Here is a 144,179-nt window from a genome sequence, read left to right as displayed (position 1 = left end):
TCCCGCCCTAACACAAACACCCAGGTGTTTTGATTTACCCAAAACCACACACACCTCCAAACACCCGGGCAATGACGGATACAACGGATAGTAATCTATAATAGAAAAGCGAAAATTTGTGTGTGTTTTTGTGTGTGTGCATTTTTTCTGTATGTCTGCCAAAGGCTTTTTTTGGGGTGGTTCTCGGCTTCTTCGCTCATTCTTATAACTTTTTATATGCTACACAGATAATATGTCACACTTACGAAACGTGGTCGTAAATATATTTCATTTCAGCCACATTTATCTTACAATTACAACAAAATTTGCGATGTGAATTCGTTTGCTGCTACTGCTCCTATGGCGTAAGATTTGACCTAAAAAAATCACCTTCAATTTTTGAAACGCTTATTTCCGGCTAATATAAAGTCCCTGGCTTCCTGGCCTCATTGTATGTCATCAGACTACTAACCTCAAGGCTTCAAGTTCGAGCGTACTTCCCTATCAAAACTTTTTTCGCTGTTTTTTTTTTTTTTGTTCGTTTTTTTTTTTTAAATTCAAGCCTTCTTTTTTGATCTACCCCACCCCCAATGCACACATGAGTACCCCCACACCCCGCCATCAGATTCGAGCCTACCTCCCTCTCAAAACTTTTTTCGCTGTTTTAGTTTTTGTTTTTCTTCATTTTTTTTTAATAGTTGTTTTGAGGCCTACCTTCCTACGAAAACATTTTTTTTTCAATCTACTCCCCACCAACACACACTACAAACACACGTGTAATGCCAGGTACCTCCGCTAGTATAATGATAAATAAATAATAATGGTAATAGCCCTATGTTGCACTGATGCAAATTCATTTGCTAAGGTTACCGACGAAGCTGGAGAATACTGAAAATCTGGGGAGACTCATTGTCACCCAGACTCACAGGAATACCACTGGTTGCTGTCGGCAATTTCTTATGATAATCTGTGTGAGAAATCCTAGTGAGTGAATAATAATAATAATAGTTATAATAATATTAATACTACTAAATAATAATAATTGTAATAATATTAATACTAATAATTATAATATTATTATTAATAATTATTATTATAATGATATAAATAATAATTATAATAACAATAATTGTATTAATAATGATATTAATAATTATAATAATATTAATGATAATTTTAATAATTATGATATCATAATTATAATATTAATTTTATTAATATTAATAATAATTTATCAATTATAATATTAATAATAATTATGATTATAATAATATTAATGATAATTTTATTAATAATAATAATCATTATTATCATTATATTAATCCTAATTTATTATTAATAATAATAATAATAATAATAATAGAGCTATATTAACAAGTTCAGCATAGTCATAAATTTTGTCTATAAACTTCCAATAGAATTTTTCCACTACTCTAGTTTTATGCTTATTTTAGCCGCATGTGGAAATTACCGTTTTTATTATTTGCACTGGTCTTTCATTTTGTTACATGATGAAATGAAGATATAACTTACAACTTTTTGCCATCCAGAAATCAATGATAGCAAATGGTGTGGGAGCTCCAAGTGAGTAGTAGTAGTAGTAGTAGTAGTAGTAGTAGTAGTAATAATAATAATAATATAATTGATCTTCTTATTATTAACAACAACAACAACAACAACAATTATTATTATTATTATTATTATTATTTATTTATTTATTTATCTGTATAAACATTTGGAATTTCTAAGTATTTAAAAATAAAAAAAAACACTGACCAAACAGGTCACTGGTGGTGTAATATAATGCTAAAATCAGTGGATATATATATTTTTTGGAAGTAGCAGCTGTAACTTGGCTCATTCGAAAAAAAGATTTGGAATCAAAATAGAAAAAGAATTAACACATACACCAATACATGTTTTAGTTTATATAACTTTGATAAAAAAAAAAAAAAGAGAAATATCTTCCCTTGGATAATAAAATGCTTTTATTAAGAATGTGAACGGCATAGTAAACATAATTAATTTCATCGAAAGCAAGTGAACAATTCCTAAAAGAATTAAATAAGAGTTAGTCACATGTTTTGAAAACATTATTTCTTAAGGTTAAATTTGAAAACTTTACAAAACTGAGTGCTGCTATAAAAATTTTTATTAAATGAAAAAAATCAGTTTTTAATTTTTTTTTTTTTCTGAGACTCTTTGTGGACTCTACTCTTATCATAGAAGACTTTCAATTATTTTATTTTATTTTGTTTAATGCGAAGTCTAGTGGTGATGACTCCTGCAAAAAAGAAAATTGTATGCCTGACAATTGTCAACAAGATTGGATTTTTTCATTTAATAAAAATATATACTCGGTTTTCTAAAGCTTTCATATTTAATCATAAGATAATGTCCTGATCCCCATTGTAAGCAGATCAACTTACTGACTTATTCGAGAACGTGCGTTAGGAATCGAAACTAGTGTTAGGATGATTAATAGGATCAGAGAAGCAGAAAAATTATGGGAATTAAAAAAAATTGTACCCTAATTTCTGATTCAGAAAGCAATTTTGTACTATTTTTTAAACTTAATTTTCCATTAATGGAAACTATTTGTAAACTCTCAGTAAAACTATAACCTATAGATCATAATAACATCCAAGTACAATGCACATTTATTTTATTTGTATAAAAAAAAAAAAATTGAAACTTTGCATAACTAAGCTATTTTCAACCTGGAATATTTTAGTACAGAATTAGTAACTCACCTAAAAAAGTAGGATCTCCTTTTTTCTGGGTGTTTTAGCTGAAGCCATAAATTCACTTATTTACCATTATTAATATTAGTATTATTATTTATTTTTATCTTGTTTTTTTTTTCGTTGTTTTGAAGTAAAACAAATCCATCTACTACATATATTTTATATTGACAGTAACATATCTGATCAAATCTTTAAAAATAGGGTAAAACATTAACCTTCTTTGATAAAAGGAATGTACAAATTAGTTGACATTTGTATAAACTAAATCTTAAAATGGAAAAGGTGCCTTGTAAACTGTTCTGTTTCTGCATCATCTTATTCTTGATTGTTTTCAGATTGCATTTTGTCAATTAACAGTGAACTAATTCAAATCGGGTTTGTTATAAAAGGAATTAATCTTTAGTTTCTTCAGTATTTTCAACCAATTACAAGGAAAACATTTGACAAAAAATATTGAGAAAGATATATGTATTTTATGTTTGAAAAAATATGTGTCTATCTTACACAAAGGTTTTACAATAAAAAAAAAAGAAAAAAGAAAAAAAAAATCTCTAAAGATTCCAAAAAAGAAATCAGAATAAGAATCAGTAATTGTATCGGAATCAGAAATTTAAAAGAAAATCAGTAATTGTATTGAGATCCAGTATTTAGAACAGAATTGGTAATTGTATCTGAATTGGGAATTTATAAGAGAATTGTTAATTGTATCAGAATCACGAATTAAGAACAAAATTGATTATTGTATCAGAATCAGTAATTGTAACAGAATCTGTAATTTAGAACAAAATAAGTAATTGTAACAGAATCTGTAATTTAGAACAAAATAAGTAATTGTAACAGAATCTGTAATTTAGAACAAAATAAGTAATTGGAGTGAAATTGGTAATTTAGAACAGAATTTGTAGTTGTTGCAATATCGATTTTATAAAACAGAATTTGTAATTTAGAACAAAATTAGTAATTGTAGCAGAATTGAGAATTTTTAACAGAATCGGTAATTGTAGTAGAATCATGAAAATGTTGGAATCGTCTCACGTCACTAATTGAAATGTAAAACACAATTCTGTTCGCAGTTTATTCAGACATCTGAAAGTGCTACAGCATCATGCCAATCAAATGCAAGATTAGCTAATGACAGCTCAGATGATCAACTCGGGTGGTTCAGGACAGCACCATTTTGAAAATAGCTTTTATATTTGAAGTCGCCAGTATCTTTGTGTTTTTGTTTTTTTGAATTCTTCTTTTATACCAAACAAAACGTATTGCCACTTGGAATGTAAGGGGCTACTATTTGGGATCATGTCTACAATGGCACTATGTAGGAAGTTGAGCAGTGAGATGTTTATTCACATTACATTTAAATTTCTGTATGTTAGAACAATCCGTAAAACAGGAGACGGGGAGGAAATTCCAAAGTCTAGCAAGTTAAGGGAAGAAACTATTAAAGTAGAAGGGTTTCTGACAGATAGGGAACTCAACAGTGCTATGAAACAATCAAAATGAAGATTTATGTTGAGATGGACAAGTTACTTGTACAATGGTCCCTGTAAAACTAGCCTTCACCTGAATCAAGCTTGTGATTATGTAAAGTGGAGACAAAAACTTGGTTCTTCTTCAGAATTTTCCCTATATTAAAAAAAAAAGAAAAATAAAGAAAAATCTGTCTAATGCACATTTGCCCATAATAAAACGAAAATATCATATTCCAAAAATCATGTAAATTAATTGATTAGTTTTATTTTTAAATTAGAAAATTAAATTTTATTAGCATTGAAGGAGTGACTGTCGTGCCTGCCATTTTTAAAAATAATCTCAAAAAAACAAAAGATAATTTATCTACAGTTCAAAATTGCGGGCTTTATATTGTAATACCTAAGAATTTCTATTAATCACTTAAAAATGATTTTATTATATTTAAAAATAAAGCTGCTCCATCAGTTTGTGATTTTTGGAATAGGGTATTTTTATTTTGTCATGGCTACATACTTCATATAAATTTTATTGTTTTTTTGATATAGGGTGAATTCTGAACAAGAACCCAAATCTGTTATTGCAGACCTTGCTGTAGCTCAGAACAAATTCAAAGAAAGAGCAAGAAGAAAAAATTTATTCCTAAATGTCAGCTTTGATCTTATAAAATAAATATTTAAACAGGAAATAAATATTCTTTGCATTACAAAAACCGGCAAATATTAACTGCGAATAGCTGCTTAAACAGATTTCGATGTAAACCTTGTATTAAAAGGCAATTTCAATTAAAGATATGAGCCAAAAACTGACTCTACTTTATTTATAAATTCAAGTGAATACCAATGGTGTCTACTAACTAGAAATCAATGGTAAACAGCTATTGCAATAACGCAGACTAATTTGCAAAGGTTATCAAAAGAGTTGGTAAGTACTGCAAATCTGGGGAGACTTGTTGTTATTCAGACTCCAAGGAACGCCACACGTTATCTCAAAGAGAAACCTTTGATGCTAACTTGTGTGAAAACTCGTAGTGAATGAGTAATAAATAATTAATAATAATAATTAATAATAATGATGATGATGATGCTAATAATATTAGCAATAAATATGTATTTATGCTCTTATTTTTCTTTTCAGGATGGTCAATGCCGATATTGTTTTTTATGAAAATAATATAAAGTCCTTGAAAGGAGTTGAAGATGTTATTGAAGGAATGCAGTCTGTTTGGACGAATCAAGTTAAAAGCTGACCTACGCAGGTCCATTTATTGATACACACACACCCGAACATTACTCCACTTCTTTTGGTTTTTGGTTTTTTTTCCTTTCATCCTTTGAAATAAATTATATATATTTATATGTATATATGTGTGTAGGTGTGTGTGTGTATATATATATATATATATATATACACACACACACACACACACACACACACACACACACATGTATATTAAAATATATATATATATATATATACAAATACACACACTATTATTTAATTGTAAAGAATCGTCATTATGTTATATATATATATATATATATATATATATATATATATATATAAAGTATATTTTAACAGCAAGTTCTCTTTTCAGGAAATTTGGTTAGAGTTCACAGCCAAATATCAGTGGAAGTGTTGCCATATAAGTGTTTCATTACATTTCAAACAAGGGAGGGCTTTTGTTGCATGCTATGAATAACTGGCCAATTAGATTCATTCTATGCCAAGAAACACGTGCAAAATATTTACTTATTTGTTGCTGAGGAATAAAAAATCATTTGATAACAGCTGGAAGTTCTACGCACATAGAAACTATTAGACAGTTCATATATATACAACAAAAGCCTTACTCATCAAAAATATGGAATAGTCATTTGGTGGCAGTAACATAGATTCTTACGTCTATCAGTGTGTATATATATATATATATATATGTATGTGATAGCATATATATATATATATATATATATATATATATATATATATGTGATAATATGTATATTATGTATATATGTGTTAATATATATATATGTGTGTGTGTTAATTTTTATATATGTGTCTGTGTGTTAATATATATATGTATACATATATATATGTGTTAATATATATATATGTGTATTCATATATGTGTGTGTGTTAATATGTATATATATATATATATATGTGTGTGTGTGTTAATATATATGTATATTAATATATATGTATGTTGATATATATATATATGTTAATATATATATACGAATGTTAATATATATAAAAATGTTAATATATATATATATATGTATGTGTGTGTGAATATATATGTATATATATATGTTTGTTAATATATATATATATGTGTGTGTGTGTGTGTATATATATGTTTAATATATATGTATGTATATGTGTGTTAATATATATATGTGTGTTAATATATATATATTAATATGTGTATGTCTATATGCATATATCTATTTTTATGTTTATATTTATATAGGTTTATATATATTTATAACCGTGTGTGTATATATATATATATATATATATATATATATAATACAAACATATGCATATTAATGTGTATGTATGTGTATATGTATATTTTTGAATGTATGTATGCATATGTGTGTATATATATATATACATGTGTATCTCTCTCCTTATATATATATATATATGTGTGTATATATATATATATTCAAAAGTAATATACATATGTACATATAAATATGGATAAAAAAATAGATATTTACTAATTACTTTTTTTCTTAAGTTAACGTTTGTCCCTCTATTTTTCAAAATTCTGTGATAATAGATAATAATTCCAACAAACTAAGCACATAACAACGTTAACTTTAGATAGTGATCATTTTTATTCATTCTTTAAAATAACTATAGGTGAGTCAGAAGGGTGGACTCTATCTGTAGGATTTTTTTACAATACCTATACATCTTTGATCTATGAATAAAAAAGTGGTTTTACTAAATATGTACGACTAAAAATGATGTACGATTCATGTACAACTAATTTCCGCTGCTGCTGATTGAAGCAACTTGGACGCAGGCAATCTTGTAATAATAAATAAAACGAATTTATTCAGAAGTTTTTAGAGATTATTTTTGGCAAATATCTTTAAGTCCATACCTAAAAAGATATTTACTAAAGAAAACTCCCGATTTTTTTATTAAATATTCCTTCTTACACAACCAATCTACTAAGTCTATCAGCGCAAAAAATGTTATTAAAATTACTTAGTTGCAATTAATTATAGGCAAATTCTTAAGGACTGAGATCTTTTTTTTTCAATGCAGTATGCCACATTTTTTTTTTTAATCTTTGTAAAAAACCAAAAAAAAAAATGATTATACAAGTTTATTTCCTTATTATTGAAATAAAACAAAAGGAATTTAGTCAGTCATAACTTTCAGCCGAGAGTTTTTTGTTGTTGTTGTTTTATTCTTTTTCAAATTAAATTTTACAAGTGACCTTTTCAAAAATTTTAATTTTGTAACTCAATAACAATGTAACACTAAAAAAATCTTTTTACAAGGTAGAATAAATCCCTGAAGATTGAAGTAATATTTCCAATCCCGTGTGCCTCCTTTGAGGGAACTAGTTTTCTCCACATTTAAAATATTAGTGTCTCACTGCTCTCGTGGAGAGACAAGTAAATAGCTATTATTTTTTTTTAAATTATTTTCTGTTTTTTTTTGTTTTTGTTTTTTAAGAATATTGCATAACGTTTCGTTTTATGATAATGCAACTTTGGTTCATTTCTCAAAAAAAAAAAAAAGAAAAGAAAAAAAAAAAGGTCAGCATGCACTGCCTGCCCAACCTGCAAAGGGTGTTTATTCTGAAAACCATTCTAAACATGGGGTGGTTGAAAATAAGAAAATGCATTTTGGAATTACCACTTCTAACCTCCGCATTTCAGCTTTTGGAATAAACACCTCCAACCTCCCCATGTTAAAAGCGGCTTTCAGAATAAACACTTTTTGCAGTTTAGACAAGCAGCACACATTGACCAAAAAAAAAAAAAGCATAGGAAACCATTTTTTAAAGTTTTCTCAGACATTTTTTTAAGGTATTAAGTTTTTTGTTTCTGTTTTTTTTTATTTTAAATTAAACTGGAGTAAAAAGGTTCAAACTAAATCTTGAAGAAACCAAGTGACTTTTGAAATATCTCCACGACACATCCATTAACAATTTGCTACATTTTAGGTTGTGTATGTAATGAATCTTTGAACAAGTATATGAACAACTTAATATAACTGTAAGGAAATCGTCTAAGATGTTGGAGTAAAAAAAGTGGCACACAAAATTGTAAAAAATATTAAAAAAATTTTTTTTTGTAAATACTTTTGAAATGAATTTAAAAATATATTTGCCAAAAATAACCTCACGATTGAAATTTGAGAGTAAATTAATTTTATTGTTTGTTTTAGCACACAACATATTTTGTGCTGACAAACTCAGTAGCTCGTCTGCGTAAAAGTTGCTTTATTAGTAAAACAGTAACAGGAGCAGATAGTCGTACATAATTAGTCGTATAATTTTAGTAAACCCCCTTATATACGATCAAAATTCCAGCACAAGTAAATTGTTCGAGTCAGCTCCTGCTGATTAAAGCAACGTTATGCGTCGTTTCTATATGACAAACAACAGGAGCAGTCAGTCGTACAATGATCGGAAATAATTTCAGTCGTACATATTTAGTAAAACCGATAAAAAGGTATAATTTTTTAACTTCACTTTTACAAAACTTGTAAATTTTCTAAAAATCCCAAACTTATAAAGTGAATTGAACAAAGGTATTGTAACTAATAGTGTTTAAAATAGGCACTTGATACATTTATATAGTTAAATATAAATATTCTTATGACACACACACACACACACATATATATATATATATATAGCTATGAATCTATATATAAATATTCTTATGACATATATATCTATATAGCTATGTAATATTATATATATATATATATATATATATATATGTATACACACACACACACACACTCCATGAACATATATATATATATATATATATATATATATATATATATATATGCACGTATACTCATAGGTGTGTGTGTACATATACTAACATGTATAATATATATATATATATATATATATATATATATACCAACATGTATAATATATATATATACACAAACATGTATTACATATATATAATATACATATATCCACATGTATAATATATATATATATATATATATATGCACTTGTATAATACATATATATGCACACGCGTGTGTGTGTTTGTATATATATATATATATATATATATATATATATATATATACAATACATATATATGCACACACGTGTGTGTGTGTTTGTATATATATATATATATATATATATATATATATATAAAATTGTGCTTTAAAAATGCATATATATGAACATTTATAAAAACAATGGTCATGTTCTGTTAGGTAATTTTCTTTATTATTTTGTTAAATTATTATCACAGAACTATGAGGAAAGAACAGATCAGAGAAATTCGTCACTCTGAATTTGGGGCAAACTCTAACACATAATAGAGACAAAAAATAAAAACACCAGAATCAATTTAAAAAGTATATTTTAGTAGCAAGGAAATTCGGTTACAGTTCGCAGCCAAATATCTGTGGAAGTGTTGCCATATAATTGTTTCATTACATTTCAAATGAGGGTGGGCTTTTGTTGCATGCTATGCAATAATTGGCCAATTAGATTCATTTTATGCTCAGAAACACATGCAAAATATTTTCGTGATAAGAATACACCCATAATTGAAGGTAAAAATGACAACGTCTTCGCATCTTTGATTTTGTAAATAAAAAGGATTATATGATAATTTGACAATGACAAACTAGATTGAAAGAAGATATTGTTAATATTACTTGTTTGAAATGAACCAAAATATGTTAACAGTTATATATATATATATATATATACACACATATACTTACGGCATATATACATAAATATATATGTATGAATCATGTGAAGATATTATTATATATAAATTACACATAGATAGCATACATGTATACTTTGAGATATATATATATATTATATATAATAATATGAATTATATAAATAAATCATATTTTTATTATATATATATGCATCTACATCATGTTTATGTTATATATATATATAATAATGTATGATATATAAATGAATCATATCTGTTTTATATATATGTATAAATATATTATATAAAGTATATTTGTGTTATATAGTCATGTATGTTATATATATATCATATTTGTATTATATATATGTTTGTAAATCATGTGTTGTATATATAATCATATATCTATTATATATCATCATTTAGGTGTTATATATATAACTTATATGTACCATATATATAAATCATTCATTTACTTGTATTATATATATATATATATATATATATATATATATATATATATATATATATATATATGTGTTATATATATATTATATATATCTCAAATACACATTCTGTCTATATATTATGTATATTTGTGCATTTATATATAGAAAAAATGTGCGAGATCCAGAAATGTGTGTTTTAAAGAAGGCTTGTAATTGTATGTGTAATATATATATATATATATATATATAATAAATTTTTTTTTCTCAATAAAATATTTTAACACTTTGTTTATTTTTTATATTCATCTTTTTATATATATATATATATATATATATATATATATATATATATATATATATATATATATATATAATAAAATAAAAATGAAACATTTACATAGAGCACAGTAAAGTTAACATGGTGGCATATATGAAGGGATTGATATTTCGTCTGATAAAATTTCTTCAGGCTTTCTCAAGATATATTTTTCTAGACAAAAACAAAGCATTTATACGTACAAATGTGGGTGGTAAGAGAAAGGCAGATTTTTAAGGAAGATCAGCATCCCAGATAACATGAAGAATTGAAAGCTAATGTGGTGCTAGATGGCATTGTATCGGAACCCTTTGATATCACAAATGGGACCAAACAAGGGTGTGTCATGGCCCACTTTTGCACTTCTATGTCATGCTGAAACACTCGTCTAGCTGAAACCACTATCAATAATTTCCCCCCACTCTTTATTTGTGCCTAAACCTAAATGTAGATTCCATGAACAATATATATATATATATATATATATATATATATCTTCTATAATATAAAGTTGAATGTCTGTGTGTGTGTCTGGTCACGAATAGGCTCCTATATGGTTGACTATTTTAAAAAACTGATTACATATAGTGATAGAAGATGTATCGAGACACAGGAATGGGTATGTTTGATCTGGCAGAACGGTGGTTCATTAAAATTGTGGGGTCTGCGTTCGCGCCTGGTCCACAAAGTATAGAAATAAAAAATTTTAAAAATTAAAAAAACGTTTACAGATGTTTCTGATATAGATGTACATAAGAATACTTTGATAAGTATGTTTTAACTTGAATAGGGATGGTATAATAAAATTGTGGGGTCTGCGTTCACGCCTGGCCTCCATAGAATGGAAATAGGGACAAATTTTAATAAAGACTTTTCATATCTATCTGCATAAGTATACTTTGATAATTATGTTTCAGTTTGAAGAAATATGGTATAATAAAATTATAGGGTGTTATTTCGCGCCTGACCTCCATAGAATGGAAATATGTCACAAAGTTTAACAAGGTTTTTTAATATAGATCCACAGAATATTGTGATAAGTGTTTCAGTGTGAACAGGTATGGTATAATAAATTATGGGGTTTATCTATTTTATTTTTACTTTCATCATATTTTGCTTTGGTTTTGATACCCCCATATTTGAACCTATCTCTTTACAACCCTTCCTTTTGATAACCTATCATACTTTCATAAATCAGAGTCCATTTTCTGTAGGCTGTTTTTGAACCCAGTCAATGATGGGTACTTTTGCTAGTATATATGCAGTTCTTTCTTAGAACTGCACATCTGTGGAACTCTCTTCTGTTTGGATGCTTTCCAGCTGACTACAATATGGCCATCTTCAAGCCCAACATAAACAAGTTCTTGATAAGCCATTACCCTTAGGTAATCCAATTTACCAAATTTACACTTCTAATGATTCAGTATGATATTGTCCCTTTGACTACTGTACGCTCTTTAACCCGTATCCTCGAGTGGCCTTTGGGCCTTGATAAGTGGTGAATTCTTTGTAAAAAAAAAAAAATGCATTCACTGGAATTATTCATTGTTAGCTCTTCTCTTCATATCATTCAAAGAAACTCGGCTTTCTCTTCGCCTTTCGACTAGGCATAGCATCATCCTTAAGTAGACTGCAATACTACATCAATCATGCCCAATACTAAGGTAAGTCAGAGATATGAAACAAAATCCACGAGAATATAAATTTCCTGAAATGCCACTGAAAGTGGATGGTAATGTCCTGAACTACATCAAATCTTTCACCTATCTATGTAGAAAAATCAGCTGCAATGGCTATCTCGATTTTGAAATTGTCTATCCGATAGCTAAGGCTATGCTTTTGGAATATTTTGTGTCACCAATAATGGGATGAGCAGGATATCCGATTGTATACGAAGATACAGAGCTGATATCCTTTCTGCTCTCCTGTACAGCTCAGTCATGGACACCAATACGAGTAGCATGTCCGCCAGTTAGAGATACCTTTCATGAAAGCTGTCTGTGTTCCATTTGTGGTATTAACCCTTCAAGACAATCCTTAGCCAGTCCACTGCAGCTGGAACTGAATATGCCTGGAGAATGGCTGGTCACAGGACACCACAAATATTGATGATGTTATATATCCATTGCTCGGGTACTGAAAAGCAACCTGTATGATGTTAACCTACAACACGTCAATTTGAGAAAAGTCATAGAGCTGAAATATTGGAAGTCAATGTGTTTTGACAGTCTTCGCAGCTTCCAATCTACCAGTTTGAATTGTCTAAAAGAAATAAGAGCAGTAACTAAAAGAACAGCAAAAAATACTACTGTTTGCATCCTTTAATCCTCACGTTCGCATCACGTGTGGACTCCTTTGTTAATAGTTTGCGTGTCTCGAATGTCACCTGAAACTAAAACAAACAAGTGAAGCATGCATGCCCCCCCCCCCCGTCAGTGTACAGTGAACGAGGCATAAAAGAAATGACTAAGTCCAGCATTTGACCCCCCCCCTCCACCCCATCCCACATTTAGCCCCAAAAGTCCCCAGGGGACGTCAAATCCTGGTGAAAATGAACAAACGGTGCAGTTTTAGGCCTTAACATATGTAAATTTGAGTTCTGCACCATGCAAAACTGCTAATAAATAGACATAAACAGAAGATTTTGGACAAGTATGGTAAAATAGGCCCAAAAATGGAGTGTTTTTATTAGCCCTAAAAGAGCCCCTGGGGCACACCCAAGAGTTATCGTGAAGTATAGACAAACAAAATTATATAGAAATCAGTTAGTTACAACTTTTCAGAAAGTTTTATAAAAATCCAAGTCATCAATTTGTTTTTTGATAAGCACAAAAGTGTTAATTTAAACCATTTTAACCTGAAAGGCACCCCTAAGGGGGCAACCAGAGTTTTCCCAGAAAATCTGTTCTGTTACTTTTTTACTCATATCATGTTTAATGTTTGTGCAAAATTTTTTTAAATTCCAAGGTGTAGTTATTGAGAAAAGTGTGGACAGACAAACAGACAAGAGTGAATTTACAGGTCCACCCCACTTTTGTCAGGGGGACCAAAAATCTAACTATGAATCAAAATTGTAATTTCTTGGAACCTCTTATGTCAAACTTAGTGAAAAGTCCATTATTTTTTATTTATTTATTTATATATATATATATATATATATATATATATATATATATATATATATACTGTTACGATGTATCCTAGCCCTACTGGGGACGGTAGAGATGGGTGACGCAACGAAATATATAAAAAAAATAAAGTTTCCCAGGTTCCTTGATAATGCGTAGTTATGGGAATGGGATAACCGTCTCGAAGACAACAATAAAATGAAATGTACTGGACAACGAAATCACATAAGAAATAACGAGGACACGTATCGTCGAAAAATTAACAAATTTTTATTTATATAAAAATAAAATAAAATAAAATAAAATTCAATTCAAGAAAAGAAAATTAAATATGCCTAACTAAATGAAATGATTTAATCATTCAAATTCTACCAAGAGAAAAATATTAACAGTCAATGTTCACATAAAACAAGAAATCGTCTGCTCAATTAGATACAGGTTCTAGAGAAAGAGAGAGATGTTGAAGAAGTGAAAGTTTTAATTGAAAAACTCACTTCATGTCCTTTGAAATGTGACCTTTCTTTTGTCTCTTTTTTATATATATTTCTTTCCTGTAAATTGTTTATGTTTGATTACGTGCGCACAGGTTAATTTTCATATTTTTGTCCTTCGGATTATTTATGTTTCATTATGCATGTGCATGTTAATTGCTCCAAGTATTTGTTTCTGAAGCTCATTGAAGCCCTTGATTTATAGTAAAAAATTCACTGATCCTTCCTTCGTTGGGTTCATTCTTTTGTTCAGTCAATATTCTAACTTTGGCTGCTGATCAAAACAGGTTTTTACCGTCGCCGCCAACATTGGCTGGTGTCGTTGATATTTATCTTCGTGACGCTACTACCACGCTGCCGTCGCCTTTCGATGGCTTCGCCACCCCGACCTTCACTGACTTACATCTTGTCTCTTTGAAGCGCGAAGCTCCACTGACTGTTGACAACTTTTTTCAGCCCCTTCTCTCTCTCTCTATACGGTCTATCTCTTTCTCTATATAGTTTATCTCTCTATATATACAGTTTAGTTCTCTCCATCTTTTCTCTCTCCTCTATTTCTTGTCTATGAGCTTTCTTTTCACTTTCCTCCTACACCCTTCGTTCACAGTATCTCTGTCTCTTCCTTCTCCTTTTGCTCACAGGCCTCCTCCTCCCCTATTTTCTTGTTTTGTTTATAAAATGTGAACGAGCAGACGAGAATGGATCTTTTTGGCGCCAAAAAATGATACAGTAAATAAAATATACTGAAAATATATCTCCTCTCGGCTAAAAATCAATAAAATAATTTATTATACATTTTAATAAATGTATCACAATACACTAAATGGTTGTACTTATTAAGCCAGGTGTCACTCAAGGTTGATGAGATGGAATTATTGTCAGGATTAAGTTTCAATATTTGTGCAAATGGTTCTTGATAAGAATTGGTTGATCTAAGCTTTGAAAACGGCCACTTTTAATCTGCAAGGAATCAATACCGCATCAATGTGTTCTTTTTATAAAGCTCTGTTTGTGGAAATTTTGTCTGACACTAGTCACAAACACTAGCCACACTAGAGAAAGAAAGAAAAGTTTTTCTTTGGTGTGTTAGAGAACCGAGTTCTAGCTGTGAATGTCTTGAGACATGATGCTAACACCCGGCTTTTCCTAAACATTTTATCATTTTTATTATATATGTATTTTTTTTAATGTTTTTCTGGTGTGTGTGAATAGCAGTCGTTAAATGCTCAGCTAAAAAAGGAAGACTGGGGGGAGGGGTACAGAGAACTGAAAATATCTCTGGCAAGAATCAGACCACGCAAGAGATATTCTCTTTGTTTGAAAAAGAGAGTGCCTCATTTAAAGGAAGAATCCCACTGCAGTCAGTTTTGTGAGAGAAACAATGTCTGGAGACCAGTTTGATGTTATCTTCATGGAATGTCTCCTCTGGGTGGCTGAACAATAACCACAAACAAAAGGCCAGTGTGAAGAAACACCAGAGGAGGAGGAAAAAGAGTGGGAGTTGGGAACATTGGAATGCTAGCAGTTGGTTCTGGTGAGAGCTACTGAGGTAGTTTGGATGAGTGTGTCTGTTTGTTTTGCATCTCTCAACCAAGAGAATTTGCCCGGAACACTGAAGGGGACGATCGTGGCAGGTGAGTGCACATTGTGCATCGTCACACCTGTAGTTCAGGTGAGGATTAAGTGTTTCAAAAAGTCCATATACAGTAACTAAAAAATTGTATTTTCAGAGATTTTCACATGCTCTACGCATTAAAATCAATTTAATAAGCTGTATAATGATAATTAAAAAAAAACAACACTTTTTAAATTACAGTAGAACCTGGTATATGCCATTAAAAATTAGTAACAAAATACAGTACAGTATATAATACACATGTATATGATCAAATAACATTATAAATAACACTGTAAGGCGGGGCAAATATCGTAAGTGGGGTCTGGAAAAACATTGCATTCCACATCGTAACTTGGGGGAAAAAAACATCCTAGGGCCACCGTATCCCTGTGTTCTACTGTAGTCCATCAGTTTATTTTCAGTATGACAGCAGGAAAGGAAAATGGAGATCAGATTCCAAAGATATTTTAATCTTTTCATTGTTTAAAAAGAAACTTTTATCGCAAAAAAAAAAAAATAAGGATTTATATTTTGAAACAAATATTCTAATTGTTTTAAATAAGTTATCTATAAATATAAAAGCGAAAATGTTTGTGTGTGTGCGTGTTTTCATGTATGTCTAAGAAAGGCTTTTTTCCGAGAACTGATCGGTCTGCTCACAACTTCTTAAAACTTTTATATCGCGCCTAAACAATAATATCTACGAGTTAACAACCGGGGTCGCCTGTTTATTTAATTTGCCCGACTTTGAAAAGATAAATATTCAACAATTTTTGATCGCCACATGTGCATTAAGCTTTTTCGTATAAAAAGAGAGAAGTGAACAGACTTGCAGTAAATAAAACACTGTCCCGCACTCAAAGTTGACGTCATTAACTCGTCAAAAACGGGCACCTGCCAAGTCGTACGTTCTTTTTTTTTTCACATTTTATTATTTTCCAACTGCGCGTCAAGGCTTTTTTTTTTTTTTTTTTTTTTAAACAACCAACGATTTTTGTTTACATTTATCCAAAAATACACACACCTACAAACACCCGGGCAACGCCGGGTACCCCCCGCTAGTTTATTATATAAATCTTACCTGTCTGTTTAAATGTATGTATGTTTATATGTCTGCGACCGATTTTCACAAGATTGGTATCCTTTTGAAGCTCAACCTTCCGGATGACAAATATCAAAAAATTGGATAAAAACATTAATTCCTTCACCCTCAACTGAGCAGTTTTCTACAAGGAGGGTCGTTTTTTTTCACTGACATTTTTTTTCGAGTAATTCCAACTTCACGTTAATGACGTCGAATAAAAGGCATTATTTTGACTGCCCATGATGTCACAACTCTGGTAGGCGCCTCAATAATACCGTTTTTTTTTTTTTCACCTCTTTTTTTTCTGCCATGTTACGGGTTCGAGCCTGCTTACTGCACCTATTTTTTTTTTTTTTTTGCGCTCACAATTTTTCTTTTTTTTTTTTTTTTTGCTCAACTAACACCCTTACACACACCTCCACTTTCTTTTTCACCTTTTTGTCATGGGTTCAAGCCTGCTTGCCTACTACAACTTTTTTTTTTTTTTTTTGCTTTACGCACACCTACCAACACCCGGGCAATGCTGGGCACCCAGGCTAGTTTTTATATAAGTCTTTGCTTCTATTTATTGGACCTAATTTTTTGCGACTACGATTTTTCTGTCATTATTATAAAGATGATTATCTATTGGTTGTTATATTGTACCCAATATATATAGTAATGATTTCGACAGTTTAGAAAAGATGTTACTTTGTGCATCAAAACCAGAACATCTCTCCAGTCGTATTCACTAACATCTGGCCTAAGGACACCTGCATATCAAAACTTTACAAAGTAACACACCTAAATGTATGAATGTATATTTGCGCATGCGTAGAGAATACACATTAAGCCGACTGTGAAAATGTTGACGGGTTAAAAAAGGGTTGATATTCCACAAAGATAAACACCAAGATTCAGATAGTGGGAATTAAAAAAAAAAAAAAGCAAAAAAAGAGAAAGAAAAATTGTGAACTGTGTTAAATACTTGTGAAGGTCAAAACAAAAATAGGATTGATAACAAAATATCCTGTTTCTTCTCGAGGAAAACCCTGGGATTATTTTAGTAAGCCATATATATTGAATTTGATTATTAGTTCACTTTTCTCGAGGTATTGAGGAAATAAAATCAACTGACAATTTTGATAAAAAACATCAATGGCTTTTATCCAGGCATATTAAACATTTCTCATAAAGGACATTCCTGTCAGAGAACCGTTTCCAGACAATAATATTAGGGTCTAGACTGATATCAGGCATGGATAATTGGTAGGGCTATGACAACAGCATATTCTTTTCCTTGTTTTGATTCTCAGGTATATATCCATTGATATCTTATATGTTTTTATGTAGATTGATGTGGTTTTCGGTTGATTAATTGTGTCTAACCGTGTCAGATATATACTTGAGAGTCGAAATAATGAAAAGAATATGCTGTTGTCATAGCTCTAGTAAGCAATAACATGTTTTTTAGACACCAATTATGGACAAACCTAAGAAGCTGAGCAGACTGATTGGCACCATTAACGCCACTGACTGAGTTCCAAAGTGTGTCAAGTGGTCAATTGCTTGTCAGGGCTGAGACGAGAATGACATGATTAAAAGTTGAATTACCTGTGGTCGAAGTTTGATGGATTGATTTACATGAAGCAGAAGGAGAGGAAGGCGGACTTGGAAGGAACTCATGGTCTTGCAAAATCAGGATTTGTACTGATAACTGGAGATGACAATGTGTTATCAATAATTATGGATTAAATTCTAATGGGAAGGAGGTGGAGTCATGCCCTTTTGGTTCTCAGTGCATTCGGAGCCTCGGTGACTTTGCTTGACTCGGCTCCTCACCAGGGTCTACAAGCGCTAGGGATTGCCCCTTCGCAGGTTGAAATCACTAGACTCGAAAATCATTGTGATTTGCTTTGCTTACCCACCAACTCAGTGCTGTTAAGAAATGAACCCTTGGACTTATGGCTGAAATAACTAAACTGGAAAATCACCCAGACTTAGTGCCCTTCAGACACAAATATTAAGAGCTTAAGAATCAGAGTGTATTATCCTTTCACAAATAATTATTGTTACTCTTGAATTGGAAGCCATGTTTAATTTTAGAAGAGTTTCCAATGGGTAATTATTCTATACAAGTCCTGGATGGAGACGAAGAATTTTCAGTGGGTAGCTGTTCTGTACAGGTACTGGACTTTTTAATGTTGCAGTGAAAGAGCAAAAGATCTTTCTTATATTGACACGAAAAAATTATGTGCTGTAATGTTAAAATATTCAGTTTTTATGGATTTCTGATTGGTTGATAGAATGTGGTTCAATTTGATTCGTCTGTTCCTCGGCCTTTTGGCTGAGATCAAAGTGTAGTATCTGCTTCCAGATGCTGCACTTTGAGACCATTGCTCTTGTGGCAATTGGTTGTTGGTCTATGTAGGGGCAATCCTATATAAACCATTCCTTCCCCCTTCCCGTCCTCCCTCCCACTTCACCTCACATAAAAACTGACCTTGTGTCATATTTTGCTTACATGGGGAAGCAAATAAATACCTACCCCATAATATATAAAAAATATTGCAACCCCCACCCCCCTATTTTTATATAATAGTAAAGTCTTCATTTCACGTTTAATTCTGCTCATAAATATATATATATATATATATATATATATATATGATAAAATAAAAAATATAACACGGAAATTACATAATTGTCGATGCAATAATTTATTTCAACCTTATGGTATTTTCAATTTTAATTTTTTTTTATCTTATTGCTCTGTTTACCACATTGAGCTCTCATACCCGGATTTCCTCTGGAATTATTCCATTATAACTATATATATATATATATATATATATATATACATCTTTTACACCTCAAATTAAAAAAACACAACTTCAAATTAAAAAAACTAAACTTCAAATTAAAATACACAACTTCAAATTAAAAAAATCCAAGTTCAAATTAAATTAAAATTTTATTACATGATAGATAAACCATTTATTCTCCAACAGGGAGGTCCTCTTCCCTGAGACATCTAGCGTGATGGCGTTGAACCCGATTACAGAATGCCTGAGACATGGCAGGAGTTACCACTTGGTAGGCTCGGTCGATGGCGGTCTCCACAAGACGAAGACGGTGCTCCACTTTTGTGATATCTTCCGGTTGTGGCACATGTATAACGCTCGGTAGATCCCTCTTGATGACGGCTTTGATGGCTGACCAGGCCATTTCGATGGGGTTGAGAGCCGGGCTGTATGGAGGCAAGCGAATAAACTCCACTTCTGCAAAAGCTGCCTGGTTGTGTAGTTGTTCCACTCGGGAATGGCACGGGGCGTTGTCAATTACCAAGGCTACCTGTCCGGCATCATATCCCATTGCGAAGACAGAATTGAGTAGTTCTGCAACCCATTGGTTGACATCCGGGTGCTTGTAGGCGCCACGCCTGCGGGTGAAGTTGATGAGTCCCTGTTGACTAATACCAGCAACCATGTGAATATTTGGACCTTTCGAGCCTGGAACATGTAGCACCACTCTCTGGCCCCTCGCGGATCGTCCAACGGTCCGAGTACAAAATAAGTTCACGTTTGACTCATCCAAATACACCACATGTTTACCAGCTCCCAATGCGGCCATAACCCTTTCTACATAGATACGACGTTTTACCTTATTCTCCGGAGTGTTGACATTCTCGGCTTGCTTGTGAACCCGTTTTACAGTGAAGAGTCTACCATCGAGATGGTTATTTATGGTAGTAACGCTGATTGGGGGGTTGATTCCATGCATCTCCGAAATCTTCAAGGCCAACTCCTTGAGAGTGATGGTAGGATCTTCTCCGATTATATCAAGCATGTTGTTGACCATGTCCGGATTCACTTTCCCATGTCGCCTTCCACCCCGCGGCTTATCCTCCACGTCTTGCCCCTTGGCCTGTTTATTCACCCAGGCGTACGCGGTGTTCCTATTTATCCCACAGTTCTCTGCGACAGTTGTCCAGTCCCTGCTATTTCGAGCGGCTTCCAGAATCCGACGCTTAGGAGAATTTCGATTGCGTTTGTACTGACCACGTACTGTGCCTCTCTTGACTCCTCTACTTGATCGCACAACTACCGGAGATCCATTGTTATTTTCCATATTTTAAATTATTGTAATGTTAATTGTTAGAAACTTTTCTTTTTTTATTGTTGCGAGCAACTACAAGTAATAGTGGGTAATTTGCATAAGTGATGTTATGCAAATTACCTTACAAAGTTTGAGTATGAATAATTCTAACATAATGTCACGTGCTTTTAAATTGAACTTGGGTTTATTTAATTTGATGTTGTCTTTTTTTAATTTGAAGTTATGTTTTTTAATTTGAAGTTTAGTTTTTTTAATTTGAAGTTGTGTTTTTTAATTTGAAGTTGTGCTTTTTTAATTTGAGGTGTAAAAGGTGTATATATATATATTCAAATATGTAAAATAAATCAATTACAGCATGTAAAATAAAAACAGAAAAGTAATTTAGTTCATTTAGATTTTAAAATTTGAGCATGTAAAAAAGGAAGCCATTTTTTTTATTTTGTTCAAATTTCAAAGAAAAATATGTGTGTAAAAAAAGAAAAGAGAAATAAAGGAAATTAATTTTTATTTTTACCTTGAAAAGGTAAGCATGTGAGATTAAAGCCATTTTTAATATTAAGTATGCATTCCCTTTCTAAAATATTTTTTTACGGATACATGTATCCATAAATTTTTTTTTTTTTTTTTAAGTAAATTAAAACAAAGCAGAAGGAAAAAATAGGAAATATATGCGATTTACAATAAAATTCTGAGTGTGGTTCGGTTTGCAGTCAGTGAAAATGTAGAAAAATACACTATACCATAAATCTGAGAGTATCCCTCATCTACAAATCTCGCCTGATGCTGTAGTCTTTTTTGTAAAGACTCATCGAGAAGAAATAACATGTTTATACTTTTATTTCGCTTTCTATGGATATTTTCCATTGCTGACAATGTTCTGAATTAATTGCTCTATTGAAAGTTTTTGGCATATTATCCATAGAATAGCAATATTCAACTTAATAGTCTTCTAAATTGTCGACTGCAAAGAAAAATCTGGTCATTTTCTACTTCTTTTTTTCTGATGAATTTTTTACTTTACCATCAGCATCATCGCTGTCATCATTATTAATACTCTTGTCCTCGTCAACGGTGATTGCATTGTCATCATTTGCTTTATGAATTTTGGGAAATATTATTTCATTCTCTTCATATGATGGATTTTCATGTTTGAAATTAAACGTGTCTGTGAATTTTTACACATCGGATTCTTTTTATTCTATTTTTCTCTGGAAAAAATATTAAATAAGCTAGGGTGTTTTTATCGTAGCCAAGGAATATATCTCAATTGATTTTGATATTTATTTTGCTTTTTTTTTTATCTATAAAGGCGAAGCAAGAACCAAATACATGCATTCTGCTTAAATTTGGCTTTCTAATGCAGAAAGCTTCATATGGGGTTCTTTTGTTAAAGGACCGGTTGTATATATATATATATATATATATTTTACATAGGCATGACCACTTATCAAGGCCCAGAGACCACTCGAGGATAAGGGTTAAGAGTGTACAGTAGTCAATTGGACAATACAGTAATCGTTAGTAATAGAAATTTGGTAATTTTTTTAATTTAAGTGGAACAGCTCATCAAAAACTTGTTTACATTGGACTTGAAGAATATATGCATGCATCCAAAAGTTTTTTCTGAGTTTTGATTCAATTCTTCATTTCAAAAAGTGTCCATCATGATCTTTCTGCAGTTCCATTTTGGACCGATTTTTCATGTTTGACACAATGTTTAATTAATAAAAATTCAAAATCTTTATTAGTGAATTCTGTTACAATTGTCAGAGAGGATACATTTACTGCACTGTAGGGACCATGTCAGCTAGTTGCTAGCAAGGTATCAGATTTGTTCTTTAAGATATTGACCATTATTAAACCGGAATAATCTTATTATCAAAATTTTATGCATACTTGAAGTTTTCTCTACGCATTGGTTCCAAGGGACCATTTAAGTCACAATGTATCAGTGATAGGATTTTCGTGACCTTCTTGTCTGGCATCTTGTTTTGGTACTTTGCCATTTTACCTTGTGTATAAACGTCACAGTTTGTCAAGTTTTTTGAAGGTGTTATTTTCATTCCATCAACAACATTCGGCAACTTTTTGATATCTGGAAGATTGCAGTGCTCAAGAATTTTATGCCACGTTTGTAAATCATGGTAGACAGTTTTTGATGAAACTACACTGTTTAAATAATATAGTCTTCCATTTTCTTTAATATCGAATATAATTCCATTCGAACATAGTTCCATTTGTTTTGATTTATTAGGGCTAAAGTTTATATTTGCACCTTGATTAATGGTGGCTTGTACAAAAAATATATTTTGTTTAAATTTCAGGATTAGAAGAGTGTTTTCCAGACTACAGAAACAAAGTTCACCTTTATTATTACTTAATGAGATTTTAACATCGCCTCTCTTCAAAACAATATTGTTTACTCGACTGCTGTCGACTAACTCTACAAAGTGACTCTAAGGGTTAAAGTTGGGATCAAAATTGATAAAATCCAATTCTTCTTAATTACATGTGCCGCTGTACCACAAGAAAATTGTTACTGTTTGTTGAAGCGTCAAACGTACATGAAAATAAAAATGTATGTTCGCTAACGGAGCTCTCCACATTTTTTATGGAGTCTCCTTTGAAATTTTTGTATCTAAATTGGAAACTTGTAATTGGGTTGCTCACAATTATAGCAAATAATGTTCGTTCTTTTCTTAGGAGAAAAATTGTCTTTAGAAAAGTTGCAGTTTTTATTCAAGGTAAAGGTATAATTTAATTTCGGTGTTTTTAAGTGTTCGTTTTTAAATTTATGATATTTGTTGATTTTTTTTTTTCTGTGATCATTTTCTCAGTTTCTTCATAACTTCTAAGTGCTGCCTTGATTAACTGAGGTTTTCTTTCTGAGTTATCACGGTGGTATAATGTTGAATAATTAACATTATTAAAAGTTAATTAGTTATTATCTATCTATCTGTCTATCTATCTATTTATTCAATTATATACTTAAAATAGTTTATATTGGGAGTTATTTATTGTTTATAGAATAAAGTGTAGCAATGGGTTTTAGCTGAAGATGTTTACATAAATTAGCTAGGTTAAATATAGACAAAATAACCTTGAACAATCGTATGTGGAAAGGTCACACATAAGGGATACGTGTGCTTTTTGAATGATGACATAACGGAACTGAGGTCAGGAGGTCTGGAAGCTTAGTCAGTTGAAAAAGAGTTGGAGTTTGATCACGAGAGTGAACAGACGACCAGGAAGAGAGGCTGTGAAGAACAAACATGTAGACAAGAAATGTAGACTCCAGTGAAAATCATTTGAGACAACTGAAATAAATTTATATTATAAAAATATAAAGTGTTGTTCTGTGGTTTCACAAAAGAAGGAAGAATAGAGGCCTCAATTGGTTATGGTGTTGGTCATTTTATCTTTCGTCACGGAGCTCAGCAGTGAAGATGAAAGAACTCTTGAAGAAAGAAAAAGGTATGAAGCATATATTATTCTCCGTATAAAAAAAATGATACCGTTATGCAAATATAATTGTAATATATACCCGTGTGATAACTCTCTGATACAATACTTACAATTTATATCAAATCCCGTTATAAGAACAAAATAATATCCTACCTCACTATGTAATATGACTGTTTTAATATCTCACCCAATATATAACGTGTGACACGTTTTAACCCTGATTATACAATACGGCTTAGAATCACTTGGCAACCATTTAAGAATCCTAGAGATTAACAGACCGCCACCAATAAGTTCATCAGACATAAATACAAAATCTGCATAAATTAAAACATCATATTTAAGCATATTTTATTACTAATCGGGAGAGGGGGGGGGCCACTACTATATACTGAGTGCAATATAATCGGTAGAATATTGAAAATAATAATAAATACGAAATCTGTATGAATTAAAATAAATATTTAAGTGTATATTACGACCAGGCTATGCCAGGGGTGAGGGTGGGAGAGTGTCTACTACTACATATTGGGTACAATATAATAATCAAAAAAGAATTGGCTTTGTAATAATAAATATGAAATCTGCATGAACTAACATGTATTTAAACGTATTTTGCGACAAGTCAGGTGCTAGTAAAGCAATAAAGATATTTTTTGCTGAATTATCTTATTTTTGCTGATTTATCTTATTTTTGCTGATTTATCCTATTCCAGCAAAATTCTTGTTTGTTTTATGATAATAATTTCCCATGTAATTGATCAGAGTTGTATTTTTCTGTAATTCAAAGAAAGCATGTTTCCACTAAAGCATAAGGAGCTACTGTGATAAGAGCTAGATTTATAGAGCAATCTGGGTGGGGAGTTGGGCAGCAATATGTTTGTTCACATTGCATTTAAATTCTGATATTGGTACAGTTGATGAATGGTTGATGTAAATTGCTAAGACTGATTCATTCAGCATTGACCCTAAGGCCATGTGCAGCTTCAGAGGTACTCTCTGGTTGACATTTTCTGAGGTGCAGACATTTAAGGAAGAAGTTACTAATATGATTGATACATTTACAGCCAAGATACGGGAACGGGACTGTTTCGTACAAAAGTTAGTTGTTAGCAATAAAAAATAAAATGCATCAGAATGGACAGTTGTTGATGCCATTCTTTGCTTATGCGCACAGGTAATTGGATATGTTGTTGCTTGGACAGCTGTTGCTGAGTATACAGGGTGTCCAATAATTAACGTTACAAAGTTTTTTTGGTCACATATTAAATAGATTAAACAATACAGAGCGCTCAAACGTAAATATATAAAATACTATTAGATTTCAAGTTTATTCAATAGAAACTGCCCTGTGCATCAATAATCTGCTGCAAACGTTTGGTGAATGCTTTACATAAGTCACAAATGATTTTTTGTGGGATTTTGGCTACTTCTTCACTTAACTTTTTCTTCAGAACCTCCAAATTGGTATGGCAGGGAAGCTGAGACTTTACTCCCCCAGAAAGACCAAATATTTTGATCTCATCAGTTGATTTGAAGCGTTTTAGTACTCTCAACACCAACATTTGATTCACATTTAAGGTCTTTACATTGTCTCCTGTAGACTTTCCAGATTTGAATAACTCTACAATGGCAATTCGTTTTGCTAAGTCATGGGGCATATAGTCAAAAGTAATCTTCAAGTTAAACTTTATCCATATACACATGAAAAAGATTAAAAATTTATGAAAATTTACTAAATACAGATAATAATAATAATAGAAAGTAATAAGGGTAAATATTGAACACCCTGTAGTAACTCCAGGAAGGTTGAAAGAAGTACTGTTGCAGATGCAAACCGAGTTGCCATGTAATTTGAGGTTGTCTGTAGACCCCACTGAACAGTGTGGAAGTATTACAGTGCATTAGGGTGCACCATGCTGTTAGAAAGAAAAAATCAAATTGTGGTGTTAGTGTCCATCCCTTTGCTGGGTCAAGATAGCATGTTGGAAGTATATCACTTTTTCATTTTAACTTGAATTTCTACTTAAATTCAAGCCGTTGTCACTGCACAAGCAGAAAGGCCAGGCACATAGAATCAGCAGTAGATTATTCGATATGACAGGGGCGCATTCAAAATGAATGCTTCTGTTTAGAGAACAATTGAATCATGATACTTGACTTTTTTCATTTTAAACTTTAATTCAAGTCATTATATATAAAAATCATTTTTATAAAATCAACAATAGGTTCTCTACAATGCAATGTAGAATACAATATATTGTGGACTAAGTCACTGCAGGGAGGAATGTGAAGCTTCCTTCTGGTGCACTGCGATGGATCTCCAACTAGAGCAGGCAATCATTCAATTTGCTTGAAAAATGGGCGATTTATCCTCAAGTTGGCCAAAAATTGGGAGTAGTGGCTAGATATAAGATTGAAACGGAGTTTGTAGTCCTGTACATGGGCAAAATGAAATTTATGCTATTAACAAACAAAGAAGCAAATAAATGTAAACCAGAGGCAATTTCCTTGCTGACATCAAACAAAGCCGATATAAAACCCTGCCTGCATACTTCATTCAACTCTCATCATGCTGCTGACCAATCTTCAACCAGCTTCTACTATTGACTTGTGTCTCTCTGTGTGCTATATGTATTTTAGTACAATTGTGACCCAATGGGGACCAAGCGATGCCGAGTGACCTTGCTAGTCGACACAAATTCAGAGGAATTTGCATGGCTTAATTCTAATGATGATGATGATTGTTTGATGTTGTTTTAAACAGAAATGTCTGTGGGATTTTGTCAGAAAGAAAAAAACAAATAATTGTTTTATCTCATTGTCATTATATATCTGTTAACAACAAAATAGTTGTTTTTAAAACTTCTGTTGAGCGATATGAAGAGACCCAGATATCTTAGCTGACAGCTTGGGGTGGGAGTCGAGGGTGAGGGTTACCGCCGAACGTTGTTCGACCGGGGTGACTAATCACCCCTAATTTGATAATAAGTAGAAACACCTCAGTGCAAATGGGGGTTAAAAATTAGGTAGAGATAAGTTCTAGAGGAGGAGTAGAAATTAATAGGATAAAAAAAGAGAGGGAGAGGAAGGGGAAAGGAAAGAATAACTCCAAAAAGGCAGAGGGAGGAATTACTGATTTGATAAAAACAATACACTTGGCTAATTGCCGTCTTCTTTTCACTCTGGCCGGCGGAAGCTTGTGGTGATAAATCAACTGAAGGAAGAGGCCTCTCTGAAAACTAGCCGAGATCATCACCAGTAGAAGAGAAAAAGGCACCTGCATCTAGAATCATTGCTTGAAATTAGCAAAAAAAAAAAAAATAGTAATTTTAATAACCTGAGTTTTCCTTTCTGCACGACATGTATGCTGAATTTATTGTCAATGTAATTTGTGATACAGAGAACTTCCCTGGCATTGTTGATCATTAATACTTGCAACTTGTAAAGAATGACCCATTGATTTTAGCTGCCAGGACCCTGATCTTCAAGCCGCAACAGCGAGACGCCTACTTGCCAGTTCCAACGCCTGTGAGAGAATCCAACCACAGAACCTGATGTAGACGATCACTTAGCCGTATCCAAGTGTCGCCACAGGGACTTAGGGTTAGTGCACGTGCCTTATATCGTGCGTGCAGTAGTGGTTACACAATTCTTTTATTAATTTTATTACTCATTCTTTGCTTTCTTGCAACCGTACGCAATATCTATAAAGTAGAATTTTTTGTTCTCCAGAATTCACCCTATATTCAAAGAAAAAAATAAAGAAAAAACTATGTGACAAAACGAAAATATCATATTAGTATAAAAAACAAAAATCACATAAATCCTCATGTTTTAGTTGTTGTTTCACAACGTTTCAGCCAACTATTCCTTTGGCCTTCATCAGGTGGTAAACACAACGAATCTCCTAACTGCATTCTCAGTAATTACTGCCATCCGTAGTTGTTGTCGTCTCACCACATTTTGGCCAAGGTAAGTCTCTGGCCGGCTTTGGGTAGGATTGAAACCGTTATCTTCAGACAATTCTCATCTGGAACCATAGAGATTCAACGTCTCTATCCACTGTGCCATGGGCTCTGAAAGGCGATCAAGGTTGAATTTTTTGATCTTATAAATCCACGTTTATTTATTATCTGATCTTCCATGGTTGGGTTCGTACCAAATGGTGTATATATATTTTTTTAATTGAAATTCATTGAGATGAGTATTATTTAATTTATTTATTGCGGACTATTATCCTCATCTTTATTAGTTGTTAATAAATTGATCAGTTTTATTTTTATAAAGAAATTAAAATTTTAAGGAATTCATAGGTATTACGGCATAAATCTTGTTATTTTTAATTATTCCGCTGCCTCTCTTGTTTTTTTTTTTAAGATTGCTTTACAAAATGGCAGACAAGGTTACTCATAAAATTTTATTTTCTTATTTGAAAATAAAACAACTTGATCAATTTACCAGATTTTTGGAATGTGATGTTTTCGTTTCATCCCAGGTATATATAGACAGGAATTCTGGACAAGAACCAAAAGAAAAAAAAAATTCTTGTTTTATATCTTAAATATTGTAGCAAAAAATGTATAGACATACTTAGCTCCTGCTGATTTGCTTGTCCAGAAATTAGAGGACACGAAAGACAAAGGTATTATGGTCTATCGAATATTTTTTAATGAATAAACAATGACATTATTAAAATTTTATGAGTTTTATATAAAACGAACATTTTCCACCTTAAATTTGAAGTTATTTTCATGTAAAACAGACTTTTTATTTGATTCCAACTTGTTTTTCTACACTTAAATTAGAATAAGAAAACAAGAGAGCTTAATTTTCATCCCCAAAAGCTTATTTGATGGAAATAGTGACTCAATCTCTTCACATTCACCAGAAACGTGACGTTTTTATATAATAAAGTGTCTAGCTACAACTCTCAAACTAGAACAGTTATACCAACAAAAAAACACACACACACATATATATATATATATATATATATATATATATATATATATAAAAACAACCACAAACATATCATTAGAGACAAATCTACACAGTATCCAGTAGCTATCCACTATAATTTACCAAACCATACAACAGACAACATCAGATACATCCCCATAGCATCCAATTTTATTATGCAACATCAGAGACGAAGATACGAAAAAAAAACACAAATTCTAAAACTAAACACACAGGCCTTAACAAAAACCTGGGACTTCTCAATGACTACAATTTCTATAACAATAAAGACTTACCATAAACATTTTCCTTAGGACTGAAATGCACAGAGAGTGGGGTAAACTTTTTATTTTATTTTTCCTTTCTTGTTAACTCTTTCTGAAACCTTCATATTTTCCCTAAATTTTATCCTTCTTTATATTTTCTGTATATGTGTGTGTGTATGTGTCTTATATACGCAAATATGTATGTGTTTATATATATATATATATATATATGTGGTGTGTGTTTTTTCAAAACATTTTCTTTAAGTGTTAATTTTCTTCATATTACTGTATATGTATATGTGTGTGTGTATATATATATATATATATATATATATATATTCCGCACACCTATACCTCTTTTCCCGTCCCTGTCTCTCTCTCTCCCTACATTCGCTTATGTAGACTTGTATATATATGCATAGCTGTCTTTACGTGTACATTAATGATCTTCCAAATCATATCCTTACATCATTTGTAGACATTTATGCTGACGACACTACCATTTATGGTACCACATCTAAGACAGTAAACGACCAAGTTCTCTCCAATTCTCTCTCTTCTGATCTTGAGCACGTAGTACAATGGGGAAAGGAGTGGCTGGTTACTTTTAATGCATCTAAAACCAAGCTTCTCTCTTTACATCATCAACATTCTAATCCACATTTGTCATCAATTGAAATGAATGGCTCTCGTCTTCAGGAGGCCTCAAGTTTTGACAAGCTTCTGGGCTTGACCATTACTCCTGATCTTAAATGGAACACGTATATCAAATCTGTTGCCAAGGCCGCTGGAAAAATGGTGGGATCTTTCTATCAATCCGGTAGATATCTCACTGCTGATGCTATTCTCTATCTATATAAGAGCCAGGTACGTCCAAGGATGGAATACTGTTGCCACATCTGGGCAGGAGCTGCTAGAAAGGACTTGTCCTGCCTTGATAGAGTTAAAAATAGACTTAGTAGCCTCGTAGGAGATGTCCTTTTCTCCTCCTTGCAACCTCTATCTCACAGAAGAGATGTTGCGAGTGTCTCTGATGTATCGTTATTTTCATGGAAAGTGTTCAACTGAGCTTCAATCTATGGTCCCCCCTCGCCAAACTTTCACAAGAAACACTCGTCTAGCTGTAAACACTATCAATAATTTCCCCCACTCTTTATCTGTGCCTAAACCTAAACGTAGATTCCATGAACAAAGCTTCTTTCTTAGAACTGCACGCCTGTGGAATTGTCTTCCGTTTTCCTGCTTTCCGGCTGACTACAATATGATTGTGTTCAAGTCTAAAGTAAATAAGTTCTTGATGAGCCGTTCCATATAAGTTATCAAATTTACAAAATTTTCATTACTAATGATTACTATATTGACCAATTTCTACTGTACACTCTTTAACCCTTATCCTTGAGTGGCCTCTGGGCCTTGATAATGTGGTGATGCCTTTGTAAAAAAAAAAAAAAAAAAAGTATATGCGCAAACATTTATGTATGTGCATGTGTATTTGTTAGTATATGTATATATGCATATATATATATATATATATATATATATATATTTGTACATGGGAGTATTTGTTTTTATACGTATGTACATATTAATTATTAATATATAAATTAATAAAAAGGAGCGTTTCTGTCCTAAAACATTTGAATTTGGAAACGACGTTTTCATTCTTTTTTCAAACGAAAAATAGCTGTTGATTTACAAATGAATAAACAGCGTCTCTCCTCATAACGCCTTATATCCTTTGAATTCTTGTTCTCTTCCTTTGGAATAAATAATATCGTTGGAATTCAAAATATTGGACAGTTAATGGCACGTTTCTTCATGTTTATTTACTGTTTAATTTTTAATTTTATACGTGTGTATATGTAATGTGTGCAGTTGTGTATGTGCGTACTTATATGTATATAAAACTGATGTGGCATCTTATCTCCTCCTCTTTCCTTTTCCCTCATGTATGCTCATCACAAGGATCGGTCGAAAATTATGTACTTGTAAAAAAAGTTTTAAGCTTTTATACTTTTTGTATTCTTTTTTTATACATTTTCATATATATATATATATATATATATATATATATATATATATATATATATATATTATCAGGAATACCCAGCCTTTCCCAGGTGTGGAGAGGTTTATAGTAAGGGTATTGAGCAACCGAGCCCTAAAAAAAAAAAAATAAATAGCCGCGGGTACTCGTGCAAGCACAAAAGAAACAAAAAAACCAACCCCTCTAAAAAAAAATGAAAATAGCAGTGAGAACCCGTGAAAGAGCAAAAAAAAAAAAAAATTTTAATTTAGCCGCAGTAGTCAGGCTTAAACCTGTAATACTAAGAGGGAAAGGAAGTGAAAAAAAAAAAAAGGCAATGTTTAGTCGTTGCGCCTACCGCAACTTATGACATTGCAGGTGTTCAAAATAAACTTAGTCATTGTAAGGCGTATGATGACTTTTCAAAAATGTAGAGACAAAAACTGATCCCTCCTTGCAAAGAACGGCTCAGTTGACCAGCACAGAATTAATGTTTTTGGCAAATTTATCGCCCAAGTGTCTGATGTTTCTAATGATACCAATTTTGTCAGTGTTCACACACACAAACACACATTTTGCCTTATATATATATATATATATATATATATATATATATATATATATATATATATATATATATATATATATATATATATATATATATATATATAAAATTTAGCATCGTTGTAGAAATGTGTTCCCTAAAAAACTTACATTCGTAATCTTTTATGAATCAAGATCTTGGGGGATAGCGACATCATTTCAAAAGGTAAGGTCAATTTAAAAGCAAAGAAAAAAAAAGGAAATATTTTTGAAACCTTGATTTGCATATTGTTGATGAAAAATATTTTCATTGGTATTATTTTTTGTAGAAGATGAAAAACACTGAGTAGCCATTTTTATTTTAAGCAAAATAAACAATAAAAGAAAATTTTTGGTTTTAACTTTGAAGTCATTTTTTATGTAAAAGAAGCTCTTTATTCTTTGCTTTTGTTTATTTTTTTGTACAATCTTAAGTAGAACAATAATAATATTTAAAAAAAAAGTTTACTTTCCATCTACAAAAGCTTATTTGTTGCAAGTCGGGAGTCGATCTCTTTGCCGTGTCCTGTTCATCAAAAATAAAATCATAATAATAATAATAATAATGATGGCAGCAGAGCATTCAAAGGACACAGCTCAGAGCTGGAAAAAGGATTTTTTTTCTTCAAAAGGCAAATAGAATCCATGCTCTCCATATATATGGCTTTGTTTTTTGTTTTTTTTACAATCCTTTCTTCTTCACACCGGGATTTACTGCAATGGAGAATAAGGTGTTGGGATCAAAATCCGGGATTGCATGTGACGAATCAGAGGCACTGAAGAAAAAAAAAAAACGTATATAATTAAAAAAAAAAAGTATATAATTTTTAAAAAAGTATATAATTTTAAAAAAAAGTATATAATTAAAAAAAAAGTATATAATTTAAAAAAAAGTATATAATTTTAAAAAAAGTATATAATTTTAAAAAAAGTATATAATTTTAAAAAGTATATAATTTTAAAAAGTATATAATTAAAAAATAGTATATAATTTTAAAAAAAGTATATTATTTAAAAAAAGTATATAATTTAAAATGTATATAATTTAAAAAGTATAGAATTAAAAAAAGTATATAATTAAAAAAGTATATAATTAAAAAAGTATATAATTTAAAAAATATATATATAATTAAAAAAGTATATAATTTAAAAAAAGTATATGTTTAACAAAAAGTATACGTTTAAAAAAAAGTATATAATTTAAAAAAGTATACAATTAAAAAAAAGTATATAATTTAAAAAAAGTATTTAATTTCAAAAAAGTATATAATTTAAAAAAGTATATAATTTAAAAAAGTATATAATTTTAAAAAAAAGTATATAATTTTAAAAAAAAGTATATAATTTAAAAAAAAAGTATATAATTTTTAAAAAATATATAATTTAAAAAAGTATATAATTAAAAAAAAAGTATATAATTTAAAAAAAAAGTATATAATTTCAAAAAGTATATAATTAAAAAAATATATATAATTTACAAAAAAGTATATAATTAAAAAAAAGTATATAATTTAAAAAAGTATATAATTAAAAAAAAGTATATAATTTAAAAAAAAGTATATAATTTAAAAAAAAAAGTATATAATTTAAAAAAAAAAAGAAAATAAAATAATTTGCTTTTAATTTATCGCATATGAACTTAAAAAACTTTATGTAAACATTAGCTGTCCCTACTTGGCATTGCCAGGATATTAAAAAAAAAAAAAAAAATAAATGTATCTATCTATAAAAAGGAACTTTACCAACCAGTTGAATTTTTGCCCTGGAATCTGACCAGACTAAGAAATAACCACAATAAAAATACACAATAACACTTCACTGTTTTATTAACTTAATATCTGAAAGGTAGAAGTGGCTCTTGATTAAACACTTGGATATTTATGTATCTTTACTTTTCTATAAAAGAAACTGTGTATGTGTCTGAGTTCATTTCCTATGGACTAAAAAATGGCTGGGCCGATTTTAATGAAATTTCACACAAATGTACTTTATGTACCTGGCAATGTTCTTAGCTAAGTTTTGTATCAGAATATCTCCAATAAGTATCGATAGTGGGAATAATCCGATGAAAGAAGAAACAGGCGATTTTGACTAGAGTTAACATCTTACACAGCCTAACAAATGCATTTGAGAAGTTTTATTACCACACAAGTCGAAAGGCTAGGCATATAAAATCAACAATGGGTTCTTTGATATGACAGGGGCACATTCGAAATGAATGTTTTTATTTAAAGCACAATTTCACAATGATACTTGAAGTCTGCATTTTAAACTTCAATTCAATCCATTATCACTGCATAAGCAGAAAGCCCAGGCATATAAAATCAACAGCAGATTATTCGATATGACAGGAGCGCATTCAAAATGAATGTTTTTTTAGAGCACAACTGAATCGTGTACTTGATATTTGCATTTTAAACTTTAATTCAAGCCATTATATATAAAAAGTATTTTTATAAAATCAACAGTAGGTTCTCTACAGTGCAATGTAGACTATCATGTATTACAGACTAAGTCACTGCCAGGAGGCATGTGAAGTTTCCTCCCAGTGTACTACGATGGGTCTCCAACTATAGCAGGCAATCAATTGATTTGGTTGAAAAACGGGCTATTTATCGATTTCGGTGACAATAAAAATATCACAGTGTGAAACATTTATTGATCATCATTCAATCTCGGCAATCTCGGGTCTCCCTGCTATTATTTATGTATGGATTATCGTAATATATATACATATATATGTGTGTGTATAGAAACTTTATCTAAAGTGAAGAAACAATTAGTAGTAAGGAACGAAAGGCACAATAGAAAATGGAAGAACTATTTTTGTTAAATAAATTTTATATATATATATATATCTATAATATAAAGCTGAATGTCTGTGTGTGTGTCTGGTCATGAATAGGCTCCTATTTGGTTGACTATTTTAAAAAACTGATTACATATAATGATAGAAGATGTATCGAGACACAGGAATGGGTATGTTTGATCTGGCAGAATGGTGGTTCATTAAAATTGTGGGGTCTGCGTTCGTGCCTGGTCCACAATTTATGGAAATAAAAATTAAAAAATTAAATAAAAACGTTTACAAGTGTTTTTGATATAGATGCACATAAGAATACTTTGATAAGTATGTTTTAACTTAAATAGGGATGGTATAATAAAATTGTGGGGTCTGTGTTCACGCCTGGCCTCCATAGAATGGAAATAGGCACAGACCTTAATAAAGACTTTACATATCTATCTGCGTAAGTATACTTTGATAATTATGTTTCAGTTTGAAGAAATATGGTATAATAAAATTATGGGGTGTTCATTCGCGCCTGACCTCCATAGAATGGAAATATGTCACAAAGTTTAACAAGGTCTTTTAATATAGATCCACAGAATATTGTGATAAGTGTTTCAGTGTGAACAGGTATGGTATAATAAATTATGGGGTTTATCCATTTTATTTTTACTTTCATCATATTTTGCTTTGGTTTTGATACCCCCGAATTCGAAGCTATCTCTTTACAACCCTTCCTTTTCATAACCTATCATACTTTCATAAATCAGAGTCCATTTTCTGTAGGCTGTTTTTGAACCCAGTCAACGATGGGTATTTTTGCTAGTATATATATATATATATATATATTTTGGATGATGCTGGCATAATATCAACAAAACAAGACCATCTAATGGGATACCGGAATAATGAGATTATGAGATCGGATGCTGACTGCCTAGTTGTTATTTGAATAGGGAGAAACAACCCCATAATTCCATTATTATTATTCAAACTACATAAATTCGAAGTAAACAAAGATTATCAGCTTTACAATTAAGGAACATGTTATCCGATTTGATCAGCTTGAATAATCCAGCTGGTCGAAATGAGAATCTAAATTCACTTGCCTGAAAATGATAACAGTATATATATATATATATATATATAACTAGCTCTACCTACGTATTGAGCACTTTTGAAGTAAATACTTAAAGTTTACGCATAAATCTATACTTTCGTATATTAATTTTATGTGAGTAGTTATATATATATATATATATATATATATATATATATATATATTATATATATAGTGAGTAGTTATATATATTATATATATATATATAGTGAGTAGTTATATATATATATTATATATATATATAGTGAGTAGTTATATATATATATATTATATATATATATATATAGTGAGTAGTTATATATATATATATACTATATATATATATATATATAGTGAGTAGTTATATATATATATATATTTATATATATATAGTGAGTAGTTATATATATATATATATTATATATATATAGTGAGTAGTTATATATATATATATATATATTTATATATATAGTGAGTAGTTATATATATATATATATTATATATATATAGTGAGTAGTTATATATATATATATATATTTATATATATATAGTGAGTAGTTATATATATATATATATTATATATATATAGTGAGTAGTTATATATATATATATATTATATATATATAGTGAGTAGTTATATATATATATATATTATATATATATATATATATATAGTGAGTAGTTATATATATATATATTATATATATATATATATATAGTGAGTAGTTATATATATATATATTATATATATATATATATATAGTGAGTAGTTATATATATATATATATATAGTGAGTAGTTATATATATATATATATAGTGAGTAGTTATATATATATATATATATATATAGTGAGTAGTTATATATATATATATATATATATATATAGTGAGTAGTTATATATATATATATATATATATAGTGAGTAGTTATATATATATATATATATATATATATAGTGAGTAGTTATATATATATATATATATATATATAGTGAGTAGTTATATATATATATATATATATATATAGTGAGTAGTTATATATATATATATATATATATAGTGAGTAGTTATATATATATATATATATATAGTGAGTAGTTATATATATATATATATATATAGTGAGTAGATATATATATATATATAGTGAGTAGATATATATATATATATATATAGTGAGTAGATATATATATATATAGTGAGTAGATATATATATATATATATAGTTAGTAGATATATATATATATATATAGTTAGTAGATATATATATATATATATATATATATAGTGAGTAGATATATATATATATATATATATATATAGTGAGTAGATATATATATATATATATATATAGTGAGTAGATATATATATATATATATATATATAGTGAGTAGATATATATATATATATATAGTGAGTAGATATATATATATATATATATATATAGTGAGTAGATATATATATATATATAGTGAGTATATATATATATAGTGAGTAGATATATATATATATATATATAGTGAGTAGATATATATATATATATATATAGTGAGTAGATATATATATATATATATAGTGAGTAGATATATATATATATATATATATAGTGAGTAGATATATATATATATATATATATATATATATATATATACACACACATTAATGGGCAGACCCGACGTTGCCCGGGATTGAATGATGATCAACAAATGTTTCACACTTCCAATTGGCATCAAAATCGGTAAAATCAATTCCATCACAGTTTTCACCCAAACAATCAGAATGTAATGTAGTCTACTCATTAAAACAAGTATCTCTTTGGTATAAATCGATTCTTGATAATTATGAAATCTTACAACAATTATATTTTTAAACAATCATCCCTTGTATAGATGAAGATATTTTACTCATGGAAGCAATTATCTCTTCCGTAGTTCTTAATACTGAGCACTTTCCAAAGTTGTTTTTTCAATGCTATGTAGTAAATGCATGAATTCGGAAACAACCTAAATTTATATAAATGCATTATTTTTGAAAAAAAGTGCATGAAATCAAACACTATTTTCATTCAATCATCCAAATTTTACTGACGAAAAATTACCAAAAAAATTGTCTACATTCAAAATCCATATATTTTCTAAAAAAACAAAACAAAAAACAAATAAAATGTATATGTATTTGTTGTACAGTAAAAAGATCCTAATTGCATTTGATATGTATGTAAATCTGCCCACAAAAAAAACAAAAAAAAACCCAAAAAACAAAAAACAATGGGAGGAGAGAGGAGATGGGCGATTGCCTAGTCATTAAAAAACAAGGTGGGGGGGGGGGATTGTGTGCCATCAGTCAGAAAACCGAAAGTAAAATTTTGTAAACAAAAAGAAAACAGAAATGCTGGGCAGAAACTTGCATAGCTCAAATTAGGAACTGAACACCTTTATTGATGTACCCATAAGAACACAGATGCTATAACGTTGCAGATTTAGCTATTTAAAATAAAAGAACATATAAACGATTCGCACATGCGCAGCTTGCAAATCACGTTGAAAGCAAAGTTTTTATCTGATCTCCCTTCAAACAAAACAATATTTTCAAACGAAATAATGAATGATTTTTTTCCAATTTTTCTGTATTTTTCATCATAGAGATCGCTCTTTCTAATGATGCTGTGCATTTGTATCTGTAGGATGCGCATGAGAAAAGTTTTTAGCAGGCATACGAACACACACACACACACACACACAGATGTTTGAGATTCATTTAGTAGATTTTTTTTATTGCATTTCATTATAATATAAGAGTCAAATTCAGTATTGCTACATTAAAATAGGGACTTTCTTGAACAGAAGTTCTAACCTAATGTTAGGTACCCACACATTATGTGCAGTGTATACTGTGTGTGCGTGTTACTAGCTGAAAAAAAAAGCCCATTTTTCATGTAAAAAAAGATTCTTACAGTCTAGCTATTCCAGTGTTGCCTAACAATGCATTAATATTAATACTAAGTAATGGGATTTCCAAAAAAAACAAAACAAAACTGAAGGCATCCATAAAGCAGTGGTGGTATTTGACTATGTCTGGTAAAAATTTGAAAATATTTCCAATTTTGACAAAAATAACGGAAATCCTCATTGCTATGCTATGATTCTATTAAAATAAAAGCAAAATTCCTAAATAGTTCTTTTTTTTAAAAAGAGTCAGGCGAAAGAAACATGACTTTTGTAAGGGTAAAAAATTTGAAAATATTTCCAAAATATTTTCAAATTTTTTACTATTTCTTTCACCCGACTTTTTTTTTTAAAAAGAATCATTTAGAAATTTTGCTTTTATTTTGATAAAGCCATAAGTAGCGATGAGGATACACTAATAATGTGTTGAATAATAATGGTAAAAAAAAAAAAAAGTTACTCTGTTCTTTATTACTGAACATAATCCTAACCCACTAAACAAGGAAGGTGAGTATTTAGTTCTCTCCCACCACACTAGCGTCAAAAAGTGAGATTAGAAAAGTCAATGCTCTAGAAAAGGAGCCCTCTGACTCTGTAAAAGATGCCTTTGCAGCTCTGTCTGCATTCCCAGCAGAGTATCTCAAGTGATTAGCAATAAACTAACCTCTTCTCAAAGAAAGAAGGTAAAGCCTGGGAGGGTGGACCTCCTAGAGCTGCACAAAACCAGCATTACACTGCAATCAATCATGGACCAGGTCATTATAAAAATACTCTAATCATTGTTGACTCTGGAGGCCGAGGATAAAAATCCTGGGTGGAATAATCATAATTTTTGGAAAATCTCAAGTGGCTTTGAACACAATATCCAGCAAGATATTACTATTTTACAAACGTCAGCCTATTTCTTCTCTTAACTAAATATTTCTTCAAGTTGAGGTCCATCTACAAGGTAGTGGTGCTATTTGACTATATCTGATGAAAATTTGAAAATATTTAAAATTTTTACAAAAAAATAACAGAAATCTTTAACGCTACTTATGGTTATATGAAACAGGGCTCTACATTGCGAGTGAAACAGTCGCATTTGCGAGTGATTTTTCAAAATGGCGACTAGAAATAATAAAACGCTTATCTTTTGGCGATTGCATTTCTTTCTCCAACAATCTTCCAAACCTCACTACTGAGTGAAAAACATCTTTTTTTATTTTTATTTTTAATAAGATGAACAAAGTTAAATTATTAAGACAAAAGTTTAATAGAACACTATGCTGTTTTTTTTTTTTTAAATAAGGCTGTTTAAAGAACGTGAAGAAATTAAAATGTTTATACTTTCAAGTATCAACATAAAATTTGTTGTATATTTAGAATTACACTTATTAAAACAATACAGAAAAATCTTTATGATATGCATACTCGTCACAGAACGAAGATGTCATATTCTAAAAATCATGTGGATTTGGCTAGTAACTTTTCTGTTTGGCTAGTAAACGAAAATTTTTAATTGTCAAAGGTCAACTAAAGATAAATTTGTCCATAGAGCCGTGAAAGCAAAATTTCTTAAATGATTCTTCTTAAAAAGAGTTGGGCGACAGAAACGTGAATTTTGTAATGACAAAAATGTGAAAATATTTTAAATTTTTACAAAAATAACAGCAATCTAAAATAATACAGTATTAAAAGAATAAAATTGTTATTTGAATTTAAAAACACTTTTAAGCAAAAAATTACTTAATTATAAGGTTTTTATTTATTTATTTTTAATTAGGGATAATGATGGCTAAGTGGTTAACAACGCAGACTGAAAACTTGGATGAGTCAAGTTTGAGTAGAGTTTGTTCTGGAGAAATATTTTCATCAAACTCACACTTGACCTTGTGTTTACCCTAAAGAATTTGTAAATCAAATAACATTTTCTTTAATAATTACTAATAGATTAGGATATTAGTGGAAAATAATTGAAAAAAAATTACTATTTCACGAATGTCAGCCTATTTCTTCTCGATACTTGTACAGTTTAATCAAGACAATAAAAAAATGAAAGTATCGAAAAAAGGTTATATTGTATGTATCCGTTTTGGACTGAAGATCTCCGGAAAAAAATTTAATTTAATTTGATCGAGTAGTTTTTTTTTTTTTTTTCACAGCGGTAAAACACGCTTTTATGAGAGAGCGTTGAAGTCAGCCTTCTTGGAATCTTTTGAACACGCCACGGGGAGATAACACCAGTTAAAGCGCCGACACTCCCTCCCCATCTTTAATACTAGCTTTTCTTCCTAAAAATCGAACCTTTTGCTTGGTATCATAACAAATTGTTTTTTCACTGTAAAAAAAAAAAAAAACTACTTGATGAAATTAAGTGAAATTTTTTTTCGGAGAACTTCGTTCCATAACGAATATGGACAATATAACCTTTTTTCCCATATTTTCATTTTTTAATGTCTTCTCTTAGCTAAAAATTTCTCCCAGTTGAGGCGCATCTTCCGCAGTGTATTACACAACTATATACTTCACCAAACATGCAGCATTATTTACATGTTTGCAATCGTAAATAAGATGATTACCTGTATATGCAACGCATTCATCCCACCCGGGTCTTCGCCAGGCAGCTTCACGAGTTTCTTTCCGTTGCTGTAGATCTTCATATGCTGTAAATAACAAAAAGACTTTGCAGGATATTATTGTCAAAAATCTGAAAGAAATCTCATAAAATGTGTCCCTCTCCCTAAAACAAAAACTCATAAAATGTGTCCCTCTCCCTAAAAAAAAAAAAATGCATCAGACTTGGCTAGTATCACACAAAAATAATCATGAAAGGTCAAGGAGGATGAAAGGAGAGGACTAACCAGACCTCTATTGGGATCTTCCAGTGAAGATCAATGGTCATTACCAATGAGCAGTCAATGATAAATGGCTGTTATGATAACACAAAATCATTTACAAAAAGTTATCAAAAGAGGTGGAGATTACTGGAAATCTGGGAAGACTTCTTCTCACTCAGATTCCAGGGAACACCACTGGTTGTTGTCAATGATTAATCACTGATATAGTCAATGTGAGAACTCTTAGTGAATACAAATAATAATAATAGTAATGTATATGGACAACCTAAAACATTTTTCAAAAACCAAAATGGAACTAGAGACAGTAATAAACACAATCAGAATCTTAAGCCAGTATATATGAATGGAATTTGGAATGGAAAAGTGTGCACTGCTAGTTATAAGAAGGGAAAAACTGGAGGCAGCATGATATAGAACTACCCAACCAAGGAGAGATGAGGACACTAGGCGAACATGACAACTAAAAATATTTGGGAGTTCTGGAAACAGCGATCATCAAATCAACAGAAATGAAAGAGAGAAAATTGGAAAGTAATAATTCAGAAGAACAAGAAAACTCTTGAAAACTAAATTATATAGTAGAAACTTAGTAAAAGTTGTAGAGTTACAAGCGGTATCACCAGTAAGATACTCTAGACCGTTCATAAGTTGAACCAAAGAAAAACTGACATATCTTGACCAGAAAACGTATGACCATGCACAATGCACCCTACTCAAAGGATGATGCTGACCCATTTTATGTAAAAAGTAAAAATGGAGGAAGAGGACTGGTTTATATAGAAGGCTGTGTGAATGACACCAAAACAATTAGAAAAATATATAATGTAGAACACAGAAAGAATAATTATGCAGTAAGAGATAAAAGGCACATGGGCAGTATCACTAGTAAAATACTCTGGATCATTCATAGGTTGGACAAAGGAGAAACCTAGTCATTTCAATTAGAAAACCAGGAAACTCATGACTATGCACAATGCACTATACCCAAAAGACGATGCTGAAATGACACTCAAAAAGAATCAGAAAAATACCTTGTGCTGCATACAGAAAGGATAATCATTGGAGAAAGAGATACTGTAAAAATGAACAAGACAGAAAATAAAGAGGCAAGGTATAAGATGAGAAAAGAAAAATGGAAAGAGAAAAAGCTACATGGACGATTTTTAATGATTACAAAAGATGAAACTAACGAAAATATTTGGACATGGTCACGAAAAGGAAACCTAAACAGAGAAACTGAATCCCTAATTACAGCTGCACAAGGTAACATGATTAGAACAAACCACATCAAAACAAAGATCGACAAAACAAAAGAAAACTATAAGCGCAAACTCTGAACTATGGGATGAAACAATAAATCACATAAGTGAATGCATCAAACTAGCCCCCATCCCCAATACAAAAATATACACGACCAGTTGGAGAAAGCACTATACTAGGAACTATGCAAACAGCTGCATCTTGAAGACCGGACAAATGATACAAGCTCAAACCAATAGCAGTACTTGAATGTGGAAATCACAAAATCCTATGGGACATGGGTATACAAACAGATAAACCCATATAAACAGATAAACCAAAGAGAACGAATGTCATAATAGAAAGAAAAGTCCTGCCAGAAAATAGATTTCGCTATTTCGACAGACCACAGAATGAATATCAAGGAGACTGAGAAGCAAATACACAAAACTAGCCAGAGAGCTGAAAAGATGTGGAAGATAAAGAAAATTAAGATAACCCCAATAATCTTAGGAACAATCCTGAAAAATTGCAGAAAAAAGGAATGAGAAAAATTGGAAGCTAGAGGATAGCTAAGAAGATACAACAGATAGCAATAATGAAAACGGCTAAAATATAAGGGAAAACCGTTGAATGCAGAGACTAATAAACACAAGTTACAAATGCTAATCGGCTATATAGAAACTACAACAAAATTAAAAGCAAAAGATAGAGAAACATCACATAGAACCAAGAAAACTGAAACCGTATAATCATAAGTTACTTCCTCCTGCCCCCCAAAATATAGTGCTGGCATGAACTGGCAATGCACCAAATAGTCAAGAAGGGTAGATGAGGATGGAAAAACTCAAGAAAGCACTAACCAGATCTCTACTGGATGAGTGCGCAGAGGACTGGAACCTTAGGGAGGCTTATTGCCACCAAAATTCCAGTGATGACCAATGGTCATTGCCAATGAGAAGTCAATGGCAAAAGGCTGTTGTGATGATGCAAATGGTGGAGATTACTGAAAATCTGAGGAGACTTATCATCCAGATTCCAGGGAACACCACTGGTTGTTGTTAGTGAGCAATCTATGATGATTACCTGTGTGAGAACTCCTAGTGAGATAATAAGTGATATCTTCATATTAGTTCTTGATGTACCTACCTGGTGTTGTCCGGGTGAACATTCATTTATTAAAACAAGTTTTTTAATGTTTTAGAAAAAAAAAAAAAAAAAAAAAAAAACCCCAATTATTATTAACTAGCCTGGGTGCCTGCCGTTGCTCGGGTGTTTGTAGGAGTGTGTTGAGCAAACAAAAAAAAAGTGGTAGTAGGCCGGCAGGCTTGAACCCGTGACACAAAGGTGCAAAAGAAAGTGATAGAAATCTGACATCTTACCACTACTCCATGATGCGATCGGAAGTTTGGAACGTTAAAATTAGGCAAAGTCAACCCAACCGATAAAAAATTGACCCCTCCTTGTAGAAAACTACCCAGTTGAGGGTGAAGGAATTAATGTTTTTGGCCAATTTTTTTATATTTGTCGCCCGAGATGTCAAGTTTCAAAATGATACAAATCTTGTGAAAATCTGTCGCCTCTGTTGAAAGTTTTAGGCAGACATACATACATACATTTAAACAGACAAGTGAGATTTATATTATAGACTAGCAGGGGTACCGGGTGTTGCCCGGGTGTTTGGAGGTGTGTGTGTGTTGGGGGGGTAGATCAAAAAAGAAAATGAAAAAGTTTTGGTAGGAAGGTAGGCTTGAAAACAAATATTAAAAACAAAAAAAAAAAAACAGTGAAAAAAAGTTTTTTGTGAGTGTGTGTATGTTGGGGGGGGGGGATTTTAGAGCCAAATCCCATGTTAAACTTCATTTAAAAAATCGGAAAAAAAAAATAAATAAAAAATAAAAACAGCGAACTTGATGTAAAAAAAAGAAAAAGTAAAATAAAAAAAATAAAATTAAAAAAGTTTTTGTAGGTAGGGTAGGATGGAACCTGGAACGTTGAGGTTAAAAATTCGGTAAGTTACCCGCTCGCCTACGAAAGGAAAGTAACTGAAAACAATTTCAATTTAACGTTTATAAATGGCAGGTGCGCAGCGAATCTAATTAGGCCAAAAATAATGAAATTCTGTACTTAATTTTAACTGCGGGATAGTTCTTTTAGGTTTTTTTTTGTTACCCAACTTTTTTTTGGTTTTGTTTCTCTAACGTGTTAGGGAGAACCAGCTCCCCCTTTAATAGGGGAGTGTCCAAATGAAAGCAATTGTCTGATATGACGGTAAAACCGACATTTACCAAAGGCCGAAAACTGCACCTTAGTTTCACTTTTATACAAAAAAGCCGAATGAACACAAGAGGGGCCGAAATAGCAAGAATCGTGTAAAACTCAATGTAAATAAATCTAGCTGCAACGCATGTTCGCAATTCGTACATATTATGATCTACATGGTATATAAGAAGTTCTAAGCAATAGTACCCCCCCCCCCCCCCGGAATAAAAGCCTTTGTTGGACATACATTTACATAGATTTATTTACGTTGACTTTTACACAATTCTTGCTATTTCAGCCCCTCTCGTGTTGATTCGGCTTTTTCGTATAAAAGCGAAACTGAGGGGAGCTGGTTTTCCCCAACACGTTTGGGGAAACAAAACCAGACAAAGTTGGGTAAAAAAACAAACTCAAAAGAACTATCCCACAGTTAAAATTAAGTGCGGAATTTAATTTCCTTTGACCTAATTAAATTTGCCGCGCACCTGCCAGTTTATAAACGTTTTCAGTTACTTTCCTTTCATGGGCGAGTGGGTAACTTATCAAGTTTTTCGCCTCAACGTTCCAGGTTCGATCCTACCTACTTACCAAAACCTTTTTTATTTTACTTTTTCTTCTTTTTACATCATGTTCGCTGTTTTTTTGTTTTTCCTGATTTTTTTAAAAGAAGTTTAACATAGGGTTCGGATCTAAACCTCCACCCCTCAACACACACACCTGAAAGAAATAAACATCATACCAGTTGTGATAGGAGCAACTGGGTTAATAAAAAAGAATCTTCATAGATACTTAGAAGCAATCCCTGGAAGACCAAGCTGTAACGAGATATAAATAGCAGCCATAAAGGGAACAGCATCTATTCTTAAAAGACCCCTCGGATATAAATTTAAATCATAACAGAATCAAGTGTTAGCTCCAGGAGGGAGCCCCTTGATCTCTTAATACTTACTGAAGTAAAATAACTAAAAAAAACAACAACTTTTTTACTGTTTTTTTTTAAATTTCTTTTTTTTAATATTTGTTTTCGAGCCTATCTTCCTATCAAAACTCTTTTTTTTTCTTTTTTGATCTACCCCCCCCCCCTTCTCCAACACACACACCTACAAACACCCGGGCAGTGCCAGGCACCCTTGCTAGTCTATAATATAAATCTCAAACGTCTGTTAGTGTGTGTGTGTGTGTATGTCTCGCTAAAACTTGACACATGCGACAAACACTGACACAATTGGTATCGTTTGAAAGCGGTCTCTCGACCTACAAATATTAAAAAATTTGCCAAAAATATTCATTCTTTCACCGCCAACTGAGCCGTTGTTTTACAAGCAGGTGTTACTTTTTTCATCGACATTTTTGCAAACTCATCATACGCCTTGTAATGACTAAGCTTAATTTAAATGGCAGCGATGTCGTCTGTCACGGTGAGCGCGGCAATTAAATCATTCACTTTTTTTTTTTCACTCCCTTTTCCTCTTAGTGTTACAGATTTGAGCCTACCTGCCTGCTAACTACTTTTTTCTTTTGTGCTCGCACGGGTACTCTACTCGCTGCTATTTACAATTTTTTTTAGGGGGTTGGTCAATTTTTTTTTTTTTTTCGTTTAAAACATTCTTTTTTAGGGCTCTCTTGCTCAATACCCTTACCATAAAACCTCTCCACACCTGGCCAATGCTGGGTACCCTTGCTAGTTCCTTATAAGAGTCACCTTGAATTTCAAGTTATTTTGAATACATAGTCGAGTTTTACATCTTCATGTCAGCTTCTCCTGACAAACCCTTGTATATATAAAAAAAAAATAAAAAACCATAGATACTCAGGGATATTTAGTAAGCATTCAAATTCTTTCCTAACAGCATCTCTTGTCGTTTCATTTTACTTCAGTTGAAGTTCTCTAAAATCAAGGGACCTCTTTGTAGAGGTTAACACTTGACCCCATTCATGGAGATGCTTAGATATTCAAATATCCCATTAAAGTTTTCACTTTACATCTCAAACACTCAGTAAAGAAATTGGGAACATAATTTTCCTCTCCCCAATTAATCATTTTCATATGTTGTAGTATATCTTTCTGTTTGGTCTCTTGGTCTTACTGGATTCCAGGACAAGAATTCATCTGGTTTGGTGGAGTATCCAGCTTCATGTTGTTACTTGAGGTAACATCACTGTGAGAAGATGCCCTATTCCTTGTGAAAACCAGTGTAGGTTAGACGTATCAAGATCTTATTTAGGCTGTGAATACTATGTGATTTTTAATATTTAGTAATAATAAATAAATAAATAAAAATAAGTCTTATCAATCTATATGTCTGTACAGTGAAACCGGCTTATTAATATTATTTAGTAGTATATTAAAAATGGATCAATTATGTTTGAAGGACCCCAGAAAATAAGTAAAATGAAAGGGACGATTTTGAGTCTACACCAGATGACTTCAGATGTATATGGCATCTGCAAACAGATAACAAATTACAGTTGTTTTTTTTTGTCACAAGCAAATATTAAATTATTTTTTTTTGTCACAAACAGATAATAAATTAGCTGTTTTTTTTGTCAAAAAAAAAAATAAATTAGCTGTTTTTTTTTTGTCACAAACAGATAATAAATTAGTTATTTTTTTTGTTAAATAATAAATTAGTTGTTTTTTCTGTCACAAACAGATAAATTAATGTTGTTTGTTGTCACAAGATCAATTTAATTTTTAATATAGGGAAAGATTTATTTTAAAAATAAATGTGGAACGGCAGGAATCATTTCTCATAGTCAGGACAACAAGTTGTTCTAAAGTCGCTGGCTTCTTAGAGTAAGCTTGTTCCTTTGATCAAACCCAAAGAAAAAAAAATCCCATGGTGTTAAATCGAGGCTTCTAGTGAGTCATTCATGTGGACCATGTTGCTCTAATCATTTCTCAGGAAAGTGAATGAACACTGCGATTCCACAATGGTTTCTAGGAAAATCAATTGATGTGATTCCCTAGAGGCATAAGAAAATAAAGGTGGTGGGCACATTAAATTTTAAATAAAACCTTACATTATGCACATGGTCCTTGTATTCATTTTTTTAATTAAAAAAATATGATTCATAAATAAATAAATAAGAAATAAATAAGAAATAAATAAGAAATAAATAAGAAATAAATAAGAGTTTTAAAAATAATGAATGACTTTTGAATCACACTATACAGCTTTTTTTTTTTACTTGGGGGTCACCACTTATGGAGATTGGACTAAGCTTTTGTATAAGCAGTTCACCTGAAGAGGTCTCTAATTACTAGTAACTGGCTGACAAAATATGCTCATGAATGTGTAGCGACATATTAATTGCTTATGTAAAACAAATAAAAAGTATATATATATATATATATATATATATATATATATATATATATATATATATATATACGCACTAGTACTATCCTCTTAGAGTTCAAAATATACTTCATAGCCAAGTAGGCGATGCCCTTTTCTCTTCCCTGCAATCTCTTTCTCACAGAAGAAACATTGTGGGCCTGTCTTTGCTTCATCGTTATTTTCATGGCAAGTGCTCATTTGATAATCCCTCCTTTGCCAAACTTTCACGAAAAACACTCGTCTAGCTGTAAACACTGTCAATAATTTCCCCCATTCTTTATCTGTGCCTAAACCTAAACATGGATTCCATGAACAAAGCTTCTTTCTTAGAACTGCACACCTGTGGAACTGTCTTCCGTTTTCCTGCTTTCCAGCTAACTACAATATGGTCGTCTTCAAATCCAACGTAAACAAGTTCTTGATGAGCCGTTCCCCTTAAGTAATCCAATTTATCAAATTTCCACTACTAACAATTACTACGATATTGTCCCACTGACTACCATACACTCATTAACCTTATCCTCAAGTGGCCTCAGAACCTTGATAAGTGGTGACTCCTTTGTAAAAAAAAAAAAAAAATCATGTCAATAAAGATTTGAATTATATAACTTTTGGATTAAAAAAATAAGAGGAGTATAACCTGTTAAGAACAAAGCGGATAAATTCAAAAAAGAACTTACAAGGATACTCAGTGTTTATCTCATTTATATAATCCTTTTATACATGTAATATAGGTCTGTATGTATATATATACAGGATGGCTCATGAATAAGTTTTCAAAATTCATTTTTTTTTTAATCTACTATCATAAATAATATTAAAGACATATATAGTTTAACCCTTTATGATATGGTCGAACTAATTCGTCCAGTCATAAATAAATTAATATAACGGCATAAATAAAGTGGGAATTGATTCAAACACGCCTTGTACGTATTAGTTCAGATGCCAGATATCTCCAGATTGCAACTGTTCATTACTTACGTTCAGTATGCCACCATCTGTCTCAGAAAGTGGAGGATTTCGTTTGTTGTCATAAACACTTTTTTTAAGCACTATATATAATAATCAAAGTAAGTTTATGAGATGTAAAAATTCTCATTTCATAATGAAAGATCATCATAGTGAAAATGTCTTTAACTCTTGGTATCATTACCATTTAAACTAACTAAAACTAACAATGAATATTTCTTAATCATCTACATCATAATTTAGGTCATAAACGATTAATATTTCTTTTAAATAAATGTAGTTATCAGAAAGCTGAAAAAAGATAGGGAATACACAATCAGTAATGGTGGAAACTGGATGGAAGGGCGGGGCTTAATTATTTAGAATGACAGCTCAACAAGAACTTACATTAGATTAGATTTGAAATGAACTTACAAGGAAACATTATTGCTCATGAATTGAACTTAAAAAAGGCCATATTGGTTCATCGTCACATCAGCACTCCCATAATATCCATCATTGCATATATCTGAATGCATTGCAACCCACATCTTATGTGGAAAATACATGTGAAGTCAAGAAGATTCAATTGACAACCATTTAATTAACCCCTCATCAACGAGTGACTTGTAGCCTCGATAAATGGTGATTCTTTCAAAATTAAATCTTTATCACCTTATAATCCAGACATGTATGATATGAAAAGAAACTGGAACCTTAGAGAGAGATCAATCATACCAGTTATTATAGGTGCCATAGGACTTATGAAGAAGAACCTGAAGTCCTACCTAACTAATATTCCTGGTGAACCAAGTGCAAAATAGATCCAGACAATTGCACTTAAGGGAACAACGAGGATACTAAAAAGAGCTCTCGGTTGGTTTCAATAAAAAGCAGGGCAATGCTGGCAGCTGGTTTGGCTGCCCCACACCCAGCGTTACAATCTTCAAAGGGAGAAAATTAAAAAAAAAAAAAGATTATAACTTAATTTTCGAAGTTCTAATTACAATGTAAAAATTGGTTTTACTAACTTAATTAAAACAAGTCAGCAGACAATGTTTCATCTAATGGTAATATTTAATATTAGCAGGCCACCCAGTGTTGCCTAATCATAAAATGTGCTTAAATATGATAGAGCAAATTATCTATTGATTATTATATTGTACCCAATATATAATAGTGATTTCAAAAGTTACAAGAAATGACTTTGGTGCTATCAGCTAGAATTAAAACAAAAACTCTTCGATGATAGCCCGTGTAAAAACTCCTAGTGAGTAAAATAGTAATAATAATAATAACAATATTAATAAGAATGATAACAATAATAATAATAATAATAATAATAAAGCTTCAATATAAATATATTGATGTTGGTTTAATAACAAGAAGAAAAAAGCATAGGAAGTTATATTTAATGGTTGTCATGCAAATAAAACTATAAAATATATAAAAAAAAGTGTTCCGCATGCAGACAGCAAAATTATGCGTATGAGATAAGGCACTACCTACCCCACAGGTGGTGTACTGAATACAGCTCCCCCAGGTGACTGAAAAAACCGGCTACAGAACCTGATCGATGCTGGATTCCTCGTGCCCTGGGGGGTACACACACACACACAAAGTAAGTGCAGGGGGACATACCAGTTAAAAATCTACAGCAAAGAACACAAAGCCATACACACAGGGGGGAAAACATCAGAAAAACAACACAAATTGAATGATCCAAAATGCTTTTTGGGGGGTTTTGCTGTAAAAAGGCAGAAAGCAGATTAACCTAATTTTTTTTTTTTTTTCTTTGTTATTTTCTTTGTATATTTCTTTGTAGCGAAATTAAAAACTTGAAATATTGGATTTCAAGTAAAACCAATAGTATCTACTTAATTGTCATGTTGCAGTAATGATGAACATATCCAAAAATTATGAAAAACAATAAGGCAAGAAATTAATTATTAATGAAACTTATTAATGAAAACGTTTTTTGAAAATAATTAGTGAAAATTAAGTTTTCAGAAAATATTTACCTCCCTTTTGTTACGATTAGAACGTTTTTTTTTTTTGTTTTTTTTTACACAACTCATTCGCTAATTGTCTTTGAAAACTGTTTTCATTAATAATAATTAATTTTCTACCTTATTTTTTTTTTTTGTAATTTTTGGATATGTTCATTACTGTGACATGACGATTCAGTGGATACTATTGGTAATAATTCAGTTCTCAAATTTCACTACAATAACGAAGAAGAACCTTTTCTTTCTAATGCATTTATATTTGAAAATTAAATGGCGATATTTAATTTATGTGTAAGTTGCCTTTATTTATTGACCGGGAGCTTATTAATAATATTCTCGCCTGTTATGAGTGTCGCTATGTTTTACATAAGGGAGATTAAACTTTTCTTCTTCTTTTTTTTTTTTTTTAATAATTTTTATAAATTATATCATGTAATTACAATTCCTTATAAATTCTAGTATCAATTCATAGTTGTATCACCTGTTTTGATCGGACTATTGTTCTTATCTTGAATGTTATTTATGCCACATTTCGGTCGGTGTAGCCTTCAAGACGTTGCACAAATAACACTCAACACGAGAACACTAGTCCAATCAAAGCAAGTAATACAAACAATCAGCCCATATCTAAAAAAATTAGAACTATAATATCAATTTTTAGTTGCCTCCCCATGAGGGCAGAGTTCTGTTTTTAATGTGGGGAAAATCTAGCCCCCAAAAAGGGCCACTCTGGATAGGAACAAAAAACAAAAACTTTTTCAGTCGTGAAGGACGACTCCTCCCCCGACTGAGGGAAGAAAAGGTGGAGTGCAGCACCAGAACAGATACTACACTTTGTTCCTGTCCACAAGGCCAAGGACAATTTAACCTAATTAAAAAGACAGAAATACAGAAAAATCTTTATGATGTATGTATCCGCCATGGAATGAAAATTTAAAATCATGTTAACTAATCAAGTAGTTCTTAAAGAGGCTGACATAATTATTATTATAATTATTTTTATTTGTAGTACCTACAGACACTAGTGTTTCATCCTTTCAGGAATCATACAATTTCTTTGAAAAAAAAAAAAAAAAACCATGAAAAAAATATCTGGCTAAGTTTACAGTAGTTGCAAGCAGAGTGATTGTTTGTGCATGATAGCAAGCCCTAAAATTTGGGCCCCATTAATTCTAGTTAAAAAAAAAAAAAAATGATGAAATAAATGTCTTAATTAAAAAGCTTTTTGCCATGCCATGGAAAGAACAATTGACATAAGGAGGATATTGGGGGAGGGAGGGGGGGAACTAACTTATTAAGGGTTTTTTCTTTTGCTTGATCATTTTCAGTTGTATAGCTAAACACATGTAGCCAACGAGACCAGGAAAGGACAGTACATTTGGAGAAGGGTTAAAAATATTGAAAAATTTCTGAAATAAAATGGCAGTGTAAAAGCATAGTTCATGCAGCATTTTAATATAATAAAAGATATTGTATTTTCTGTCATGCAGGGCTTTACATTGCGAGTGAAACAGTCGCATTTGCGAGTCATTTTTTCATGTAGCAACTAGAAATAATAAAATGCTTATCTTTTGGCGATTGTGTTTTTTTTTTTCACAGATAATCTTTCTTTCAAAGCTCATTACTAAGTGTAAAATGTCTTTTCAACCATTTATTTATTTATTTATTTTTTTTTTGAGCAATGTCAAATTATTTAAGCAACAAAAGGTTTAGAAAAAATAATAGAAAAGTTTTATCCAGTGCCAGTAGGCGCAGGTGAAACATGAACAAATTCCGTGGAATCTTTCACGTTTTTTTAATGGCTGGAAATACTCGGTGTGTCAACGTGATTGTGCTATACAAAAGGTTTAATAGAATACTATACTTTCTTTTTTTTTTTTTTTTAACAAAGGCTGTTTAAAAAAACATCTGAAGAAATTTGAATTTGTATTCCTTCAAATCTTAACATAAAATTTAGTATATATTTAGAATTACACTTATTTAAAAAAAAAAAAAAAATAGAGAAAAATCTTTATGATATATCTTATAGAACGAAGATGTCATATTCTGAAAATCACAATTTAGCTAGTAACTTTTCTATTTGGCTAGTAAATGAAAATATTTAGTGAACTGAAGATAAATTTGTCTGCAGAGCCATGTCATGTAAGATGACTTAAAAGAAAATAATAGGAACAAACAAAAAAACATGTCACATCTTTGCGAACAGATGTTACCAATATCATACTCTTTGTAAATGTGCGGTACAGCATGTTTTGCTAATGCATGCAGACACTACAGTTATAGATGCTTGGCCAAATGAGGGGGGTGGGGTCAGAGAGCTGAAAATATCTCTGACCAGAGTCAGATCACCCAAAAGACATTATCTTTGTTTGAAAAAGTAAGTGTCTCATTTGATAGGAAAGTCACACTGTGATCTACCTTTGTGAAAAAAAAAAAAAAAATTCCAAATGGTCTCCAACTAAAAGCTTATGAATAGAGACAACACTAGACATTCTTCAGTGGATGTCTCTTCTGAGCAACTGAACAAAAGGCTAGAACAAGCCATCAAGAGATGATGAAGGAGGAGAAAGAGCAAGAGTTGAACGCTGGAGAGAGGGCATTTGTTTTTGAGGAGAAGTAGAAAACAGTTCGGACTCTTGTGTTTCAGTCTCATCAGGAAAAGATTACATTTTACAGGTACACCATTCATCTTTGAGCCTCTTATACCTATTTCTCTTATGACTTAAAAAATGAATCTCTGGCTACACTGGGTAGATACATTTAGTTTGCCATAAATAGAACCTTCCATTGGTCCATTTTTTTTTTTTTTTTTTATTAGAGTTTGTAGGAAAGGATAAATATAACAATGTTGACTCTGTGCATGTGTAACTACCATTGTTTTTTGTGTGTTATAGGTCAAGCTTTTCTTACTTTGTATGCAATCACTGGGTGTTGCTGCTCTGCATGTCCGATGCAAAATTCTGGAATCTTGCAGGCATAATGAATAGCTAAAGCTGAGAAAGACTTCATGCAAACCAGAAAACCATATCAGGTGATCAGCATTTGTAAATGCTTAAATAAAAATTTCTCTTTGCTTTTTTTTTTTTTTAGGTAGAAATAGAAATAGGAAGGATCCCTCAACACTTGGGCAATTTTAATTGTTGTTCCAATCCTGAGTACCCTTTTTTGGGAGGATTGGATTTTCCCCTACATTAAAAACAAACCTGGTGCCTAACTTTGCCCCTGTGATGATGTGAAGGGGATGGGTGGAAGTAAGTGAATAGAAATATTATCCAAATTTATAAAAGAGTTCGTAAGTGCATAGATTTTTTTCTTTGTTTTTTTTTCCAAGATAGTTAACCACTTACATTTCATCAAACTACATGCCAGAAAATACAATATATAAATAGGAACACCAATAATGCTTTTTATATATATATATATATATATATATACACACATACATACATACACACACACATATATAGAAGAGATTTAGAAGGCCATCACAATGCGAGAAATGTAGTCAGTGTTGAGGAAGAAAGATGAAAATAAGTGACAATTTGCAAATCAATGTGTGTGTATGTATGCATATATATATATATATATATATATATATATATATATATATATACACACATACACACGCGCACACATTGATTTGCAAATTGTCATTTAATTTTATCTTCCTCAACACTGACTGCATATATATTCAACACTGACTATATATATTTATCCAATTGCGTTCAAGTATCAATATGTCTTACTTGAAGAGGGCTATTATGTGTGACAATGTTCCATGATATATAGTTCGGGGGAGCTCCTTTGTCAAATGGTTGATGTTACAGATCTATTCAAAGCTTGCTGGATGGAAGAGTGAAAAATAAAAAATAAAAAAATTGCTGTGCAGGATACCACAGCAAATATATGGAGGTGGGGTGTATGCGTATAGTATGTTTTGAGTAATTAACATTATTGCTGTTATTATTGTTAGATTTTTAAAAAATTTTTCTTTTTATAAATTTTTTTTTTTTTTACATAATCTTTTATTTTATCTTTTTTATTTTTGGTATAATGGTTTTCTTTACTTATTCAGTGAAACGATTTGATCTATGTAGGTCATTACTCAAAACACACTATGCACATACCCCCCCTCCATATATTTGCTGCGGTATCCTGGGCAACGATTTTATTTTTTGTTTTCACTCTTCCATCCAGCATGCTTTGAATAGATCTCTAACATCAACAAAAGGGCGACCCCGAAATATATCATGGCACATTGTCACATATAGTAGACCTCTTCAAGTAAGACATTTTGATACTTAATCCAATTGAATATATATATATATATATATATATATATATACACACACATACACACTCATTGATTTGCAAATTGTCACTTGTTTTCGTCTTTCTTCCTCAACACCTACATTCCATCCTCACATTGTGATAGCCTTCTAAAACTTTTCTACATACTTATCTCACACAATGCTTCAAGCAAACTGCATCTCATATATATATACTGTATATATGTATATAGAAATAAAATAACAGCAGTAACAAAAATAACAGCAGAGCAACAAAACAACAACATCAAGGTAACTACAATAATAGTGTTTAGTTACTAGTAAAATAAAAATCATAGCTGGAGTGTGTTGGTAGTGGCAAGCAGGAATGAGATAAGTGGACATCACAGACAACAGAGGGGCGAGGGTATCGTGGAGAAACACGTTCACACCCAGACTTACCCCAAAGATGATGTGCCGTATATAGATTACCAATTGATGAAAAAAAGCCGGCCACAGCCTCATTGTTTGTACGTCTGTTCTGGATTCCACGTGCCCTAATGTTGAAACAGCACACGTCATTGCTAACATATTTTTTTTTTTTTTTTTTTGCATGCGGACAGCAAATATTCATTTAAGACAAACGCTGTTGAAGACAACTGATAACTAATAAGGATTGTGTTTTTCACCAAACTTTCCAAGATATCCAACTATTTTTTTTTTTAATTCATAGCACAAAGCAAAATATATATATAAAATTTTTTTTTTTTCAATTCAGTATTGGTTGACTCATAAATATTATCCACTCTTTCATCTTACATTAGTCAGCATCAGTGTAGTATGGACATCTTATGAGGAAAGCTGAAGAATTTAATGCTAAAAAATTTACAAGGCTCCTCATGTTAAAAAAGACTAACAATTTTAGAAATTATCTGCATATGAACTGAACATCCCAGCTGGCTCACAAGATATATTCATGTAGGGAACATTAAAAACATTTTTTTTTTTATAAAGGAGTCACCATTTATCAAGGCCCAGAGGCCACTCGAGGATAAGGGTTAATGAGTGTACGGTAGTCAATGGGAAAATATCGTAGTAATCATTAGTAGTGGAAATTTGGTAAATTGGATTGCTTAAGGGGATGGCTCATCAAGAACATGTTCACGTTGGACTACACCCATATTGTAGTCAGTTGGAAAGCATAGAAATGGAACAGAATTCCACAAGCGTGCAGTTCTATGAAAGAAGCTTTGCTCATGAAATCTATGTTTAGGTACAGATAAAGACTGGGAAAAATTATTGATACTGGTTTCTGCTAGACGAGTGCTTTTTGTGAAAGTCAGGCCAGGGGGGACGATAGATTGGAACTCAGATGAGCACTTGCCATGAAAATAACAATAAAGCAGAGACAGACTCACGACGTCTCATAGTGATTGTATAAAAGACTAACTTCAGAAACCTGCATTTGTGTTTTGTAAAGTCCATTTACTCAACAATAGAAAAATGAAAAATGGTAGCACACAGTTTATTTGATCCTGAACAATCATTAAAAATTAACATGAATTCTTGCCAAATTATATGCAAATTAAATGATCCTGGACTGCGTAATTGGCATTTGCTGACTAGGCTTTACAAAACAATGATTCGTCTCCACTTGGAATACAGGTTCCAAGTGTTTGTCGGAGTTGGAAAGATGTTCCGATTCTCTTGTCTACAGCATCGTGCTATCAGATATATACTACATATTCCCTGCTGTGACCCTGTTTCCTCTAGAGTATATGATCTGCTTAGATCTGCCATCTACTCACCAGAATGTAACAGTTGCTTTTGTTGCTTACAGAATATTTCATGGTTCTTGCCCCACTGCAATGCTTAAATACCGCCCTGTGCTGTAGCTGAACAGACCAAGCCTGCGACGATATACATTCACATTAGATTGTCTATATAATCACACTTTTGTTTGCTCAGAGATGTACCGGCAATCTCCTTTCGCATTGTGTTCTGCAGTCCTGAACGTGCTGCCTCAGAATTGTGTGAATGAACATGATGTATCACTGTCACATTTTTGGAGTTCTGTATTGGCCAACTATTGTGATTCTTCAGTTTTATGCATTCCCTGATTAGCTTAGTAGCATCTGTCTATTGCTGGTGGTTTTATGACCATGCCTTAATAAAGGAAAAAAAAAAAATCTCTCTCTCTCTCTCTCTATATATATATCTATATATATAAAAGGCAAAAATCGGTGTGTATGTATGTATGTATGTATGTTTGTTTGTAACGCTAAAACTTTTGAAAGACGGAACCAAACTTGACAAATTTGGTATCATATCAAAGCCCCATCACCCGGATGACAAATATCGAAATTTCACATCAAACGGACCACTAGAAGTTGGTCAACTGATCAGTTATCTTCGAGGGGGGCCCCCAAAAAACCTGTCATTATCTATTTGTTTGTAACGCTAAAACTTGAGATGAAAGATTCCTCTCCCCTAAGAATAAAACATATGTTCAATATCTGCTTTTGTTTTTTCATTGTTTATACGGTCCCGAGCAACGCCGGGTAGCCCTGCTAGTATATATATAAAAGTGAAAATGTATGTATGTATGTATTTATGTTCGCTTTTTGTGTGTCTGCAAAAGGCTTTTTTCGTCGGCCTTCTTGCTCAGCTCGCTCCTTCTTAAAACTTTTTATATCACGTCTAAATGCTAATATCTACGACTTAAGAATGGGGGTCGCATGTGTATTTAATTTGCCCGACTTTCACGTGCTATTTTTTCCAGATATTTTGATTGCCGCATGTTTCTTTCGCTTTTCAGTATAAAACAAGTGAAAACTGGCTTGCAGCTGCGCCATGTTTAAAGGTCAAACATCATGCGACTTAAGTTTCTCGCACCTGTCAATTTCATTTTATAAACGTTAAATTAAGATGCTTTTCATTCTTCTTCTTTTGTGGCCGAGATGGTTAGGTCCCAGGGTTTTTTTTTTCCATTTCGTTTTCACCTCCACGTCAAAGGTTCAAGGTTCAAACCTACTTTCCTACTAAAACTTTTTTCTCTTTTACACCTCCAAACACCCGGCCAATGTTTTTTTTTTAACAGGGTTGTTTTGATCACCCCCCCCCCCCCCAACACACACACCTACAAACACCCGGGCCACGCTTGGTACCTCCCGCTAGTAATAAATAAAAGCAAACTGTTTGAAGAATGGGAGAGATAGTTTGAAGAATCCGAGCCGTGCATATGTATCGTGTTGAAGCGTGACGGATTATTTACTCGAGCCAACAGGAAAGGCAAATGGGGACGAAGAAGAAAACTGTAGTTGCTCACAGATGCCTAAAACCATGCTTTGCTGATGATGACTTACGTTAAATAAAAATGCAGATAAAAAAAGTCAACAAATGCTGAATTTTTGGTGTTCAAGAATTGAGAAAAAATGGTTATAGTCAGCTAAAGTAGTTCCTAACTTCAAGTGTGGATGCTACCGGAAGCGGTGACAAGACAAAGCAGGGTACTCATATAGTTTAATCAAGACATTAAAAAAATGAAAATATCGGAAAAAAGGTTATATTGTACATATCCAATTTGGACTAGAAATCTCCGAAAAAATTTTTTTTATTTAATTTGATCGAGTAGTTTTTTGTTTTTTTTACAGCGGAAAAACATGTTCTTATTGGCTTATACATTATACACGTTATTGTGTTACAGAAAATCAGTAAACATCAATAAGTCAGCCATTATGGAATTTTTTGAACATACCACGGGCAGATAACTCAATGTAAAGCGCCAACACTCCCTCCCCATCTTTATTACTAACTTTTCTTCCTAAAAATCGAACCTCTTGTTTGGTATCATAAATTGCTTTTTCGCTATAAAAAAAACCCCAAAAAACTACTTGATGAAATTAAGTGAATTTTATTTTCAGAGGACTTTGTTCCATAACGGATACATACAATATAACCTGATATTTTCATTTTTTAATGTCTTGATTAAATAAACTGTATAAGTACCCAAATCAAATTCCTTTGCTTTTTCTCTCTTACACCTATGCACTCTGTGCAGGCATTTTTTTTTTTAATTACGTTTTTCCAATCTTTTCTTTTTTTATTTAATAATCATTAAATTTTTTTCCTTTGGTTTTATTTTAATTAAGAATTATCGAAATTATTATTATTTTTTTTTAAGAATTACTGAAAACATTTTTGCACGCATTTTTTTAGATATGAATTATTGAATATTTGTTTTTTAAAGATTTATTGAAAATAATTTGTGTGCTTATTTTTTAATTATTGAAAAAAATTTTGTGCTATTTTTTAAAAAAATTATTGAAAACACTTGAAAACCTTTAAAAACTATTTTCGAAATTGGATATGTTTTTTATGATGTTTGAAATTTTATTATTTTGTTTTCAATAATTCCTATTTTTATACTTTTATAAAATATTATTTCATTATTATATAAATTCAAATAAAAAACATTTTTCAAATTTAAAAAAAAAAAATTATTTTTATAATTTCATAAACGTATTTCTTATAAAATTCCAAAAATAAACTTATTTTAATTTATTTTATTAAAAGTACAAATATAAAGACTAATTGTGTTATTTTTATCAGTATAATTTTGTTAATTTTTATTCTATACTTTTCAATAATGTCCTTTTCTATTTTATTTCAATAAATCGCTTCACAATAAAAATACTGAAGAACAATAAAAGTGAAGGAATTGGTTTGCCTTACTATCGTTTCTGGTAGGAAGTACGTTAGCTGAATATAACCCCAAAAATTACTTGTTCCAAGAAAAATTGATGAAAAAAAAAATGTAATTGTTATGAAGAATATATTCTTAATATCTGTTTTGGGTTATCAAAATTTATGTTTTAAATACAAGATTTGTTTTCTTCAATGTAAGCGTTGTTTAAACTTAAACAGGAATTTGTAATATTAAAAGATCTTTTTTCTTTAAACATTTATTTGAAATCAACATGGTTTTGGCAATATATGCCACTAACAGGCATAGAAAGTTTCTTTTTGTGTTTTTTTTTTTCTTAATGGCATTGTGTCACTAGAAAAATAAAGTCTGTGTGATCTTTTTTAGATGCAGAACTGCATGACTCATGTGAAAAAAATAAGATTTTCTTTTGGAAAATTGCTTAAATTTCCAAATATTTCATTCCCACCTATCAAATTTCTTAAATTTGAAATATCATTTAAGTTTAAAAAGCCAATATAATGTACATTTAAAAAAAAATAAATATGTATTACTAGATTTTAAAAAAACAGGCAAAAGTTATAGCCAGTTGTCTTAAAATGAGTGCTTTATGCCAAATTAATGTTTGAATTAAATTTGTGCTAATTTTTACATTAAATACTAATCCCTATTAGTGCCTAACTATCCATCAAATGGATACCACAACACTTAGTTCTCTGCACCTTATCATGACAAAGATCCATATAAAATTTCAGCCAGATCGAATGAGTAGTTTCTGAGAAAACTTCTAGAGCAAATGTGGTATTATAGTGACAATTCCAATTAATCACCAACCGTGGATCGAATAGATAACATAATACTTTGTCTGCTGCACCATATCATAACAAAAATCCATACAAAACTTCAGCCAGATTGGCCCAGTTGTTTCAGAGAAAAGGTTGAATGGACAAACAAAATAAAGATAATTATAATCTAGGTGATGTTTATTGTCGGAAACTAAGATGCTTTTTAAAAAACAAATATTCATATAAAAAAAATTTTGTATTGTATTGGCTTATACATTATACACGTTATTGTGTTACAGAAAATCAGTAAACATCAAACATGCTACTGTCGACTGAATAAGTACATATTGTATGTTACAAAATGTAGGTAAACAAGCCAAGTATGCAAGGTCCTCCTCCATGAAGTGAAAAATTTACTTTCACCATGACCAATGTTTGTGCAACATTTTTTTTTTAAAATCCAAGGTGTGGTTATTGAGAAAATTGCAAATGAATGAACAATTTGGGGACAATTTTACCCCTATAATCCTCCCTGAGGTAGCAACCAAAATTATCCTAGAAAATCTGTTCTGGCAAAAATTTACTGTTTATGCAATTTTTTTTTTTTTTTTTTTTTTTTTTTTTAAATCCAAGGCATGGATATTGAGAAAAGTGTGAACAAACAAACAAGAGCGAATTACTATGTCCAATTCTTCCTTTGTCAGGGAACCAACAACCTAGCATAAGCCCTTGTCAACCATGTTTTCCAAAGGATCATAGTAAATTAATCGTATAGGTTATGTAAGTTTGCTTGTTACCTAATGTTTTACAACAGCTGGATACTGATGGCTTGATATGTTCTGATCTTCTGTATCGCAATTAATTATTCAATAATTGAGCACTCTGTTGAATTTGTGCTAATTTTATATATATATATGCCTCCTTCCCTTTGTAGTAGAATCACTAATATTTGGGGCAATACACAGAACATTTATCTCTCTTTAAATGCTCAAAAGAAATTTAATAATCAACACTGGTATAGTAGAAGTGCAAGCAAATATCTTTTGGTTCTTGTCCAGAATCACCGCTATATTAAAAAAAAAAAAAAAAAAAAAATATTACAGATCTTTATGATGTACATACCCGTGACAAATATAAAAATATCATATTCCAGAAATCACATAAATTGATCAAGTATTTTTATTTTCATAAAGAAAATTTAATTTTATAGCTAACCAAGAAGCAACTGTCTTTCCCGCCATTTTGAAAAACAAAAACAGTCCCCACCCCACAAAAAAAACAAAAACAAAAAAAAACAAGGGAGATAATACAACAATAATTCAAACTTGCTAGATTTATGTTGCAATGCCTACAAATTCTCATTAATTGTCTAAAAATGATTTTCTTTAAAAAAAAAAAATAAAACTATTTGATCAATTTACATGATTTTCGGAATATGATATTTTCGTTTCATCACAGGTACGTACATCAAAAATTTTTTTTTTTGTTTTTAATATTAGGGAGAATTCTGGACAAGAACCAAAAATTTATCTCATTTAAATGTTTAAAAGAAATTTTAACACTCAACACTGATTAACAGAAGTGCCAGTAAATATTTTTAGGGCTTAACTAAATGTAAATAAAAACTTTTCCAAATGTAGACTTTAATCCAAGCTAGAATCATATAATTAAGTGAAATAGCATCATATAATTAGGTGCACCCACACTTCTCCATCGCAGGTCTGGTTTGGGGGTGGGTATGATGATAGTTGTAATAATAAAGTCATAACCCATAGAATCAGCTACGCCATGCTTAAATCTCAGCGGATCTTTTCTTTTATGGATATTGCTCCAGACAAGGTATGAAGCCACTTGATGTAAAAAGCTAAAAAGAATGAAAGATGATTATCACAAAGACAGGAAATACCTATTGATTGTAATCTTGAAAATACCAATGTCATAGGTAGGAGGTAAGCAGTCAGCAGGAACAAAGTTCCACAAGAAGCTACTAGAATAGGAAGCTGTATTACAATGATAATATCAAATACAAATATCAAAACAGCGAATTGATGAAGACCACTAGATCAACAAGTCAAATGAGCTGGAACAAGAGAAGCAGGGAAATAGATCAGACAAATCTGAAGAACACATATGCCATAATAGTATTTATAAAAAAGACTGAGACTACCAACATCACATCTGTGAGAGAGAGACTGCAGAAAAGAAGAAAGGGTGGGCCTAAAGACGAGAGTTTCATATTGAACTTAGTCTTAAAAAGATCAAGGCTAGAAGGAAAACAGTCAGCATAAAGTTCTTGGGAAAGAAGCTATTAGAATACATACAATGAGGTATTGAAACAGTGAATTTGTGAAAACTATAGACCAATGACTTAAAGGAGCTGGAACAAAGGAAGCAGGGAATAGATCAGACAATTCTTAAGACGTACTGTAGCAGTATTTATAGAAACAACTGAGACTAGCAACATCATGTTTATGAGAGAGACTGCAGAGAATAGAAAGGGAGGAGGAGGAGGCTGAACTAAATTTTAAATACGCTTATGAATCTTATCAAGAACCTTCAAATGTGGTCATTTATGCAATAATATTGCCGAGAGAAAGGTATAAACCTCTCCTACTTCATTTAATTATTGGTTAAAAACAGCAACTTGTGTTTGATTAATCATATGCAATTGATTTTGTGTTACAGCAGTGAAATAACCATAAAATGGTTTAATATACTGTAAACACAGGCAAAATAAATTAATTAATCATTTCCACTAAGTATTGTTTTGGCAGTAAATAATCCTTAAAAAGGATAGCTCTTCGGCCTAACATCCACAGATAACATGAATTGGAATACATTAAGGACATTGCCAAGGCTGCTGCAAAGAAGGTAGGCTCTCTCTCTCTATCATATTAGAAAATTACTCACACCAGAGAGCATATCCTATGTCTCTACAAAGCCACCATTCGCACATGCATGGAGTAGTGTTGCCACATCTGGACTGGTGCATACACCAGTAGTCTCTCCTTCCCGGACAGAGTCTAAAACAGAGTCTCAAATCTAATCGGTTCCATACTATCGGCGAAGCTCCAACCTCTGTCTCATCACTGCAATATTGCATCTCTGTGCCTGCTTTACAAATACTTTAATGGAATGAATGTGTTCTGATGAACTCATAGCACTTATGTCTTTTTGACATACATACTCCTAACTAACCTGACACGCAACTGGACTGCTAAACTTAGAATTCCTTTCCTGTTTCCTGCTTTCTTCAATCTCAAATAGCAGCCCATTATGTTCAAATGGCAATATGCCTTGTTTGGGGTGAAAAAGTACATAACTGTGTTCCAACATTTACATGCATAAATATTTTCACGCCATCGTGTTATTATTTAATTTTGTTCACTCATACTAATTCCAACAAAAACACAAGTAAAATATAGAATATTTATTTGGATGAAAACAAAGTTATAAGTAATCTTGAAACTTATCCAGATTCTGAACCAACTCCATGTCGGCATATTCGGTCAAGCAGCTGGAGGATGTCAATCTGATTAGCTAATCAGTAATCATCTGTTAGCAGATGACACCTTTCAATAAAATAAAAAGGATGATATGCCGTAAAACAGACCTTTTTATTCTATAACTTAATGGCAAATAGGACTTGTGCCCCCTCAACATACATACTCATAACTAATCTGACAAGCAACAAAAATCCCGCCCCTTCACTGTTAAAATCCTTAGATGATAAAAAAGCCTTCTACTCTAATGCTCCGCAGACTGCTAGACTTTGGAATTCCTTGCCTGTTTCTTGCTTCCTGAACTGTACTAGCATGCAGAAGTTTAAATGTAATGTGAACAGACATCTCCATGTTACACATGATCTTAAATAACAGCTCCTTACGCTCAAGTGGCAATACGCCTTGTTTGGGGGTGATAAGGAATAAAATAAAAAAGAAAGTATGCCATAAAACAGACCTTTTTATTCTGTAACTTATTGGCAAATAGGACTTGTGCCCCCTCAACATACATACTCTCGACTCATCTGACAAGCAACAAAATCCCACCCCTTCACTGTCAAGGTCCTTAGATGATGGAAAACCTACTATAATGCTTTTTTTTTTCTCTTGGACTGCTAAACTTTGAAATTCCCTCCCTTTTTCCTGTTTCTCTGACTGTACTAGCATACAGAAGTTTAAATGTAATGTGAACAAACATCTCCTTAGAAATAAATAAAATCTGGGTTGGCATTTCTTCTTTTTTAACAAAAGATTTTATTAGTTACTTTCGACAACACTTAAAAAAAACATCTCTCTCGCTGCCACCTACCCATTTTAGCCTGGAATGCTTTTCTCTTTCTTCCAACCACATGCTGGCCGGGCCCAGCATGTGGTTGGAAGAAAGAGAAATTTATATGTTCATTCTCTTTGACGTCATACTTTGCTTTTGCACCGAGCACGTGGTCTATTTTTCTCTCCTTTTTTTCTTCTTCTCACACACACTTCCTAAATTTGCATATGTGCTTTTTTCGGCTGCTGCTGCTAATCTCTTCGCAAGCCAGCCATCCTTCGCTGCTGCTGATATTTTCCCAAGTACTCATGTGTACTATCTTACATTTGTAGAAAAAAAAACTGGCAAATCTACTGGCATTATTTCATCGTTTTACTCAGACTTGCTCTCAACCCGTCTCCTTCGTAGGATGGAGATACATAAAAACAAGAATCTGTTTCATGTCAAATTATCATAATTCAATGGTTTTACTCTGGGAATTTGAACCATAACTTTAATCGTATGTTTTACTCTGGGAATTTGAACCATAACTTTAATCGTATGTTTTACTCTGGGAATTTGAACCATAACTTTAATCGTATGTTTTACTCTGGGAATTTGAACCATAACTTTAATCGTATGTAGCATGAGTGTAACATTTTGTTCTTATCTTTTATGTACTGCAAGTACTTGCTGAAGTATGACTCATTTCGATTAGGGGAAGTAAAAATTCATACAAGGCTAGAAACCATAACCATATTGCATTGGCATGAATAAACGTTTCACAATAAAAGCAAATAAAAGCAAATAAAAGAAGCATCTGTAGACGTCAGAACTTACCAATTATTTCCCCATTCAATCATGGTCCCAGGCTGAAAAGAAAGAAAGAAAGAAAAAAACATTTATATACAAAGGAATTACACTTAAAAAACAAAACAATCATCATCATATTCAGTTTAACATCCATTTTACATGCTGACATGTTGGACAGAAATGGACTTCCAATATAACCTATCTCTGGCTAGGTCTTTATACATCCCTCTAAACCCATACTTATTTACTCAAAGGTTTTCTTTGGCCTTCTTGGCCAACTCAACTGTTTTATACCTACCAATCTATGAACTTTCATCTATTTTTAATGTGACCATACCATCAAAGTGTTATATTATAAAACTGAGCATATGGAAGCAAGAAAGGGACAAACAAAAAGGTTGAGTGTGAAGTTAAAACGATTGTGAAACGAACTGCTCGGTGTGTTGTCAGGATATTTCGGCGGCGGTGGCAGTGGTGGTGGTGGGATATTGGTAGGAATGCTGGGCGGGTGTTGATATGAACTTGGCGACGATCTGGTGTTATTGTCAGGTTGAGGTGGGGGCAGCGATGACAGGAATGTGGCTTATGTGTTCTCGTGTCTGAAATCTGAGTGCGGTGGTGGCGATGAAGGAAGAGTAGTCTTAAAAACTGCTGTCTAGTAGCACAAGAGGTTGGCAGCGACGACGGAAGAGGAGTAATCTTAATAGCTGTTATCGCTGATGGAGGGTTGGTGCTGGTGGCTGCTTCTACTGCCGGGACAAACCTCTCTATCTGATGAGCTGTGGTGATCTGGTGACAGCGGCGAAAGAGGGGTAATTCTCAAGGCTGCTGTCCAGTATCACGAGTGGGATGACAGCGGTGCTGCAGGAGTGTAGTAATTTTAATAGCTGTTGTCGCTGGTGAAGGGTTAATGGCTGCTGGCTGGTGACGGAACGGGGTTCACAGCTTGACACGCTGAGACGATCTGTCTGCTTGTTGAAAAAGCGGTCGTATTTATACTCGTGTTGTGGACATAATTATAGACAAAGGTGGCTTTCAGCACTGGTCGTCATTTTCGTTTTTTTTTTTTATTTCTGTGTTTTAATGTATTGTAGAGAGTCATCTGTTTGGTGTTTGTATACATGTGTTATATCGATTTAAAGCTAAGAAAGTTGTGAATGTGTTCTAGTAGGTGTTGTACTGTTGCAGTGTTTTATAAGATAATTATTTGTGTTTATATGGTGCAGGAGTTGCGTCTGCTGTAATATTTGTGTTTTGACTTTTGATTTTTCTTTCGATATACGGCTTCCTCTGGCGGTTTACTTTGTAAAGGCGAGTTGCGAGTCATTCTGTTGATGTGGGTATATAAAGAAATGGACTTTGATATTGTTGTATGTGTTTACTGTGATCATTTATGTTGTATCGACGAACGGGGTTTGTCTTAGCGTCACCATTATTATTACCGTCACTGTCCTGCTTTTTTTCTGGTTTATTCATGTAAATATGGAGGGATATGCGAAAAACAAAAGTCTCCTGTTTTGCACACATCTCCTTATACTGTCCAGATTTAGTTTTCCTCTGAGGTCAGCAGATCTAAACCTGTCTTTAAGACTTACATTGCACATCCAGCATATCATTCTCATACCATTTCTCTCCATGAAGCACATGTCCTTGAACCCTCACTGACCAGGTATACATTTCCATACATCACCACACTGTATACACATGCCTAAACTCTTCTTTCGCTGACGGTGGTAATATTCTGCTAGTTAGTAATGACAAAAGTTTTCTGATCTTATACTTGTAATCATACTAGCACCTGCTCCTCCTCGTGCTCCAACAAGTATCACCAAGGTAACAAACCCTCAACTACCTCAACAGCTTTGCCATCCAAATATATTTTGTTCACATCAACATTTTCATCCGTCTCTATTAGCTTACACAAACAAAACTACATCGAAATTTAATCAACAGACACGGACGCTACACAACTATACAATTTTCAAACTCAAATTTTCTAGAAGATATTGCAGAGTTCAAGTCATGTAAGCTGTACACTTCAACACACAACTCAAGAGAAGGTGTTAACATTGCTCAACTTGCGTGTAAACAAGATGCAATTAAAAAATAATGGAGCAAAAATATTGATGCTGTTTGTAGCCAAAGGTTTACTGTAAAAATATACAAACTACTACACACATATATACAGCACAATCACATTGACACACGGTTCTCATTAAATCACCTGAGTTAAGCAACATTTGAGTCTGGTAAGTACCAAAAGCCACACACAAAGGGCTCAAGATTATTTTAAATAGAACTTACTTTATAACAATAAGATGTAGCACATATGCCTTATCTTAATTTATTACAGTTTCACAGAACATCTGATTATCAGAAGCATTAATAAAATCATATATATTTCCCCAAAACCTCTGGCCTTAACAGAAAGGAGACTAAAACTTGCTGCTATGGTTTCAAATGATCTGACATAATCGCAAGGGGAGACTTGATTCCAAATATTTCTTATACATTATATCTCCCCTCTTTTGGAAATAAGATACAATTATGAATATCTCCAGTATCAAATAACTGTGAGAGGAGATATAATATATGAGAAATATTTGCAATCAAATCTCCCCTTGCTGTTATTTCAGATCATTTGAAACCATAGCAGCAGGTTTTAGTTTCCCCCTCCATCAAAACCAAAGGTTTTGTGGGAAATATCAGATATTTTGTAATTCATATGCAAAACTAGGAAAATGACTATGATTGAAACATTTTATGACCGTAAAACTGCCAAAAATAGGCTCTGGATGATCCCCTTAATGTGCGACCTTAAAGATCATTACCTTTCAAACAAGCCTTCATTTGTTAAATTCTGATTAATAGTTGCTGAGATTTGGAACTCATAAAATTGCCAAAAAAAGTGGTATATATATCAATTTAAAGGGGATTAGAACAGTAGTCTAAAGAGCAGAGTGTATTTTAATGTGATAGTAAAATTACTAATTTAATTAAAATACAAGAATAGAACAGTGGTCGTTGTAATTCAGATATATAATAAACTTGATAGGCAAAAATATCCTAAAACTACTTTAATATTTAGTAATGTGATTGATAATTTTAAATTCAAATTCAAATTAAAAATTAAAAATCTGTTTCATAAGAAGGAACAACAACAAAGGAAATAATTTGTACGATCGTTTCGGAAACGCTGTTTTTACTGTGATAGACATTAAGCCACAAACAATAATTTTGACATATAGTATTTTTTAAAACAAAGTCTCATCAGCAAAAATATTGGGTGTTTTTTTTTTCAAAAGGCAAAGAATTAAAAGATACATCTGCCTTACTTAAAAATGCTAGGTTTATTTATGGTATCTTTTACATATATTAACCCCCCCCCAAAAAAAAAACCCACCCAATACTTTTGCTGATGAGGAGACTTTGTTTAAAGAATACTATATGTCAAAATTATTGTCCGTGGCTTAATGTCTATCGCAATAAAAACATTGTTTCTGAAACGATCGTACAAATTATTGACTTCGTTGTTGTTCCTTCTTATGAAACAGATTTTTAATTCTAATTTGAATTTTAAATTATCAATCACATTACTAAATATATATATATATATATATATATATATATATATATATATATTGTTACACATGCGATAAAAGGGGTGGTAAGGCAATTTATAACGTAGGGGAATGAAGGGAAATTTAATGATAAAACAAATATCGTTTACCTTTGTAACACGTTGCCAAAAGTGGGGGGGGGTATAAGGGAATGTATGGGAAAGCAAAAACCCAAGTATTTTTCTCTTTATCGCATATGTGACACAGCAAAACAGAAATAAGACAAGTGGATAGAAATACAAAGACGAACACAATAAAAATGCGATGAAATAACGAGATAACAGACACTTTTCCAAATGATACAAAAATATATTTATTTAAGATAAAAAAAAAAAAGGAAGAGTTTGACGAAAGAAAAGGAAATGTATTCAAAGTTATGGAATCTGAAGTATATCTACATGTATTGAAATGAGCTAAATCTTTGGGGGAGGGGATAATCAAAGTCTTTGCACTTACAGGTCTCTTTTGTTTCCCCCCCTTTTTTTTCTTTTGCTGGTGTGTTTCACAACTCGTTAACGACGCAGTTAATCCAAGGTATTTCCTTTGGTGGGGAAAAAGTTCGAATAGCAAATTCACGTTTCTTTTCTTGCTCACACTTTGTCTCTTTCGTGAGGGATAAGGGATCACATCGTCCCCGTTCAGTACATCCACATCTCCTTCGCATGATGGGGAAAAAGTCATTGTCTCTTTCGTGAGAAAGTAAATTAATCACATTCTCTCGCATGACTGAAGAAGAGGGTTGCGTCATCCATGTGTCATTTATCTGTATCTCTTCTTCGCATGAGGGGAAGAAGTCAACCGCCCTCCTACCATGAGAAGAGAGACCTCTTAACAGGTCAGTGACCCAAACCGAAAAGAGCGACTTCCACTAGTGTCCACTTAAAAAGGTGGGAAGGGGAAGCGATACCATTTCCGGTCCCCCCTCTTCCTCTCTGCTTCACAATCCGATCTAAAAATAGATTTGACGAAATCTCTAGCTGGTAAAGTCTCTGCAAGTTTTGAAGGGAGTGTATATTAGTAGACTTTCACTCAGTTCAAAACAACTACTGTATTAGCCTATCTTGTGGGAATCATGTTTTATTTTACCTCGGCGACAAAATATAAAAACAAAAAAAAAACACCCGATATATCTCGTCAGTCTAAAATTAAATATTTAAATTCTGATTTAAATACATAATCCAATTTAAAGATTAGGTCACAATATATATATATATATGGATATATCTATACATAGCCAAATTGAATATTGAAATGTTCATATCTTTGATTCTATAAAGACAAAACTACATGAAAATTTGCAGACATTTTAAAAAGAATATAATATTCTATGGTTAATATTTTATGACAATAGGTAAAAAAGAACCTATATTTTCAAACCAATAAAATATGCCCAAATTTGTCTACATTTGTATATATAGTGTCCTGACAGGCTAGCTTTAGTTTTGCTGCTTTGGGATGAATTTTGCTTAGTTTTTTTTTTTTGCTTGGTTGTCTCCCTTGTGACCTTGCTAGGTCACTTTATATATATATATATATATATATATATATATATATATATGCTTATACAGCAGCATTGCTTCCACTAATGTCTTCATTAGATGATGACTCTGGGTTCAGGCATGATTTCAGGGCCAAAGCATTTATTACCACTAGCTCACAGCACCCCAGCAGTTTCACCAGACTGTTAGATTGCCTTCACTCTGTGGGATTGCTATATCTACACTGATGCAGACAGAACCTCATCTTGTATTTTCTTTATGTATTTTTTCTTGTCCAATAGGGAAAAGATAAAGATTATTCAAGAATGTGGAGCTGGAGTTGACAATAAAACCTTGGCATCCAACTTTGATAGGAAATACAATGGTTTTCCAGTATACACACAAACACAAATATATATACACATAAGCAGGCTACCTGGCATTGCTCAGTCCTAAAATATGCTTAAATATAATATTTTTATGCAGATTTCATATTTACTATTATAAAACCAATTCTCTATTGATTATTATATAGTAATGATTTCAAAAGTAAAAAAAGGAAAATGACTTCGGTGCTAGGAGCTAGAATTGAAACCAAAACATTTAGTTCTTCAGCGGTATTCAATACCATATGCTTTAATGACAAAGGGATATCAAAACATTAAAAATTAACACAGTTTAACATGTACATGTATATTTGCATAAAGGAGGATATTAAGTTGATTATGCCTACCAAGTTGGAATTTATACAATATTTTTGCAAAAATCAAGACAACAAAATATAAAATAAGAACACCATATGGTGTATTTCCTCATGTGTAACAATTGATTTGTAACGATTAGGACATATTTAAACATTATATTATTTAAAAATATTCCAAAAATAGTCACTCTTCAGACACTAAAATACATTTGTTTATTTATATATATATATATATATATATATATTAGTGTTGGGATTCATCGGAATCGGAAAAATTGGAGCTTTTTGGGGTATCAGAATCGGTATTGGAAAAATTGGAGCCTATTTCCCAATGCTAAAACCGATTCTTTAAATTATTATCTTTATTTAATTTAAGAAACATCGTCCACTGCTTGTAGTAATAATAAAATAAATATTTACTGATTTTAAGCTTCCAGTAAGACTAAAATCTCTATATCACCCCTTCACAAATGTGTTTTTACGTTTGAGAAAATATAGGCACATTTACAGTAATCAAGACAAAATAACATTTTTATGGTTAAATATTTAGAGATTTATAAAGCATTGGAATTGGGGAAATATATTGGAATCGTCCCATCACTAATATTTTATATATATATATATATATATATATATATATATATATCAGCTGAATTTATTTGCCCAATACATTTGTTTCATTGTATTAATTGATTAATACCAACAAACTCACCTTAAGTACATAACTTCTGAGTTCATAAATGTGACTGATATTTGGATCAGGCATTTCTCTCGGCCAAAAACTGAATCTTAATAAAATTTGGTTTCTTCTGGATCGTAACATCTTGTTCCTTTGTACTCGGTATTCCATAAAATCCTGGAAAAAAAAAAAAAAAAAAAAAAAAAAAATTTAAAAAAAGAAAAAAAAATTAAAAATAACTTTACAGGTAATGGCTATATATGTATGCCACATGTCTATATGGTATTGATTGCATTTATTTATTTTAGAGCCTAGTTTTTTTGCATTTAGTAAAATGTTCCAAAATGTATTAAAGCTTTATTCTGTGATGTAATATTTTCATTTTTTTAGCAGTCTTTGAATATGGTTTGTAAAAAGTGTATTGAGTATTTATTTTTGTACAATTTTGTTTCTTTCATTGAATTGACCATTTCACAAGGGGGGGGGGGCTGATTTGCAATCAATATTGATGTTTAACATATATATAATTTTATTAATGCTTCTGATAGCCAGATGTTCTGTGAAACTAATAAATTAAGATAAGGCATATGTGCTATGTATTATTGTTATAAAGCTCTATCTAAAATAATCTTGAGCCCTTTGTGTGTGGATTTTGGTACTTACCAAACTCAATGTTGCTTAACTTTGGTGATTTAATGAGAACTATGTGTGTCAATGTAATGCATTAAAGATTTAATGTGATGTAATATTTTAACCTTAATTGTGAAAAAAAAAAGACTGAAAGAATGGTAAAAAGAAAAATGAAGGAAGCTAACCTTGTCTGTTCTGTACTTGACTGTGGCATTATTTAGGGCTGGGTATCCACCGTCATATTCCCAAATATGAACTAAAAACATACAATAAAAGTTTTTTGATGAAATATATCAAAATTAATTTTTTTTATTTTGTTAGCATTCTTCGCAGAAAAGTTTTTTCATTTTATTAGCAATTTTTGTAGAAAAAATAATTTTATTAACAGGCTTTGTAGAAAAAATAATTTTATTAACAGGCTTTGTAGAAAAAATAATTTTATTAACAGGCTTTGTAGAAAAAATAATTTTATTAACAGGCTTTGTAGAAAAAATAATTTTATTAACAGGCTTTGTAGAAAAAATAATTTTATTAACAGGCTTTGTAGAAAAAATAATTTTATTAACAGGCTTTGTAGAAAAAATAATTTTATTAACAGGCTTTGTAGAAAAAATAATTTTATTAACAGGCTTTGTAGAAAAAATAATTTTATTAACAGGCTTTGTAGAAAAAATAATTTTATTAACAGGCTTTGTAGAAAAAATAATTTTATTAACAGGCTTTGTAAAAAAAATAATTTTATTAACAGGCTTTGTAGAAAAAATAATTTTATTAACAGGCTTTGTAAAAAAAATAATTTTATTAACAGGCTTTGTAGAAAAAATAATTTTATTAACAGGCTTTGTAGAAAAAATAATTTTATTAACAGGCTTTGTAGAAAAAATAATTTTATTAACAGGCTTTGTAAAAAAAATAATTTTATTAACAGGCTTTGTAGAAAAAATAATTTTATTAACAGGCTTTGTAGAAAAAATAATTTTATTAACAGGCTTTGTAGAAAAAATAATTTTATTAACAGGCTTTGTAGAAAAAATAATTTTATTAACAGGCTTTGTAGAAAAAATAATTTTATTAACAGGCTTTGTAGAAAAAATAATTTTATTAACAGGCTTTGTAGAAAAAATAATTTTATTAACAGGCTTTGTAGAAAAAATAATTTTATTAACAGGCTTTGTAGAAAAAATAATTTTATTAACAGGCTTTGTAGAAAAAATAATTTTATTAACAGGCTTTGTAAAAAAAATAATTTTATTAACAGGCTTTGTAGAAAAAATAATTTTATTAACAGGCTTTGTAGAAAAAATAATTTTATTAACAGGCTTTGTAGAAAAAATAATTTTATTAACAGGCTTTGTAGAAAAAATAATTTTATTAACAGGCTTTGTAGAAAAAATAATTTTATTAACAGGCTTTGTAGAAAAAATAATTTTATTAACAGGCTTTGTAAAAAAAATAATTTTATTAACAGGCTTTGTAGAAAAAATAATTTTATTAACAGGCTTTGTAAAAAAAATAATTTTATTAACAGGCTTTGTAGAAAAAATAATTTTATTAACAGGCTTTGTAGAAAAAATAATTTTATTAACAGGCTTTGTAGAAAAAATAATTTTATTAACAGGCTTTGTAGAAAAAATAATTTTATTAACAGGCTTTGTAGAAAAAATAATTTTATTAACAGGCTTTGTAGAAAAAATAATTTTATTAACAGGCTTTGTAGAAAAAATAATTTTATTAACAGGCTTTGTAGAAAAAATAATTTTATTAACAGGCTTTGTAGAAAAAATAATTTTATTAACAGGCTTTGTAAAAAAAATAATTTTATTAACAGGCTTTGTAGAAAAAATAATTTTATTAACAGGCTTTGTAAAAAAAATAATTTTATTAACAGGCTTTGTAGAAAAAATAATTTTATTAACAGGCTTTGTAGAAAAAATAATTTTATTAACAGGCTTTGTAGAAAAAATAATTTTATTAACAGGCTTTGTAAAAAAAATAATTTTATTAACAGGCTTTGTAGAAAAAATAATTTTATTAACAGGCTTTGTAAAAAAAATAATTTTATTAACAGGCTTTGTAGAAAAAATAATTTTATTAACAGGCTTTGTAGAAAAAATAATTTTATTAACAGGCTTTGAATATGGTTTGTAAAAAGTGTATTGAGTATTTATTTTTGTACAATTTTGTTTCTTTCATTGAACTAACTATTTCACGGGGGGGGGGGATCAATATTGATATCTGCACAGTTTCCTTTTTTGAATGGTAGGAAAAGTACCTCATATGAGTGACCATCAAATCACTAGAGCATATAATTGCTCAGCACTAGTTGAGATGAGTTGGTCATATGTAACAAATGCCAGTGTACCACTAAATCCTTTATGGAACAAGATCAATAAGATGGACATCAATATCATCACTTTTGTAACGAACACTAAAAATATTAGACAAAAGAAATGAATGCTTACTGGCTTCATCTTGATCTCCAACTTCTACAGTAAAACTGCCAACCAATTTTGCCCCCCAATCTTTTTCGTGCACCATCTTCTGAAATTCATTGCTGAAAAGAAATAAGAATAATAAAGTGATAAGAAAACATTTAAATGCAAAAAGAAAACTTGGGTTCTTGTCGAGAATTTCATCTATATAAAAAAACAAAAATACAGAAAAATCCATGATGAAATGAAAATATCATATTACAAAAATCACATAGATTGATCAAGTAGTCTTATTTTCATAAAGAAAATCATTTTTAAGCAATTGATGGGACTTTGTAGGCATGACAATATAAATTTCACAAGTTTGAACTATGGTTAAGTTTAATCCCTTTATTTTTTGAAATTTTTTCAAAATGGCACATGGTTATTCATAAATTTTATTTTTTCATTTAAAATTAGAATTACTAGATCTTTTGAGTTTTAGAATATGGTATTTTCATTTCGTCACATGTACTTACATCATACAGATTATTTTTCTTTCTTTTTTTTTTTTTTAATATAGGTGGAATTCTGGACATGAGCCTAAAATTTTATTATTAGTCATTTTATATAAATGCTTGTAGACATGATACTTTAACAGATAATTAGAATTTAGAAAAATATGCCAACTATGAATATCATGGAATCAAATGATATTTGGGTTCTTGTTCAGAATTCAACCTAAATTAAAAAACAAAAATAAAGAGGAATTTGTATGATGCATGTAACCCTGATGAAAAGAAAATGTCATAGTTAAAAAAAATTACGTAAATTGATCAAGTAGTTTTATTTTTAAATAAGAAAATAAAATTTTATGAGTAACCTGAAGATGACTGTCTCACTCACTACTTTCAAAAATATCCCAAGAAACAAAAGGGGGATATCAAGAATATTGCACATTTATTAAATTTATGCTGTAATGCCTATCAATTGCTTAAAAATGATTGTCTTTATAAAATTAAAACTACTTGATCAATTTATCTAAGTTTTGGAATATATTTTCGTTTCATCACGTGCACATACATCATAGAGATGTTTTATTTATTTTTTTTTAAGAGTAGGTAGTAGTTTGCTTGAAGCATTGTTGGTAAAGAAATATATATATATAATTTTTTTTTTAAAGCCAAAAACAATGCGGAGGAAGACCGGAAAAGATGAAGTAAAAAAGAAAAACAAACAGATGCAGATGAGTATGGTTGAGTAGAGGAGTGTCTAACCTTTATTTGACTATCATTCTTCACTTCAATGTATAATTATTTATTACCAAGTTGCTGGTATGTCCGGTGTATGTAAAGTCCGTGGGTGGTGTGGAACTTTGATTAATTTCGAGAGAAAGGTACCTCTCTTTTTCAAAATAGAAGACATTTTTTTTAATATGAGAGAATTCTGCACAAGAAGTAATATATGCCTATGTGGTAATTCTCCACTTTGTTTTGTAAATTTCCATCTATTGTTTAAATATGCTGGAGTAAAAATTATCTATATTGAAACTATTATTTTACTATTTGTATTAAAAACATTAATGTTACGAAGTGTTGTGATCAGTAAAATGTGCTTTTTTATTTGTTTTTTTTAATTTTTGTAAGCGTTCAATTTTTTTTATTTTTAGTAAGCGTTCAATTTTTTTATTTTTAGTAAGCGTTCAAGTTTTTTTTATTTTTAGTAAGCATTCAAGATTCAAGTTTTTTTTATTTTTAGTAAGCGTTCAATTTTTTTTATTTTTAGTAAGCGTTCAATTTTTTTATTTTTAGTAAACGTTCAATTTTTTTTATTTTTAGTAAGCGTTCAATTTTTTTATTTTTAGTAAGCGTTCAATTTTTTTTATTTTTAGTAAGCGTTCAATTTTTTTTATTTCTAGTAAGCGTTCAATTTTTTTATTTTTAGTAAGCGTTCAATTTTTTTTATTTTTAGTAAGCGTTCAATTTTTTTATTTTTAGTAAACGTTCAATTTTTTTTTATTTTTAGTAAGCGTTCAATTTTTTTTATTTTTAGTAGGCGTTCAATTTTTTTATTTTTAGTAAGCGTTCAATTTTTTTTATTTTTAGTAAGCGTTCAAATTTTTTATTTTTAGTAAGCGTTCAATTTTTTTTATTTTTAGTAAGCGTTCAATTTTTTTTATTTTTAGTAAGCGTTCAATTTTCTTGAATTATTTTTATAACAGACATCCGTGTTCCCAACAATGTATTAAATAAATGACCAGAACGTAATGAGTGGCAGACAGTATATATTAATGAAAGGGTAAACTGCTATTTTTCTCATAAAACAAAAAAGAAACTAAAGTATTGATTTGGACCCAATAGTGAAATTGACATTAGTATCATCAAATATTTGTAAGAGAATATAGAATGTATGACCTCACATATCCATTGTACTCATGCAAATTCCAGTGTACTCATGCAAAGTCATGTAGTGATCTGTAAAGTCCATTGTACTCATGGTAAAATTAAAGAAGTTTGTTATTTTAGTTTTTATCTAATAGTCATTTTTATCTTTTTTTTTTTTTTATAATCTGGATTTCATCCTGGGATATGTCAGCATATATCTTGGCAAACTTTAGGGTGATCTGGCAATGAAATGATTGAGCCTAAGAGTATTAGCTAATATGAAAATAATCCACATTTTATTAGGCTGAGAAGAAAGTTCTTGCGGAATTTTTAATTTTGATTTCAAATGATGTATTTTCAAATAAGTTTTCATAATAATGTCTATATTTTAAAGATTGTTTCAAAGAGCGTTTTGTGTTCTATCTAATTGTTTAAATTACAATCGTTTTAAAACAATTATGTCTAATTTTCAGAACAAGAACAAGATGGAAATTCGCATAATTTTCTTATTTCAATTCGAGCTAAGCCGAAAAGCTGCTGAAACAACTTGCGAAATAAACCAAGCATTTGACCCAGGAACCACTACTGAACGCACAGCCCAATGGTGATTTAAGAAATTTTGTAGCGGCAACGAGAGTCTAGAAGATGATGAACGTTGTGGTCGGCTATCGGATGTTAACGATCAATTAAGAGCTTTATTTGAAGCCAATCCATACACAACTGTTCAAGAACTTGCTTCTGTATTAGACATAACGTATATGACGATTTCCAACCACTTGAGAAACATTGGAAAGACAAAAAACTTGATAAATGGATGCCTCATGAATTAAACGACAACCAAAAGAAATGCCATTATGAAGTGTCATCTTACCTTCTACTACGCAACAAGAGCGACCTATTTCTTGACCGGGTTGTGACTTGTGATGAAAAGTGGGTTTGTTACAACAACTGGCAATGCTCAACTTAGTTGTTAGACATCGACAAAGCTCAACGAAGCTATTGTCATTCTGACTGTTTGGTGGTCTGCGAGTGATTTCATCCATTAAAGTTTTTTGAATGCAGGTGAAACTATTACGACAAAGAAGTACTATCAACAAATGGATGAAATGCACCAAAAACTTCGACAACAATACCCAGCATTAGTCAACAGAAAAGAACCAATTCTCCTCCACAACAATGCCTGACTGCACGTTGCTAAACCAACCTGGCAGAAGTTGAACAGGATACTAATAATTGTGAAATAAATATAAGAAAAAGAAATATCATTTGGCTTACATCACCCTATAATAAGATACTAAAAAATAAACTTAGCAAGAAATTCCTAAATCTCATTAAAAACTACTTCCCCATAACTAACCCTTTACACAAAATAAAAATAAATCACAATTTCCCTAAAATTGATACAAAAATTTAGAAATGATAAACAACATATTGTCAATCTACTTCAGTGGTAGCATGTTTTGTTAATGGGCAGAATTAAATTGCAATTTCTTGGAATATACAACTCACAATAAAAACATTAAAATATCATTTTAAAGAAAATTTGATTTTGAATCCAGTCATATGTTTTATATTGATTGACACAGGAGAAATCTATTAATTGCTTATTTAAAAATTATGACGGTACTTGTACAGTTTAATCAAGACATTAAAAAATGAAAATATCAAAAAAAAAAAAAAAAAAGGTTATATTGTACGTATCCATTTTGGACTGAAGATCTCAAAAAAAAAATTTTCATATAATTTGATTGAGTAGGGTTTTTTTTTACAGCGGAAAAACACGTTTTTATGAGAGCGCGTTGAAGTCAGCCATTATGGAAATTTTTAACACGCCACCGGGAGATAACTCTATGTAAAGCGCCGAGACTCCCTCCCCATCTTTATTACTAGCTTTTCTTCCTAAAAATCGAACCTTTTGCTCGGTATCATAAACTGTTTTTTTAATGAAATTAAGTGAAATTTATTTTCGGAGAATTTTGTTCCATAACGGATACGTACAATATAGCTTTTTTCAGTATTTTCATTTTTTTTATGTCTTGATTAAACTGTACAAGTACCATTATGACTGTCAGATTAAGTAGCAGAATGTGCCTTTCCAGCGCTAAATGGTACGTCATTTGGTATTACTAAATCAACATTTAAAGGAGCCTGAATAACAAAATGAATAGAAAATTTTTCCAATTATGCACATGCTAAAATAAGATTGCCTGTTCTTTTGCTAATCTTAGAATAGATTTACATAGCATTTATCTCCCTTTGCTGACTCTTTTTATTTCTAACTCAACACCGGTTGAGGTTTTTTGCTACTCATCCTCGATCTAGTTTTAGCTGCCTTTTGCACGGTCCTGTGGCATAGTTTTTCTTTGGGCATCTCCGGTAAGAATTATCACCTTCTTTCTAATTATAGAATTGAATAGTGCCAGCATTATTTTTTAGAATTATATCTTTTAGGTAAACAAATTCTGTTTACCTACTGATCACATGTGGAACCTTCATCTAACTTATCATAATTCAGCTGTTAGTCAGCATAATTTGCATATTTTCCTCTCTACGAATATTTTTTTTTATGCCCAAATGCTATTTATTCTGTAAGTTTATCAAGTTTACAACTCTCTTTAAAATTTTAGTAACTCTTTGCCTTCATTTTGTATTTATGAGTTTCTGAAGCAATGTTTTGTTTTTATTCCTTTTAGTTTTATCTTTATCGGTGATTGATAAATATGTGTGAAATAGACCGTGCCTTAGAGTCTTATTTGTTTATGAAAGTTTATGCTAACTGCCCAAGGGTTGTGTACATTTCCATGAAATACATGCACCCCAGAGACAGTATACCTGTGAATTTGAAACACTTAATAAAGGGATGCACCACAGTGAAACAAAAGAAAAAGATGTTAAGTAAAGGTTGACTGGGCCTTTGTTTGAGAGAAACTCAGCCACTGAATAATAAAAACAATAACCCGTGAGAGGGAAATAACAATCAATAACAAAAAATTTGTGCACTTAGCCTGACGATTCTCTGCAGAGACAGAACATTGATGCCTAATAAAAATTAAAGAGAAAAATATGAACTACTTCCTCTATAGATGCTGGCAATAATAGTGATGTTTCTCCTAGGATGTAATGTAGGATTTTATTATAACGAATAAATATGTCTAAAACGGCATTGTAAAGTAACATAAGATGGTGGATAATAGTTTAGACATAATAAATTTGTATGTGTCATTTGGTACTTGTACAATTTAATCAAGATATTAAAAAATTAAAATATCGAAAAAAAAAAAGGTTATATTGTATTATAGAATGAAGTTCTCAAAAAAAAAATTTCACTTAATTTCATCAAGTAGTTTTTGTTTTACAGCAAAAACAAAACAATTTGTTATGATACTGAGCAAAAGGTTCGGTTTTTAGGAAGAAAAGATGGATACATACATTATCAGACATTTTTCACTTTTTTTTTTTAATATAGAGAAAATTATAGATAAGATCCTATATTTCATGGAATGAAGTCTTTAAAAATGACCAAAATCTGCCAATGAAATTGAAATTGTAGGTAAATTGCGTAACGTGTTCGAAATTCATCAAATCTGACAAAATCATTTTTAGATTCAATAAATGTGAGCTTAATTCGATTGCATATACTTACTATTGTTTAAGGTACTCTTCCATGCAATCAGGTTTTACACAATGAACTGAAAACAATATAAAAAAATAATTTTAGATAAAAAAAACAAAAAGAAAAAATAAATTTATATATTTGTAATAGTATAAGAAAACAATACAAAAAAAAAACAATCTGGATCAATTAGATTTAAGGCACCTCAAAATAAGCAAATATGAAAGGAACAGATTTGGGTGGACATCAGTTGCTTTCACTTTCTTAATTAAAAAATAATGTTTCAAGTATTATGATGGACATGTAGCTATTTAGATGAGCCCTATAGATTATGTTTAAATGAGAAGCTTAAAATTTTAAATATTAAAGATTCCATGTTGAAGGAAATAGCAATAAACTTTACTTTAGGATAAATTGCATAAATAAATAAATAATAAAACTAAACTAAATTAACATTTAAAGAAAAAGCAATGAATATGCTAATCTTGCCTATTAAATCCAACATCGTGGTTATTTTCCAGGTTACATCTTTAAACTTAGTATGTAAATATAATTTAATTTTTCCTCTTTTTAAAGTTACTCATTGTACAAGAAAAAAATGATAACTTTTTTCAACAAATTTTTTATCCCGTTTTTTTTTTTTAACACTATTAACAATGTTGATCATTTTACTCTGAAAAATCTTTCCCTCTTGTAAAAAAAAAGAGTCATTCTTTAATTTTGGTGGACAATGTGTAGAATTTCAATTTTAATAAAAATTTCTCAAACGGAAAACTTCAATGAATAAAATTTTACAGAAATTTCATTTTAAGAAATATGCCTTCTATGCCAATGAATAAAGGATTTCATCCCAATAATAATCAACACGATTCATAATTGTTGCTCTAATTGACTTTGCTGCTGAAAACCGACTCACTGTGTCTAGCATCCGATTCCAAACTAAAGCCGAATTCCAACTCCAGTTATCAAATCATTTTGCTGATCTCCAAGCACTTTAGCCTAATGAGTACTCAGCAGAAAACTCCTGTAGTCATTTAAAAACCAATCGCCTCACAGACCCTGGGTAAAACTAGACGGTAAGCAAAGGACTGGAACTCTGGCTGTACTATAGAACTTTAATCAAACCAAACAAGCCTGCTGCTTGAAGAATGACGACTTCTGCCAATTGCGTTGCGAGACTACTTATTCTATGAAGACCGATCTCGATACCTACTAGGGAAATGTAGCTGAAACGCAAGTTGCTTCAGTAGGAGATTCCCATAAGCTTTACCAAACTATTAAAGTGACGACCAAAGGAAACAGCAGCCTAAGTGAAATGTTGCTGGATACAAATGGAACCCCTATTTCCCAAATGGCAGATAGCACGATATGTTGGAAACAATATTTTGAAATCTTACTGAACCACGACCCTTCCCTCAACATCCCTCTCCCTCCCTAACAAACCTCCCCGAGTATGATGCCAACTGTGATCCACCAACGGAAGAGGTATGAAATGTCATCAAAAAACTAAAAAATAACAGAACTGCAGGAGACGACACACTTGTGAAACTATACAAGAGCTGTCCTGGCCTTATGGCCAGTCACCTACACCCAATTCTCAGCGCTGTATGGCGTTCTGAACAACTACCTCAGGATTAAAATGATGCAATACTTCTCCTCTCCTCCAAAAAGAGGGACCGTCGCGATTGCCGCAATTTAGAGGCATTACTTTGATTGATGTTGCCTTTAAAATCTTCTCAATTATTCTTCTGCTTTGTATCCAGAATATCCGAGACTGCCGAACCTGACCAAACCAAGCAGGATTTCATAGAGACAGAGGATGTACAGATCAAATTTTCTCCCTTAGGCGAATTTTAGAACAGCAGTGGATCTGTCAGCAATCCACCATTATTTCCTTCATTGATTTCACCACAGCTTTCCACTCGGTGGATCGCAGAAGCCTCTGGGACATAATGCGCCATGATGGCTTCCCAGCCAAGCTTCTCAACCTCATCAAGGCGTACTACACGCACACCACTAGAGTGAGGTTCTATAGGGAAGAATCTTATTCCTTTTTCGCCCAAACAGGCGTTCACCAGGGATATGTGCTCTCCCCTATTCAACTACATCATCAACTGGATTTGGTTAAGATCAAAGTGTAGTATCTGTTCTTCAGATGCTGCACTTTCATTTCTTGTTCTCTTTCGGTGGAGGATCAGTCCTTCACGACTGAGACAATTTTTTATTTTTGTACCTTTTCTTCACGTTAAAAAACGACCCTGGTGTCTCTGTCCCGTGGGGAGGCATAGTAAATAGGTACATTATCAACTGGATCCTAGAGAAGAGCTTGGCTAGCTTCACTGGTATCAGAGTAGACCACGACTGTTCCATCACCGATCTCAACTTTGCTGCCGACATTGCGATCCTTGAGAGTCTTACACGGCTGGCTCTGTTCAGTACACACTCGACAAGGTCAGTCGCATGCCCAAAATGGTTGTAATGAGAATCAACACTTCTAAGAAGAAAACATCCCCCCACTTGACAGAGAGGCTGTAACCCTCAATGATGAGGCTGTGGAGGAGGTCGAAAACTTCAAATACCTTGGTGCCAATTTTACAGCCATTAATCAATTGAAAGCCGAAATCATCACCCATATCACCCTGGCTAGAGCAGCCTTCATCTGTCTTCAAAAACAACTATGGTTTTGCCAGGAGATAAGACATACCACGAAGCTACGGATCTATGAGGCCATGGTTGGGACAGTTCTTCTCTATGGATGTTAGACCTGGCCACTGCATAGAGAGCATCTTTGTAAACTTGAAGTCTTCAATCACCACTGTCTCTGCTGCATCCTGCAGATTCACCTCTCCAACTGGATTCCTAACTCGACCATACTCGCTAGATGTAACATTCTTAGCCTGGAGGAAACTCTGCTGAAAAGGAGACTCTGGTGGTGCGGTCACGAGCTGCGTTTGGGGGATGAGTTCGTCTGTCAGTTGGTGGCGTCCATTGCATCCACTGGTTGGAAGAAGCACTAAGGTGACCTACTTAAGACTTGGCTTGCGACAGTGAAAGTAAATATGGAGATCATGTTCGGTCTTCGCATTTTTGATGCCTACCGTTGGAACCGTAAATGGCCGGATTATGCAGTTGACTCTGCTGCCGACTGACAGAGGTGGATGGCTTTGACGCAAGATGTGGTTAACACCATTGGGGTCAGCTCAACACATCCCAGGTGAATGCCGCTACAGGTGTAGGATTCATATCAAAGTTATTTAACATCGCAAATGGCTCAACAATAAAAGAGACACTGGTTTACATTTTTGTTTTCATTTTCGAGTTAATTTGAAAAATAATGTGTGTAAACATGCCTTTTTCTTACACTCATAATGGAACCAACCTTGAATCCCTGTGTATGGTCATTAACCCGACGGTCAACCAGTGTTTGGGACATCAAGAACTTATTAGAAAGAGCCTGCCTAACTGATTCAGAATGAATGCTGCGACCATGACCATTATACATATGCCATTTATCATATCAGAGCACAATTAGACAACATGTAATTTATAATTTCACAAGGCCATATCTATATATTAATACGATAATGTGCGTGTTATTTTGTGTGTCATGTTTACATCTATTTTCTTCTGAGTAACTGTCGTTTAATTGTTATGACCTTCCATTTCTTGTAATAAATAATTTTACCAAGAATTCTTCATAAGTTTTGGTTTCGGTTTTGATTATAACTAATGGCACTCAAGTCATCTATTTTTTATATATAATTTTACCAAGAATTCTTCATAAGTTTTGGTTATGGTTTTTAATTAAAGCTGAAGGGATTCAAGTTATATATATATATATATATATATATATATATATATATATATATATATATATTTTTTTTTTTTTCTTTATAAGTTTTGGTTTAAGCTGATGCACCCAAGTCATATGGATATTTTTTTGTTAATTTTGGAATCACAACTTTTCATTTTACGACCAGGCTACACTGGGCATCCCTGCTAGCTTAGATGAATACTTTTGAAGTTTTAACAAAAGAGCTACACTAATAATATCAGGGCTTATCCATTTATGCTGAACATTCACAGAATGTCAACATCATGAAAGCGTTCGCTGTGGGGTTTCCACAGATCTTGCTAGTTTTATATAAATTTAGGTATTTTGGTGTTCAAACTTAATTACAGGATTAATGATTTCCTAGTATTAATATTTTTCTTCTAAATCAGATTACCCTCCCCTCCCCACATTAAAAATAACCATCTTTCTTACATTCTTTGGCAGGCATGGTTTTATCAACCGATTTCTTCACATTCAATAACCCTTATGTCATGAAATTATAATAAAGCAACAATATTTCCTAAATGGAAATAATCTTTAAAAGTAAATTGGCTTGTATTTTTTCTCAATAATGATATTTTTTCTTTAATAGAAATCGCTCGAGACAAGGCATGAAGCCACTTGATATACGGAGCTAACAAGAACGAAAGATGATTATTTCAAAGACAGGAAATGCCTTTTGACTTTAGTCTTGAAAAGATCAAGGCACTAGGTAAAAGGAAAACAGGGAGCAGGAAGAGAGTTCCAAAACCTTACAGTCCTTTGAAAGAAGCTACTGGGATAGGAAGCTGTATTACAATGGAGGTATTTAAAACGGCAAATTGATGGAGGCATCAAGAAGTGAAATGGCATACCTTGTAATTCATTGACCGTTTCTTTTGAAGAAAGTTGGCTTGAATGTGATTCACTACTGGTTGGCAGTGTGCGCACACGCAGCAGGTTTTTAAACCAGCCCCTACTTTCATTTTCAGCAGTATCTGCATGCTGGCCGCGTTGAGAAATTAATGGCCTAAAATAAAAAAGAAAAAAAATGTTAAAAAAATTATATCAAATTGAAGAAAAACAAATACAAGATGTGTAGATACAAAAGTTGTAAAGTAATTGTTCAAACACTCATACATATTGTTACAACATGGTTGTCTTCAAATCAAATGCCATAAATCATTAATAATCAAATTTTGTTCATCTCATCATTTTCAATCCTCTCATAATATTCATCGTTCAACTAACAATCTCTACCTCAGGGGTTTCTAAACTATGGCCTGTGAGCCAGATCTGGCCCGCAGAGCCCTTATGAAATACAAAAATATTCAGGAGAAATTAAAAAAAAAAATAGAAACGTGTGAAAACAGTTTGATAGTTTTTCTTTTTGTTCATAAAATGATTAAAAAAAATTAGGTTTTGGGGAATCACTTTCACTAAAAAAGCAAAATTAATGACAGCATAAAACATGTCCAGGTAAATTTTTTTTTTTTTTTAAAATTATTTTGGCCTGCATAGCTCTAAAAAGTCAGCAATAAGTTTCTTGTTTTGCTAATGAGATCTTGGACACTTTGCTGAATAGATTGTAAATAAGGAAAACACATTATTGGTTAATTAGTTATTTTTTTATATTAAACTTTTAAGATAAAAAAAAATGGTGGAATTAGTTTCCAAACCAATACAATAAGTTTTGTTTTAAGAGTTACCCTCCAAATCATACTTTATAGGTTAAAATAAAACCAATCATATTCCTCTAGGTATTTAGTTCTCTCCCTCCGCAAAATCTATGACACTAAGATCAGAAAGTAGGATGGAAAAAGTCAATGCTCCAGAGCAGAGGTTTCCAAACTATGAACCGGCCTGCCGAAGTCTGTAATTTGGCCCAGAGAGCTCTTATGCAAAACATAAAAATACTCTGGATTTTTTTAAAAATAGAAAGGTGTGAAAATAATGTGGTGGATTTTTCTTTTTGTTCAAAAAAAAAAAAAAAAAATGGTTATAAAACGAAGAGATTTTAAAGAACCACCTATAATCTATGTTATAAATCTCACCTGTCTGCTTAAATGTATGTATATATGCATGTTTTATATCTGCCTAAAACTTTCGACAGAGGCAACGGTTGGTTGGTTGTTTTTGTTTTACGGCATATCAACCCTTTTTGGGTTATTTAATGCCGAATCCAAAGATTTTGAAGAAAAATTTTTTAATAGAATATATTTGTTGTTTTCAAGTCGGTTTCTATTTAACCCATAGTTGGGACCCTAACAGGTACTACCACTCCGGGTCAGAGTGGATCTGGGAGCAATGGTAATTAAAGGGTGGCTCCACACTCCCCAAAGCCCGCAAACTGGGGCCTCAATACTGGATATAGTTTAAGGTCATATCCAGGACCGACAGAGGCAACGGATTTTCACGGGATTGGTATCGTTTTGAAGCTTGGACCTTCAGATGACAAATATCGAAAAATTGGCTAAAAACATTAATTCCTTCACCCTCCACTGGGTACTTTTCTACAGGGAGGGGGGGTCACTTTTTTCATTTATTATTTTCGAAAGTCATCCTCTCTTTTCCATTGACTAGCGTTAGTTTAAATTTACGTCACTTCTGTTTTGGTGATGGGCGTAACAGCAAAGACGTAATTTTTTTTCACATTCTTTTCCTCTTCCACAGTACAGGTTCGAGCCTGCTTGCCTGCCTACTACCATTGTTTTTTTTTTTTTGCACAACACACACCTCCAAACACCCGGGCAATGCTGGGCACCCAGGCTAGTCTATAATATAAATATCACCTGTCTGTTTAAATGTATATATATATATATATATATATATATATATATATATATATATATATATATGTTTGTTGTTCATACGCATTCACAAAATTTTTTTTGTTTTTTTGTTGTTAGGAAAGATAAAAAGGTAAAAAATGAAGATACTAAAAGAAATGCATAGAATAAAATAATTTTAAAAAAATATATAACAAACAAAAAAAAAAAAAACGAGAATCCAACAAATCAAAATAATCAAATATTTAGCAGAAATTATTATCCGAAAAGCGGTGATTTAAATAAAAAAAAAAAACTTTTTAATTTCAATTGTCGTTCATAAAAACAAAATCGACTATTGTGACTGAGCACTACTTGTTTTTTGAACTGGATAAAAGCATTAAAATACATTACAATGCAAAACTAATCCAAGTAGGTAGAAGAGTAGCTTATCTTGCCTTTGATGCTTTTTGGTTTGTTGGGTTCTCTTAAAAGAACTCCCCAAAACGGTTAATTGTTACTTTTAATTATTTTGAATGCACTATTTTTTTTTTATTACAATATATTTTTCTACTTTATTTTTTTTTGGTTATTTTAGCAGCAGGTATTACCTAAAAAAGCGGTGAAAAGTGAGGATACCGATTAAAATAATTAAAACTAAGTATTGAAGTAATTACAAAAAAAAAAAAAAAAAACCCCAAAAAAACCCAAAGAAGTTTTGTTTCATTTCCTTAGAATAGGATTTCATGTTTTTGTCTTTAAATCAACATTTACTTCTTAATATAACTTTGAAACAAACTATTTTTAGTCGCGGAGGCAGGTAAGGACTCGGTCAACATTACTGTTAGAATTTATCATCACAGAAAAAAAAAAATACAAAAAAAGAAAATTGAATAATTAACAAAATATGAACATGTATTTTTTTACTATTTTATCACAATGACGACCGGCCACCTTTTTTTTGAGTGGGGGTGGGGGTCTGTTTATCTTTTGAAGAGGGGGGGGTTATTTGGCAATTGTGACCTGGTAGACTAACACAAAACCAACCTACGCATACAACAATGACAACCGATCGTTTCAAGCTCACCTGAAAACCACTACAAAATAAATAAATCAATAAAATAATTTTTTCATTTCTGTTGTCGTTCAAAAATAAAAACAAAATTGATTTTTGTGACTGGACACTACTTGTTTTTTTGAACCGAATAAAAGCATTAAAGTACATTACATTAAATCCAGCACCTCCCAAAAATGGATAGGAACAAAAATAAAAATTGCCTCACTCTAGAAAGATTTCTCCTCCACTGATTGAGGACAGAAAAAGTGAAGTGCAGTATCAGTACAAATACTACACTGATCTCGACCTCCACAACATATTTCTCTTGAATTTGTGTAATTTTTTTTTCAGAACAAATCATCATAATATCTACGATTTGCAAATGCACATTGTACATTTATTTTGATCGACTTTTATAAAATTCACGCTCTTCCGTCCTTTCAAGTGTTCGTTGATCTTTTTTATATAAATAAAGCGAAACTCAAAAGCTGTCAGCAGCCTTTCATGCTGGGATGTCTTGAAAGCAATTATCTTTGATCAATGCTGGGAAAACCCTTCATATCAGACAATTGCTATTCATTTGAGAGTTACCCCCTTTTTCAAGGGAGCTTGGTTTCCCCAACATCATGGGGAAACAAATAAATGAAACAGCAGAAAACTGAACTGGCCTTCAGCCAACCTTCATTTCTGCACCTGCGCGAACTGATTCACTTAGCAAGTCAACTTTTTGATTGACATCGCTAAATTTGAACGTTTTTCACTTTCTATGGCTTTGTGGCATAGCAGTAAGACGTCAGGTTTTCTTTCACTTTCTTTTCCGCCCTCGCGTCACGGGTTCAAGCCTGCCTGCCTACTAACACTTTTTTTTTTCTTTTACACCCAGGCAATACCAGGTACCCTCCGCTAGTATTATATAAAACACTAATATTTGAAAGATATACACTTCAATATAAAATGCGTCTGTACATCACCATGGTACATTCATTTTGACCACAGGTGCCAGTGTCTGCAATTATAATGGGCAGGCAGTGGTTCCAACTAACAACTGTACTTAAATTGTTTTTTTTACAAGTGAGGTGGGCATACTTCATCCGGGTAATACTGGTACACAGGTCCAGCTAGTTTATTATAAAAGTACTATAAAAATATAAATGTATCATAAAAATATAAAAGTATTATAAAAAGATAATACAAGTAATGAATAAATCAATTACTTAATTGTTAGCATTAAAAAAGCCTAGTGTAAAAAAACAAACAAAAAAAAACATGTACACATTTTCCACCTGTCCAGTAATGTGCTAATCTATTATATTAAGAGCAAATGTCTATTTGTATGTCCAGCTAAAACCTGAAAAATACACAACAAACTCCAGCAGAATTGGTGGGTTTTTTCAAGAAAGAAAACTAAATTGGTATGGTATAACTCCAGATGTATAATAGTTAAAATAAAAACAATAAAAAAAAAACAATAAAAAACGAATACAAAATGTATATGTGCTATACATGAAAGTTGGAAAGTCATTGTTCAAGCACTTACACCTATTATTACTAAATGATCATATTTTTTTATTTTTTTTTTTTTTTTACACGGTGGTCACCACTTATCAAGGCCCGGAAGCCACTCAGGGATAAGGGTTATTGCAAGGACAGTACGTTAGTGTGGAGATTTGATGAAGTGTTTACTTAAAGTGTTTATTCAAATCCAAAATAAAATTTTGTTCATTCCATTCATTATTTTCATAATACTCCCTACACTAAAAAGCAAAAATAAAATAAAATTTTCAATGACGTATGTACCAATTACAGAAAGAAAATATATTCCAAAAATTGCATAAGCTGATTAATTCATTTTATTTTTATAAGAAAAATTATTTTAAGCAAATTTGAGTTTTTTCTAATGCCCCCATGTTAAAAATAGCTTTCTAAAATCCTGCAAGTTTTAATTATTTGGAGTTATTTTCCTTGTTTTCAATATGGTAGTGTTGGGAGATAGTTGCTGTTGGTTTGGTTATAAAATTTGATTTTTTTAGTTAAAAATAAAACTACTTGATCAATTTACATGATTTTTGGTGTATGATATTTTTTTTTTCCATCATGAATACGTATGTTATATAATGGGGCTCTAAAAAGGTTTATGTTATGTTGTGTATGAATACCTTCTATAACGGTGTATACATTGAATAGTTGGATTTTATATTTTATCTGTATATTCATGTACGTGTAAATGTGTGCATGTATATACGTTGTATCATTTAGTTGATCGTCTAGTGTGTATTTTTTAACATTTATGCAACAGTTCTAACAGGAAACGATTGACGTGGATGTGTCAAAACAGTTGTAGACAAACAGTTCTTTTTAACAGATGTAAATAACACAACACATACCTGAATTATTTACGAACATTTATTTTTAATGATCCAGCTGGCATCTTCAAAGATTACACGTTTTTACATCTTGGCTGCCTAAAATGACCCCCCCCTATCCCACCCTCATTTTGAGTCGTCCGTCCTCTCTGATGTCCAGCTAACAACTACCTAGAATCACCCCAAATCTACATGTCATTACGTGTCTCAGACCAACAGCTGATGTCCCCAATCTAGTTATTTGTTTATGCAAACCAAAATCATGTTTACATTTCTTTTCTATTTTCACATTCCTTTTGCGATATTACATATCAATCATTTTTTCCCAATTTAATTGTTTATTTTCTAATCATAATAATTGATCCAGTGACCCACCGTCACTCAAATCAATTAATAATAAAGATGTTTTGACCCTTGGCCCTGCTTGCCACAGTTAAAACACAGCTACTATATTACAGCCCAAAGGGTCACAACATTACACATATATCATAGGGATTTTTATTCATTTTTAGTTTTTAATATCGGTGGAATTCTGGACAAGTACCTAATATTCTTCATTATTTAACTGACAATCTATCTCCTTACTTCTAATTCTCTAATGGATTTTAGCCTTTATAATTAATGATTCATGAGTAAAATTTAAGTATTCCTGTTATTTTCATCAGAAATATCCAATGTTGCCCATGTATTTTTTCTTTTCTTATTATTTGGGAGTCACCACTTATCAAGGCCTGACGGCCACTCGAGGATAAGGTTTAATGAATGTAAGGTGTTAGTGTAGTAATCGTTAATGGTATAAATTGGGTAGAATTTGATTATTTATGGGGACAACTCAACAAAAACCTGTTTACATTGGATTTAGAGGCTACAATGTTGTATTCAACCAGAAAGCAGGACAGCGGAACAGTGTTCCACAGACGGGCAGTTCTGAGAAAAGAAACTTTGTTCATGGAATGGAATCTGCATTTAGATTTAGACATAAACAGAGAGTGGGGAAATCATATATAGTGGTCATAGCTAGTCAAGTGTTTTTTTGTAAAAGTTTAAATTATATTTTATTCTTGTGTTTTAATGTATTATAAAATATTATTTATGATGAATAAATCAATTATCTAATTTGAATAAAATAGTATACGCATCAAGTGCGCTTGAAAGCCAAATACAACATAATATTAGAAAAATAAACAAATATTTTACTTGTTTGAAATTTATCACAAATATATTTCAGAGGTATACTCCATCTTCAGTGTGTTGTTTTGTTTTTTTCCTTTTCTTCTTCCTTGCCACAGACTTCTTTCTCAAACTTTATAACATGGTAAGGAAGAAGAAAAGGAAAAAAAAGAAACAAAACACACTGAAGATGGAGTATACCTCTGAAATATATATGAACTCTCATCCTTGACAATTATCTAATTGTTATCATTAGAAAACTTAGTGTAAATTAAAATATCTATATAAACAAGTTCCTTTTGCCAGTAATCTATTATATAAAGGGCAAATGTATTTTTATATGTCTAGCTAAAAAAACAATAAACACCCACAAAGTTAGTATTTAAAAAAAATAAGTGAAGCATGTATAGTCTCCCGTGAGAACGAGGCATAAAAATAATAGTAATTTTTTATGCCTCGTTCTCAGGGGGGACTATGCATACTTCACTTGTTTTTTTTTGAGTTCAGCATTTGCCCCCCCCCTCCATTTAGCCCTTAAAGTCCCTAGGGGACGTCAAATCCTGGTGAAAATGAATGAACAGTGCAGTTTAAGGCCTTAACATATGTAAATTTGAGTTCTACACCATGCAAAAGAAATGACTGTCTGTTACTTTTTTACTTGTTTAATGTTTGTGCAAAATTTCAAAAAATTCCAAGGCATAATTATTGAGAAAAGTACAGACAGACGAACGGACAAGAGTGAATTTACAGGTCTACCCTCTTTTCCTTGGAGGACCCCCCCCCCCAAAAAAAAAGAAAAAAATAGATTTTTTTTTAAAATAGAAAAATGGGCTGGGTAAAAAAAAAAAAAAAATTTTTAAATGAGGAGATAAAGAGGGCGGGGAACTGGGGAGGGAGAAAGAGTTAGGGAAAGTAAATTATTTAAAATTTAATTTATTTACCAATTAGTTAAAAAGTAAATGTATCGACAATAGTTAAGGGTGACCAAAAGTAGCTCATTTCACTAGCAATGAGATGTAAAAGAATGCCATTTGTTTTCCAGGATCACTTCATACAGCCTTCATCCTCACTTTGTAAATGCTGAGTGTTTAGCAAGCAAGCATAAAATATAATTACTTTAGTTTTCGGTATCATTTGACCAAGTGTAATGTAGTGTTTACACTTTAACTGTGTTGTTATATTTCAACCACTCATCTAGCTGAAAACACTATCAATAATTTCCCCCACTCTTTATCAGTGCCTAAACCTAAATGTAGATTCCATGAACAAAGCTTCTTTCTTAGAACTGAACGCCTGTGGAATTGTCTTCCGTTTTCCTGCTGACTACAATATGGATGTCTTCAAGTCTAATGTAAACAAGTTCTTGATGAGCCGTTCCATATAAGTTAACAAATTTACCGAATCTCCATTACTAATGATTACTATATTGTCCAATTTCTACTGTACAGGCTTTAACCCTTATCCTCGAGTGGCCTCTTGGCCTTGATAAGTCGTGATGCCTGTGTAAAAAAAAAAAAAAAAAAAAAAAAAGAATAAAAATCCGACTCAGCATTTTTTTTTAAAGTGCAAATGAAAGAATTTATCTGCAGTTCTTCCAATAATAGCATGCTTCATTATGTTTCAAAAGTTTTTCATGCACACGTGTTTTACAATGCTCTGCAATATAACATGTGCTTTTTTAAAGTCTCTCTCCTCACCACCTCATGCTCTCAACTTTACATGTCCATTTTTCCTAACACTCACTTTTCCTCTCTCTTTTTCAACCACATGCTGTCATTTTTTTCTACCCTTTTTTTTATCACACACGCTCGCATACACTTGCTAATTTTCATATCGCTAAAACAGCTACTGCTGCTGATATTTTCGCTAGTCAGCTATCCTATGGCTGCTACTGATTTTCTCACATGCTCCCATACACGCTATGTTACCATAAGAGTGCACCACTTCATTACGTGAAAATTGAACTCTGGTTTCTTAGCCATTAATGAATATTCTAAACATTATGTCAAATGGGTCGGTTAAATTTATTTAAATATATATATTTTTTTAATTACATTTTCACCTCAAACAAGGCACATTGCCACTTTGATGTAGGGAGCTACTATCAGTGACATAAGCTACAGGGGTACTATGTAGGGAGTTAGGCAGCAAGATGTCGGTTCACGTTACACTTGAACTTCTGCATGTCAGTACAGTTAGGGAAGAGGAACCCGGAAGAGAATTCCAAAGTCTAGCAGTTCTGGGGAAGAAACTATTGGAGTAGAAGGCTTTCTTACATCTAGGGATCTCAACTGTGAAGGGGTGGGATTTTGCTGCTTGTCGGGTTTGTTGGGGGTATTTACATCGAGGGGGGTACAAGTGCTTGCAGTTTGTCGGAGCATTCACCGTTAAAGTACTTGTAGAATAGGCAGAGGGATGCTACATTTCGTCAATGGGACAGAGGCTGAAGCTTAGATGACAGTTTAGGACCTATCAGGTTGGCGACTCTCTTTTGAACCATGTCTAGGAGCAAGAGACTAGTAGCAGATGCACCAGCCTAAATATGACAACAATACTCCCAATATGGGCGAATGGTGGCCTTATAGAGGTACAGGATACTTTCGGGCGTTAGTAGCTTTCTAGCACATTAGAGAGAACCTATCTTTTTCGCAGCGGCCCTGAAGGACGTTCCAAAAGTCATGCCTTCTATTTTTTTTTTATTCCATTCAAATAGATCAAGAGATTGCAAACTGCATTGCTATGATGAGAGAACTTATGCATTCATGACCTGAAAGTTTCATCTCTCTGTTATAGATATTGACAGTGTAAAACTCTAAGAAAGCAACACCTCACATGAGCATGCATCAGAAACATATGAATCATCGAATTCATCCATGCAGAAAATAATTGAACTGTTTAACATTTATCAGCGCATGTTGAACGTTTACATGGCCAATTCAGCTGATGTCAATACAAGTAGGATAGGTTTGTCAATTTTTTAATTTTTTTAATTTTCTTCCTTTGAAGATTGTAATGATTGGAACATTGCCCTGCTTTTTTATTGAAACCAACCGGGAGCTCTTTTTAGTATCCTCGTTGTTCCCTTAAGTGCAACTGTCTGGATCTCTTTTGCACTTGGTTTACCAGGAATATTAGTTAGGTAGGACCTCAGGTTCTTCTTCATAAGCCCTGTGGCACCTATAATAACTGGTATGATTGATATCTCTCTAAGATTCCAGTTTCTTTTCATATCATACATGAAACCTTGATATTTGGTCTGTTTCTCTCATTCAGCTCTGTTCAGACCTCCATCATTAGGGACACTCATTTCAACCAAGGTTGCAACTCTTTCTGACTTATTCCATATAACTATGTCAGGTTTCACAGAGTGGCAACAGAGATGAGTAACGAAGTGGCGTTTTTTCTTAAACATTTGGCCTTGAAAAATAATCATAGTCTTGCAACTTGTATTTTGGCCTGTGTCATAAGTGCCAAACTCGCAATAACTTGCTCTTTCTAAGTTATCATTTTTATTATTAAAGGTTAAAGACTTTTTTTTTTTTTTTTTTAAACCTTACCATAACATTTACTTTTTAATTAAAAAAAAATGTTGCTGTAGCTTTTTTTTTTTTTTTTTAAATATTTTCATCTAATAGAAAATATCGTTGATTTTTCTCTTAATAGTCGCGTAAAGACTACATTTTGTATTATTACTGTTACCAACTTTGTGATGTTAAAAAAAAATATCGTTGGATCGAGCGAGCGTCCTAAATTATAAGATGAAAAAATGAATGAATCCATTAGTAAAAGAGAGTTGTCTTGTCTACCTCTGCACAGTAAACTATTGTTAAAAAAAAAAAAAAAAAAAAAAAATCTCCCAAAAATGGTATTATTGCAGTATCGCCGAAAATGGAGACGCCATTTTTTCGGGCACCTGTTGTCAGAATCCGAGGGAGGAATCGGTATTTTTTAAACTATGACCAAAGCATGAAAAAAAAAAAAAAAAAAAAAAATCTAGATAATAATTACTTCTAAAAACTAATTACTACGTACTACCCCAGTTTACCCCCCCCAACCTCTTCATGGTAAGAATGACTTTCGGAATAAACAACCCCCCAAACTTCGAAAGTCTAACGCTACAGGCTAACATGTTAGTCGCCATTAAAATGTAATGTAAAATATGCGTTCCTAGTCATGTCCCCGGGTAAACCGTTCATCGTCAACTTTAAAACGTCTAAGAAAAATGCAATTCTACCTAATTCGTATGAATTATTTTTAACTATAAATCACTTTCTACTCGATGAATTTTCGTAATACAAACACCGTGACACAGCGTTAGGGTTAGGGTTTAGGGTTTAGGGTTAGGGTTAGGGTTAGGTTTAGGGTTAGGGTTAATTCGCTGTCACGGTGTTTGTATAGTTTTACCGTAATTTTTGTATATATTACTATTTTCGACATAATTAAGTACGTAATATTGCTTTTACTTAAAACGACATCTTAAAAAATCGATTTGTTGACTATCTCATTGTTGAGATAGTCAACAAATCGATTTTTTATTTGATAAATTTCAAGTTTTTATACGAAAGTTTCTACGCAAGTTTTGGTGACGTCAGGTATTGTTGATCAAATTTGCAACTTTATTGAATTACCAATTCTTTAACAATATAAAGTATTGAACGTTTTACTTAATTTTAATGTAAACAGTGCTGTTCGTTTCGGCTACAAAAACAGGGTGGGGTGGGGGCTAGTACAAAGTCAAGGACAATTTCAGTTTGGACATCAAAAACTCCACATCATGGTTTTATGCACAATAATTACATTAGATTTTTAAACTTGATTTTCTCTCAATAAATAAATAAATAAATAAATAAAATAAATCGTCCCTTACATCAGTTTACGAATAGTGTAATTTTGTTTTTATATATAAAATGTGCAAGTTAAATTCAATTTTTACGGTACCGTTTGTTTATTGCATTGTTAGGTGAAAGTATAAAATAGTTAACAAAGCGTCCCTTCTCATATTAAGGATGGGGTTGAACATTATTATTTCAGTACTGTTAGTAAACTGCAGAAGTACTCAATTTTCCTGGGATGTGATGCCATTTTTTTTTGGTATCAGATTCAACTAAATAAAGGTAAAAAATGAAATTAACTGCATTTTCGGCGATCATTCACCTCACAAGGTCATTTCGTTTTGATTTTGTTTTCAACTAAAATGACATTGGCAAAATAAATAAATAAATAAATGAAATAAAAATAAATAAAAATAAAAATAAAATTATATAAACATGAATAAAAAATTTTTTCTTTCATCACAGAAACTTTGTTTTGAGAATTTTTATTTTATTTTATTTTTTTTCGAAAAAGTTGAGATTTTATTTATTGCTTACTTTGAATTTAAAAGAAATATTTAAAAAAAACTAGGTTAAGGTGGGTGGCGCAAGAAACATTAAAAAATATGAAAGGAAGGAAGGACAAAAACATGAGTTGAAGGACGAAGATGAAAATGCCGAATTATTTGTCCTTGGAATATTTCAGGATGTCTTATGTTTACAAAACAAATTCTTACCTGGCAAAAATGTATTTTTGCAGACCACAGAGTTCTTTTGCTTTCATGTGAAATCGAATCATGGTTCAAAAATGTATATTTTCACAAGAATAAACACGCTTTTGTTGTTTTTCAAGGGGGGCGGGGATAATACTTTGGATGGAGATATCAAAAGATGCTTCAAAGTTACTTCTCCAAAAACGTGTGTTCTTCTCTGACCGGACAGATTTTTTTCTCTCTCTATTAGTTATGACTTTCTCTACGTAAAAGTTTGCCTCGTTTTCAGATGGAAATCTCACTTTGTTAGGTCTGGCAACAAAATAAAAATCTAAGACTATCTTATTATTATTATTATTATTATTATTATATTTTTTATTAATATAATTTAAAAAATTAATTGATTAAAAAATAAGTTATCAATAATAAATATTATGGAACATTTTGTTATCGATTAGGTAAATTTAGGTGAATGTTCAGATAATATTTAAATTAAATTTTATTTTAATTCCTGTTTTTTTTTGGGTTTTTTTCATTTATTTATTAGGAGTGTGTCTTATTTTATTTTATTTCTTTTATGGAATTCCCTTCAAACAAAGCATGAAGCCACTTAATGTAAAGAGTTAAAAAAAGAAATACTACTTCAAAGTACAAAACCAGCCAATAATAAGTATGACTCAGAAAATAGAAAATCTTCCTCCTTTGTCAGAAACATCACTCATGGAATGTGAGGACTGACGGACAAAATAAAGAAAGCGAATGTTTGGAGGTTGCTGAAAGTAATCCCAATTTTTGTTCAATATAATACAAAGCGTAGTATCTGTTCTGATACTATATTTTATCATTTCTGCCCTTGGTTAGGGAAACGGAACTTCTTTTAGACTAGGGCAATTTTTATAACTGTCCTAATCCAGAGTACTCTATTTTAGGGAGCCGGATATCCACACTTACAAAAACCGACCTTATGAGACGAACTTCAATATATTAATAGTATGTAACGAAAACTGTCGCAAAAAAAAAAAAAAAAAAAAAAAAACAAACTTTTCTTATAACAACAGTGAAAGGATTTTTAGGAGAGGTAATTGTTTTACCTTCGTAATAAATTAAAGCAAAGAACAAGGCACAAAAAAAAACACAAACTCCTTTTTAAACAATAACAATGAAAAGTATTTTATTTGTAACAAGAACTGGCAGGTCAGGCTGCTAAAAGGGAAGAAGTAAAAGAAAGTGCTTTTAAGGTCGTCGAAGGTCAATCAGTACCGTGTCGTCCTCAGCTGGATAGCAGTTGTCTCAATCGAGACCGTCAATGCTATAGCGAGATGTCCGGTGGACAGGGGATGAAAGAGGATAGATGTTGCTATGCTGGCGGTCTGGATCTGACTGGCTGACATTCCCTTAAGACTTTTAGGGAGCAGATGAATTCATGCGCCCTGTTAGCTGATATGTCAGCCTGTGGCCGGAGAACTCAGAGGAGTGGGGGAGGGACATTGATTCACCAGAGAAAATAGTTCTCTGTGACTGCTACTGATTTATTTACTTACCTACATCATTTGGTATAGATTGAAAGAAGTTGGACAGTGAAGAAAGAAAATATAGAAAGTTCTTCAAGCTGTTGTAGTCTATCAGCAGTTATCTTCAGGTAAAAAATTGTTGATACTTGAGTGGCCAGTGGCCAGGGACAAGAGAGCGCAAGGAGACATCTTTCCTTGTTACATCCAAGGTTTTCTTTGCTAAGTGACCATGATTTCCAAAAGAACTCAACTAGGGACATATGAAATAAAATCACTGCGCCCTGCAAGTTGATTGGTCAGAGTGCGTGAATCACAACATAAGAAAAGCATGAAATAAAACTCCATTTAACACAAAACAAACTATGAGCATTAAAGGTCTGAATAACTTTTATCATCAGCAAAAGACTAGATTGAATGTGCGTGTTCAAAAAAGTTCATTTTTATGTGTCGTCAGCCTTTAAAATTAGTACAAAGTTAGGTGTTAGAATAAGCAGAGAAGTAAAAGGGTGAATGTTCATACAGAGTACTTATGCTTTGTTTTTTTTTTTGATCAAGTAATGGTAACAAAGCAGAGTGTTTGCTGGCTTTAACTTTTTGCCTGACTGCACCAGTGTGTTGTCTCTTCAGCATCTGGTTCCCTTCTCTCTTTGGACTTTTATCTCTTTTTAGGTAGCTCCCACACTTTGGTTGTTAAATTTATTTTTATTAGGCCCCACTCCCATTGGCCAATTAATTTTATTATTTTTCTCTCTTTGGTCAGATAGCTGCATTAAGCCTATGCATAGTGACATGTTTACACACTTTGTCTGTGACATCCGGTTGGGAGTTTATGAATCCCCACAATACATCATTGCCCGAAATATCAGAACTATTGCAAGAACTCTGGGTGAGAGTATTGGTAACTGGTGGAGTGTGTTTAGGTTTCTTGCTATTTGAGATTTTTTTTGCAGGGAGGTGAAATCAGAAGGTTGTGTGTTCATATCACATCGGGGTCACCATTTTAGGGTTTTGTGCATTAATGGGCACAACCTAAGAAAATAATTAAGTCAACACAAGCTTCTGAAATGACGAACACAACAACTTCAATAATGTAACAAAGAAAAGGTTTATTCCAGCGAATGTTCACAGGGAGATATATTTCTGGTCAAAAACTGGACTCTGGCTACCTGGTGCTATCGTGGTAGTTATTTCCAGTGGGAATCGTCGATACTGGATGAAATAAAACAGAGGTGGAGAGAGAGTGCAGAAAAAGGGTCCATTCTGTTTGCCGTCTCTCTTGGTAAGCTAGAGTTCTTTTCCTTCAAACCGGAAGCTGCCCGACCTCCTTCTGGAGAGAGAAAGGATCAATACAGCGCACCTCTGATTGGTCCGTATATGGCCAAATAACACAGGGGAGAGGTATTAAATTGCGAAAGAAAAAAAAGTTCCATTTGTTTCTGCCACAACTTCCTTTAATTGTAGTAAGTATGATCATTGTGTTTTGCAAAACAAGCACATTTGCCTGAACACGTGAAAGTAGGTCCTTGTGTCGTGTCTTGTGCATCCTGTGTGTGAGATTCCATGTCTCCTGAAGTATTTTTGTTTGTTGCCCACCATTTCGTGTTTTTGTCATCAGTGTTACCGTTGTTGTTGGCCTCACGGAATTTAACTGGTTTCAGTCTTTCTATCGAGACCGTTTGCTTCTCACCAGATGGTATTTCGATCTGGAAATGTTTGTTTTGTCTGTGGACAACCCTATATGTACCTTTTTTGTTTTATTTTACTTCACTCGAAGTTCTCAGTAATCAAGGTGCTCCCTACCTGGGGCCAACACTTGAACTCTATATGAGATACATAGATATTCGAATGTTCCATTAAACTTCCTTATCTCTCAAACACTGAATTAGTAAAGAAATTGAGAACATAATTTTCCTCTCCCTAATTAATCATTTTCATACGTTGTAGTATATCTTTTGTTTTAGTCTCTTGCTTTTACTGGATTCCAAGACAAGAATTTATCTAGTCTTAGTATGGAACTTCTAGTGGCTTTTGAATTCTATCTGTTCGGAGCCACACACAGGTTGCAGACTTCAGATCTTCCAGTATAAATGCTTTCTCTGTTGTACGTAGCTGTCCTTCTGAAAGTAAAACTAAATCCAATTTTTGTATTTCTTTATTAATTTTTTTTATGTCATCTCTATGTAAATCCGGATCTTCCTGGTCCATTATAAGTTTTGGATCTTCCTGGTCCATTATAAATTTTGGTAGGAGTAGTTGAGTTCCTGTAACTGCAGTGGCTGAGGAAAAACTTCAGTGATTGGCCATATTTCTAATCCAAGAACGATTGGTAGTGCATCCAGCCAACTCTGTTTTCGTGCCATGATTGCAATCTTTAAGGTTTGGTGTAACTTTTCAATAATCCCATTGGTTTGAGGATGATATGCTGTTGTGTGGAGTCTATGGAATCTAATAATAATGGATAGGTCTTTGAACAGTTCACTTTTAAACTAGCTTCCTCAATCTGTCACCATGTGCAATGGAACCCCAAAGTGGGAGATCTATGTGTTTAAGAAGGTTAATGTGATGGTAGAAGCAGATGCATCATCTTGTTTCTCTATCAATGCATGTAAGTACATATCTAGCTGGAGATGTGTATGTAGTTGTTGGTGGTAATGGGCCAATGATATCAATGTGAACTTTTCAAATCTTCCAATCGTAAGGAGAATTGCTTGGTTTCTGTTTTAGTGTGCCTTGGATTTTTGTGTTGTTGACATCAAAGACAGCTTTTTGCCTAAGTCCATATACTTCTGTCTATCTTTGACTAAAAATATCTTGATTTTATTAACTTGGTTGTTGGTGTGGGTCCAGGGTGTGAGATGCTATGAAACATGTCAAATATCCTCCTGCATAATGGTTCGGGTATGTAGGGTCTGGGAGTAGATGTTGATAAGTCACATCAGATGGATGACCCCTGTATTTCATAAGTTTTCAGCTGACTTTGTATTTTTCAAGTTCATCATCCATTTTTTGTGATTCGCAGATGGTTGGTAAATCACATGGATCAATAGTCACTGCGCACATTGGCCGGGATAGACAGTCAGCAACAATGTTGTTTCCTCCTCTGATATACAAGACATCTACAACATATTCAGTGATGATTGATACACATGGTTGTTGTATATCAAATTTCATTGGTGTCTTTTTTTTAAATGATAGAGACAGTAGCTTATGGTCTGTGAACAGGGTGACATTTCTGCCTTCTATCTGTGGTTTAAAATGTAGGACTGCTTGGTATGCCGCTAATAGTTCTCTGTTAAAGGTGGAGTACTTCTTTTGGCTTTCCGATAGCTTTCGTAAGTAGAATCCAACAGGGATTGATTCACTATCTATTATTTGGTACCGTGCTGCACCTGCAGCATAGTTGGAGCTATCTATTATGTGCAACATACTTTTTTTCACACACATGCACATATACACATGCATTCACATTCACATACACACACACACATGCACGCTCGCATGCAAACATGCACACATTGGTGACGTCACTTCCTTTTAAGTGAAATCCAGACATGCACAGTCAGAACACTGACTCCGGTATAAAAGCCAACAACATGTTTCAACTTCCTTTTTTTTCTTTTGCCTTGGCTCTTCGACTAGACAAGGTCGCGTCCAAAGCTTGTGATTTGAAGACACTCCTATGTAGCCGACTGCTATCATGCACATGCGAATTTACTGAGGTCAATTCTCCCTCTCAGTTTTTCTACATGCTGGACTGCTATTTCTCTTTCTACTACATTATCCCTTTTCTATGCGCGTAGTCGTCAACGATTGAATTGAACACATGTTTCCCAAAACCATTTTTCCAATGGAAAATAAACGACATGTTTGTTTATTCAACAATTATGTTTCTTCCTTCTTTCCATTCGCTTCACTAATATATTTTATTTTGTAGCTGTTAGTGTGTAAATAATATTACGCTAGTCTGCAACAAAGTTGGTGACCCCTCATTTTTTTTTTTTTAATGGATGTTTTTGAAGGAAGCGTGCGTTTTTTCTTAAAAATTAAAAAAAAAAAAAACCCCAGAAAACGAATTTCAAAACACAAAAGGACAATGGAGCTACAACCGACAGAAACCCAGCACGAAACAATGGCATTAAACATTCCACCCTTCAACCCGGCGAATACAAAGACATGATTTGTTCAGAAACAAGCCTTATTTGACGGCAAATGGATAACTTCACAATGAGCACATTATTGCTACCTCGTCGAAAAGTCGAATTGGGAGACCGCACACTGTCACAGTTACTCCGTCACATGAAAGCCTTGCTGGGAGACAACAAAATGTCAGACAGCATTATGCGAAGCCTTTGGATGGATAAATTATCCACAACAAATCCCTGCACCAATGTCGGAAGGGACAATGGTAGAAAAACTCGCCGACATAGCTGACTGGATACACAAAAGTTCCTGAAGCAAACAGGTATACGCACACCAATGGCAACCAGTTCAAACCCGAGATGAGGAATTAGTGGATTTAAAGTCCACAATGGAAAAGCTTTCACAACAATTGGCAGACGTTCTCTAAACGTGTCGACATTACTCCAGAAACAACGACACTCGCCAATGGTACAGAAGAAGAAGTTCCAGCAGAAGTCGATCTGTTTCACATGATAGACAAAATGTATGTTACTATCACAGAAAATTTGGCGCTGGCGCTAGATAATGTGCAAAACCTTGTTCGTTCAAGAAACTGACACAGGGAAACAAATTTTCCAGCCAGTAATGACGATGACTACTGTCGCTGGAAGCTCTAGAAAAGGTCATCTGTTTTATATCCATGACAAAATCCACTGGAGCAGAAATTAGTGTGATACCGCCACCGCATGGTCATCTAACAAAGACCCAGTTTTTCACCCTACAAGCCGCCAATGGAACGAAAATACCAACTTTTGGCCATAAAACATTAAACATAGACTTGGGAATGCAAAGGAATTTTTTATGGAATTTCACCATAGCCAGCATGATCACTCCTATTTTGGGGACAGACTTTTTATCTAATTTCAACCTGTCTGTCGACATGATTCATCACATATTGACAGACAACGAAACTAAGATTTTAGTGAGAGGAACTACCTCAAAATTTTTAACCACTGGAATCCACACCGCCTTACCCGAAGATATACACGTCTGCCGGTTACTTAAAAAATATCTACAACTTTCCCAGCCATTTAAAAATACTGACCCAATCAAATATAGCGCTAAGCACTACATTAAGACCATGGGACAACCCGTCTATGTCACTCCCAGACGTTTGAAACCAGGTAAATACAAGCTTGCAAAATTCGAGTTTCAAAACCTGCTACACATGGGAATAATCCGACCCTCGAAAAGTGCTTGGTCATCAACACTACACATGGTACAGAAAGTGGATAATACCACCTAGTGCCCTTGTGGGGATTTCAGACGGTTGAACACAAAAACGGTCCCGGATAGATACCCTATCCCCCATATCCACGACTTTGCCAACGGACTGCAAGGCGCCACTATATTTTCCAAGCTGGACCTGGTAAAGGCGTATTATCAAATACCAGTAGCAGATGAAGACATTCACAAAACTGCACTGCCCACACCATTCGGCCTTTACGAGTTCCTATGGATGCCTTTCAGGCTTAGAAATGCCTGTCAAAGCTTTCAACGGTTAATTGACAAAGTTTTGAGAGGTCTCGGACATTTAATTGACAAGGACGGAGTATCACCTCTACCCGAAAAAGTAAGTGCTATTTCCAATGTCCCACTACTCACATCTTTCAGACAAGTACGCTGTTTTATAGGCATAATTAATTATTACAGACGTTTTTTGCCTAACTGTTCAACGTTACTCGCGCCATTAATGGATATGTTAAAAAACAGAACAAAAAACTGTTGGAGTTAATTTTTGAGGGACCTGCATTACAGGCTTTCAAACAAGCGAAAACTGCTTTGGAAAATTTTACTAAACAAACATACATCCAAGATAGCGATACAACGAAACTGACACTTACGACAGATGCATCTGAAATAGCAATAGGAGCTGTTATTCATCAAATTTCTAACAACACAATAACTCCTATTTCATTCTTTTCTGCCAAGCTAAACAAAGTGCAGACTAAGTACAGCACTTTTTCAAGAGAGTTACTTGCAATTTACCTTGCAATTAAACGTTTCAAGCACCTACTCGAAGGTAGGAATTTTTCCATTTATATTGACCATATTTATATTGACCATATTTATATTGACCATATTTATATTGACCATATTTATATTGACCATATTTGCTCTACACATGCATGTCGACAAATATGGTCCCTGAGAAATTCAACACCTTGACTATATCGCCCAATTTTCCACCGATATACGATATGTCAAAAGACAGGAGAACATTGTAGCTGACGCTTTATCTCGTGCAACAATTGTTTCTTTAGATTCCACCCCACTAAGTATGGAATTAATAGCACAAGAACAATTAGCCGATACCACACTCCCAGTGGTGATGGAAAAAAACCTCACTAAAGCTGAAAGAAATGCAGATACCATTCGGCACAACAAAATTTTTATCGCAAAAACAGCCTCAGCCACATATTTCACGACAATCATCAGACGACAAGTTTTTCAGCATTTCTACAATTTGTTCTACCCAGGAAAACGTGCCACGGTTAAATTAAATTAATTAAATGCTTCGTTTGGCCCAATATGAACACGGACATCTGTAATTGGGCTAAAACTTGCATTCCGTGCCAAAAAAACAAAGTCCACAGGCACACAAAATCACCATCAGGATCTTTCAGTGTACCAGATGCTAGATTCACCAATGTTCATATCGACTTAGTTGGATCCTTGCCCACCTCAAAAGGACACACTCATATCCTTACTATAGTTGATAGATTCAGCAGATGGATGACAGCGATAGCAGTAAGAGACACATCAGCCGCAACTATAGCCAAAGTTATTCTACAGGATTGGATAGCGACTTTCGGAGTATCCTCGGTAATCACAATGGACAGTGGCTCACAATTCCAATCAACTCTCTTCGCAGAATTTAATCAATTGTTAGGAACGAAACACATCAAAACGATTGCCTACCATCCTTGTGCAAACGGTATGGTAGAAAGGTTCCATAACCCATTGAAGGCTTTTTTGGCTATGAATAAAAACAACGCAGACTGGTCAGACAATTTGCCACTCATTCTCTTGGCAATTCATAACATGGTGAAAGAAGACTTACCGAGCACACTTGCAGAATAAGTTTTCAGATCGGTACTGACTTTACTAGGAGATTACTGCGAACACAAGGCAGACATTTCACCAACAACAACTTTTGTGACAGAGTTGAAATGTAAAATGTCACAGGTAAAATTTACTCCCACCAGAAAGTCAGACACAAACATTTTCGTTCCAAATGGCATTCATACTTGTAAATATGTTTTCATCAGGAACAACGATGTCAAAAAGCCACTCTGTCCAAATTACTCAGGACCATATCTAGTTTGGGACAGAAGTGAAAAATATTTCACCGTTTTAAAAAGAGAAAAAAAAAGACAATATAGCACTTGACAGGCTTAAACCTGCATTTATCGACAAACAATTGCATACATCTCCTATACCAATACAAGAAGAAAATAGACCCACACAAACTCAGAAAGAGATTATGAAAAAACAATACAACACCGGCAACAACAAAAACAGGTCAAAAAGTATGTTGGCCAAAACATTTCAAACAGTACATAACTTATTAAAGAAAAAAAAATATATATATCTATATATATAAAAATGTAATTTTGGTTCGTTCAAAGTTTATACAACCATATTTCTACATTACCAATTTAATTGAAATTTTCAGAAAATCTATCTGTAAAGTCAATGAATGTTTGCATGTTATTAAAATAATTTTACATTGCGAATTATAAAAACATTAATTAAAATATAAATATTTTCCGAAGTCGTTTCTGCGAGACTGCCCAATAATATTTCTAGTAACTTCCGTTTCAACTACTCTCGAATTACAAGATAAGTAAAAAAAAAAGTTATTCATGCAGACAGTGATCCGTGCTGAAATAATAACGTTATTATTAAAAAAGACATTCTTAATATGGGGAAGGGAGAGTGTTTTGTACCTATTCTGTACTTTAACCTTACAATTGAATAAAAACATATAAAACTTTAATTAAACGTGGAAATACAATTTAAAAAATAGCACGGATCCACTCTCTGCATTAGCACAAAAAAAATCCAATATTTTAAAAATATAAATTAATTTATGTACTTACCAATTTTTTAATTTTAAATACCTTTATTTATGCTAAGGTTTTTCACTCATGAAACATTACGTTTTAATTGTTTAGTTTCTTTTCTTTTTTGTTTACATAAAAAAGTTTGTTTTAACTTTTTCTAAACTGTTTCATTTTTACGACATGTCTCAACGTATTATAAACACCCAAACCACCCCATGTTAAAAAAAAACACGCCCTTCCATAAACCTCGAAAGTCGTTCTTAATATGGGGAGATGGGGGGGTGTTCATTCCGAAAGCCGTTTTAACATATGGAAGTTAGGGTGTTTATAATATGCTGGGGCGAGTCGTAAAATTAATGAAGTTGCTATCTATTATTTATTGTAAAAATTGCTTGAAATTTATTTATTTGACAAAAAAAAATTACAATTTTGTACTCTTTGGGCGTTGAGTTCCATGGCGACCTGCAGAAAAAAAATAATAGTCGCTCCCTTAGTCCCCACCACACCCCGCACGTAACATCTTTTATTTACTGACGTTGCCGTAACTAAACGATTATTTGTCACATTTACAAACATTTGTTCATTTATTTATTTTGAAAAATTTTTTTACTTTTCATGAATATTAAAAGAAAAATGGGTACTCATGCAGAGAGTGATCCGTGTTGAAATAATAACGTTATTATTTAAAAAGCCATTCTTAACATGGGGAGGGAAGGGTGTTTTGTACCTATTCTGTACTTTAACCTTGCAATTGAATAAAAAAAAACCCATAAAACTTTAATTAAACGTGGAAATACGATTTAAAAAATAGCGCGGATCATTCTCTGTATTAGCACCGAAAAATTTTACTAAACATTTATTAATAATTTCTCACTTTTACAAACATTTGATTTTAAATTTCTTTTTAAATGACGACTTTCATCGACTTTTTTTTTTTTTAATAGTATTTGCGGATGGGTATGTTGACAACAGACCCCCCCCCCCAATGGTGTTTATTCCGAAATCCGTTGTTAACATGGAGAGGTTGAGGGTGTTTATTCTGAAAGCCGTTCTTAACATTTGTGGAGGTGGATCTAATGTAAAGAAAATAAATAAATAAATAAAAACTAAATCATTTACTGATAACTTCTAACTTTTACAAATATTTTTTAATTTACATGCACGGATGAACAACTTGTTAAATAGTGCGAAAACAAAACGTTTTTGTAATAAACTTTGGGGATAGTTTTTTGGGTAAATATTTACATTTAGGTCCACCTCCACAATTTTCTTTTTTAAATGACGACTTTTATTGATAAATAAATTTACTTCTTCGCAACTTTCATTGATAAATAAATCTACTTTTCTGCAACGGGCACTGAACCCCTCCCCTTTTTTTAATAGTATTTTCAGGTGGGTATGCTGACAACAAATATCAGTTAAATTTTGCAAATAGCCCCCCCCCTCCTCTCCAAAAGTGGTGTTTATTCCGGAAGCTGTTCTTAAGATGAGAATGTTGGGGTGATTATAAGGTGGACCTAATCTAAAAATAAAACAAAAAAATAAGACAAAATTTTTAAATGATTAAAATAATTTCTCACTTTTACAAACATTTTTACATGCGCAACTATTTTTTTATTAACTTTTTTTAACTTTTTTATCTAAAAATTATTAAATTTCAATGAATAGAATAATAAATCATTTATCATTAATATGTGTTTTTGGTTTTGTGTTGAATGAAACTTCTTTTTTTTCATTACAACAATAATGAACCAATTTAAATCTTCCGGCATGCGTTTAAAGGTTACGAAATTATCAATAAATCGTTTAGTTACTAAGCCAACCTCAATAAATAAAAAAATGTTACGTGCGCATGCATTAGCCTTTACTGAGGTGGGGGGGTCTAAGGGAGCGACCATTAAATAATTATGCTGGTCGCCATGGAACTCAACACCCAAGGAGTACATAAAGTGGCACTTATGCACTTATGTTATCGTGCTATTTTTTAAAATAGTATTTTCATGTTAAATTCAAATTTTACAAAATCTTTTTCTTTTATTAATTTGTTAGGTGAAAGTACAGATAACCCGGTCGGTTTCTAATGCGTGGAAAATCTAGCCCCCCCCCCCAAAAAAAACGGGTTAGTCTGGATAGTAACAAAAAATTAAAATTGCCTCAGTCTCGAAAGATTTCTTCTCTACTGAACGAGGAAAAAAACCGGTGAAGTGTAGTTCACCTGTTTCTCTCCCCCTCTCTCTTCCTCTCTTAATATCTCTCTCTATCCATCTCTCCCTTTCCCTCTCTCAATCTCTCCATCTCTCTTTGAGCCCCTTTCTCTCTCTAACTCCCTCTATCTCTCCTTTCCTCTGTCCCATCCCTCTCTCTTTATCTATCAATCCCTTTATCTCTCTATCTCCTTTTCTTTCTCTATTTTCATCTCACTTTCTCTTTTCTATCTATATATCTTCCTCCCTATCTGTCCATCTCTAATCCCTCATCCTATTTTAGTCTCCTAAATTAATTACAGTGAATAAGGCATTGTCAAAACATGGATAAATCCTATTTTAGTCACCTAATTTACTGACTGTGAGAATAGAAGTTATTTGGAAATTACTGCTACCTTGAACAGCACCAGAAGTAACTGGTAAAACCTTTCTAATTAAATTGATTTTGGCAGCCATTTGGTAACAAAATGACATAGCCTTAGCCCTTGCTGCATGAGGAATACCTGCGACCTTGCTGCCAAGTAGAAGAATTATTTATTCTACTTTAAAACATTCAATTTTTCAAAAATCTCATGTTCGACATCTCCAAAATATCCAATATTTTGCCCTTAACACTGATCAGCTGGCATTTTTTCGTACCCAATTTCCCACAAGTGATACAAAAAATTTTGTGCGGATCGAACAGTCTGCAACTGGACATCCATATTTTGAGTTAAGTTTAATGTCTTCACATGGAACAAAAAAGTAGAGTATTTGAGGCAAGCATTTATTTCATCTGCTGATGTTGATTTAAGAATAACAAACAGGTAACATTTGTCTGAAATCTTCTGCAAGCAATATTACTGCATTCCCAAATGGCCTGACATTGCCATGCAAATCTTGCAAGGATCGACCAAGAGCCTCAAGTGATTTTTTACGTATCATTGTGCATTCATCCTAAACAATAAGTTTGCATTTCTGCAATATCTTCCCCATATTGGATATTTTGGAGATGTCGAACATGAGATTTTTGAAAAATTGAATGTTTTAAAGTAGAATAAATAATTCTTCTACTTGGCAGCAAGGTCGCAGGTATTCCTCATGCAGCAAGGGCTAAGGCTATGTCATTTTGTTATCAAATGGCTGCCAAAATCAATTTAATTAGAAAGGTTTTACCAGTTACTTCTGGTGCTGTTCAAGGTAGCAGTAATTTCCAAATAACTTCTATTCTCACAGTCAGTAAATTAGGTGACTAAAATAGGATTTATCCATGTTTTGACGATGCCTTATTCACTGTAATTAATTTAGGAGACTAAAATAGGATGAGGGATTAGAGATGGACAGATAGGGAGGAAGATATATAGATAGAAAAGAGAAAGTGAGATGAAAATAGAGAAAGAAAAGGAGATAGTGAGATAAAGGGATTGATAGATAAAGAGAGAGGGGGGAGTTAGAAACAGAGAGGGATGAGATAGAGGAAAGGAGAGAGATAGAGGGGGAGTTAGAGAGATAAAGGGGATCAAAGAGAGATGGAGAGATTGAGAGAGGGAAAGGCAGAGATGGATAGAGAGAGATATTAAGAGAGGAAGAGAGAGGGGGAGAGAAACAGGTGAACTGCACTTCACCGGTTTTTTTCCTCGTTCAGTAGAGAAGAAATCTTTCGAGACTGAGGCAATTTTAATTTTTTGTTACTATCCAGAGTAACTCTTTTTTTTGGGGGGGCGGGGCTAGATTTTCCACGCATTAGAAACCGACCGGGTTATCTGTACTTTCACCTAACAAATTAATAAAAGAAAAAGATTTTGTAAAATTTGAATTTAACATGAAAATACTATTTTAAAAAATAGCACGATAACATAAGTGCATAAGTGCCACTTTATGTACTCCTTGGGTGTTGAGTTCCATGGCGACCAGCATAATTATTTAATGGTCGCTCCCTTAGACATTCCCCCACCTCAGTAAAGGCTAATGCATGCGCACGTAACATTTTTTTATTTATTGAGGTTGGCTTAGTAACTAAACGATTTATTGATAATTTCGTAACCTTTAAACGCATGCCGGAAGATTTAAATTGGTTCATTATTGTTGTAATGAAAAAAAAGAAGTTTCATTCAACACAAAACCAAAAACACATATTAATGATAAATGATTTATTATTCTATTCATTGAAATTCAATAATTTTTAGATAAAAAAGTTAAAAAAAGTTAATAAAAAAATAGTTGCGCATGTAAAAATGTTTGTAAAAGTGAGAAATTATTTTAATCATTTAAAAATCTTGTCTTATTTTTTTGTTTTATTTTTAGATTAGGTCCACCTTATAATCACCCCAACATCCTCATCTTAAGAACAGCTTCCGGAATAAACACCACTTTTGGAGGGGAGGGGGGGCTATTTGCAAAATTTAACTGATATTTGTTGTCAGCATACCCACCCGAAAATACTATTAAAAAAAGGGGAGGGGTTCAGTGCCCGTTGCAGAAAAGTAGATTTATTTATCAATGAAAGTTGCGAAGAAGTAAATTTATTTATCAATAAAAGTCGTCATTTAAAAAAGAAAATTGTGGAGGTGGACCTAAATGTAAATATTTACCCAAAAAACTATCCCCAAAGTTTATTACAAAAACGTTTTGTTTTCGCACTATTCAACAAGTTGTTCATCCGTGCATGTAAATTAAAAAATATTTGTAAAAGTGAGACGTTATCAGTAAATGATTTAGTTTTTATTTATTTATTTATTTTCTTTACATTAGATCCACCTCCACAAATGTTAAGAACGGCTTTCAGAATAAACACCCTCAACCTCTCCATGTTAACAACGGATTTCGGAATAAACACCATTGGGGGTGGGTGGGATCTGTTGTCAACATACCCATCCGCAAATACTATTAAAAAAAAAAAGTCGATGAAAGTCGTCATTTAAAAAGAAATTTAAAATCAAATGTTTGTAAAAGTGAGAAATTATTAATAAATGTTTAGTAAAATTTTTCGGTGCTAATACAGGGAGTGATCCACGCTATTTTTTAAATCGTATTTCCACGTTTAATTAAAGTTTTATGTTTTTTTTTTTTATTCAATTGCAAGGTTAAAGTACAGAATAGGTACAAAACACCCTTCCCTCCCCATGTTAAGAATGGCTTTTTAAATAATAACGTTATTATTTCAACACGGATCACTCTCTGCATGAGTACCATTTTTCTTTTAATATTCATAAAAAGTAAAAAAATTTTTCAAAATAAATAAATAAATAAATGTTTGCAAATGTGACAAATAATCGTTTAGTTACGGCAACGTCAGTAAATAAAAGATGTTACGTGCGGGGTGTGGTGGGGACTAAGGGAGCGACTATTATTTTTTTTCTGCAGGTCGCCATGGAACTCAACGCCCAAAGAGTACAAAATTGTAATTTTTTTTTGTCAAATAAATAAATTTCAAGCAATTTTTACAATAAATAATAGATAGCAACTTCATTAATTTTACGACTCGCCCCAGCATATTATAAACACCCTAACTTCCATATGTTAAAACGGCTTTCGGAATGAACACCCCCCCCATCTCCCCATATTAAGAACGGCTTTCGAGGTTTATGGAAGGGCGTGTTTTTTTAATATGGGGAGGTTAGGGTGTTTATAATACATTGAGGCATGTCGTAAAAATGAAACAGTTTAGAAAAAGTTAAAACAAACTTTTTTATGTAAACAAAAAAAAGAAAAGAAACTAAACAATTAAAACGTAATGTTTCATGAGTGAAAAACCTTAACATAAATAAAGGTATTTAAAATTAAAAAATTGGTAAGTACATAAATTAATTAAAATTTTTAAAATATGGGATTTTTTTTTGTGCTAATGCAGAGAGTGGGTCCGTGCTATTTTTTAAATCATATTTCCGCGTTTAATTAAAGTTTTATATGTTTTTATTCAATTGTAAGGTTTGTAGGGGACCAGGATATATAAATACCTCAATCCCGTTACAAAAGAATAATGAAACGAATGGAATTGAAGGAAACAAAGACTCAATTAATGGATAAGTTAAACGTCGTTTATTTGCTGTTGAAAGAAATGAACGTTTTAGTTATAACATGTCCGCGCGTATGTAACCAATGTTCGTTGCAGGACTGGTGTTGTAGCAAGAAAAGGAAATGTGTTTTCATCTCAAGTTCGGGTCACTATTGTTTGTTCGCGCGTGGGAAGAGAAATAAATGTTGTAGGAAAATTGAGAATGGTAGTCCAGCGTGTAGACAAAGAAGAGGATATTAGAGTTGTCATCAGTTAGTAGTCAGCTACGCGAAGGTGTTCTTAGTGACCAGTAGTAGATGGAGAGAGAAAGAGTGAGAATGTATACATACAGTCTTTAGCTTGTGCCCCATACATAGTCGCAGGGGTGTTGACGACGCGCGAGCGTGCGCCTCCCAAAGGGAAGGCGGTTGGTTAGCCCAACCTCTCTAGCTGAGAGCTAGTCCTAAAAGAGAATTAGAAACAGCTTGTCTGTTTGTTTTATACTCTCTTCCAAAGTGTCTTTTGCGCATGTGTATTTCCTTAGGAAGCGGAAGTGATGTCGTCCATGTGTGCGTTCGTGTTCGCGTGTGTGAGTACATGTGTATATGTAAGCGTGTGTGTATATACACGTGAATGTGAGTGTATGTACGCGAACGTGAATATGTGTACATGTGTGGACGTCGGTGCGTATGTTTGTGTGCGCGTATGTATATGACAGCTTGAAATGTGAATGTGTTTTTGTGTGAGACTTGAAAAAGGCTCGTACAGGTTAAAGTACAGAATAGGTACAAAACACCCTCCCTTCCCCATGTTAAGAATGTCTTTTTTAATAATAACGTTATTATTTCAGCACGGATCACTGTCTGCATGAGTAACTTTTTTTTTTTTACTTATCTTGTAATTCGAGAGTAGTTGAAACGGAAGTTACCAGAAATATTATTGGGCAGACTCGCAGAAACGACTTCGACAGATAGATTTTCTGAAAATTTCAATTAAATTGGTAATGTAGAAATATGGTTGTATAAACTTTGAACGAACCAAAATTACATTTTATATATATATAGATATGCTTCATATTTTTTTTTTTCTGGAAAGGGGAGTATTGTGCAACATACTTTTCTTCACACACACGCATGTATACACACGCGTTCATGTAGACACACATGCATGCTCTCACACATGCAAACATGCACACATTGGTGACGTCACTTCCTTTTAAGTGAAATCTAGACATGCACAGTCAGAACACTGACTCCAGTATAAAAACCAACAACATGTTTCAACTTCCTTTTTTTTCTTTTGCCTTGGCTCTTCGACCAGACAAGGTCGCGTCCACAGCTTGTGGTCTGAAGACACTCCCACGTAGCCGACTGCTATCATGCACATGCGAATTTACTGAGGTCAATTCTCCCTCTCATTTTATTTTTACATGCTAGACTGCTATTTCTCTTTCTACTGCATTATCCCTTTTCCACACGCATAGTCGTCAACAATTGAACTGAACAGTTACCTCTTGGATACAACACCAGCGTTATGCTGGTTAGCGCCTATGCTCCAACGATGACTAACCCTGATGAGGTCAAAGACAAGTTTTATGAAGAGCTGGACTCTCTCATTTCCTCAGTCAGAGAAGCTTGTAATTCTTGACGACTTCAATGTACGAGTCAGTACAGATTATTAAGCCTGGCACATCACTGGAAAGCATGGAGTAGGCAAATGTAATAGCAACGGACTCCTCCTCCTTAGAAACTGTGCGTCACATGATCTCAACATCACAAACACTATATTCTGCCTCTAAAATTGCAATAAAACCACATGGATGCATCCACGTGCTCGGCACTGGCATCAAATCGACTATGTCATTACCAGAGTCAAGGACAGGCAGGACATGAGACTGACCAAAGCCATGTGCGGGGCTGATTGTTGGACCGACCACCGCTTCATCATCTCCAAATTCAACTTCTTCATCCAACCAAAGAGAAGGCCTCAGGGTAAAAAAAAAACAGCCAAGAAGCTCAATACAGCCAAATTGAAATGTTCTAAAACAGCAGAGGAATTCCAGAGCAGCATACATAGTAAACTTGCTAACTTCAATCTCAATCACAACAGTGTTGAAGAGAGCTGGACATCCTTCAGAGATGTTATTCACTCTGCTGCTCTTGACGTTCTAGGTCATGCCACCAAACACCACCAGGACTTGTTTGACAAGAATGATCCTGAGATCCATAACTTGTTGCAGGAAAAACACCGCCTGTTAAGAGCGCATCAAAATGACGCAGCTTGTGTAGCAAAGAAAACTGCCTTCTCTAACATGCGCAACAAAATCCAATCCAAGCTGCGTTCAATGCAGGATTCCTGGCTCAGTGCCAAGGCAGATGAAATCCAAGGCTACGCAGACAAACACGATACAAAGAATTTTTATGATGCACTAAGGGCAGTTTACGGACCACAGTCTTCGGGATCCTCTCCTCTACTCAGTGCTGATGGCTCAATTTTACTCACAGGAAAGAAGATCCTCAATGGATGGCCTGACCATTTCAACAAAGTGCTCAATCACACTGGAGCCATCAATGATATAGTAATTGAACGTCTCCCCCAAGTCCCCATCAATCAACAGCTCGACCCCCCCCACATCAGTCGAAGAGGTCAGCAAAGCCATTCAGCAGTCAACCGGTGGAAAAGCTCCAGGTCAAGATGCCATCCCAGCTGAGGTTTACAAGTCCGGTGGTGCAGCCTTGCGGGAGCAGCTGACCTGCTTGTATCAGATCATGTGAAGGAAGGGACAACTACCACAAGAGTTTAAAGACGCCACAATCGTTCACATCTATAAGCGAAAAGGAAATCGCCAATCCTGCGATAACCACCGAGGTATCTCTCTCCTGTCCATAGCAGGAAAGATCTTGGCTCGCATCCTCCTCAACTGCTTACTTGGCCACCTGGAATAGGGACTCCTGCTGGAGAGTCAATGTGGTTTCTGCACCCATCAGGGGACCACTGACATGATCTTTGCTGCTCGTCAGCTTCAAGAGAAATGCATCAAACAGCACCCAGACCTTTACACAACTTTTATCGACTTGACCAAGGCATTTGACACAGTCAGTCGGGATGGTCTGTGGAAAATAATGAAGAAATTCGGTTGCCCAAGTACTTTCATCACAGTAGTTTGTCAATTCCATGAAGGCATGATGGGGCGCGTCCTTGATGATGTTGAACCCTCGGAGGCTTTTCCGGTAACAAATGGAGTTAAACAGGGCTGTGTCCTTGCCCCTACACTGTTCAGCTTGATGTTTTCTGCAATGCTATTTGATGCTTTCAGCAACCAGTCACCAGGCATCAACATTAAATTCAGAACAGATGGAAAGCTGTTTAACCCAAGGAGACTGCAGGCTGTGACAAAGGTAAAGGAAGCAGTGCTGAGTGACTTTCTTTTTGCTGATGACTGTGCCCTCAATGCCAGCAACGAGCGAGAAATGCAAGACCAGATGAACAAATTCTCCGCAGCCTGTGACAACTTCGGCCTCACAATTAGCACCAAGAAGACTGAAGTTATGTTCCAACCAGCTCTCAGAAATCTGTATCATGAGCCAAGTATCTCAGTCAATGGACAGAACCTTCAAACGGTTGAGACCTTCACCTATCTGGGCAGCACTCTATCTTGGACAGCCACAATCAATCTCGAAATCAAAAACAGAATTGTCAAAGCAAGCAGCGCATTCGGGAGACTCAGAAGCAAAGTCTGAGAAAGGAGAGGAATCAGCATTGACACCAAGCTGAAGGTTTACAGAGCAGTGGTCCTCACCACATTGCTCTATGGCTCAGAAACCTGGACTACCTACAGAAGGCACGGAAAAAACGTTGAACCACTTCCACCTGAGATGTCTCCGAAATCTCTTCCATATCAGATGGCAAGACAGTCCCTGATACAGAGGTCCTGAAAAGTGCTAATCTTCCCAGCATAACTACTACCATTTGAAAGACCCAACTGAGATGGGCAGGTTACGTCTCCCGCATGCCAGATGAAAGAATCCCAAAACAACTCCTGTATGGCGAGCTGTGCCAAGGCAAGCGTTCAGTCGGAGCACCAAGAAAACACTTTAAGAACAACCTCAAAGACTTCAACATCAGTACCGAGTCCTGGGAATCGCTTGCATCAGACAGACCTCACTGGCGTCACCTCATCAACAAAGGAGCTGAAACAACTGAAGAGAGAAGAACCCTCATAGCAGTACAGAAGCGTGCAACCCACAAAGCCAGAGCAACAAGCTCTGTCCCCACAACACCTGCTCACCACAGTCCAACTTGTGGGAGAGCCTTCCATACCCGGATCGGCCTTACAAGTCATCTCACACAAAAACACTACTTTTACTCACTGATGTCATGGTCATCTTCAACTTCGAAGGACGAACAAACATTATTCCTTTTCCACGCGCATAGTCATCAACGATTGAACTGAACACGTGTTTCCCGAAACCATTTTTCCAACGGAAAATAAACAACATGTTTGTTTATTCAACAATTGTGTTTCTTCCTTCCTTCCATTCGTTTCATTAATATATTTTATTTTGTAGTGATTAGTGTGTAAATAATATTATGCTAGTCTGCAACAATGACTAGGTGGTATTGTGTGGCATTTGGATCAGAGTGTGTCAATGCTTTCTATTTGCAAGGATGTCTTTTATTTTGGTAAATGCTTCCTTTTCAGGTGGGCCTAATTCTAATGTTTTCAATGGTTTCAGTCAAAGGCAGTAGTACATTTGAAGCCTGTGAGATTAATTTTCTGTAAAAATTTACCATTCCCAGGAATCATCAAAGCAATTTGGAGTCTGTTGGTTCTGGGAATTTTTTTTATATCTTCAACTTTCTGTGCTGTTGGTTTAAGTCCTTCAGAACTTTCGCTGTGGCCCCAAAATTCAATGTTGCTTTTATAAAATTGGCATTTTTCGATGGCGATTTTAAGAAGCGAAATAACTTTTTCAAGGTCACTGTGGTGTTGTTCTTCTGACTCAAAACACCAAAATATCACCAATACAAAAACGCAGCTAATATCCATGAATGTGTTGCCCATAACTCTTTGGAAGGTCGAACTGCTATTTCGCAATCCAAATGACATGAATAAATACTTGAAAAGGCCAAACGGCATTATCACAGCAGATTTTTCAATATCGACCTTTCGAATAGGAATTTGATTATAGGCCTGTAATAGGTTGATCTTTGAAAATAACTTATTCTCAAAGAACTTGGATCCGAGGCTTTTGATGTTTGGGATCGGGTATCTGGTTTTGTCAAATGGTTGAGTTGTCTGAAGTCTCCACACACTCTCCATTTCCCTGTAGTTGATTTTGGAACTACGTAGATTGGTGAGGACCATAGATATTTTGAAGGTTTTACTATGCCAGCTTTTAAAAGTTCTGTGAACTCTTGCTTTGCTGCCTCATATTTCTCTTCAGACAGTTGTCGACTTTGGCATAAGTTGGAGCATTATCTTCGGTGTCTATGACGTGAGTTACTCTCGTGTTAGTTGCTAGAGATTGGTCAATGCATGGTCTAGTGAGCTTGAGGAATTGCTGAAGGAGGAACTGCATCCTTTCTGGTAGATCGTCATGGTTGTTCACTGTTATATTTTGAATGCAAGCTGTGACCCATCCACCTTGTGCATAACGGTGTGTTGTTTTATTTATCAGTTTACCATCACTGCAGTTTATATATTGGCGGAGAAAGTCTGCGCCTAGAAGAGGGTTAATTAAAATAGTCCAAGGATATGAGCGACATGGGCCTGGAGTAACAATGTCCAACTGCATTTTCCCAAAGAATTTTATGGTTTCCACATTTGTCACTGAAAGATGCACAGGTGTGAAATGAGTGGTTAAACCGGGTACCAAATTGTGTAGTAATATTGTCACAGAGTGATGAAGCTTATTGGTTTTTGTTCAAATTTTGTTGCAACTTCAAATAGCTGCGAGTTGTCAGTTACTGCTTCAACTCACATTATAAGTTTTCCAAAGCTTGCCCACTAGCTTGTCTGGAAGATGAGGATAATCTTGATGTGAGCATCATCTTGAGAAATTGTGAGTGCAAATGAAATGCATTTAGACTTTAAAAGTCTGTTATGGTTGTTTAATTATAGAAAATTGTTTTTTGTTATTGTTTAAAAAAAATTGTTGCTATTTTTAGCATGCATGGTTATGACATATTTTGATTTCTACCACCGGTGGCATATTTTGTTTAGAAAAATTAGCAGCGGTGATTGACACCATAGCACATTCATCATTTAATAATATTAAAGAAACAAAAACAAAACCAAAACGCCAGTATTAAATCAAGAGCACATATCAATCAAGGGAAATAATTAAGTATGACAGAGTTATTTACCCTTATAATCTGGTTCTTTCTATTTTTTGTGTTTATGTTTTGTTTGGGTTTTTGTATGCTCGAGAATAAAGTCTCTTCATTCTTTTCAAACGGTTTCTGTAGGGAAACGTGTGACTTACCTAACTAGCACGTGTGCATAATTCAACGGGTCGGTCATTGAACGAAATGAATGAAGAAGAAAGAAACAAAAATGGCTGCCTTATCTTTTTATATGTCTGCAATGTTACCACCTGATATGCAGATGAGATGCTCCTGGTTGGAGATAAAAGAGGATTGATTTTTTAGAGGGCACATTCATTTTGAAGTTGGATTCCGAAGAAATAAGTTGAATTAGCAGAGGTGCATTATGGATACACAAGTTTGGAAGTTGGAAGTTTGGACAACAGTATCAAACTTACCCAGGAAATTATCGGTGTGACGCCGGCAGAAGAAATAACACTCAAGTTATTGAATTACAGTTTCACATAATATATTTTTATTTACTGGTATGATGGCAGCAGTTTATTTACTCTCATTCGCCATTCCAAAGGATTAAACAATATATACATATTTTTTTTATTATTGAATAAGAAGTATATTACCATGGCCACCGAGATATAGAAGGTATGTTAATTGAAAAATACCTGCAGGCAATATAAGTAAGATTTGTTGATACTATATGACGGCATTTTAAAAAAGAGCATTAAAACATGTTAAAAAAGAAAAAAAAAAGGAACCCAATTTGATTAATACTGAAACTGAACTTTATTCAATATAAAATATAAATATTATCTATGTAAAATTACGTAATTTTAAAGCAATATACAATCTAATACTGATAAAACTGAATTTTTTTAAAAAAATTCAATTTTCACCCCAAACAAGGCACAGTGCCACTTTGAAGTAGGGGGCTACTCTGGGGGACATAATTTGCAGGGTCATTATAAAGGGAGATGAGTAGCAAAATGTTTGTTCACATTACATTTGAACTTCTGTAAGTTGGGAAAGCAGAATCCCGGAAGGGAGTTCCAAAGACTTGCAGTTCTGGGGAAGAAACTATCAGAGTAAAAGGCTTCTTACACCTAGGGATCTCTACTGTAAAGGAGTGGGACAGTTGCTTGTCGGGTTTGTCGGGGGTAGTCACGTCGAGGAGGTACAAGTGCTTGCAGTTTGTCAGAGCATTCATCATTAAAGTATTTGTAGACCAGGCAGAAGGATGCAGCACTTCGTCGATGGGACAGAGGCTGAAGCCTAGATGACAGTTTAGGACCTATCAGTCCAGGAGTGAGAGACAAGCAGCAGATGCACCAGCCCAAATGTGACAACAGTACTCCATACATGGACGAATGGTGGCCTTATAGAGGTACAGGATACTTTCAGGCGTAAGTAATTTTCTAGCAGGTAGAGAGAGCCCACCTTATTTGCAGCAGCCTTGGCAATGCTCTTAATGTATCTATTTCAGTTCATGTTCCCTGTAAACGTAAGGCTGAGGAGTTTAAAAGTACTTTCAGGCAATGTGTTCTTGGCCATTGCTATTGGTGGTAGAGAAGGTTTCTTGTAGTTATTAAAGGAAACAAGCTTAGTCTTGGCAGCATTGAATGTGACCATCCATTTTTGTCTCCATTCCATTACAGATTGGAGGTCATCCTCTAGTGTTTCTGCCATTTCCTTAGATATGTGTTTATTTGTTTTTCCCTCATGCCTGTTATAGAGAGTAATGTTATCAGCAAATATACCCATCTCTGAAACAATTTTATCAGGGAGGTCATTTATGAATATCAGGAATAATAAAGGTCCAAGGATAGACCCCTGAGGTACTCCCGCATTTATATCATATTGTTTAGATGCACAACTGTCGAGGACAACTTGGATTTTTCTCTGACTTAAGAAGGATTTAATTACATTATGTATTCTTCCAGTGATACCATATGATCTAATTTTCCTTAGAAGACCATCGTGCCATACCCTGTCAAAAGCCTTAGATATATCAAGGGCCACCGCTCTACGATCCCCTGTTTTGTCCAATGAACGGTATATATTTTTTTAATAGTACAGCCGGGATGAGATCTGGTCCACATGCTTTTGAGGTGTCTAGGTTTTTTATGATATCATATACCTGAGAAGAGGTGATTTTCAAATCGTCTAGTGTGGTGTCTGTCCACAAAGGAAAGTCGGGGAGGGAGTGGTGTGCCGGGTCTATTGTGGAGTTTGAGGCAAACCAACTGGCAAGCAGATTAACCTTGTCGGTTGCCATGATTGTTTGATAGTGGGGGAATCGTTGACTGGTGGTTTCAATGTAATCTGTCTTAGCTGTCGCTATTACTCACTCACTTTTTATTTTATTTTACTATATACTTCTGTCTGATTGAACTCGACTTGTGTAGGTTGAATCTGTGGAACGCATGCTGCCTTTGAGCAATGGCAGCTGCACAAACAGAAGTAAAGCATTGCAGGGAGTGGGAGAGTGGAAAAATACTTTTATGGCTATTAGCGTGGAAGGGGCAACGAAAAATATTTTTTATGGCTAATAGCATGGTCACATGGTTGAACACAAGAATTTTAGGCACCATATACCTACATATTGATCTGGTGATGACGTCACGCTGTCATGTTCATTGGCCTTTACTACTCTTGGTAGCCTCAATATTACCCACCAACTAACTGGGAAACTGCTTGAAGGTATTATCGTGAGGGCACTAAACTATGGACGTGTCTCCTACCCATATATATTGGGGTTGCTCAAGTATATCTCAGTATGTCTGCGTGTGCCCTGGAAAAGAACAAAACTATGTCTTCCTTTAAGGCATAGAGGAATAACTCTGTATATTGTCTGTTCCTTGACAGCAACTTTACCTCATTCCTTGAGATGAACTGAGATTGTATTCGCTGCCCAAATAAGATCTCCTCACTATGGCTAACTTACATTAGCTTTTACAAGGAATGGTGCACCTTTTCAAGTGATGTTATCTCAAATAATAGCATGAAGCTAGATACTTTACCAGACTAGATAAATTCTTGTTCTGGAAGCCAGTAAGAGCAAGAGACCAAAACGAAAGATATACTACAACATATGAAAATGATTAATTGGGAAGAGGAAAATTATGTTCCCAATTTCTTTATTAACTCAGTGTTTGAGATATAAAGAACATAAATGAACATTCAAATAGCTATGTATCTCATATAGAGTTAAAGTATTAACCCCAGGTAGGGGGCCCCCTTGATTTCTGAGAACTTTGACTGAATTAAAATAAAACAAAAGAGGGTTTCACAAAAGATGGTATGGAGGTATCTGATGTCAACAGACCTTTTGCTGTACCCCCCCCCCCCCAAATAATATTGTGGAGATAATGTTGGTTTAGTTGGCAAATTATTGCTCCAAAATATCACGAGTGCTATTGTTAAGACCTTCACATTATTAACAAGTGTTTGGCAAACCATAAGACAGCATCATGGTTCTCAAACTAGTGACTTTCATTTCCTGGACTTCAATTCCATAAAGTTCGAACCAGACAAACACCTAGAAGAGTTATTTCAGAGACTAGAAGCCTTCGTTGATGACTCCCTAACACTAATATTAAACATCATGAAAGATGACATAGAAGTCACCCCCTACATTATAGAATTTAATATTCCTCACATGATTGCACCTACTTCACCCAGCCCTCCCTTAATTAATCAAGCAATGTTATGGGACAGAGTTGAGGTCATGCACATTAGCATCAATCAAACCTTTGAATGCCCCTGAATGCAAGCACCCAACGCGTCAAGTCTGCTGCTTCCTGTGGATGCAGGAGGAGGCTTCTGTGTTTAGGACTTCACTTGTAGAGATAATCAGAGGATCCTCAAAACTCTCTTATACCAGCCATCCCACAGGGAAAGAAATCCAAAATGAGTGTTTAAAGCTCAGGTGGACACAGGCACACCTGATGCAGGGGACTTGCCCTTTAAAGTGGCTTAATAGTTGTAGTTGTCTACCAGAAAGATTCTCTTCTTCCACAATGGAATGTAATTGTCCCAAAACGTCCTCTATGCCTTACTGACGGCACTGCATATTAAGCTGAGACATCCTACCAAACGGCAGATGCAACAAATGGTGAGATAGTACTTTTATGCCTTAGATGTATTCTCATGTCACCAATGTGCTTCCTTGAGCAGTTCCTCACTAGTAACTGGGCCTCAATCTTGTGAAGAACCCCCCCCCACCATCCGAATGCACTTGGGCTTAGGTTTGCTGCTGATACTATCAAGAGGAACAGACAACTGATTTTTGTTCATATACTGTTGCACTCCAAGATTTTTTTGGCTTTCAACTTCATCCGTGACCATTGAATAATACTGTCAAGTTTTTTAAGCATTCATTTTGAGACTTCTTCTGATTTTGAAACCACCATAATATCATTCATAAAGGCCCGTAGTGGAGTTTCTACTTTAGCACCACTAATCTCTGTTGACTTGAGTACCATTTCCATAACTAACACAAACAAAACCATCGATATTGTGCATCTCGTTGCAATGTCTACTTCCAGTAGTTGCCACTCAATTGTGAACTTATTTGTTAATTTCATTACAAAGTTGTCATAGTAATCCATCATCAATTTTTGAATCACCTCAGGGATCATAAAATGTTCCATAGCTAGTTTCAGCAATTTGTGCAGCACTGATCCATAGGCATTTGCCAAATCTAGCCAGATGATTGACCAGTTCTCCTTGCTATTCTTTGCTTGTTGTATAGCGTTCCAAATCAAATATGCATGTTCAACACATCCCAGCATATCCGGCACCCCTGCTTTCTGGACAGATACATCAATATATCTGTTCCTCTGCATTAGTCCATTACTCAACCTGCAAGTATGCCAAAAAAATATTTTACCATCAATGTTCAGAAGTGATGTTAGTTTGAACTCTCAAATGCCTTTGGACTCGGTCTCCTTTCCCTTCGGAAAAGTACCAATGTTCTTCTTCCACATTTGTTTAAAAAAGATGGAAAACTGCTTTTGAAGCCTAGGGCATCACTTGTAGAGCTTATAGCTGATGCCATCATTTCCAAGAGAATTCTTACTTCTTGCCTTTTTAATGAACCTGTCCATCTCTTTCTTCTTCATATCACTTCCAGATGACAGTTGACGAGGATGATAGTGAGCTAATAGCAGCAAAACCAGCAACAAGAGGTTACCACTAGTCAACCGTCTATTGTGCTGCGGAGAAGGTTCCAGTTGACTCCTCCCATGGTATAGAGACAACGCATCCCGTTTTGTGGACAGACAATAAATATGGACATGCTTGCCACCCATGACATGGAGTGAAAGCAACCTTCTTGAAAGACTATTTTACTAACCTTTAGTGACTGGCTTTTTTAGCCCTTATTTAAGAAAGAAAGAAGAAAAATAAAAATAAAGGTGTCACACCAGTATTAAATCAAGACTACTCATAGTTCAAGGGAGATAACTATGTTATTTACTCTTGTCTGGTTCTTCCAGTTTTTTTTGTTTACGATATTTATGCTTTGTACACTTAAGAATAGTCTCTTCGTACCTTAAACGGTTTCGCATAATATATCTTTATTTATTGGCAAAATTTTTTTTATCGTTTATACAATTTTTTTTTATACTTATGCAGAATGCTGACCGTGCTAAAACCAATGTTTCGTTGGTTTATTCCAGTAGGTTAAGTAAACTGCTGGAAAGAGCAAACACAGTGAGCCAATGAAATTACAGCAGCCAACAAGTGGCAAGCATATGGCAGAAAATTCAATACTTGGTACTTATGCAGAATACGGATCATGCTGAAATAATAACGTCATCATTTAGAAACCCCTTCTTAATATGGGGGAAGGAAATCTTCATTAACTATTCTGTATTTTAACCTAAAATTGAATTTAACCTGAAAATCATATAAAAAATAGCACGATCTGTAAGCTGTAGAAGCACCTTGATTTTTCCTTGGTGTGAGTTGGAGATGTTGACTTTAACAAATGCTAAAAACATTATTGGATATTTGTGCATTGTAATTGAATATAAAAATGCATTTTAAGTAAAAACACTATAGTGTAATTACATGCAAAAAAAAAAAAAAACAAAACAAAACAAAAAACCATCGTTATAATAGTATATTTGCAATCCGCCATTTTCTAATTGGAAATAGTAAAAGTTAACTAAAACAAGGGAGGTAAGTGAGTTTATAAAACAACAGATTTGGCTGCTATAGAGTAAACCACAGAAACTGCAATATTCAATGAATTTTTTCTTGTAATTATTTCTGTATTTGATCATTTTTCATATTTTTGGAATTTTTTTTACTAATTTCGACATAATACGTAAGAACATAATAGTTTTTAAAAATTTTTATTTTTTTACGCAAAATGCATTTAAAAAAAAATATCCAATTATAATGTAGAAGCACCTTTTTTTCATTGAAATTATCCTCCATTAACCGTTTTCATTACTTGTGCACTTTTGCAACCGTGCTGAAATAATAATATTATAATTTTGAAAGCCATTTTTAACATGGGGAGGGGAGAGTATTTTGAAACTATCCTTCCACCTAATAATTTAATAGTAATAAAAGAAAAGATATCGTGAAGCTTTAATTTAATCTGCAAAAACTATTTAAAAATAGCGCGGTGGCAAAAGAGCACAAGCACCCCATTTTCTTTTAGCATTATTGAAAAAAAAAGAAAAGTTTTTTACTTCGAAAACATGTGTGAACAGTGGCGGCTCGTGCCTGAGATTAGTGGGGGTGCTGCTTAAAAACTTTTACGTATTTTTTTAATATTGTGTAAAAGAAATTCGAATATATAAATAAATATTTAATCAAATAATAAACAAACATTCAAATAAATATTCAAATATATAACAAAGACAAATAATCAATAAGAAATGGATAATACGCAAAAACTTTTTTATTAAAAATATTTTTTTTTAATTATGTACACTTTACAGAATAATAAAAATAATATATACATTTATTCCTTTTAAACTTTTCAGATTAAATAAAAGTTTGCGTTTTTTTTTGTTTTGCAAACAAACGAAAACATTTTCAAAAATAACTTATTTTTTTTATAAAAACAAAAAAGAAAAACTTTGAAATTTATTTTCCTTTCTACAAGGGTTAATTTAGAAGTTTACTATTTGAAAATAGCGTTTTATTTAATAACAGTTTTATTTACAAAATTTATTTTTTTAAATATATTTATAACAAAACGTATTTGTAAATAAAATACAAAATAATTTTTTTACATTTTTACATAGTGAGCAAACAAACAAAAATATTTAAAGATACAAAATTTTATTTAGAAATCTTTTAACAACTTGCATTTTATATAAAAAGAACAAACAGACTTGGCTATTTACTGACCTTCCCATGCCGGTAAAGATCGACATAAAGTGGAGATGTATTATAAGAAAATAGGATGTCATATATAAGCATTATAAAACATCGAATTTTAATGTAGCTTCCTCCCCAAAGAAAACAAAAAATTAAAATTGTAAAGTGTAAAACTTCTAACATTTTCTAATTTCTTTTTTTTTTTAATGTGTATTATCTGCCTCATCTACTAACAAATTCAATGTAAAGTTTAAAAATGCATAATTATAAAAACTGTTGTTTTTTTAAATTTTTTTTTTACTTACAAACACATTTTAATTAAAAAAAAACCTTGTGTAAAAAATCCATTTTTCAAAGTGTAAAACTTCTAACATTGTCCTCGTTGGAGGCAAATAAATGCTATTTTTTTTATATCTAAAACATACAAATTAAAAAGATTTCTAACTAAAATGTATTTTCAACATAAACTGTTTCTTCGTTTGTGTGCTTCTAGGAAAAAATGTAAACAGTTTTATTTTATTTTATTTTTATTTTTTTGTAAAGTTTAGTTATTGCAAAATAAATAACATTTAAAACTACTTAAAACAAACAAACAAAAAGGCAGGTAGATGGAAAAGTAACTTTATTTTTATAGTAAGATTTATTTATTGTATATTTGATTTTTACCCTTGGTCGCTTGTTAGCTTCACTGCTAAATCCCCGAATACTTAAAAAAAAACAAAAAAAAAAAACAGTTTCTGCATATTATATATTTTCATCTGCTACCGAATTAAATCGCAACGCTAAAATTGTGCGTATTTAAAAAAAGAAAAGAAAAAGCACAATATTTTATTATATGCGGATTTTAATAATAATTTTAAAAAATTGTATATAAACCTCCTTTTTGTTTTTTTGTTTTGTTTTTTTTCAATAACAATGTCATCATATATACACAGGCACACACTTTAAGCAAACAACGAATTTCACGACGCGGAGCTGCCACAAGCGGCAGTTCCTCAAGCGGCTTTCATCGGCTGTCTAAAGCGTCTAAAGCGCACATGCGCACAAGAGAATTTCATTAAGAAAGTGTAACTGTGAATTTCACAGCTCAAAGTAAGTTTTATTTTTGTTTTTATATGGATTTGGACATACCGACATTAAACTTAATGGTTTTATAATGTACACATAGAAAAAAAGTAAAATAATAATAATAAAAACACAAACGTATTATTTTTAATTTTATCATTAATATTGTGTAGAAATAACTTGGGGGTGCTGTAGTCCCACAGCTCCATGCACGAGCCGCCACTGTGTGTGAACTGCGAATGTTAAAACGAAAACGGGTTTCTATTACTCTACACATACATTCGAAAAACTTGTCAAAAAACAACTATATAACAAATGTTTGTTGGTTATTTTTGTTTTACGGTATATCAACCCTTTTCAAATTATTTAATGCCGAATTCAGTGATTTGAAAGAAAATTTTTTTAATAGAATATTTTTTTTTTTCAAGTCGGTTTCTATTTAAGCCATATTTGGGACCCTAACAGGTACTACCACTCCGGGTCAGAGTAGACTTGGGGGCAATGGCAATTAAAGGGTGGCTAGGCTCCACTCCACACTCCCCAAAGCCCGCAAGCTGGGGCCCCACCATCAAATATAGCTTAAGGTTATATCCAGGACCATATAACAAATAAATATTATCAAAGGCAAGATAAGTTACTTTTCTACCTAACTGGATAATTTTTTTAGTGTTTTTATTTAATGTAACATGTTTATTCAGCTCGAAAAACATAGTGTTTACCGATGTATTGGAAAATTAGTTACAAATAAAAAACTATACAAAATACTGTTAGAAACTCACCCAATATGTTATCGTGACATAGGCTGGCATATATTCTGTGGGGTTTTAACAGTATTTTGTATATTTCTTTATTTTTAACTCATTTTCCTAAACTTACAGTGTTCAACAGAGTCGGGCGCCCGATACATTGGTAAACACTGTATGTTTTTCGAGCTGAATAAGCATGTTACATTAAATAAAAACACTAAAAACATACCCAGTTAGGTAGAAAAGTAACTTATCGTGCCTTTGATAACATTTATTTGCTATATATTTGTTTTTTTGACAACTTTTTCGAATCTATATGTATAGTAATACAAACCCTTTTTCGTTTTAACACTCGCAGTTTACACATGTAAAAAAAAAAAACAATAAAAAAAATATACGAAGTTTTCATTCAATATTTTCCAGGGGTTCATGTAGCCTACCGGATAATGTCGACCATAATGAGGTTTGCATAAATTCTGTTATCTGACGTCAAATAATTGTCCGTTCCTTTTTTTTTTTTTTTTTCTTCCTTTGAAGATTGTAATGCCGGGTATGGGGCAGCCAAACCAGCTGCTAACATTGCCCCGCTTTTTTATTGAAACCAACTGAGAGCTCTTCTCTTCAGTATAACTGACTGAGTGATTGACTGACAGAACGGAACCTCTTATAAAGTATCATCTTAAATTGAGGATGTCAGCAGACTGACAGATCGACCAACTAATGGCAGACGGACCTTTTAGACATTCTTGAACACATTTAAAAAAATTCTAATTTACTGAAGTATAAAAGCGAGGAAAGGTAAAATAAATAAAAACTAATTCTCTCAAAGAGACTCTTAAGGGAGATAATCCAGACTAGGGTTAGAGAAATATTGTAATTGAATTGTTTCCCTTCACATTAGGTTTAATCAACGAAAAGTGCGTGTGTGTAAAATTCGATTATTAATTATCAAATTAAACACACGCGCGTGCGCGCCTCTCTCTCTTCTTTATATATGTATATATATATATATATATATATATATATATATATATATATATATATATATATATATATATATATATATATTGTATCAATTGGAATAGAAGTTATCTAGCTTAGTATTCAAATGTACATGAAAATAACACAGTTTTTTGTGTAATAATGCTAGAAGGCTAGAACTAAAAATATTTTTATAATGTACTCTGTCACCAGGAACAGACTCACATTTTTCTGTTCATTAAAAAAAAAATTGCAGTTTTGTTTACAAAATTCGCATACATATGGTTCTTTATTTATAATAAAAGTTTTTAAAAAGATTTTTTGTCCTTCGTTGGAAAATTATTTTTTCACTAAGTCATTTAATCTCCTGCAATCACTGAATAAACTTGCTTTCTCTAGCTCACAATAAAATCCAAAGTTTTCAGGGTTCATCAGTTGTTTACCGTGAAACACTGTTTCAGCAATATATATATATATATATATATATATATATATATATATATATATATATATATATATATATATATATATATATATATATATATATATTAAGTATAAATTTAACAATTGAAAAATTCGGGAAATTGAAAAATTTAATATATAGATATTTACAGGAAAGTCCTATTCGGATGAAAGAGTTCAATATTCGAGATAGGGCATTTCTCAAAACTCTGCGGAATAAGATCTTTTGTTTATTTGTGCTCCTTGTTGGATAATTAAAATTTTGTATACCTTCCTTACAGGCTTATTAATTCAAAATTTCAATCATATGGTTTTTCTATTATATATATATATATATATATATATATATATATATATATATATATATATATATATGTTGCGGCGCTGGTCGTCCAAGGACAATCGACCCAATAACTAACAAGCAAAAGGTAAACAGCAAAAAGGTAAAGAAGAATGACAGACACAGGTTGTTTGGTTAAAGACGAGGGTTCGCCTTTTATTTGCAAAGGAAGTGAAAAATCGTATGATCTGAATGCTAGTTGTTCAGGAGGTTGCATGTCACCAGAGACTAAGGTCTGGAGGTCTGGAACAGGTACTCTAGGTATAGCGTGGTTTAGGATTGCTTGCTCAGTGTGGAATGATCGGCTGGATGTCAGGGCGATCCGGAACAGATGGTGGACATTCAGAATGAGGTGGTCAGTGTGATCTCCATAAGTAAAGAGACATAACCCTAAGAGTTATCTACCCTTAGGCATGTGCGCTCTCTAATAAAGTAAGCTCGGACGGCAGTTCTCTGGTGACTGAGCTGTTGTCAACACCTATGTCTGCGTTGTCTTTCTTTCATGCTGTTTGATTCCCGCCAGACGGGAGCCCCCAACATTATATCTGACGACTAGAAATTATTTTTTGTGACGAGCTCATGCTACATAATTTTCGGAATTTAATACAAAAAAATAATTTTTGGAATTAATACAAAAAAAAAAATGGCCAGCAGTTGTTTACCAGTTTTTCCCAGTTTTAGCGTACATGCAAACCAAACCACAACCGCCGTTCGTTGGAAAAAATAGATAGACAGGTTGGAGAATTTATTTGTCGTTATGGACATTCATGACAATAAAAAAAAGAAAGCGACACTTCTCCACTATGCAGGAGACAAAGTTTTTGATATTTTCCACGACTTGACAGACCAACAAAAGGGCATAGACGCAACCAACATTTTGGACGACGGCAAATGTAGTTTCGGGCGAATATGAAACTACAAAAAGGTCACTAACAAATTATTTTACGCTGCAAAAGAACACGTCGTACAAAATTTTCAAGTTTCGATGGGCCATGCAAGACCTGGACGAAAGCTTAGACTCGTACCATGCACGACTATAGACTCTAGCCTCCACGTGCGATTTTGAAGATAAAGACAGAGAGATCCTAGCCCAAATTTTGCAGGGGAGCACATCCTCTAAAGTCAGAAGGAAGGCGCTAAGGGACAACTCTACGCTAAGGCAAGTCCTGGACAAAGCTAGGGCAATTGAATTGGCTTATACGCATGCCGCAGACATGGAGTGTAATGAACTACACGCTCTTTACAGCAACGAGAACCGCACATGTCTCACACGTGGAAATAACGAAAATTTCAACACCAACGGCAGTAAAGACATTTGTTGTGAACACGCGCAGCAAAACAGTTGCCATGACACCTCAAAGAATCGACCGCATGGTGGACAAAAAAAAAGATGGCTGAAAACAAATGTGTCACTATTGTGGATACTCTTCTACACACTCGACTTGTCCAGCCTGAGGGAAAGAATGCAAGAATTGCCACAAGAAAAACCACTTTGTGAGAGCATGCAAAGCAAAGCCGGTAAGAGTAATTCATTTCACCAATCCTCCTCCGGTATCCCCCTCTACATCTAGTGACGAGTCTGTGTACTTGGTGAAATTTACGCCGTCAATTAAGACACCAAAAGTTACTGCCCTTGTCAATAATTCCCCTGTAATTTTTGTGGTAGACATGGGTGCTAGTGTTAATATAATTGTTGGACACATATATGATGGTTTAAAACACAAACCACGTATAAACAAAACAACGACCCGGATATTTGCGTACAGATCTAAACATGCCATACCCATCCGAGGATTTATTAATGTGAGCATAGAATTTCGTGATAAATCTTGTAGGGCTGAGATATTTGTCGTCGACAGCGACAATCCTTTAGTTGGACTGCAGAACCTCTTGAGCGGTCATTCATGATAACGTTTAACTTCACGTTCCATGTGACGGTCCCAATTCAAGACGAGTTCCACACACTGTTTGATGGAAAAATGGGAAAAATTTCCGGAGTTACCATTAATCTCCACATTGACTTATTGGTTTCCCCCATAACTTAGCGACACTGCAGGATACTGTCACAACGTTTCGGACGTTTTGTCCTCCGGCAGGTGTTTTATATCGAACTGGGGAACCGTTTGTCAGGAGTCTCGAACCCAACCCTTTATTATTATTACGGGAGTACCGTGTTCGGACTCCAGCTAGGCTTTGGGACATAGTTGCTGATTCTCTGTTTTGAATGTTACTTTTTCACTGCCTTCGTTCAGGATTGAACTCAGCACCTTTGGGTAACTGTAAACTTTGATAGGACCACTCGGCCATATGTCACTAGGACAATTCTTAGTTGGATTTTTGTTAATGTTAAACCTATGTTGTTATTTAAGGTTTTCTCTCTCTATCAGAGGTGTCCAAATTGCATTCAGCTCTAAGCGGTAACTAAAGGGGAGACGGATAAATCGGGTATAGCCAACCATGACTGGATGGAGAGGGGGGACCATCGCCCCCTATGGGATGAAGTAAAAATAATAAACAGAGAAACCCACTGGAAAGTGAGAAAACTTAAAGAAACAGCTCATGCTTGGACATAACAACCTACTGAGCAAACCAAGCATAGAGCAAGCATTCAAAACAGAATCAGCAACTATGTCCCAAAGCCTAGCTGGAGTCCGAACATGGTACCCCCGTAATAATAAAGGGTTGTGTTCGAGACTCCTAACAAACGGTTCCCAAGTTCGATACAAAACACCTGACGAAGGCCAGAGGGAAAAACGGCCGAAACGTTGTGACAATAACAACTAAGATGAGGAAGTCAGTCCGACAATCTCAATCAATGAAAACACCTCATCTCAAAAATACAGACAATTACTGCAGGATACCTTTCCATGTGAGGAAAGAAGTGGGGACTGGGAACTCAAACGTCTCAGAGAAATGGATTTGATTGAAGAGGTCACTGGACCTGAGGTTAGCCTGGTTGTGGTAGTTCCCAAGAAAAATGGTAGCGTATGAATTTGCATCCACATGAGAAAGGCAAATGAAGCTAAAATAAAGATAAAAAATCCAGTGCCAACTGTAGACGATTTAATAGCAGACTTAAATGGGTGTACAGTTTTCAGCAAACTAGACCTCTCTAATGCTTATCATTAAAGAGTCCAGCAGATATATAACGACATTTCTCTCTCTATCAGAGGTGTCCAAATTGATATATAACAACATTTGCCACACATGCAGGTTTATTTCGTTACAAGCGTCTAAGTTTTGGTGTGAATTCAGCCTCTGAACTATTTCAAAAAGCTATATCAGACCTCCAGAGACATCCCAGGAATTAAAAACCTATCAGACGATATAATAATTTATGCAAGTGACCAGCCATCACATGACATCAGCTTGAGGAACACCCTGAAACGTCTACAAGAAGTAGCCAAGCTGAACAAAGAAAAATGCCCCTTTTCTCTGTATGGAAACTGACTTTCTTCAGACACATTTTCAGTGAGGATGGAGTGTCCCCTGACCCAGAGAAAATCTCCTATATGTTATACCTAATTTTAATTACTATTTACCATATTATCCTATTGCTTCATTCTCATTTCATGTAAATGTCATTAAGTCAGTTTTTTCTATATTTGTATTTTGTATAATTCTGGCTCTTCTTCTGTTCTGATGGGAAACATTTGACTAAGAAATGCCATGGGCTAAACAGTTTTTTTTCTTAATTTTTCTCTGAACTTTTTCTTATTGTTCTGATGATATAGTAAAGATTCTGACAATGAACTATTCCTGACGTCAGATTCGGTAACCAGTTTCTGCTATCGAGTAGTCTGGAGCTGAGACTCAGTGGGAGTGGGTTGTAACCAATTGAGCATAGTCCCACTCAACTAATATACATTACTGTATTTTAGCTAATATATATTTTATTTTACAGTTTCTAAACCTTTTCATTCTTCTTTCAACATATAAATCACAAAAAACTGGTGACAAAGGAATTCGACTTCAAAATAACAATTGATGTTAATTCAAAAAGAATTTATGCAGGGAAATTCACAAGCAAAACCCAGCTGGTGTTAATTGGAAAAAAAAAAAAATTAAAAAAAGACATATTCTGGAAGGTCCCACAAATATGTCATAAAAAGAAACGAATGCATAAAATGGAAAAATAAAATGAATACAAGAAAGAAGAATCCAAAGTAAAACCGTAAGTTCATTTTTTCTCATTTAAAAAATACCCTGTCTTCTGTTACAAAGAAACTGTCCATTTTTAAAGGTTGACCTTATTTCTCACGCATGTGTGTTGCATTAATTCGTTCAGTGATTTAATTTATTGCAAAGTGGAAAACTGAAATATAACATTTTTCATTTTTTTAAGATTATTTTCTCCTGGAGTTTTTGAATATTTTTTTCCTGATTGTTGTTAGAAGTGACCTTTTTATTTTATAAAGAAAGAAAATTGTTTTTGGCTAGAAGAAGGCAAAGACGCCATTTTTGTTCACCGTTAAATTTTTGGAAAAAACTTTTCCCTCCACTTTTATTTCGGCTTTAAATGTTTTAAACCTGAAAACTCCAAGTGACATATATATATATATATATATATATATATATATATATATATTTACACAGTGGTCACCACTTATCAAGGCCCGGAAGCCACTCAGGGATAAGGGTTATTGCAAGTACATTACATTAGTGTGGAGATTTGATGAAGTGTTTACTTAAGGGGGTGGTTCATTAGGAATTTGTAACGTTGGACTTGAACACATCCAAGTTGTAGTCAGGTGGGAAGCAGGCAGACGGAACAGAGTTCCACAGGCGTGTAGTTCTAAGAAAGAAGCTTTGTTCATGGAATCCACGTTTTGATTTAGGCACAGATAAAGAGTGGGGGAAATTTTTCACAGTGGATTTGGCTAGACGGGTGTTTTTCGTGAAAGATTGGCGAGGGGGGACCAGAGATTGGAGTTCAGACTAATAGTAGCCCCCTACATCAAAGTGGTAATGTGCCTTGTTTGGGACGAAAATGTAAAAAAAAAAAAAGACCAAAAGAGTATTCCTTTGGAAAAAAATAAGGAAACAAGAAGACAACCCAGGCAAAATCAAAGAGTAGTTATCCAATCTACAAATCAAAATCGCCCACAAGGTTGTGCGGTCATTGTGCCAGACAACATTGGTCTATAGACTGTTTTTACAAAAATAAAACATACAATGAGTGTGGCAGGCCACAAATCGACACATTGCAGAAAGAACATAAGAAATAACAAATGTGATTCAACATTCAATCAGAGGAACTGGTGGAAATATGTAACTTAATATCCCCAACAAGGAAATTGATTGGTAGCCGGATTCCAATGCAAACCTGTCAATCATCAACAAATATGGAAAATGTTGAAGAAACCAACCACGAGGAGAACTAACAAATCTGCTTGTGCAGTAACAGTCAATAAGATAAAGTTTGAGGGAGAGCTTATACTCCCTGTGAAATTGAATGGTACAGATTCGGAACAGACTTGATGGAGCAATTTAAACTCTGGGATCAATTGATAAACAATTTCTGCCATAAGGTAGAAAACGCTACTGGAGCACAGCAATTATAGGACGAGTCAAAAAGAAAATTTCCAGAAGTTTTTTCATTGGGATAAGGAAGATGTACCCACGACCATAACTAGATTTGAACTGAAAAGAAATTCTCTAACAATTTTCAAGAAGAAGCAAAACGTCTTGTTTGCAGCAGTTGAGAAAAGTGATTAAAAACTAGATCGACTGGAAAAAGACTGGAATACTATCTAAAGTAAGCACCAATGAACGAGCTTTAAAGTATGAAAAAGACCAACCAACTTCGTATCTGTGCAGATTTGTATATTGGCCTGAATGTGGCTCTGAAAGATCACCATCATCCCTTCCCCACACTAGAGGAGGTATTCAACTAACTCAACGGTGGTACAATATTCTCTAAGGTGGATTTAAGTTACGCATATCTACAGATTCCTGTTGAGGAAGAATGCTTTAAACTCCTCTGCATCAATGCACACAGGGGGCTCTACAAGTTTGAGAAGTTAGCTTTCAGAGTCAAGGTCACATCTGCGATTTTCTCGACTTCTCATGAGCTTACATGTATGACATCGTTATTGCCAGTAAATCCGCAGACGAGCATCCCAAACATATACATGAGATCTTTAAAAGAATTCTTCAGATTTAAATTAAAAGAAGTAAAGTATAATTTCTGCATGCATGAGATAAAGAAGTTATGCCACATAAGTGATAAAAATGGAAAATGCTCCGACGGTGAGAGAGCAGAAGCCATAAAAAACATGCCAGCTCCCGATAATGTAAAAGCGTTCCAAAGTTTTCTGGGAATAGTAAAGTTCTACCAGATCTTCATAAAGGTTTGTGCACCCCACTGAATGAACTACTAAAGAAGGAAAAAGTCGGGAAGTGGACGCCTGAATGTCAAGCAGCAGTTGAAAAAGAATCAAGGATACTCTAACATCAAAACTGTTTCTTATGCACTGTGACGCAAAGCTGAAAATAGTAGTAGCAAACAACGCAAACTCATATCTTACTAAAGCTGACAAAACTACAAGTGACTACTTGCATAAGCAGGAGACGCTTCATCCTGAGAGATTATATATATATATATATATATATATGTATATATATATATATATATATATATATATATATATATAACTACTTCGTTTACTCACATAAACCTAATATACGAAAGTATAGATTTATGCGTAAACTTTAAGTATTTACTTCAAAAGTGCTCAATACGTAGGTAGAGCGAGTTAGTAAAGATAAAAACACATATGAACCATACTTAAAAGATAACGCCACTCCAATTTACGTAAACCCTAAGTCCAACCACCCACCATCAATTATAAAACACATTCCTAACTCGATCGTAAGTAAACTCAGTAATAACTCAAGCGATGAAAATGCATTTAACAGGTCAACCAATATATATGAAACAGCCCTAAAAAATAGTGGATACAAAAATATCGATATCAAATATAAGCAACAAAACACCAACAACTATAATAAAATTAAAAATAGAAGAAAAAGAACTATAATTTGGTATACGGCCCCATACAATCAAATGTTAAAAACAAAACTTGGCAAGAAATTTCTAGATCTTATTGAAAAATACTTTCCCGCAACCAACCCCTTACACAAAATCTTCAATAAAAATACCTTGAAGTTATCTTACAGTTGTTGCGAAAATTTAGAGATGATAATTAAAGCACATAATAACAAAATACTTAATTAAAACAATGTAAACAACAACAAAATAAACAATAAAAAAAGTAGACACCATGACAGAAATAAAACCAACACTAGCAGAAATAATAATAATAATAATAATAATAATAATAATAATAATAATAATAATAATAATAATAATAATAACAAACCAACCCCGGACAAGAACAACCATACTATAAATAAAAATACTAATAACGAACAAGATAAATGCAATTGTAGACACCGCACACTTTGCCCAGTCCAAAATAAATGCCTAACAAAAAGCGTAGTTTATCAAGCAACAATATTTGCAAAAGAAAACCCGAATAACAAGAAATATTAGATAGGCATGACTTCCTTAGATTTCAAAACCCGATACTATGACCACAAAAGCACATTCAAAAATAAAAAACACTGTATAAAAACAACACTAGCGAATAAATACTGGGAACTCAAAGAAAGCGGACATTCGCCGGTAGTCGAATGGAAAATAATGAGACAAGCTACCACGTGCAGACATTTAGATGATCCATGTAAATTATGCCTCCATGAAAAATTTGCTATCCTGTACTTTAAAGAACCTCAAAATCTATTAAACTGTAGACGAGAAATAGCAAACAACTGTGTTCACAAAATAAAACTTACTCTAGGATAGCGATACAAAATAGTTTTAAAACTAACAATAACAATAGAAAACAAACAAATAAATAAATTAAATAAACATGAATATACATAAACGATCACACATATATGTATATATATATATATATGTATATATATGTGCATGTATGTGTGTACACATAGGTATATTTATATATGTATAAAAAAAAAAGGAAGGAAAAGATCTACCTTAAACCACTAACCTAGTCCTAAAACAGATCCTTTGTTCGATAAAATGCATGCCCATTGGCTGATAGGAAGGGGCGCGGTGGATACTAGAAAGCTGATTGGCTAACTAGAAATCCTCAGCATATATAAAAACAAGAAACAACTACAGAATTCACGCATAAGCCTGACGAATCCTATAGTGGATGAAACGCAGAATATTCAGTGTAGCTTAATCGCCATATATATTTTATAAATTACTATATATATATATATATATATATATATATATATATATATATATATATATATATATATATATATATATCGGAGATATTTCATAGAAAAAGTATTTAAGAACATTTCCAGGCATATAAAGTACATTTGCATGGAATTAAAATAAAATAGCCCAGTCGTTTTGGAGTCCATAGGAAGCATAAACACACACATACAACACACACAGTTCCTTTTATATATAAGTAGAGATATATGTAGGCAGGGCATGCATATTAACATGAAATAAATTAAATATTAAGAGAATAGAAAGGTCACCAGTTAGCAAGTCCTAATCAAAACATAAACAGAATTTTGCAAATAAAAGTTGATAACAACGAAATTTTATAAAAAACATCTTTATTTCTAAAATTTTATAAGCATATAGAAGTAATTTTCAGTCAGTAAATATTTGGTGAAGAAAATTGAACAAGTACATCAAAATGTTCATAGTGTGAATAATATGCATATGTAAGTAATACATGTATGTAGGTATTTGGAAGCGTGGCATTGTGTATGTGTATTGTTTACATTGGTGCTTGTTAATGCGTGTGTAGCTGTGAGGAGTAGTTCGTTTCTGTTTGCCTGACCCTCAATAGTATGTAGAAATATATGTGTGAGATGAACATGGCTTTTATGTGAGCCATCAAACTGTTCTTTTTGCCCCTTCCCTGCTAAAAACACAGAATGGGGGTATTGAACTAACGTTCTTTGGTTCTTTTGGGCCACTGGCTATTGAAACTTCTCTCTCTTTTACTTTTAGCTGTTTGTTTGCCTAGATTTATAACTTTGATATGCACTTGTTACTTCTGGAATTTGAAAAGATTTTCATTGTTTAAAAACACGCTCATCTTTAGAAGTGAAGAGGAAAAAGAATGGAGTGGAGAAAGAAAGAGGGTAGCAATTAGAGACAGTTGCTTTTCAGAATTCATCTGAATTGCTTCGCAAGCTCACCACCAATTTTATTTTAAATTAAAAAAAATGGGGGTGGAGGTCTTTTTCCACAAATTATCTTCAGGAAATTTAAACAGCATACTTCATAATTGGTTTAGAGTAGTAGCAGTTATGTGACGCTATCGACTTCCCTAAGTGTTAGAATAGTTGGAAACAGTTTGTGGACAGTCTTGGATTTGCAGCGGTTGACAGCGGTAATAGTTGATGACAGTTGTGAGTTGGAGTTTAACACGGTTGAATGCAAGTTGTGGCTCAGAGTAGATGGAAATGAGCTAACATCAAGTGACGAACACCACCTTGGCAGACGACTAAAATGCACATGGGTTAGTATTCAGAAAGTCGATGGTGTCATACACACACCCAGAGTGCAACTGATAATTACATAATGTATCAGTGTGAGATTTTTGTGTTTTGTTTTATTTTAGTTTTTTATACTTATGAATTTGTACACCCCCATCAACAGTCACCAACGTGTGGTAGATGACAACACAGCCAGAACGAAAAGAAAAGACGAAAGAGAAGAAGACACTGGAAACAGCATTGAGGGTTGGCGACGTTGTTCAGTGGGGTAGAACGTGGTTACATGAGTGCAATCTATTTTCTTTTGAGCAAGTTTATTCCCTTCACACAGAGTGATTAATACGTTATTCAATAAGAACATTGTGCATGGAACGTACTTGTGATGAACTGCTTGTACTTTATTTTCCTGCTAAACTGAACAAGACTTGACATGTGCAAAACATATGAGCGCAAGACCCAATCAATGGCCCTGACAATAGCATGTAATAAAGACATCCTACAAAAACAAACTGGAAGACTTTAATGTGATTCGAAAACCAGTCTCTTACAGGCTGTGAAAACCGTCTGCTGACTCTGTGTCCTTTTGTATTTCTGGCTACATAGCTCTTTCATGGTCTCAGTTGTTTGCTGTGCGAAACTATATTTGAATAAAACTGATTTATAATGTAAAAGAAGAGTTGGTCCTTATAATCAAACTTCACTGTCTAAGCTTTTGAAAATGTGCACCCAACAGTGTAAGTAATTTGTTGTTCATAGAAAGGTCTTCTTTTCATTTCTCTAGCAATTTTTGTTGTTGTTGTTGTTGTTGTTGTTGTTGTTGTTGTGATGTGTCTACCCTATGTATAATAATGAACTCTTCCACTGATTATAAAAGCTGGAAGAATATGCTTCGCAGTGTTAGCACACAGTTATGCTCGATTGAGTGAGAGGCACACAGGTTGCTCTAAAACAAGTACTCCTTTTATTGCGAGTGTCAACAGCCCTTGAAATTCCTTCTTTGGCTGAAAGAAAGCCTCTTCGACACCTGTGGCACTATTTGCTAGTACCACTGGTCGTCATGGTCCCCCACCCCTAGCCAGGAGGTGATTTGGTCCTGCTCGGAGCGATACATAAAAAGAGACCACAATGCACTTTCTCTTTCCAGCTGGCAATGACGAGGGGAAGACGCATATTTGTGCCTCTCTGTAAAAGAGGGGGGGGGGCTCAGCATTTTAGTTAAAGTTAGTTTTAAAAGTTCAATGTTTGAAAGAAAAGGTTGTTGATTTCTAAGTTAATTGTTATAAATATTGTAACATATTGTATGATAATTTTTGTAAAAAAAATAGTTAATATTTCTATATATACGACTTGTGCTGCGTTGTTATGTCTGCCTTAAATGTTGAAATGGTGCTAACATTAAGACGATTTCATCCAAAAGACCAAAAGCAACCTGGAGATGTCATCCTCAAAGATTAGAGAAACCAGAGCAGAAGGAGCCAGCCACACCCAAAATCCTAATGTATGCCTTTGCTCTTCAACTCTCACAAAAGATGTCTAACCAACTGATCATCATACTCCTATCCTGTTGACCGGGCCGGCATGTCACAGACTGATACCGTTTTTAAGACATTTATGTAACGTGCGAGTCGGGCATGCTATTGACCAGCCCAAAGTGTTACAACCTGAGTGTTGTCCCATAAGATACTATATAGGGTTATGATAAGAGGATCTGTTCCAGGCGATGAGATAGAGGAGTTTGGTTTTACGAATGGGGAGCTCTGCTTAATATGGCATTGGGCGCCTGGAACGAGGTGCTTCAATAATTGCAAGGCATCACCCACCTGGCTAATAATAGGAAATGCTCTCTAGGTCAGCAAAAGACTTTATGCAGCAGACTTTTAAGAGACACCATGTTGTGTCTGATGCTGAAACTGGGAGGAAGATATTGATCATACTTTCTTCTACTGCACTATCGTGCATCCATTGTGTAAGTTAGTTAAAGGCTACACAGTTTGCATGTTGAAATGGTTTTGTTATGCATGTTGAAACGGTTTCGTTATTGGGCATCATGAAGAAGGAAGAACGTTATGTTTTTCTTTGCTTATTAGCTATCATGAGGCAGGATTTGGCCGACACGACAGAAGGAATTTTTCTGGGAAGAGACCTTCACTGTTGTCCAGCTTCTTCTCATTTTCAAATATTGCATGAAAATGCGTATTAAGTTGGAAAAGGTGAAATTCTCTTCTGCACACTTAAACAAAAAGTGGATAAAAGTTTCGCATTTGTGTCGAGTGAATGGAGCTAATCTTAG

The 144,179-nt window shown here is 33.0% G+C and overlaps 2 protein-coding genes across 8 annotated transcripts in view; one reads left to right on the top strand and one right to left on the bottom strand.

Moving 5' to 3' along the window:
- LOC145268247 (vacuolar protein sorting-associated protein 54-like) overlaps positions 1–5,692 on the top strand; it is a 181,054-nt gene extending 175,362 nt beyond the window's left edge. For all 4 annotated transcript variants that reach the window (XM_080123579.1, XM_080123578.1, XM_080123576.1 and 1 more), the window contains one exon: positions 5,334–5,692. In XM_080123579.1, coding sequence (XP_079979705.1) covers positions 5,334–5,445 — 112 coding nt within the window. In that variant the 3' untranslated portion in view covers positions 5,446–5,692. The remainder of the gene's footprint in view (positions 1–5,333) is intronic.
- A 27,262-nt stretch (positions 5,693–32,954) lies between these two features.
- LOC145268246 (protein NipSnap-like) lies at positions 32,955–99,406 on the bottom strand. 4 transcript variants are annotated; one of them, XR_013864863.1, is made up of 11 exons: positions 99,145–99,396; positions 87,114–87,268; positions 82,455–82,500; positions 76,479–76,570; positions 74,202–74,272; positions 73,420–73,563; positions 66,934–66,965; positions 56,815–56,909; positions 51,585–51,670; positions 42,001–42,084; positions 32,955–33,381 (listed from the first exon to the last, which is right to left on the bottom strand). XR_013864863.1 is itself a non-coding variant. In XM_080123574.1 (10 exons), the coding sequence occupies exons 1-10, from the start codon at positions 99,204–99,206 to the stop codon at positions 33,317–33,319; spliced, it is 846 nt and encodes a 281-aa protein (XP_079979700.1). In that variant the 5' UTR covers positions 99,207–99,406; the 3' UTR covers positions 32,955–33,316. The 4 variants fall into 4 exon arrangements, 2 of the variants coding, with proteins under 2 accessions (XP_079979700.1, XP_079979701.1); XM_080123574.1 differs by lacking the exon at positions 51,585–51,670 and having other exon boundaries at positions 99,145–99,406; XM_080123575.1 differs by lacking the exon at positions 56,815–56,909.
- Positions 99,407–144,179: the final 44,773 nt, after the last annotated feature.

Source organism: Euprymna scolopes, chromosome 43 (genome assembly GCF_053919585.1).
Source record: "Euprymna scolopes isolate OS-2025 chromosome 43, ASM5391958v1, whole genome shotgun sequence".
Taxonomy (NCBI): Eukaryota; Metazoa; Mollusca; class Cephalopoda; order Sepiida; family Sepiolidae; genus Euprymna; species Euprymna scolopes.
The sequence above is the reverse complement of the archived record's forward strand: the minus strand, read 5'-3'. Positions and strand labels throughout refer to the sequence as shown.

Coding starts and splice junctions, on each gene's coding strand:
- LOC145268246 (XM_080123574.1), bottom strand. CDS start 99,206: ATGATTCGATTTCACATGAAAGCAAAAGAACTCTGTGGTCTGCAAAAA. Junction 87,269..99,144: donor CAAAAATACATTTTTGCCAG/GTAAGAATTTGT, acceptor TTTTTATTTTAG/GCCATTAATTTCTCAACGCG. Junction 56,910..66,933: donor ATTGAATGGGGAAATAATTG/GTAAGTTCTGAC, acceptor TTTCAACATTAG/GGCACGTGGAATCCAGAACA.